This window comes from Drosophila subpulchrella, chromosome 2R (genome assembly GCF_014743375.2).
Source record: "Drosophila subpulchrella strain 33 F10 #4 breed RU33 chromosome 2R, RU_Dsub_v1.1 Primary Assembly, whole genome shotgun sequence".
Classification (NCBI taxonomy): Eukaryota; Metazoa; Arthropoda; class Insecta; order Diptera; family Drosophilidae; genus Drosophila; species Drosophila subpulchrella.
The window spans coordinates 3,616,604-3,724,997 of record NC_050611.1 but is presented as its reverse complement, the minus strand read 5'-3'; the positions used below and the strand labels follow the sequence as shown (position 1 = coordinate 3,724,997).

General features: G+C 40.9%; 13 protein-coding genes across 15 annotated transcripts; 3 read left to right on the top strand and 10 right to left on the bottom strand.

Annotated features, from left to right (window-relative positions):
• Positions 1-962: 962 nt before the first annotated feature.
• LOC119551174 (pneumococcal serine-rich repeat protein) lies at positions 963-90,691 on the top strand. Of its 3 annotated transcripts, none has more exons than XM_037860373.1 (12): positions 963-1,093; positions 2,217-2,776; positions 78,566-78,881; positions 80,722-81,013; positions 81,499-84,013; positions 84,488-84,605; positions 84,737-85,892; positions 85,978-86,980; positions 87,042-87,255; positions 87,315-87,586; positions 87,714-88,978; positions 89,047-90,691. In XM_037860373.1, the coding sequence occupies exons 3-12, from the start codon at positions 78,831-78,833 to the stop codon at positions 89,118-89,120; spliced, it is 6,960 nt and encodes a 2,319-aa protein (XP_037716301.1). In that variant the 5' UTR covers positions 963-1,093; positions 2,217-2,776; positions 78,566-78,830; the 3' UTR covers positions 89,121-90,691. The 3 variants fall into 3 exon arrangements, with proteins under 3 accessions (XP_037716301.1, XP_037716300.1, XP_037716302.1); XM_037860372.1 differs by having other exon boundaries at positions 84,716-85,892; XM_037860374.1 differs by lacking the exons at positions 963-1,093; positions 2,217-2,776; positions 78,566-78,881 and adding an exon at positions 80,388-80,559 and having other exon boundaries at positions 84,716-85,892.
• LOC119551181 lies at positions 50,629-50,887 on the bottom strand. Its single transcript, XM_037860382.1, has one exon. It carries the CDS (start codon positions 50,885-50,887, stop codon positions 50,717-50,719), a length of 171 nt encoding a protein of 56 aa, XP_037716310.1. The 3' UTR covers positions 50,629-50,716.
• Positions 59,605-60,155, top strand: LOC119551179 (protein GSKIP homolog). The gene has a single exon (XM_037860380.1). The coding sequence runs from the start codon at positions 59,664-59,666 to the stop codon at positions 60,012-60,014; it is 351 nt and encodes a 116-aa protein (XP_037716308.1). The 5' UTR covers positions 59,605-59,663; the 3' UTR covers positions 60,015-60,155.
• On the bottom strand, positions 63,883-64,800 carry LOC119551182. Its single transcript, XM_037860383.1, has 3 exons — positions 64,726-64,800; positions 64,456-64,608; positions 63,883-64,397 (listed from the first exon to the last, which is right to left on the bottom strand). Exons 1-3 carry the CDS (start codon positions 64,798-64,800, stop codon positions 64,053-64,055), a joined length of 573 nt encoding a protein of 190 aa, XP_037716311.1. The 3' UTR covers positions 63,883-64,052.
• Positions 65,210-65,976, bottom strand: LOC119551178. Its single transcript, XM_037860379.1, has 3 exons — positions 65,901-65,976; positions 65,683-65,835; positions 65,210-65,623 (listed from the first exon to the last, which is right to left on the bottom strand). Exons 1-3 carry the CDS (start codon positions 65,961-65,963, stop codon positions 65,285-65,287), a joined length of 555 nt encoding a protein of 184 aa, XP_037716307.1. The 5' UTR covers positions 65,964-65,976; the 3' UTR covers positions 65,210-65,284.
• Positions 66,417-67,138, bottom strand: LOC119549542. Its single transcript, XM_037857692.1, has 3 exons — positions 67,070-67,138; positions 66,860-67,012; positions 66,417-66,801 (listed from the first exon to the last, which is right to left on the bottom strand). Exons 1-3 carry the CDS (start codon positions 67,136-67,138, stop codon positions 66,457-66,459), a joined length of 567 nt encoding a protein of 188 aa, XP_037713620.1. The 3' UTR covers positions 66,417-66,456.
• On the bottom strand, positions 68,410-69,096 carry LOC119549541. The gene is made up of 3 exons (XM_037857691.1): positions 69,025-69,096; positions 68,811-68,963; positions 68,410-68,754 (listed from the first exon to the last, which is right to left on the bottom strand). The coding sequence occupies exons 1-3, from the start codon at positions 69,094-69,096 to the stop codon at positions 68,410-68,412; spliced, it is 570 nt and encodes a 189-aa protein (XP_037713619.1).
• Positions 69,224-69,786, bottom strand: LOC119549540. Its single transcript, XM_037857690.1, has 4 exons — positions 69,715-69,786; positions 69,506-69,658; positions 69,346-69,448; positions 69,224-69,255 (listed from the first exon to the last, which is right to left on the bottom strand). The coding sequence occupies exons 1-4, from the start codon at positions 69,784-69,786 to the stop codon at positions 69,224-69,226; spliced, it is 360 nt and encodes a 119-aa protein (XP_037713618.1).
• LOC119549537 lies at positions 70,314-72,261 on the bottom strand. Its single transcript, XM_037857680.1, has 3 exons — positions 72,190-72,261; positions 70,764-70,916; positions 70,314-70,707 (listed from the first exon to the last, which is right to left on the bottom strand). The coding sequence occupies exons 1-3, from the start codon at positions 72,259-72,261 to the stop codon at positions 70,363-70,365; spliced, it is 570 nt and encodes a 189-aa protein (XP_037713608.1). The 3' UTR covers positions 70,314-70,362.
• LOC119551177 lies at positions 72,570-73,372 on the bottom strand. Its single transcript, XM_037860376.1, has 3 exons — positions 73,296-73,372; positions 73,090-73,242; positions 72,570-73,032 (listed from the first exon to the last, which is right to left on the bottom strand). Exons 1-3 carry the CDS (start codon positions 73,365-73,367, stop codon positions 72,688-72,690), a joined length of 570 nt encoding a protein of 189 aa, XP_037716304.1. The 5' UTR covers positions 73,368-73,372; the 3' UTR covers positions 72,570-72,687.
• LOC119551176 lies at positions 73,629-74,563 on the bottom strand. The gene is made up of 3 exons (XM_037860375.1): positions 74,462-74,563; positions 74,253-74,405; positions 73,629-74,101 (listed from the first exon to the last, which is right to left on the bottom strand). Exons 1-3 carry the CDS (start codon positions 74,537-74,539, stop codon positions 73,763-73,765), a joined length of 570 nt encoding a protein of 189 aa, XP_037716303.1. The 5' UTR covers positions 74,540-74,563; the 3' UTR covers positions 73,629-73,762.
• A 355-nt stretch (positions 90,692-91,046) lies between the features above and the next one.
• On the bottom strand, positions 91,047-91,768 carry LOC119551180 (gamma-secretase subunit pen-2). The gene is made up of 3 exons (XM_037860381.1): positions 91,485-91,768; positions 91,312-91,416; positions 91,047-91,245 (listed from the first exon to the last, which is right to left on the bottom strand). The coding sequence occupies exons 1-3, from the start codon at positions 91,543-91,545 to the stop codon at positions 91,106-91,108; spliced, it is 306 nt and encodes a 101-aa protein (XP_037716309.1). The 5' UTR covers positions 91,546-91,768; the 3' UTR covers positions 91,047-91,105.
• Positions 91,769-92,129: 361 nt separating this feature from the next.
• Positions 92,130-93,721, top strand: LOC119551837 (otefin). Its single transcript, XM_037861407.1, has one exon. It carries the CDS (start codon positions 92,217-92,219, stop codon positions 93,516-93,518), a length of 1,302 nt encoding a protein of 433 aa, XP_037717335.1. The 5' UTR covers positions 92,130-92,216; the 3' UTR covers positions 93,519-93,721.
• Positions 93,722-108,394: the final 14,673 nt, after the last annotated feature.

Below are 108,394 nucleotides of genomic sequence, written 5' to 3'. Positions count from 1 at the left end.
TATGTACAGACATATTTACATATGCATTGTACATACAGAGGATACTTCTCGCCCATTATCGAAATAATAAGCCGGTGGCGCAGGAAGGCGAGAATTACCACTGTCAAAGTTACACAAAGGTCAAATGGAACATTATGGCTTTATTTTGCGCCTAATAAATCTCATTATGTCATTATATGCTACCCCCACCCAACCACCCCACCCAAAAACAACAACCAAAAAAAGGCCGCAGGATGAGGTGGAGATGGTGAGGATGAGTTGAGGTGAGGTGTGTGCGTGTGTTTGCCTGCGTGCGTGTGGTGTGGTGAGAAGGTGAAAGACAATAAGAAGGAGAGGCAGCAGCTACAACAAAAGGCAAAGGCAACTGACTATAGGCGAACGACATGCCAATCAGTAATCAATCCTCAGGACCCCACCAAAAACAATTTGCAGAGGCATAGCAATAACAAGAGCAACAAAAACAACAACAACAGCAACAATGGACAAGTGAGAGACCACACGACGGCACTGTAAACAAATTGGAAAGAGATGAACATACATAACTGCGCAATATGGCGTCAGCAGAGCAAGAGAGCGGGAGAGGCAGCGCCAAAGAGCGCAAGAGCAAGAGCGAAAAGCCGCCATTAAAGAAATGTCGCTCAGAGAGCCTTTGTGTATGTGCATGGGAATGCCTGTGTGTGCGCTTTATAGAGTCTATGTGTGGGTAGAAAATGCCGCAGGGTTGTCAGGCTCAGTAAAAAATAAAAATAAGAGTGCTGTTTATTAATAGGAATTTGTAACTTTATTACATTTTGTTGTGTAGTAGATGGATACAAAATGTTAGAGTACTAGACGAGTAAAGAAATACCACTTCTAGAACTTAATTTTTACACAAGCAAAATTGTTATTGTCACTTCGCCTACCTGGCAACCCTGCGCGTTGCTAGCCAACTCTCGCCTCTCAATTTATGCGCGTTTGTACGCGTTGCTCCTTCGCTTCGTTCGGACAGCGCGGATAAAACGCCAAACAGAAACAAAAACATAAAAAAACACTGAGCGGATCTACCTTTAATTAAACACAAACAACAAATAAGGATTTAAATCAGTGGAGAAAAGTAAGCAGAATCACAGTCGCTCCCTAGTGCCATTTTCCCGTGTGCATTTTATTCAATTCAACAACAATAAGAAGTGTTGTTGCCCTCTCGCTCTCTGGCCGTATCGCGTATCTGTGTGTGCGTGCTTTAGTGTGTTTCGTCGCGTTTCAAGCAATTAACCCAAAGCAGCGTAGAAATGCCAAAAACGCATTAAAAATTATTACTCGTCGTCGCTGTCTGTCATTCACAGCAGAGAAGAAAAAAAAGAAAAGAAAAGAGTAGAGTAACAACAAGCAGAAGGAGAAGAGCGACAATCATACACAAGTGCTATTTGCCGCTACTCATAAAACAAATTACCCACTTGGGCCTGACTTGTGCGTGCGTTTGTATGTGTCTGTGTGTGAAAAGAGCAGCGTAATCATCATCACCAAAAAGAAAAAAATACTACTAAAAAGTAGTAGTAAAAAAAAGAAAGGAAAAGGAGAGGAACCAAAATGAGAGTGTGGCACTGGCACTGGCAATATGTTGCTGGCAATAAAAACAACAACAACAACAGCAACAGAAGCTCCATCAGTTGAATAGTACCGGAATAAAATTACTATACAGCCACTGCATGAGTGTGTGTGTGTGTGTGTACTGCCTTCCCTCTTGCACTCGCTCTTGATCTCGCTCTCGCTCGCTCCCGCTGTGTATGTGCAAAGCTTTTTTTATGTTTCGCACAAACATTGCGGTAAAAGAACGCCGACAAACGACGAACTCGTCGACGCTTCGTCGCTCTCGCCAATTTCCGCGCGTGTGCAAGGTGAAGTCGCGTCGCGTCAGTCAGTCGGTCGTTTAGTCTCTCTCTTCGTCCCCTCCCCCTCCTCTCCCGACCCGTTCTCTGTCGCTTTGTCGTGCAACAACTCCCCCGTGTATTTTTTTCTGCCTTTATGCCCCAAGCTCTGTTCACCGCCTCTCTATATACGTATGTATGTAGATGGTTGTGTGTGCGGTGGAGCAGCTTCTGTTCTGCCAAATCATACATACATATGTACATGCTGAGAGAAGGCAAAGGCAACAAAGCTTGGACACGCGCTCTCCCTCTCTCTCTCGCTCTCTCCCTCCCTCGCCTTACTCAAAGTGCCGTTTTTTCGTGTATTTGTAGAGAAATAAAGAAGAAAAAAAACAACAACTAACCTCATAAAAAAGTTCATACATTTGTCGCAAAAAAAAGAAATAGAAAAGAAAAGCAAATGCAAAAAGTGTCAAAGAAGTGAAAAACAAGCAGAAGAAAAGAAGAAGCAGCAGCAGCAATAGAATCCAGCAGAAGCAGTGAAAAGCAGAAGGAAAAGCCAAGTTTGACTCTCTCTCTTTCTCGCTCTTACATAAATGGAAAATAATTCCTGAGATTGCGCTGCTAGGAAAATTTTGCGGATTTACATTTCACCTACCGTTAGCTCCGGGAGCTGGGAGTTTGGGAGTTTCTTTTGTGGATTATTACGCCCTCTCGCGTGCTCTCTCCCTCTCTCCACCCCCACCACCACCCCCGCAATCGCTCACTGTGGGTGCGAGCAGGCCGGCGTGCTAAGGAATCATCACCTGCCCATCGCCCACCGCCCATTGCCACCCAACCCCCGCGCCCAATCCTCATCTTGGATGCTGTCTATAAATCGGGAACGCGCATATCCAGAGCAGAAATTGCGACTTTTTTGGATTTATAAAAAGGTAAATACGTTTTATTTATTCAAAATATAACTATTTTTTGTTATGAATATGATTTGGTTCGGTTTTTTAATTATTATTTTTTAATCTGTTTTTAAAGAATCTTACTTCTATTTAGTTTTTAAAGTTACTACATTATTGTTTGAAGAACTATTTTAACAAGTTTACAAATTAACAATTTTATATAAATTACAAAATGGCTGAAGATCTTGTTAAATAATTTCGCAGTTAATAAAAAACCGTAACTTAAGTTGACCAAAAAAATAGGTATAAAATACCCATTGTTAAAGCTTACATATCTTTAAGATACTGCCCAGTTGCTGTCCCCCTCGCACGGCAGAGATAGCTATAGCGTGAGAGACAGAGAGGGAACGAGAGAGCGCGAGCCTAAATTGATTTCCAGTTTGATTAATTACCGCTTGCCACTTACCGCTGCCGCATTTTACACAAGTATTTCGTGTACACACACAGCCAAACATTGTTTTTTTCGAGTTAATGCCAATTAAGGCGTTTCAATCTAAGCCGATTTGTAATTAAATGGAGTTTTTTGTTGTTACTTCGGGCGATTAGAAAATTGACAGGCCCGGTGTGTGTCGGTTTTTTATGTTACCTTTTTGAGATTTATTGAAGTGGATTTAATTTGGGTTTTTGTTCGTCGCCAATGGAATGGAATTTCGTTTTGCAAGCGTAATGTGGGAAGACAAGCGGAATTCGCGGGTCATCAGGGGGAGGGTGAGGGGGAGGGGGTGATGGGGCATGGGAATCGGAGTCGGAATCGGAATGGAAATGCGAATCGGAATCACGCTCGCCTAATGAAGCCTGCGGCGACGCGTCAAGTGAAACGAATGGCAAACAGCGAAAACGGCGAACGAGCAGCCGAACGATGAGCGATAAACAAAAAAAAGTGGGGGGGGGGGGAAGGTGGCGATGGGTGGGGGAGGCCCTGGGCGTGTTTTGCATTTACTCGAATTATGAAAATGAACATCGCGTGTGTGGGTTTTTGGCCACAAAGTCTGATAAAATCAAGTAAGGAACAGGGAATACCAAGTAATATTATAATAATATCATTTTCCTAATTTCTTAAAACAAAAATCTATAAAATATAAATGTCATCAGTATATTTTGATAACATAATTTATTTAGTCACAGTTGCGTGACAAAAAAACACAAAGTATTTTAGGATTAGAGATTAAAGTATATATAAAATGCAAACTACCAAATGACAATTATTAGGTTTTTCCATTAGAATTTGTGTAAAATCTTTGGTAAAGGAAAATAATATGAAAGTTTTATAAACTTTACCTGAAATCACAAGCAAAAACCTACTGTTCTTAAAGTTTTCTTAAGTAAATGTCGCTATTAACTAGTATATATTGCTCTGTATGTATATAATAATATTATTTTCCAAGTTTCATCCCTAAATATAAATGTATAAAAAAAAAATGCCGTCAGTATATTTTAATATCATTTTTATTTAGTCACAGTCGTATGACAAACAATTAGGTTTCATTAAAAAAACACAAAGTATATTAGGATTAGAGATTAAAGTGAATATAAAAGGAAACTAATAAATGGCAAATATTAGGATTTTAATTAGAACTTCTGTAAAATCTTTGGTATAGGAAAATAATATGAAAGTTTTATAAAATGAAACTGACTTAACGAGCAAGAACGTATCGTTAGTTAAGTTTTACTTAAGGAAATGTCACTATCAACCAGTAAATACTGATCTGTATATGTGGTTTTCTCCCACCAACTATGCAAAATGACTATAAATAAAGTGCCATAAAAATAACATTCGCTTAATGAGCATCTACTTGATTATTTTGCTTATCTGAGCAAATTTAAATTCTCAACTAATTCCGGAAGCGAAATCTCCGTCCACTTTATCTCAAGTTTATTCAAATTTGAGTTTATATCTCGTGCAGAGAGGGTTGTCGATTCCGTTTTGTTTGTTCGTTTGCTCGTTTTTCGATTTAATTAAGTAAACATTGCAGACGCATTTCGAGTAAACATGCCAAAAGTGTTTATTTAAACAACTGTTTAGTCATAAATGCATAGATACACTTGCCGATACACACAGAGCAACAGATACAGATACGCACACGCAGATACCATTAACCGACTATTAGGCAGCGCTCTCTTGGCCGGGCCATAACATTAAAATATTTTACACAAATGGCCGGGACAAAGTAAACCGCAGCAGTGGGTGGGGCAGGGGGGGAAAGCATGGGGGGGGAGGCGACGACTTGGCTTCCAGTGGCGCACACAATCGTGACGCCAACTTAGTTACGGTCATTAGCACCAGCAGCAGCGAGCGAGCTAAACTGAACCGAGCTGAACTGAACTGAACCGCGCTTGTGTGTGTAGAACTGCAAGCACATAGATATGGAAACGAACCCGGGACATGCCAGCATACTCATATTCGTACATACATAATAATTTGTCACACTGTGCGCCGGTAAAAGTTGCCAGCAATCGGCAAGATAGCCAGCCAACCCGTCAGATACAGTTGGGATTCGGATAAGAGAAATTTAAGGTAACGAAAGCCCACTAAGCTGGATACTTAAGATAAAGTTTACATTGTTTTAAATATGTGTAGAACTAATATTTAAAAACCCAAAACTACAAGGTTTTAAGATGGAAAATCTATGGTATGTTTAAATATTTTATAAAAGCCCACTAGCTGGGAGTTTGAGATAAAGTTCTTGGTAAAAACATAACATTATATATGATCTGAAACTAATATTTTAAAATCCAAAACAACAAGGGCTTAAGAAAGAAAACTTTGGAACCTATGTTTTGATATTCAAATATTTTACAATGGAACCTAAGATTTATGAAACAAAAACCCCTCTTAACGTGGAAAAAAACTAGTGACGATCACACCACGATCAATATACAAATGTTCTAATATCACCATTTGTGACTAAAATGTATTATACAATCCATTTGACAATGGATTTATTAAAGAAATCTTTTCTATTTTATGCAGCACTTCTGTAAAAAGTCAATATCAGAGTATTTAATACTCTATTGCATTTGAAGTTTGGTCAACAAAATAGTTATGTTATGAAGAAATCCTAATAAAAGGTACTATCCTAATAGGTTTAAATGGTTTTTCATTCCATTTTTATCGTCCCCTCTAGCGTTGTCCCACTGTAACCGCAACTGCCGCAGATGGCGGCCAACAATTGCAGCCAAGAGCCACGTTAACCGACTTTGGTTTGCGCATTTTCTGAGAGCCCCAGCGTAATTGCCCGTTTGCTATTGCTTTTTCTTTGCCTCGCCCTCTCCTCCCACAGCAAATGTGTCAATTGGCTGACAAAATATTATACGAATATAATTACAGTGTTCATAATTTGTAGCATGCGCCGAGTGTTGTTACTGCTTTGGCCGTGTTCTCTGGCTTTTTAGCCAGCAGCAGTTAGGCAAACAGCAAGCAGCAAAAGCAAAAGCAGAAACAAGGCAATCTGGCATTGGCCCCCGTGTGCAGACATTTATTTGTCCATTTGTCAGGGGCCAAACAAATGCCGGAGCACCCCGACTCGACTACTCGACTGCTCGACTACTGTGGCCCCACCCGAAAGGCACGATTAGACTTAATTGATTTGTTCAATTTTCATAAAACGCCCCGACAGTGACAAACGTTTGTTAGTCGGTTCGGCTGGTTCTGTTGGTTCTGCTGGTTGGTTCGTTCGTTTTCCGCCTGTCCAACTGCCTATCTGTCCGCCCATGCGAATTAGCATCGAGCTCCAAGTTTGCAATTTCAATTTCAATTCCCGCAATGTGAAAATGGATTATATTACGTTTTCTCTGCATTGACAAGCGAGTGCCAAGGGAATACTCTGCACAAATTAAATTGAAATCATTTAATTTCAGGGAATTCAATTCCAATTGATTCTATTTGCTCCATTAAAATATAACAACACGTCCTCAAAAGCCGTAACAGCTTTTATTAAATTAAATATGTACAGAATTCCCAAATGCTTTGGCTTATTGATAGTAGCACTTACTAAAATAGCTGCATTCAACTAATTTTAAGCCTTTTTTAAACGTTTAATTTCTGCATAAATCACAGGTTAATTCAGTGATTTATTTGCGCTTAGCTCAATAAAAATTAGATAAGGAAAGTGATAATGTTACTAAAAAAGCACTTTAAAACTGGAAAATCATAAAATTAACTGAAACAAAAAATATTTGCAAAACTAAAACAGGCTATTATAAATTACTAAAGACAGCTAAAAGTTAAAATTGTTTAAAACTTTTATAGATAAATCAACAATTGATGATTTATGATTATTTTTAGTCGTAATAAATCACATACTTTTCAAGAAAATAGAAAATACTTACGATAAGATAGCTGAACAAATGCATGATTCCATAAGTAGTGGAATATAAGTGAAAGCCTTGATATAATGAGATAACAAATATTATAAAGTGGCCAATGAAATGAAGACAAACTGAAGATACTATGGATATGCTTTCAACTAAACCCATTAGCTGTCACCACGACAATAGCGCAAAATGTTTGCACTACTAAATCAAGTGAAACGAACCATAAATAAGCAATTCGAACTATTAATAAATTGCATTTAATTTGCAAATACAAGAATTTCAAATGAGCCAAAAACAAGGGCAGCCGATGGACAAAGGGGGGATGGGGGGTATTCGGGGGATTGGGGGCTAATAACAAATAGCCGGCAATCAACAAGAGCGTCATTAAAAAAGCAAATTTCTGAACACGCTAAACACATGTAGGAAGGCAAGAACAACAATAAAATGGAAGGGGGCGGGGTTGATGGGCAGGGGCAGGGGGGTTTAAGCAACAACAACTACAACCACAGGGGCACGAAAGCGTTCAACGTTCACTAGATAATGTGGGCCAACTACAGCAACAAAAGCAACAACGATGCAGAGGCAAAAACCGAGAGATACACAAATATACAAAAACTTAATTCCCATCACGAGAAACGAAGCAAATTGATTGTGATGATGTTTTTCAAATGGACTTTGTAGTCAGGGGAGAGGGGGGTGTGTGTGTAGAGGGGTTTTTCAAATATGCATACACATGTACGCAGTGTGTATCCGTGAGATACTGTATCTATGAGCCTGGGTGCCGCCTGCCAGCGGGTGTCGGATCGCGCAGTCAGCCATGTAAATGAATGCTTTTGATAATTAATTTATGCTGCCAGCCACAGGGCGGCCCGAACATGCAGATAAATTATATTATATTCACACACACACTAGCACAATATCAATTTGCATATATTTTTCCCCTCTTTTTTTTTGGTGAATGAGTAGAGGCCAAAAATGAAACAAAATGAAAGCTCAATAAAAAACCACATTTAATGTCATTTAAACAAGTTTAATTTTATGCACATATATGAGTATTTATTTCTCGCCGTGCGAATAACTCAATTTAAACTGGGAACAGAGGCAATATCATCAGGGGGGGCCTGTACAAATTCAATAAATAAGAACAATTAATTATAACGTGTAAATATAGCAATATCACATTGCGATAATCTCAATTAATATTTATTTTTTATGACACAGTATAAATAAAACGAAATGCAAACCATTCCTGATAAGCATTCGCCGCAGGCAGCGTAAACAAAAAAAGGGGAAAAATAAACTGAAATAATAGGGAGCTTCAAATGGGCAATCAAATATTTTATAATTACTAAATGAATGCATTTTTTGTGCTGACATAGGTTTATTAAATGTATAGTTTAATTGCTATGTCATTAAAATAGCTCTATATTTAAACATGAATACATGAGTATATGTTTTATAAATACTCTATGAAGTATCTAATCAATCATTTCATTTCCCACAAAGGCAACTATATAAAACAAAAAATATTGATTGGGAATGTATCTATATTGTTACACAATTACAAAATGTATTTTTTTATGCCTTTTAAGCTTTGTTAACGCGTGCTAATTGAGCGCACATACAAAAATTGTCTCGCAATTTGATAAACGAGCTAAAGTTTCCATAACAACAGCGTGGAAAAAACTCGTGTAGATTTCGACTTGTTTATGTCTTATCTGAGTTGATATGTTGCTTAAATGTTTTATTTTGTCTTTCTTGAGACACACGCGCCGACAATTTTGTGGCCAAAAATAGCGAAAATCGAATGGCGTCAACTAAATTTAGTTGGAAAACCGTAGCGAAATTCCGGCGCCTGCGAAACTATATCATCTTATTCAGATTCGTTTGGGTCTTCCAGTCATAATGTGTGCCGAAAGGCATTAAATAAAATGTATCTATTGGTCATGCAAAGGTTTTTCAGATGTTTTTCGTGTGTCCCATATAACTCACTCTGTTTATTTGCCTGGCGGCGGATTTTCGGTTGTGGTATTGCTCGTTTTAACGAGGGGAAAATAGAGGGGGTCTCTGAGGTTCGTAGTCCATCAAGCTGGCTCGTTTTTGGCGAGTTTATTTGTTTGACTGGCGCGTCGGCTTCAACTCGACTCGACTCTGTTTTTTCTGATATTTTTTTTTGTTATTTTCTAAATACCAGCTAAGCATTTGCAACCACCAACAACAATGAGAGCGCCTGCTGGGCCCAATGCTACTGAAGCTTCAGCCGCTTCCTCGACCGACCGCCGCCGAATCCCCCAGCTCCCTCATATTTATTTTGATATCTTTTATGATTCTTTATTTGGCGGCTTTGGCTTCCCCGCAACGCAAATGAAACTCGCAGCGAGGTATCTTTTTTTGTTGATTTATTTTCTGTGTGCACCTCCACCACCGCCACTCATCTTTTGCCCCCTCTTGGGGAAAATGTAAATAACCGAGCCGAAGGAGAAGGCAACTTTATGGTCGAGATGGATGGTTTTCGGCTGAGAAGAGGGCTCTCGACTTTTATAATGCTCCTCCATTTGGACCGCACAAAGGAGGGAAATTGTATAGAAATGTGAGGCATTGAGAGGTTCGTTTTGTGGATAGTTAGCCGGGATCTCTAAAAATGAGAGCTGTGAAAATGTATTTCTATTATCCTCAGATTGCCAAGAAAACTTGAGGATAAACAGTCATTTACTTTGCAGTAAACAAAGTATTTTGGCATAAAAATAAAATTTATAAAATTAAACATTTAAGAACTATAAAAAGTGTATTCAAGTTCTGCCTAGTTTATACACCTCACATTTACCCCTGAAAAAATTAAACAAACATACACCTCCAGCTTAAAAACCCGCCGTCTGCTTGGTTAAGCTTTATGGTCATAAAAATATTATGCCATATATAATTCTCCGTGTGTTTTTTTTAAGTTTATTTCTTCTTTATTAATTTTTTATGTACCCACGTTTATTTTTTTTGCTTACATATATTTTAATTTATTTCTTTTTATATTTTTGTTTTATTGGTTGGGTTCATTACAAAAGTTTCGCCGCAACAATATTTCATGTTTATTAATGGGGGCTTGTCTTTTGTAAATTGTTTAATTTTCTGCGATTTTTTTTGTGTAATTTACGTAAATTGCCTTTTGTATGCGGCATGAATATCGTGAATACACAGATGGATTGATGTATATAATGGTGATTATCCACATGATTATAATGGGCATTTGCGTGATAATTGTGGGTATCGAGAAAAATAAGATAAACTCCCGTCTCTTTTCGTCAATAAATTGCTTAATATGGCAGCCTGCAGACGATTTCTGTTTTAAACTTTATATATTTTTTCGATTTATTTCTGCTGTCGTTTTGTGGTTGCATTAAATAATTATCATAATTTATAGGCATGCTACGACAATTACAAACTCGACTGAAGGGGAAAAGGAAGGGGGGATAACAAATTAGTTGCATTTCAATTGGCATAAACTCAAGTCGGCAGCTGGGGCTCGCTTCTAAATGATTAAGTCCAGGAGGGAGGGGTACGAAAACAGGCTGAATTCCATAGACTTGCTCTATTGACAGGCGGTATCCGTTGGATACACACACTTGGCACTCTTGGGCTTATTAATGAACGGCAATTTGATTTCATTTTTCCAACTTCCAGTTTTGTGCTTCGCACTAAAAGCGCTAAAAGAAACGATGGCAAGATAAACAGCATTCAACCCCGTGCTTCTTTTCCCAGATTAATGAAGCTGGCATAAATCATGGAAAACGCTGGAAAAAAAGAGGGAGAACGAGAAAAATAAATACAGTCGCAGGCAGGCCACTTTGCATATTATAACAAATATTTATTTGGGGGCATGTCAATTTCACACTTGATTGCAGGCAGTGAATCAAACAGAACAAAGAAAATTAAAAACTTTGACTTGGCTTGAACAAAGGGTCTAATAAAGCTCATCTAAAAAAGGCACTAAAAGTTTATGCACTGCAAAGAATTTTGTAATAAAAAAAATAAGAAAAAAATGAGGAATTTAATAATGTGGTATAGTTCAAAATACTTCATAGATACTTTTCTAGATAATAATTATAAGAGTTAAATAAACATCTTGGCAATTATATTTTACTTCAAACCCACCGTTTTCTTGTTGTGTGCGTTTGTGTAATAAATCGCGTGCCGTTTTTAACACTTTGACGTGCACAATTGAAAATTGCGAAATGGCTTTTTGCTTTTTGCTTGTTGCGCTCTGCACGGCCTGCCATTTTCCCCCCGTTCTTCGGCCAACTGAAAAAGCAAATTAGCTGCAACATTTTTCTTTTCCTTTGCATTTGGCCAAGTGAGAAGAAACACTTGAGGCAAAGCCAAGCAAAACGAAACGAGAAAACAAAACCCACCGAACAATGCCAAAAAGGCTGCGAAAACAGACACCTTAACTCTTGTGTTATTTTGTTAGCCCGTTTTTGTACTCTTTTTGTGTGTGTAGCTTGTGTTTGCCAATTGCAATCGGCTTTTAGTTATTTTTGTGTATTTTATTTGCTATTTACAGAGCTCAGTGCAGCAAGGAAAATGCGAAGAATGAATACAAAGCATTTGCAAATAAGTTGAACAAATATAAATATTTTCTCATTTAACTCGTTTATGGCCATCAGCATTTTTCGAACTTCTTGGCGATACACAGATATTGAGTACACTTTGTATTTGTTATGCTGTGAAAGCAAATAAAATACATTTTCTATCTGTCTATCTCATTTCGCACTAATAAATTTACCGACTGCCACACGAGAAACGGCAAATTGCTGCCACAAATGGGAGCAGCAGCTGCCATCGAAAATTACACTTGAAAACAGTGAAACAATTATTAATAATAAAACAAATATAGTTTTTCGTTTAAAGAAAATAAATAAAATCGCTTTAGAAATTTGAAAACAACAAATGTACGGCTTAGATGAAAATGTAAGCTTCAAATCAAAATCAATACTTTTTTTTAGCACTGAGTTGAAAAAATATATGACTACCGCTTTTTGACGCTATAATTCCCAACCAGTTATGGTGCTGACATCTTCGATCGCTGAAAAAATGACCTCGAGTTGGCTAAAACTCTAACAAAAAATGGTAGAACGTAAAGCCAATCTATGAATATGAAAAATATTTTTCATTTATAATTCCAACGTATTATGAAAGTTTTTTAAGGTTTGGCAGTTTGTTTCCGAGTGTATCTTTGTGCAAAACGAGATTAGTTTTAATGAAAACGACCGTTTGTGCAGCTGACTCCGGCGGTGTTAATTTTTCCGTCTTTTTTCGTGGCTGTTGCAACTGTTTGCTCACCACCACCCGGCAGCTCCATAAAAACGCTGAGAAATTTGTTGCATGCTGCGTGCGTGCAGCCCAACTAGCTAAACTTGCAACTTGTTTCACAGCATGCCACGAATTTATGCACACTGCCCCCTTTTTCTCCCCTGCTCAACACTTAACCGAATTAGTTTCAATTGCACATTTTTCAAATGCCTCGTGGAAGTTTTGGTTTTTTTTTTGGTTTCCTTTATCTTTTCTATCTTTTCGACTCGAACAAAGCCAAAAAGCAAACCAGTTAACAACGAAAGCAACTTGTCTTGGACTTGCCTCGATCCGAAACGATTTCTTTCTCTGTCGCGGATCGGATTACAATTTGTTGGTCAAGTGGAGAGGGAGAATGTGGCGTGGTGAAGTCTGCCGGCAATTAATCACCATGCAATCGCCAATTATTCGATTCCAGTTTGTTCACAGTTTTTGTTTAGCTTTTAATGCACTTTTAATGGCATTAAAAATGTTTCCGGTTTTTACGATGCCTAATTAATCCAGAATGCTCAAAGTGTGGAGCACAAAAGGAACATTTGCATACTAAAGAAGAAATTAACGGGGTTTTTATGAAGCGATCTTAAAATTAACATGTTATATTGATGATGTCTTGTGTGTTAAATGTACAAAGATAATAAAATGTTACAAGAGATCAAAAAATTAAATTTCAATTATTTTCTATATCATCTATACCTATGTATATCATTAATCATCCATCATGCGTTAGGAATATGAGAAATAACGAATAAGACTAAAAACAGCACAACCTAAATTTCTTATAATTCGTAAGTGCTTTTTGAAATGTCATGCCTTAAAGATTAATTGATCTGAAAATACAAAGAACTTACATCTTAAGCCGGCGATATATACAAATAAATACGTATTTAAAATGTTATAAACTTTGTGGTTGAGACTTACAAATGTTTCCCTTCACACTCTTTCTGCATTTTGCCCGGCTTTGCTTTGTTGGCCAAAGTTTTCATCCCAGTCCGCCACTGGAGTTGGGTTTCTGGTTCTGAGGAGTCGGGTTTTGTGGGGATTCGTGGAGACATAACATGGCAAGGGCTCCATACTCCGCACAGATATCCCCATAAAACTTGCAACTCTGCAAGGAGCAACTTCTTCGCGATGGGGAGAAAAATCGGGGCGGAGTGGAAAAAACTTTGTCGTTTATATTTCGCTTCCCATTTGCCAGTCCTCTTGCTGTTGCATCCACTTTTTGTTTAATATTAATGTTTACCCCCACTCCTCAGATGGTTTCTTCTCTTTTTTTATTATTTTTATTTTTTGCTTTTGTTTGTTTTGTATTTCATGCCACGTTCTTGGGTTCTGTGCAAAAAATAATTCTCTTGTTCTTGCTTTTTTTTTTTCTTGTCGAGTTTCTTTTTCAATCCAACTCCCCTGGCGTTCTATCTCAAGACCCAGTACCCCCTACTTCTTGGTCCAAATTGTTTGTGCTTGCTCATGCGAAATGTTTTGCTGGTTTGTGCGAGTGTGTTTTCAGTTGCCCGCTTCTTTTATTAATTCTTGCCTCATTTTCGTGAGCATAAAATGTGGATTGTATTTGTTAATTCATTATTTTTCCCGCTGCTGCTTTCGTTCTTGGCTTTTCCGCGAAGTGACCGCATTTCCCCAGTCGGCCTTTCCTGCGCTCAACTATTTATGTTTCTTATACAGTCGAACTTGTGCGAGAAATTATGTTTAAATGGTTCTGTTTTTCCTTAGAAAACTTTTATGGAATTTTAAAAAGTTGTTGGAAAAAAAGTTATTTCATTTAATTGCGGGGCTTTGAGAGTATTTCTTATACAAATACGTTTTAATGGAAATGTTTTGAATAATTTTATTAGTAAGGAACTTAAATTTGTATAGAGTCGTGTAGAGATAGTAAGGCGCAAACAAAGATTTGCTTTAAAATTCAATTTATCTTTCTTAAAATAGCGTAGAAATTGGAGCTTATACTTGGAACTCCCAAGATCATAGAGTTATATAAAGTCGACGTTTAAATACGCTTAATAAAGCGCTCAAATCTGTGGTAAAAGGGGTGGGGAATCCAGAAATAAGTGGGGGTAGGTTGAAGGAGCGCCGGATGCCGCACAAAAAGGCAGAAAAAAGGGAGAAAAGCCGAGAAGAGGGAAAAAATAAAGGTGAAGTGGTATTAAATTTCATATGCGTCGTTGCTCTTTGGCTCAATGTCTTGTAGCCCATTATCTGATGGGTAGAGCTGGGGAATCTGGGGAACTGGGGGCCAGAAAAGAACACTTAAGCCTGAAATTGGCAGCTATTCGCCTTGGCTCTTCTCTGTCCGCTTCTTTTTCTTATTTTTTTTCTTCTTTATCGCTCTGCTCCTCGCTCCTCTGGCCCGACATCTACTTATGTCGACTTGTTATTGTTCGACATAATGGCAAAATATTGTATTGCCAACATTTTTTTCTCCCTGCTCCGTCTTCTGGCTTCTTCTCCTTCGTTAGCTCCTCCGACTGCTTCTCTTTTTCTCGTTTCGTTTTGGTTTTTTCATACCCTTTTAGAGGGCATTATAATTCGGATCGGATATCATGATACATGCTTATAAGGTTGATACAATATTGGTCGATCAGATTATTTTCAGATTACTATATTGTTATTTATACCTTACCCGAAATGGGATAGATCTCGAATATCATGATACATTCTTAAAAGGTAGATAAAATATTGATCTATCAGATTATTTTTAGATTAAAAGGATATTAATTTTTATAAGAAATATACCAGTTTATGTGTATTTCATATATTGTATAACATATTATAAACGAGATAGATTTTAGAGCATATCTTCTGAAAAACCTTTTCTTTTTGGGAAGAACCTCAAGACTATCTATAGTAACAGGTATCTCACCAAATCATGCAAAGATAAATATAACTTTTTATGACCGAAAGGGCATGTAAACTTCGTCTAACCCAGGATGGCTTACTTCATCATTGTTTTTTTTTATATGCCTTGCTCTGTTTGGCCGCAAACTTGGCTAAAAAAGGGAAGGAGAGAGGGGGTGCCAGCTTTACAGAACGAGAGTTCACTTGACAAATGACTGGAGTAGAACTCGAGTGGGGCACGGAATAAGACCATCACCACCAGCCCCCGAGCTCCCCCTTCTGCCCCCTGCCCCCTGCCCCACCGCCACTGAACAATAGCAATAAAGTGCGTTAACTTTTTGGCAGACAATAGATTTCATTTCTGGCACAGACCAAAATGGTTATCCCAGCCAACAGTTACCAATTCCATACACAATGGTTACCCGAAGGGGGCGAGTGTGTGCGGAATTGTTTTATTATTGCCCTCAGGCATTTCGAATTGAATGCATGAGTGGGTGCCTGCCCCCTCCACCTCTCACTCCCTCGATACTTGAATTTGGCCCTCGCCTCCCTGTCTGATGTGTCAGCTGTGAATGGACGTGATATGACCACTACTTAGTGCGTTTCGTCGGGGGGACTAACCCTAGGTTAGGGATCGGTTTCCATTTATAATGAAATTTCATGGAAAGTGGCATATGGTACGTGAACTTTTCACCATATGAAATTGGAAATTGGGTTTTGGAAAAGAAAATTTTAATAAAGTCTTGATAAGTATTATGAAAATTGCATATATCTGAAGGCAAGTTAAAGTTATAGAAAAAAGATTTCAGGAACATTTAAAAATTTAATAACTTAATGTAATGCAATCTTTAGGTGGATTATAACCCTTTTTACAAAGGGAAATATATGGCAATGGGCTTGTGAATAGAGCAGCCAAGGCCGCGCCTTGGTCCTTCCACATGCTTACTTATATGTGTATATATCCTCTACCCCTTCAGCACCTTCCTCTAGAATTGAGGCTCCCCTGTTTGCCATTGTTCGCAGTTTGAATGTTTAATACTTGTATGCCGCCTGGCACGTTGCCCTACTCCCTCTCTTTCGCTCCTCTGAAGCCCCCTCTCTCTCTAATGTGCCGGCGCTTTGTCCTAACCACACAACAAACTGACTACCACGCCCCCGAGCTCCCCACAACCCCGCCTCCTCTGGGGTCTCGTGTTGCATTTTGCAACTTGCTGATCATTTTACACACTTACGAGTGCTGTAGACTCTTAATATGCTTTCAGATATGCATCAGCATTGCACAGAAAAGAGTTTAGAACTTTGGACATGGTAATAAATATTTTAAAGATTATAAAGGGTTTCTACATATATAGAAAATATATATTATGATGAAATAATAGATTATAGAAACTATAAAAATTATATTTGATTTATAAAAATTAAATACTAGACTTTTTTTTGGAAACAATATTTTTATTATAATATATAATATCAATATAGTTTTCTCAGTGTTCCCAAGTAAAACTACACTAGTGAGTATCTGTGTGAGGAACTGAAGACGTTGCCAATATCGTCGTCATCGTTGTTCATGTCACTTCTCCTCCCTTCGCCTCTGTTGCCTTTTGCCAGCTCTCGTGTATTTGAGCATTGAACTGGAAATGCACTACAAGACCCCTCTGAATCCCCAATACCCCGCTGAAATCCCCTCGGTAGCCCCCTCTTGGCCCAGTAATCGCCTGGCCAGCCAGAACGGCGCAGCGCAATTTGCATGCCAAACAGCAACTGAGGACAGCATACAGCACAACAAACAGCGCAGGATAGGAAAATAGTTACGTGTAATAAAAGTGAATAAAATATTTTGTTACCGAGGAAAATATAAATGTTTAAAATTTTGATTAAAGTCTTATTTATTTAGTAAAATATACTAAATAAAGTAGTAGTAGTGTTAGTAAACAAGTAAAGTACAACAAACAGCGCAGGAAAAGAAATTAATAACCTGTAATAATTGTGAATAAAAGATTTTTGGTTTACCAATGGAAATATAAATGTTTAAAAAATATTGACATGCTGATAAAAGTTGTATTTATCTTTAGTAAATTTGTTTATATCAAGAAAAGAAAGAGAGTGTAATGTTACTCAATATTATTAAAATCTTTGAATTGGTATATAGAAACATATGCGCATTTATGGAGATAATCTCAATGAGATTAGGGGAACGATACTAAACCACATAATCTTGCTCGTAGCTGTACACCGAAGCTCAAAGTCATCGAAATTCCCGCAGCTCAAAGCTGCCTTTTCCCGTGTCACCCCCTCTTCAACGACCAATCCTCAATCCCATTGCTGGTTTCTGATTTTCATTCGCTTCGAGCATATTTGCCTGACTTATCAGCATTCTATAATGGTGGCAGCGTGAGTCGTGATTGGAATATCGCGAAATTGGAGTAAACTCTGATAAAGTTTTCATAGTAAAAGGTCAGAATTTTATTTTGACCCAATGGGAATAGGATAATTTATGGGATTTCATCGAAGTCATTGTTTTATGTGTTTATTTAAGTGCCTTCATGCATAAATGTAAATTAAATATGTGATTTATAGCTTCAATGATTACGATAGTAATCACTCAAGTAAATAATATGATAATATAATATGATACTTGGAAATTTAAAAGCTATTTCTATATATTTCTTAAAATATATAAAATACCTCCCCAGAATCACGTTGCCATCGTCATTTCTTGTTTTATTTCCCCCTTCCGTTTCACATTCCTTTTGGGGCAACTGTTGGCATTTTACTTATTCATGTTCCTCGCTGGCGTTTCTTATTCAATATCAAATGATATGCATGTGCGTTTGGCTCTGGAGGATTTGCGGGCACTTGAGCGGGAACGCAGAGAACCCAAAACAAGAACGATGAAGACCCGGGACCCGAGCACAAGGGCCAAAAAGTCAAGTGAGTCGAGTTGTTGAGAGTCGAGTAGATTCGATATTTTCCATTCGGATGGCCTGGCTTGACTGCGACTGGGATTAAGACTGGGCAGCAGCTGGCCCTGGCTTGGCTACTGTTTCCCTTTTCACACATCGCCCGAGGAACTAATCCGCAAATCAATTAATTTTCATGGTACTTAGCATGATTTCTTTCCACTCGCTGCGCATCGATGGGCGGCGGCAGCAGGATTGGTCCAGGAAACTGGTTTCGGCAACAAAACATGCACTCAATCAAATGAAAATTAGCATTTAATATGCCCAAAGCCGGGGGTAGGGGCTGTTTTCATGTGTTTCCGACATGGTAGTCGGTCCCCTTGGAAATCGAGTGAGCAACCCTCTTGCGGGCAATCCTCCTTGTGTATCCCAATCCTCCGTGCTTCCTTCCTTCCCTTCATGGCAAATAATTTTGTATTAAATTTCCCTTGAACTCAAACAAAGGACAAGGGACTCTGGGACAGAGTTCCTGGGGGGAACAGAACAGAGAAAAAGAAATTGATTGCAGTTTCAGGATTTCGGCAAACCCTCCCCGTCCATCCCATCTTGCTGCAAAAAGGTGTCGGCTATGTAATTATACGTGCCGCATTGTCCTGTTCTGGATCACCCTCCTCGGATTCCTCCCAGAATTCCCTCCCCTTGTTTACTTATTAAGCATATTTGTTGCTTCTCCCCTCCTCTGTGGCTTTTCCTTTTCCACCGCCAGCTGCGCACATTTTCCTGCTTGTTTTCCTCCTTTGGTTTTCCTCAGGTAAATTAGTTGGACAAGGAGTGAAATGTCCTTGGCTTAGCGTGGCTCGCCTGAGATATTTATAACAATTATCTGTAATTAATCCCAGCGACACATTAATCAACATTCTTTTTTTTCTGCGGATCTTAATTACCAAAGTGGCTAAAGGTGCCTCAGGGGATGGTAATCTTGATAATTAGGTCCCCACATTTTTATTCTCAGTTTGTTGGCTTTCGTTTTCTGTTGTACTTCCTTAATATAAAATTCAGCAAGCTCTCGTTTTCCATTCATTTTCTTGAATATACTATTAAGTAGATGCTATATACTTTTTGTTTCAAATTAAATTTTTGAAAAAAGAATACAGAGTACTATAACAGTACCAAAAAAAGATATACATATTTAATTAATTTAATTTCCTCTCTTGGTTTTGGATGAGATAATCATGTAAAACCAGTACTCTTTATTTGTTGTGTTGTTCACCAGTGGAGTGAAGTAACCAGAACTGAATACAAAATATACAGAGACCTCTGAGACAAAAAAGCTACACAAAATTAACAGAATATTCCAACACCTCCTCCACCCCGTCCAACGTAACTTCAATTTGGAGCTGTGTTGCCAAAATGTTTTGCATGGCAAGGACATCACGTCGTCAGTTTGTCGGAGTCTAGGTGTCTCCACGGCTCTGCTGTTGATTCTCCTAAACGATCCCTATTTGCCTGGCAAGACAAAAAGACGGAAAAAAGGAACCAGAACGAAACTCTGTGCTAAACAATGGCACAAAAAATATAAAAAAAAAACACATGAAAAGCATACATTACACGCTCGAAGTAACCCGAGGGGAACTCACTGAGGGAAACAAAAACAAAGAAGTGGATGGGATAGGAATAGGAGTAGGGATATGGAATGGGGTACCCCAGTACGAACCCAGTTCCGAGGGGAGGACTGGATAATATTGTTGTTCACATGTCGGGGTTCCTTTTTTTTTTATAACCATTCCGAGTGAATGTGGAACGTGTGCTAAGGACACATAGACGCACTCAATGGAGGAGGAAAAGGAAGGTAATGAGACGAAGAGAGTCCTTGGCAGGCAAAGTATAGGGTTCTCCCAAAGTAACAGGATTCGCAGGACTGGAAACATGCTCGGATTTATTTACTTATGGCCAACATAATTGTATATGACGGTTAAACGCTGCTAACGGAGTGTGAATAACAAGTTTATCAACGCAATGTGATGAAATTGGGCTGACAAAATTAAAGGAATTGAAAATAAAACACAGTTTAAGTTATTTAAAAGCTGTGAAATGCATATACATCTGTCAAGTGACTTGGACTATTTTAGTTTTATAAAAATCTAGCTTACACATGGTTGAGTAAGCATTTCCGTAGCTGCATTTTATTTGCCTTCGAGCTTGGAAATGTCCAAAACAAAAAGGATTTCTTGAACAAATATTTCCTGTAGCCCCAGGAGCACAGACTGTTTTTTTAATGGATAAGCTTGTTGGCACCGCCCCGTCCAATGGGATCATTTAATTTGCAAATTTCTTGAGAGGGGGATGTATTTACACAAAACTGCAAACAATGATGGGAAACACGCGTCGCATTTAGATTCTCTAGCTAGTCTCTTCTACCTCCTTGTCTACAATCTTTTTTTCATAATACCATGGAATGTTACAAATCTGTTGTTGGTTTTGTTGTCACTGTTGATTACGGTAACCGCATCGCCAGCTTCCTGCTTTCCGATCCCTAAACTTGCCTCTAATGTGCAGCTGCCTTTTGTGCCGATTGTACCACTGCCATAGCCCCCAACCCCAGATGCATTTATCCCAAAAATCCAGTCAATCAAAAGCGTGCGCAAACATCCCAAGGGGGAAAGTCAAATTTGCCTGGCATTTCGCATTCATTACTTATGCACAGACAGACAGACGGACGGACAAACAGACGGACGGAGCAACAGCAACCCTCATAAATTCGGGCTGAGAAAAATGGGAATAGCTCCGGGGATCAGGAATACACAGATATATATATAAAAGTTAGGGAGATGAGGGGTGTGCTGAGCAACCCTTAAGCTCTGGCCCTCTTGCTTCCGCTCCCCATGTTAATCGTTATTTTGGCACTTTTCCGTCGCTTCTGCTGTGCTGCTGCGTAATCGCTTTTCACCATAAAAATCTAAAGAAGATATTTTCCTGTGCCGGAAAGGAAAGCAGGGTTGGGATGCCCGGGGACCGACCGTCCCGTTCGTGGCGTAGCACATTTTCAAATTATCCTCAATGAAATTATGAAAGCAAAAAAGGGTCGCTCGTCGTCCGTCCATCCGACCATCCATCCGACCCCTCGTCCAAGGGAGAGGGAAACAAACCGCTTGAGTCAAATATTTTTGATGAGGGTCATAATTATAATGAAACAGGTCTTGCATACAGACAAGCTCAGAAGGGGAGAGTGGAGAGTCTTGCCTTTCCTGGCCCAGTCTGCACAGAGGGAAAAAACAAGGAGTATATTATATAACAAAAAAAATAATATGATTTTGTTATTTAAAATTCCCATTTTAAAAAGTACATATAACTGATTGTTCAAAATATTAGATCTAAATGACCTAAGAAGAAAGAAAAATAAATATAATGATTCAAGAAAAAAAACTTCTAAAAATTATGTTTTTAAATGAAATTTTTCTTAGTAATATCATATAACTTATATGTAAAAGCTATAATATATGACTTATTTAGTTCAAAACAAGATATACCCAATTTTATTTATGATGATATGATATTTTAGTTTAATAGGTTTAAAAATGGTTGTTTTTAGGTTTAGATAGGAATTACTAGAGTTGGTAATGCATCATATTATTATAGGTATACATTTTTCCCGAGTGTTTTTCCCCCATTTATTTTTGAAACACACTTTTTCCCTACTCCCTTTTGCTTTTCGCTCCGTTCCGTTCGATCCCTCGTTGTTGCTGTTGTCTCAACACTTTTGCGAGGTTACGAAGGGGGAACTTTCGTATATATAATGCATGATTCATGCTCCCTGCACCACCACCCTCCAACTACCTCGAATTTTACCCTTGTTGTTACTTTTTAAATGCAAAATGTGTTTGGGAAAACGAATGCTCGCCCTTTTTGCACGCTACATCGTTTTTTTTTCCAGCTCCCTCTTTTGTTTTTTGCCGCCAGGGGTGATGTACGGGATTTTGGTCATAATTAAAATAAATTTTAAACGATTGCCATGCTTTGATTATGTTGTTGTAGCCAGCGAGCGAGTGCGCGAGTGTTTGCTGGAAATTGAAAAGTAATGCCACTTTTGTCACTATTGGGTTTGCCCTTCAGGGCAATTATCGCTGCTCCCTTGAAGCTCTCGTTTGGAAGTGAAGTGCGAACGCCGAAGAGGATTGTCAGAGGGGAAGGGGCAAGGGGAAGGGGCAGGGGCAAGGGTCGGTCAGGCGTGGCACTGCAATCAAGTTGTTTATGGCCGTGTGGCAGCTACCATCTTCACAGGCCGTCCATCCGTCCGTCTACTTGAGTTCATGCCGCAAATCACGACATCAAGAGTCGTGTGAGGGCGACGAGAGCGGAGTGCTGGGCGCTTCGAGGGGTAGACCTTTTCGCCCGGCACCTCTCACAGTCATTAACACGCAAAAGCCGAGGCTACACTTCAGAAATTAAGCGATCTTAAAAATAAATAGGTGTTACAAAAGATTTGGCCATATAGAAGATGAAATGAAAATGTTTAAACCAAAAAATTGGATAAAAAAAAATTACTTTAGAACTGGTATGGAACATAAGAAACTTGCCTATCTCCCCAATAATCAACTGGATTTATTTAAAACAGTTTTGGAAGACTAGGTGAATTTACCTATTATATCAAAATGTACATATTTGTAGATATGATGCGATATAGGTTGCCATAATTTTTTGAAAACCTTCAGTTAGTCGAAACTTTAGCAAATGTCATATGGCCATAGATATGATATGAAGACAATATCTAGATAAGCAGATAATATAATTGAACTTTCATTTGTAATACTATTTTTCAACAGGCAATATAAAATATGTAAGATAGGATAGATCAATCAAGAACATTATTTTTCAGTAAGGAACAATCCTAGAAGAATCTTTAAACTGAAACGACCTTAAGCTCGAACTTGTAAAATTTACCTTCAGATGATAATGCGAGTGAAAAGAGAAGTATTACGGAAATACTCAACCTTACAGGCCTGAACTGGAGACCTCGATTTTTCCCCGAGTGTATACATACACCTTTTTTCCCCTCCCCAAAAACCTGTGGGTATCTCTCTTCTTGGCCATCCGTTGGCTCGACTACTTTAATAACAAAGTAAATATTGTTCATTAGTAAATATTTACACGCTCGTCGCATGTTTGCTCATATTAAATACAAGATATAGAGGTTGGGTGGCGGGTAGGTGGGGTATTTGAGGAGGCATCTACTTCGACTTGGAATCGTCGTGTGACTGTGTGAGTGTGAGTGTGTGTTTGGTTTACGTTCTTTCCACAACGCTTTATTTATTTATGTTTCCATTTATTTATTTATGCGCATTCGTTGGCTCTCGCTCGGCAATGTGCGTGTTGAGCTATTAAACATTTATCGATACATTTTTACAGCTGTCTTTGAGAGAGCAAACTAGGTTCGTTGAGCAGGCAGCAGGGGGGGAGGTGTTTGTGGGGAGGTGGGAAATGTGGGAAATTCAGGGGGTGGAGTGGGTGCCAGGCGAGAAACGTGTGAGTGAGTGTTTGGTTTATAATTTATGTGCATACCAAATGAAGCATTTACGACACGCAGCCCTGAAGTGCCACGCCCCAATTTGCCCCAAGAAATTCGGTTGCATATGTGCCACAAAAAGGGGGAGATGGGGAATATTTATAACCCCCCCCCACTCGCACCCAACCGGAAAGGAAGTTCAGCGTATTAGTGGGCATTACTCGAACTGAATGCTTCCTTTTCTTTGATGGACAATATCGGATGGGACGTGTTTATTTAATTGAGTGATTTTTAGGGTATGGCAAACATTTATTTTCCAAATAATAGTGCTCAATGTGTTCTGTTTACCGACTTTTATAACGGTCCAAGAAGGTGTTACAGATAAACCGTTAGGTAGAAAATATATCTTCGAGTTTTCAGTTATCTCTAGTATCTTCCCTTAAAAAGTTATTCTTGTAAATAATGTTTACCATAAATTACCATACAACATTCTGACGTTCTCATCTGAGTTGAAAATGTTCTTAAAAATAGAACTACATTTTCAAGTTGAAAATGTTTTTATTTTGCTCGAATCAAGTCGAAATGGCGGTATTTGTGTAGATTCTACATCTCAACAAATAAACTATTAGTTCAGTCCGTAGTGTATACTTAAAAGTTGTTAAATAAACTCAATTTACCTTTTCTCTTCTCACCATTTCGTTCTAATATTGAGAATATTGAGAATATTGAGAATATTGATACCAAAATGAATGTTCTCAATTCAAGAACAATGTTCTGGCTATTTCTCTCTGTATGTGTTTTTATTACTGCTCAGTGATTTTAAATATTCAAATCGTGAGTAATTGCATATAAATACCGTTTACGTAAAGTGTACTCCCTAACAAATATAATAACTTACAAACTCTATAATTTACCCAAACGTTGTAAGTTAGAAAAAACTGAAATTCACACATATAATAAGCTCAAAATATAATGAGGTACTCCAAAAATGATTACGTACTTACAAAAATTATAAATTACGAAAAACCGCAGTAAAAAGCAGTTAAAAAGTTTCACTTGCAATAGTTGTATTATCTTACATTAAAGTGTAAAACACTTTAAAAACTAATCTGTGCCTTTCGTCACCCACGTGGACCACCGCACCTTAGTGCCTTTAAGCATTTATATTATCTGTAAATTTTTTCCAAACACTCGACTGTTCGGGAGACCCGCATTATTTATGAGCCATAACTCTTGCACAGACGATGCGATGATTTCCATTACTTTTCCATCGTTCATCACCCCCCTCTAACCTTACGGAAATTTCATTGATTTGCCGCGTGTCACTTGCAACTAATTGCCATTAGGCGCCGCTAAATAATTTATACTGCACAACACGACAACACACAAACTGAAAGGGGAAATTCGATCTTGTCTCGTTCGTTTGTGGCATTAGTGTCATAATTTATTTCCATATAGAGTTTACGGTTTGCATTCGGCCAGTTGCAGTTTGTGCACTTTATGGCGCTGCAACATGCACGGCACGAAAACGGAAAACCGAACAACCAAAAACACCAAAAAAAAAAACCGAATATATCGAAAAACTGAAAAACGAAACGAAATTGCAGGCAGAATGAAACGCGTTTTGCGGCGCCGCGGCTTGAAAAACCAAATTGTAACCAAATGCGGTGGCTCGAACTGGAATGGGAGTGGATGGAGTGGAGGGGGCTGGAATGGTTGGATGGACGGGGGACGGACAGACGGACGGACGGACGGTCACTTGAATTGAAACCGCAGCGGCGGCAAAAACCACACGCCATCAGTTCACCTTCTGTTGAGCCCCCCGCCTTCCCCTTCGATCCGCAGGCATGTTAAATGCAACCGAAGCAACGAAGCGTGCAAATCATGTTAGCCCCTGCCACGGCTGCTAAGGCCCCGCAACCCTCCCCTGCACTCGAAAAAATTTGTGGTAGGATATTGGTTAGACAAAAAATAATTGTAAATATTTCTTACAAAGTGAAAGAAAAAACCTAAGACAAACCCTTCAAATATATATCGCCCCTTCTCTTAAATATATTCATTTTAGTAATATTTATTTAGTATTTTTTACTGTTTTTGTTTAGTATTTTTATTAGGTATTATTTAATGAGTTAAATAAATAAATATCTTGAAAAATATTTACTTCTTGAAAGAAAAACAGGCCCAGAATATTATTAAAACGACACAATTTTAATTTAGATATAATGTGAATCGTATTTTTGACTTTTGAAATGGGAATTTCTGAAACCAATTAAGAAAAATAGAGTTTAGTCAAGTAGAAACCAGCATTTCCCTGAAATAAAAATAAAATGCGGAATACAAAAAGTATCTAAATTAATGGAAATCAAATAACGTATAAAGCTCTATAAAATCGAAAAGCGTAAAATGTGAGATACTTTCTTATGTTCGATACCTAGCACAAATGAAAAGATCTTTTTAAATGATATAATATCTTAATAGTTAATTTTTCAATATATCACAAATAATTAGATCTATTTAAATGATATAATATCTTTATAGATCATTTTTCCATGTAGCACAAATGAATAGATCTACTTAAATGATATAGTTTATAGTTGATTATAGTTTCTTTTACCATAAATGAATTTAAGGAATCGAAAATATGAGAATGTTTTATAGTTTTCAAGTAGAGATATATTTTCCTTTTATACAAAAATTCAACTATTTTTTCGCGTGTACTTGGCTGCCTGTTCAGCCCCTGCAGCGCTCACTCCGCTCCCCCCTCCGCACTCGCCACATTTCCCCCTCTCGCGTTGCACGCTTTGCAATGCAAACGACCGCAGGGGTCCATATCCCAATGCCATAAAAGGTCGCCCTCTGTCTGCTGCTGGCTACCGCTGGATGAGGAGGATGAGGCGCAGGAGCAGGGACTGGGATTGGGATTGGGTTTGGGAATGGTAGTGGGAAGGGGGCATCACTGGAGTAGAGTTCGCTGGGATCACAGTCCGCTTCGGTGGTGGCAATTGCGTGGACAACATGACGCACAATGTCCACACGGACACACAGACTGCCAACTCAAGTGGTTTTATTTTTCATATCGGGGCGTTGTAGATTATCGGAATAGTTTTCCTTCTGACGCTCTAATCAAAAACGAATGCCTGAAAATTGATGTTGAGCGAAGCGGAAAATAAGTGTAAACGAGTTATTTGATATCCATATAGTAATTTGAATTTATTTGCCCTGATTGAGTGCCCATGGATTACAGATAATCTCTTTATAGGGGTCTCCCACAAACCATCTGTCGTATTATTGTATTTTTGTTAGACTTTATTATGTAATAAGTTGTTATATAAATTCATCAAAATAAAAGCCGCGCTGTGGCTTTTCCCCAGAAATTTCTACAAAACATCTGCCCAATTTGTGATGTACCTACAAGTACATAATCCTATTGTTAGAAATTTATATGTTAATGTTTGCATGGCATATTTGCTGAGGTGTGAATTTATTATTTGTGCGACACTCTTTGGGTGTGCTAGATAAGATGAGGTAATCGAGGCGTCAATAAAGAGTCCATAGAGTTGGGAAATATTATTCACTGGAAAATGATAGCTCTACAAGCCCATTTTTGCGGCAATTGATTTGGAAAAAAGTTCCCCACACGAGCTAACCCAAATTTGTCAATTAGCTCACACAGTTTTCCAAAAACCCCTTCTGTTCCCCGCTCAAAATCTTTCAATTAAGTCACACTCTACAAAATATCTGTCTGTTTTCGGTCGGCCGAGCGTGTGACGCTATGGCGCCGAATTCACAAAGCCCCAAAGCAAAGCTTTTCGCCATGATGTGACATATTATTAAGCATTTAAGGCACTCGAGTGTGAAATTACAAAAAAGCAGGGAATCAAGCAGGGAAAAATGTAGTAAATGTGTGGCTAATAAACAAGAGCGGGGAGAATGAAATTAAACTGTCCGAAAGAGCGGCACGAAAGGTAAATGGAAAATTTGTCATTTATAATGAATGCGTGGCTAATATCAATAATAAATGAATAATCAGATACAGATACACACATACACAGCAAAGCCCACTCCATTATACCATATACCATACCATCGTGTGTGAGTTTTGCGGGGGTGGGGTCTGAAAATTGGGATGGGAGTGTATCGAGACAAAAAGCCAATTTAATGGCCATAATTCCGTTGTTGCTGCTCTGCGGCTGCCGTGTTGTCTGCGACACAAAATCAAATTTAGTGACATGAAAGCACGTCATGAAACGAAACCAAACGAATCGAATGAAACGACAAGCGAACAAGTTAACAAGAGCAAACACACAGGTCTGTGTGTACATACCACATTCCCTGCCCCCAAAAGATGGGGCGGGTGGGGCTGTAGAAGGGCGGAACGGAATATAAATTCGTTCGTACGACAAAGACCACCCGCAAAGGTACACGGAGAACGATACACAGATATTTTTAGATCATTTCTATATAGGTATAGGAATTTTTAATATATCTTTGATGTTCACTTCAGCAGCATTTCAAGACGGCTTAAAAGAAATTCTGTTTAATAGTCAATTGAAAATTGTTTTAAAGTATATAATACATTTACTTAATATTACAAAATCTCTTATTTTTCTCTGTGCATTGTGAACCAGAACAGAGGCGTCGGTGCGGCAAGAGGAGGGGGGTTTTTTCAGGGGGAACAGCAACAGACGTGTGGCACATTAAAAACCGCAAACGAAAAAATTTACTTTTTGTGCTCGCATTTTGTTTTGGTCTCTGTTTGGGGAAACGAGTTCACTGCGCTTCAAATGGCATACATGTCGCTTATTTGTTGTTTTTCCCAAAAGCCCCTCTTCAAACCCCCTTAACGCCCTTTGCGGGGGCCAATAAGTCACAGGTCTGTGAACAGAGAAATTATAAGGGCCTTGCCAAGCATTGTTCTTGCCCATATTAATTATGAAAGTACTAGTTAAGCGCATTAGGGCTTGTTCATTTTGTTCACTTCATGATTATTTAAATTGCCTTTTAATCAATTTATATGCATCACAATAAAATAATATGATTTTAAGCCCCATTTAAGAGAGTTGTGTTATGATAACTCCTTGCTTCTGTTAAAAATTTTATAATGGTACATATACTTTACCAATTTTTCATACTTTTATATTTGAATCCCATTAAATGGAATTAATTTTTTTAGAAAAGTTCAGTGACTGTCAATGATATTACAAAAATATGCAAATGTTTGGTTTATAACCAGAGAAACTCATATTTTTTCAGCGTTTCTTTCTTTAATCTGTTCAGCGTTCCATAAACTGTGCATAAATCATATTTCTGTTAAATGCAATTTTAAAATTCGCCAAAAAAAACAAAAGGGAAATATCAATCCCATTGAATAGCCATCGATGCCACGCAGACAAATTCAATTTGCCTGGTCATGCATGCATAACCAACTAAATGTCTAGCCAATATTGTGCATAAATAAAAGGGGAAAAACGTATTATTTGCATAATTAATTTCAAGCGGCGGCAAACAACGCGCAACATGGCGTATGAGTGATGGTGAGTGCATAAATCAGGCAGGAAAAACGCAATGGCACACCCGCAGTTTCCTCCTGGTTATTTTTCTTTTTTGACAGAGAGCAAACAAATCGATTGTGTCATAAAGCGTGTTTTTTTGGGGGCTTTTCGTTTGCCGTTCACTGTATCTTTTAGTTACTTTTTCATGTATACCTACCTATATATAAATTTATTAACACTTCAGCGGCAAAATACAACTGGCCATTGTTATGGCAAACAATTTGCATATGCAAATTGATTTTTCCACACTCAACTTGTCGAGCAGTCTTGACTACTGAGCCGACCAGAACCGAGCAAAGTTAGAGCTCAACGCTGATCTAAGACGTTATTAAGTGGCGCCGGAACGCCTTCCCACGCAAGCATGCACCTATTTAATTAATTATTTTAATTGCAGCGAATAATGGCGGCACTTAATCAATAATATGAGTTGCGGCGCTCTCGCTGCTTAGACTACTTAATGACGGGCACTTTGCTCACTCCCCAGACATTTGGTCACCGTGCAATTTGCATAAATTAACAAAGCCAACCGACCGCACTATTCCGCTTTTTACCTCGCCCTCGAGAGACCCCTTTCGACGCTATTTTCCCCGCGTTCTATTGATAGAGATTCTGCCACCTGGCCAAGGCATTTGCGACCGTGCCAAGAGAATTCACATTGTAGTCAGTGCGAAAAGGGGGTAAAATACCTCATAAAAAGGCTGGTTATTTTATATCTTGACTTTTAGAAACCAGTTCTTAAAAGTGTTTATTTTAAAGTAGGTAAACATGGGTTTTTATAGATTTATTAAAATATTTTTTATATGGGGATGTTGTTAATTGAGAACAAGTAATCTTTTGAGAAATAGTTAACTTAAATTGTTTTTTATTTGGGTTCTGTTTTTTGAGGTTTTGCCCTTCTGTACTCTATAATTCCCAACTTGTTATAGATGCGAAATGTAGTCAAGGCTTTCTTCTTAAACATAGGTAGACATAGGGTTTAAAGATTTATTAAAATAATCCTATTTATTGACAAGTACAAGTAATCTTTTGAGAAAATGTAAACTTTGATATTTAATTTAATATTTGGGTTACCTATTTTTGAGACTGTGCCTTTCTGTACTCTATAATTCCCAACTTGTTATAGATGCTAAATGCATTCATTTCATTCCCATTTATTCTAAATTCATTTCCGCAAGCAGAGTTCATTGTGAGCCGGCCTCTACTGTATCACTTTGCATACCGACTAGTGCCAAAATATTAAGCCCCAGGCCAAAAGTGCCTCCCTACCCGCAGACTTGAGTCTCGAGTGGCTTCCAATTGCCAAATCGGTTTTAGGGAGCAACTATATTTCTGTGAACAAAGCGAGTGGTTGGCATATATATGCCTTTTTTTATTTTCTCTGGGGGACCCCGTTTCAAGTGGCTGCTGCCCGTCGTCTGAGCTCTATAATTAAATTGCCAAAGTGCTGGCAGCAATTTTAGGTTTTTTTTATTTTTTATTTGGCACTTGGTGTTGCTCAATTTAGCAACAACGACGGCGGCGGGCAAGCAACAACAATTGAACTTTGCCGCCCACACCCGCGCCCACCCACAATTATTGTCAGCTACAATTTGCATTCGTTGGCATAATTTAGTCGACCAAAAACCAAAAGCAAAAATAAACAACAAAAAAAAGAAGGAAATACGTAGTTCTTTGGGCTGCCACTTTTGAGGCAGGGCGAGATCGGAGGCGTGGCCGTTGTCAAATGCAAACAATTAGATAAATTGCTTTATTTGAAGCTATTCAAATGAACCAAAGCGAACCGAAGCCAAGGCACGTTTATTAACCTTTTGAACTCATTTGAGGCGAAGCTCATCAATTCATTGAGCGGCGAATACAGCGAAGAAGATGAATCTCTCTGGGCCCCCGGGGCAAAATGGTGATGATGGTGATGGGGAGGAGCTGGTTGTGGAGGAAAGTGGGGGTACTAAAACTGTAGAACGGCGAAATGTGGAAATCTGTGGGTATATTTATGTAACTCTTTGAAATGCGGGTATATCAAGAACATGAAACTCTTAAAATGGGTTACTTAGAATTTAATTTATTTAACGGTTTATCATTAGTACAATATATTCTCTTATATTATAAGTCTAGAAAATATTAAAGATATTGGACATAAGTTTTTTATGTTGTGAGGGGTAAATAACTAATGAGTAATAATTATACCAATTGAGAATCATTAGTAGATTTTATTTATTCTGATTTGCTGTTCCTGAAAATCTTTTCGCCACATTGTAGCTGCTAATTATATAAATTAAGCATCATTAGTAGATGGTGTAAAGTGTTTCGATATTTTGTTTATATTTTCTAAGAGGGTATTCAGAAGTTCGTTGCTTATTTTAACTGCCTTGCCAACGTTCTGGCTGATATATTTCTTCTCTGTTGTTTTGTTATATCAACTCTGTGAAGCCCAACCCAACTCGACTCGACTGACTTCAACTCCAACTCAGACTCCGGGTTTTACTTTAGCTTTAACTTGGACTCGGGGCTCTGAACGACAGGCGGCTCTTTTGCTTTGCCTTTCGCTGCCATCGTCATCAGCCTCATCACGAAATGGGGATTGGGGATTGGAGGTCGGGGGGAGTGGACTTGGAGATGGAGATGGCTTTGGAGGCGGAGGGCTGCAACTGGGGACAGGCAAATGGGCGGCAGTTTGAAACATTTTTCATTTGGCTGGCTGCCTCTGCGCCGGAGCCTCCGTTTTCGCCCCGCCATCGCCGCACTTTTCCCTCCACTCAACTGACAATGGAAAAACCACAAGTTTTATTATTATTTTTTTTTTTTGTTTCTCGTCTCTCTTTGGGTTGTTGGTTGGTTGTTTGGCTGGCTGGTCCAACTCAACTCTTAAATATTATCTGGGCTTCTCTTCGTTCTTATTTTATTTCCGGTCATTAAAAGTCAATCTCGAGAGGTCTCGTAAATGACATTGTCGCCGCTTTCAGTCGGCTAATTGAAGCTACTTGAGGGGAAGTCCCTTCGGAATGGAAAGGAGTCGAGTGGACTGGAGTGGAGTGCCGAACGGGGTTCCATTTAATTAAGTTATTCGAGGCTGTTTGCCTCCACTAATCTCTTCTTCTGGTGCTTCTCATCATCATCGTGGTAGTTGCTTAGTTGGGACCCAAAACATGACTGGCCATTCCGCGCTGATTGATGGCCCATGAGTCACAAACAGTTAGTGGTTCTGGCCGGAGAAATGGTGAAAAGTGTGGGCTTTATGTGGCGTGGAAGTGTGATTAGAAAGTTGCCACTCTGTTTAACCTCTGACCGAACATAAAAGGCATAAAGGGCTTTGAAAACGTGAAACAGAACCTATTAAAGTGCAAGTATTAAGAATGGGAATGTTATGTGATGGCATCTAATACTTAAAACATTTTTTTTGCTTAAGCTCTTAATCTTGATTTGTAGTTCTTGAAAATTGAAAAGGAATCACTGCTTTAATTTGGAGATTAGCATTTCTTCGCTTCGCACAAAATCGTCGAGTTCACAGAATCAAGTAGCTAAAAAAAACCAGAAGCTCTGTCGAAAGCCAAGAAAAACCGGTTCTATAAAACATTTTTACTAGCTACTAAATCAGTTTTATGGAGTTTTGTAAAGAAGAAATTTTAGTATTTCTTTGCTTCTTGTTTTGTGGCAGATTAAGTTGCATTGCAGAGCCATTCGCTATCCGTTTTTGTTTTTTTTGGCCTTTGACAGATTCGCAATTGTGTTGCCAATCACAGATGGTTGTTATTTCTGTTTGCACATTTGTCGCACGATACCAACCTCCCCATTCTCCCATGTGCCCCTGAAACAACTTACCCATTCAATTGTCATTGCGAATGTCAATAAATTATTTATGCGTCACATTAATTGCCTCTGCGTGTCTGTATATGTGGTTATTGTGGACAAACCCCTGCCCCTTTCTCGCTGTGCATATTTTGCGCCATTAAATTGAATTTTATTGTTTTAAATTGCGTCTTTAATATATAATATATACATATGGCATTTACCGAATGTATCTTAATGCTCCTCTTTGTGTTTTCTCTCTTTGCAGGTGAGTGCCAATTAGCCCCGAAAAGAGTTACCAAAACAACAGATGAAGTTCGAGTGAGTTCAGTTTTTCACACTGCTTCAGAGGGGCGGGCCATTTTTAATTAAAAAACTTTTGCAATTAAAATTATTTTCGCTCGCAAAACTTGGCAGAGCAACTAAAATGGCAAAATTGCACACTAACTAATATGCATAATTATTCTGTTGGTGTGGGTCCGCCTCTGTGTGTGTGTGTGTTTGATAATTTAGTAAAACTATTTTATGTGGGTTGCTTTCGACCTTTTTGACACCGCAACTTTGTTTTGCACCGAGTGTGTGAAACAAATGAAGAGCATGTCGGGCAAAATTACAGTTTATATCGCCTGTTTAATATCAAATTAGCTGCTTTCATTAGCGGGGTATCGTTGAGTGCAATCCCTCGGTTATTCTGCTACCACTTGTCTATGGTTTTGTTTGGCATTAATGAAAGCAAACCAACGCAGCCGCACTGCCACATGCCATATACACATATGTAGTATTTCCCTCCATCAGTCAAAAACATAAAACTTTCAAAACCACAACTCTGGCACACACACGCCTGGCTTGGTTGGATACACAAACAGAACCGCAAAAACTCTGCAAATACCCAAACCGTAAATAAAAATAAAAATAAAATAAACGGAAAATATTCCCCATTTCGGGGGTTTTGTTTTTACTATTTGCGGTCATTTTCCATTCCAAAGAATATGTAACGAACATTTTTGCATTTCATTCTGTTGTTTTCCATTTGGAGCAGAAGTTCTTTTTTGGGCTGTCATAAAACTGCTAAAGAGTTTGAGATACCTTAGATTGAATTGGATTTTTATTCCATTTTTGGTTTATATCATTATTTCTTTTTTAACCTTTAAGTACTCACAAAGATACTTTTAAAAATAGATACATTTGTATCTTTTAATATAAACTCTTAAATTTCGAGGGCAGCTATAATAAAACCGTAATGAGCCAATTTGTGGTTGCTTAGTTGGGCTTCTCTGGCCAATAAAATCAACCTCTAACTGCTCTTTTGACCAAGTCAATTTCGCCGCATAAAGTTTTGACACCGTTGGCATACAGAAATTTGTCGTTGATCTCTCAAAGCAGAAGTAATAAATATTCAAATAAAAGAAAAATATACTGAATACGAAATTTCATGGCCCATCCTTAATCTGAATCTCGCCCCCAAGCACATGCTTTTTGCTTTCTTTCTTTTTATTTCTGTTTGGGCCATAAAATTTATGACAGTTCGCACATTTGGCATACGAAAATGAAATACACTCCAAAATAAGAAACAAACCGACACACATGCACGTCGGATAAAACTGTCGGAATTACGTGTGAAAAATGTGTGTCCAACAAAATTAAAACCAAAGTCGAAATAAAAATCGTACAAAAACCGAAAACCAAAAAAAAACCAACAGCGCGTAATTTCAATGGAAAAATGTTCGAGTGCCTGATTGCGAGTTTGTGTTTCGGTTAAAGTCAAAGCACAGCCCCACCCACTTAACCATTGGGTAAATGCAAACACACTTTTAATTAATAAACAAACAAGTTAATTTGTTTTATTATTTCCCCATGGAAAGGGGCGAATGTTCAAGAGATTTTCGAGCACTTGAAAATCGATTTAGCTTTGTGGCTGGCCGAGAACAAGATCCTCACTCTGCGTTCGCCGCTCATAATTAATGGCCACCAATGCTGAGCTATGTCGACAGCAGCGAGATGAACAATTTCTAAAAATATCTGCAATTTTAAATACATTTTGAGCACAGAATGGGGGAGAAAAGATAGAAATTAAAATACCCTGCCCTAATTTGAATTTTGTTAATATCAAATAGTTATAATTAATATTTATAAATAAGTGTAAAATTAAATCAAAATTCCATATCCGATACCGAATTTAATTATACATTCAGCAATGAACAAACGTTGACACCTGTCCATCACACTTTAGCAAAGTACTTGGATTTTATGTGCAGGGTATTTCTCATTTGCTGACATGTTCAATGCGGCGTATGCGTAATATTTTGTTTGCTTTTCTCCTCGTTGCTGCCGCTGAAAAATTGCTAAGGCAAATAAATATTCAGCAAGGCGCTTCGAGGCAATAAATGTTTTCTGTTTTGTTGAATTTATCATAGCCATATATACTACATACAACGGAGATGGATCTATTGTGTGTGCCCATGTGTATATATATTTCGATACACGACCATATATATATTTTTTGAGTTATTGCATTTCGAGGCCAAATCTTTTTAAATAAAATTATAATTTTATTACTATGAAATGCGGCGAGAAATTGTTTTGTCTTTGCTGTTGGTACAAATTGCCAAAATCCGCATTTTATTGTCTTGTTCGTTGGCCTTTTAATTTATTTAAATTTAAATCTATTTCGCCTTCTGGTGCTCGATAAAAAATGTATTTATAAATGTTGTATTTTGTATTTGTTTGTTTTGCTTGCCTTTTGTTTTGAAGACAAAAAGTGCGACGAGACCAAGTCGAACAATAAATTAAAATCACATGAAAATCTGTGTTCCGTCGGACGGTCTTTTCCTCTGAAATTCCGAACATTTTCGCCTGTGGCACATTTGCATACCACACTTGACACTTGTCTGCGTTGGCGGTGGTCGGTTTTCGGTTTTTGGGGTTTGGTTTTCGGTTTTCGGTGGGCGTGGCACCGCAGGAACAGCTGTAGTTTTATTTTATCCATCCGTATTGCCAAAGCAAAGTGACGTGATGTTCTCGGAAGCATCATCGAAATGAGGCAAGTTTTGGGAGGAAACAACAAACTTTGACAAGCCAAACATTTATCAATGCCAGCAGAAATTTGTTTGACTCTTTTTCGGTTAGCCGGAGGATTTTGGGAGGGTTAAGGAGGGATTTATAGAATACTCGAAAGCCCTGGAAGCAATACTGACCTTCTGTTGACATTTTAAAAGGAAAGTTTTCATAATTTATTATTTTGATTAGATATCTTCTTTTCGGCAGTATTTCCTGGACTTGGTTAAAGTTTGGTAAAAGTTTTCAATGGACCTTCCAACGAAATTTAACCAGTTCTGAACGGAGAGTAAGTTCTAACACTTTGTTGTTAAAAATTGCTCAACTATACCATCTGCTATCTTAAAACACAGTTAATAACAAATGGGAATATAATATAAATACAAATATTAACGATTAACAAATGGGAATTAATATTACTTTAGCTTAGTCTGATTTTCTCAACAGAACAATGATATAAGTCAAGAATCTGGGAACCCTATCCAATCTCTGTTTATTTTGTAATTGCAGAAAACTATTGGCAATAAACGGAAACTTTCGGAAACAGCTGAATCTGAAAGAGAAGGCAAAGTGGGTGGGTAGTTAAATTGCAAGCAGTAAACTTTTACGTAAGACACATGCCAAGGAAATCTAGGAAATGTCCCTCTTTTTACACAGCCATACCCTGTACGCTTCTTCCGTGGGCATACTAAGACTTTGAAACTTGTTGGGAGTTTCAAAGATGCTTTTAGCATGTTTTAATTCCCAGTTTGGAGTTGAAGCTTTTTAATTGCAGCTCAGAGAAGAAGAATGGAATATACTTTTAAGTGTTTATTCTACCTGGGGCATCCAACTGGTCGATTCGCCAAGTTTATTTCCAGAGCCACATCCTTTGCCCCCGCTTTCTCGTTATTATTTTCCTCTTTCTCTCGGCACGAAAAACTTTTCCCTTGAGTTCACTTAACTACTTCCTTCTGCCTGGCAACACAAACTGAAGCGCACTTCAATTCAATTTCGTATGCCAACTTGGACTATCCTCAGCTCTTCGTTTTCCCTCCTCCCAGTTTCCCTCCCGTTTTCCCTGACATTTTCCCCACGTTTTCTTGTTCCCCCAACCCCTGCCCTTAAGCCTTTCCACCGAAATCAGTGCAAAGAGTGGGCGGCCGGGCGGTAAATGCAGTCTAGTGGAATGGTTTTCCATGGATGCAGGAAAATTTCTGCCATTTTCCCTCTAGTGTTTTACAGTTGCCCTTTTTCGCCGCTTTTCCCCACCCGAGATGAACAGAGGAGGGTGGTGGGGAATTCCTTCCTCGCTTTGCAATTTCCCTTCGAGTTATCCAAACGTTGGCACACAGCCCAAAACGACTGGAGTGACATTGTTGACTCTGTCCGCATTTGTCGCAGTGTGTGCTGTTGTCGCCCACACTTTTCCCAGTTTTCCCACTTTTCCCACTTGGCTCCTTGGCAGCCGAAGAAGAACTTCGTTTTCCACCCCGAGATCTTGCTGCTTAATTTGATTTTCACAAGTCGTTGTTGCTTTTCCTGCTGCTTGATTTACATATATTTAATCGTGGCTGCAGCGGCAAAAGTTTCGCTTGTGGGCGTCAACTGATTCGAAAGTGGCAGTCGCATTGGCACTGGCTAAAGTAAAAGGCAACGCTGTTTCCCAAGCTGCTGATGAGCGTTGCCGGGGAAACAACTCCACTGCCAGACCTTCATTATGGCCAAGAAGGAGGAGGGCTGCGGAGGACGTGAAAACTTGCAAAACTTTGCAACTGACTAGAATACTTTGTCACAGCATGTGAGTGTGTTCCCTTCAGCTGAACATGAAAAAGGGAAAGGAGTGGAAAATGTATTCATATGCACGACAGTTTCGTATTTGCAGGAGCCCGGGCAACCAGACAAACAGCAACAAGCTGAAGTTGTTTAGCTTTGCATAGCCATTCTATCTACATTTTAAGTAGAAACTATAAAAAATTGATAAAACTTTTTATTTTTATGCATACCCGACTATCAGATACCCATTACTCGGCTTAAAAGTGTGGCAGCCTGCTGAAATAAACTTGCGCTGCGCAAGAATCTCTAGAATCTGCTAGGGCTTGCAGATTTAACCCAACCTTGCTCTACAAGTAACGTGTATAATAAAAGTAATGTTTGTAGGTATTCTTAACAATTTATTTCCAATAAACAATTTTAAAAATATAGTAAAAAAAAAAAGGAAGAAATACTAAAAAACCTAAACAAAAGGCTTTACAAATTCAGGCAAATGTAAGAGTTATGAAAAATGGGGAAGCTAAACTTACAAGCGCTTTTTGTCGAGTGCTTGTGTGCCTGCATTATCACACACCCCGCCCATGTAGAGACAAAGGATTTGTACGCATTATCCTGAGGACTTTTGCATAAAACCCCCATTTATCTCCGTTCCTCTCCCGCTGAAAATCCCTGTTGAGACAGCCAGACAGGCGTATGTGTATCTGTATCTGTCTCTCTGCCTTTATCTCCAGCCGCCTCTCTGCTGAATTATTCAGCTTAGTTCAGTTTGCTTTTAATTAACAAAATGCTAATACCGAATTACGTAGACCTGACGAAAAAAAAGTCGCAAACTTTTGCGCACAGTTGGCAATTTAATCTATTAGAAGTCAAAGGGGCGTGTGGGGGGTGAGAAAAATAAATAAACTAAACTCAAGTATCAAATATTGGGTTTGGGAAATGTCCCATTCCGTTTTTCCTTATGCCGAGTTCCATTTACCCTCGTTCTTAACCCCCTGGAAATTGCTTTCAGCTAATTTGAGTTCAACATGCAATGGATACATGTATGCCATACCATATGTATGTTTGAATTTCCTTGCCATCGGGGGGTTGTTTGGTTTTCGGATCTATATGGGTGATGGAAAACCACAGAAAAGGGTTAAAAGGGGGTGATGGAAAGTAAGTTATAACTGAAATAACAATAAAAATAACATTTGTTTCGGGCTCGAGGAAGTTGGGCACGTGCTTTGGTTTTTATCGTGGAGTGCGAGGGGTTTCCCTTATAGAGGGTGGCTCAAGTGGACCGGGGGTGGGTGGGCTAAGGGGTGAGGGGTTAAACACAATTGTCGGCACTCGTCACGTTTCATTTTGTGCGTTCACGCGTGCAGTCAAACCACGTGCTTCAAAAATATTACATTTCATATTTTCTCTTTGCTAAAGTTAAATCATGACTTCAAGTTGTGGTTTAATGGAGATATATTTTTAATGGCTCGGCAAATACAGATGTTGGTCATAAGAAATCATTATTTATCCAAAGTGTTTGATTTTGAAAACCTAAATATTATTTATTTCCAAATTAAAAACTGTTTTCTATTTTTGTTTTAATTTTTCAATGTATGTTGTAAAGATATTTCATATTTTTCCCCCATTAAATCTTAAAGTTTCCGCCTAAATACCTTTCTTTTAAGGCTGCTAACGGGCAAAAAAATTTGTCATATGTCAGGGCAGCGGCCATGTCCACAAATCGAAAAGTGAAGGGAAAAGCGGGGAAAGCAACGCCCCACGCCCACCTAAACAAAAGCCACCCCCCCTCCACGTTACGCCCCTTTTTTGGCCCCCGTTTTCCCCTTTGGCCTGTGGACAAAACAGGAGCAACAAAAACAATAATAAAGCCAACAGCAAATGCCCCTTTGTTGTTGTCACTGCGACAAAATAAACGTCAGGGTGGGATTTTCCCGGCCAAGAGGGTTGGGTTTCAGTTTGGTTTTAGTTTGGGCCTGGGCTAGGGTTTGGGGTTCGTGTCCTCACACAGGAAGCGACACACAAGCTGGCAGGATATTTTATATTTGTGCGCCATGTGTGTGTGCGCCAGGGACAGCCATTGTAAATTCCAGCTGCCTTTTCCTCCTTTCCAAACGGATATGCCATGTACGAGCAGAGCGGAGAGGCAAAGAAAAAAAAGCGGGGAAAAACAAGGATTCTCTGTGTATATGTCCTGGAGCAGAGCGCACAGGATATGCCCTGCCTGTGGTTTGCACCCCCCTTGTTGCCGGCACACGGTTCGTATACGTAATGCCTGATAAAATGCGAAATGCGCGAATAAAACGAGTTTCCCTGTGAGCCAACTCGAGCGGCAAATCAGCTTTAATGGGTGTTCACTCTTAGCCGGCTTTAATTAGGCGCACGAATGAATGTGTGTCTCTGTGTGTGCATATTGCAAATTAACAATAAACAATTTTTAATTCAATTTCAATGTGGGCGAACCATTCGGTTTGGGGTCAGGTCATCATTAATTTAAGCGCCACGCCCAATGTTTCATTTTGTGTATGTGCGAGGGGGTGGTTTTGGGCCGGATTGTCCCTGCTTTCCAACTCAATTAATTTGCTCCCTTTTTTGCTTTTAGTACTTTTGCATATACACACATAATACACCCGCTGTTGTAGCTTTAATTAGTGAGCCTCTTTGCTCATTTCTTTTCCTTTTTTTTTTGGGCCTAATGACACAACCGAACTCATTTCCTCCACCGCTTTCCCATTTCTCCCCCATTTTCTTGCCAAACAAATTGACATATGGTAATGATGACGTTGATAATGATCACGATGGTGGGGATGACAACGATAATGACGATGAGGGTGTGAATGTAGCAACCTGTATTTACCAGCTAATGGCAGACCCGCACAACCTATGTGAAATTATCTTGAACTTGAACCCAGTAAATTGGAATACGTTTAGGGGTTAAGGGAACTGATTAAACTGCCGAGAAAGCTGAGAAAATTGACTCCGCAAATAACAGTGTTGAATTGTAGGAGGGGAAGAAAACGATATGCGACTATTAGAATGATTATAGTAAGGAAAATGAGTACTAAACAGAGAGAAAAATCCAAAAACATTGTTCTTGAATTGAGAACATTCGTTCTTAAAAACCGTCTAAGTACTGACTGGACTAATAGTTAATTTGTTGAGATATACAATGTAAGGACCGCCAATTCAACTTTATTCGAGCAAATAAAAATATTTTCAACTACAAAATTGTTGTTCTATTTTTAAGAACATTTTCAACTCAGATGAGAACGTCAGAATTTTTTCTGTGTGGTACTGTTTTTAAAGTAAGAGGTCTACTTTCCAAGTGTTAACTAACAATTTTGGTTTCTAGGATACCTCTAGTTAGTCAAAATTTCTTATTTTTAGTACAGAATACACGAATATTTAATGAGCTTTAATTACCAGAAAGAATCGCATAAACGATGGTCATTAATTTTCTCAGCATTTAGTCAAATCTACTTCTGGTCTTGCGCCGCATTAAATTCAGCTGTTGTTTCCCCTTTCCCCAATTGGCAGCTTGTTTCTGTTGTTTTGGCCATGCTTTTTTTGCCATCGTTCTTTTCTTCTTTTTTTTTTTACAAATCGCCTGCCAAACACGCCTCCCCAGAAACACCCAAACCCCAACGATTCGGCCCGTTTTTCAAAAGTGAACAGCTCGAGCAAACCTCGCACGCGATTTTAATGACACGGCACTTAAAATTTAATCGAGCAAACTGCATTGCTTCGATATGAGAGGACCGTATAAACACATACGTGTAAACCCTTCCCCATTTCCTCCCATTCGGCATTGATTATTGTTTTCGTGCAAATTTGATTTGTTGGTTGATTTTTCGTTTTGTTTTTGCAGCTCTTGTTTCTGCAACGTTAATTGCACACAATGCAAACATGCTGACCATTATGAAAAGTTTTTTACCCTGCCAATTTCATGGGTATTTCTTTTGCCGTTGGAATTCATTAAAATTGTTTTACAAAATGTGTACCGAAAAAAATCTGATATTTAGCCTTGTAAAAAGTTAATTTTACTTGTAAGCCTGCCCATATTGAAATCGAATTGTCTGTTTGCTGTGCATATTTTTTCATCCAATAAATGCTTAAAATAAATAAGCTTTTATTGAATTAAACTACAGTTGAAATATTATAGGAATAAATATTTTTTCATACAGTATGTATGCAGTATTTTAACAGGTTTACAATAATGAAAAAATAAATCATACTCGTGTGTTAGTCCTTCAGGCTTAATTTATTTAATATGAAAATAAAGAGTTTTGTACGCAGTACGGATGCACTATTTTAATAAGTTTGCAATAATGAAATAAATTTAAAAATAAATTGTTTTGTTTATGTATCCCTGTTGGATATTTTACTGCTCCTGTGGTTTTTCGATGTAGTTGTGCGGTTTGTACATTGACCAACGCATAAGGTGGAAACTTTGGCACGCAATGGCCAGAAACCGCAGGCAGGACCACGGGGGCGTGGCCTTACGCCCACAAATTGAGGTGATACACACACGGCTCTGTGTGTTTACCAACCATTCCAGCTATAGGTTCATTTGAATAAAGCTAACTAAAATAAAAAAGGAAAACAGAAAACATCAAATGGGAAAACAGTAAACTCGGGAAATTTCCTACATTGGCGCCTATTGTTCAAACAGCATTTGCATTGATGATTTACAACAACTGGCATTTCATTTAACAAATTTATTGTAGTTGTTGTTGCATCGGTTGCTGTTGCATTTCATGCACCGTGAAGCATGAAACAGCTCGCGAACAGCCACATGAAAATTAACAGCGTACAAAAAAGAAATAACAAAAAAAAAATACAGAAACAGAGGGAAAAACGACGCCCAGGGGCATTCATAAATTTCAATTGTGCACTTTTCCTTTGTGGACTGTGGTTATTGAAATGCTTGACATTAATTAACAGCAGATAAATAAAATTACGCCCCTGCCGTGAATGAACTCTTGCAATACTTGTACAAGAATGTAGCGAAATAATTTTTACTCTATCAGGCGACAAACGGTAATTACACATCATCATGACGTTTGAGAAGACTTGCCAAAAATTCGTATCCCCCTCCTCGGCACATAAATCTCTCGTTCCCCGGTGGGAAATTGGCAGAGATCCCAAAGAGATGTGCTCAAATCTTGAACGCCCCTTGCCAGGTTTACCCCGAATTATATATGCAGATATATTTATCCATTTAGAATTTTCCCCTTTGAATGTTCGACTCTTGATGGCACATTAATGCCAGTAAATCTTTGGAGCGTTTACATTATTATGCCGAAGGATTATACTATTAAGGTCGAGTGTGGATTTTCCGCCCCAAAAAACCGCGTTTGATCTCTGCGGGAAGTGACGATTGAAAAGCGCTTCGCCCACCAGCTGCTATTTGTTTTCATTCTCGTTTTGCAGCACAGCAAATGAAAATTGCGAGAATTTCCATTCGATTATTTATTTATTATAAACAAAACAACGACAAGAACGGAATAAATTGTAAGGCAAAACAAAATCAGAATCAGAAACGGAAGCAGGCGCAGTTTATTTTTGCTCACCGGATTTCAATAATAAATGAATTATAGCATTGAAATTTCGAATGAAAAGTAGTGGAATATTCCCAGAGAAATTCATATATGCTTTGCCTTATTTTTGATTTCTCAATAACGAACACTGTGCAATTTCTAATTAGCCTGATCGAACAGAACCATTTGTCAATCTAATGCCGGGGGCTGTAGAGGGTTAATTGAGAAAAAGGGGGTTGTCTATCACTGGAGCGAGGTGTGTAGTCTCCAACCTGATAATAATAGGGTCTGGCTTATTGAGTTTCAATTACAGCCGGTTGCTGGCATGGGGATTTCGGACCTGCCCTAACAAGCACCCCACCAAGATGGGAAAAACCACCTGGCGGTGGTCGCGTGACTCACGAACATTTTGAAAATTACAACTAAAAAATATTCAATTAAAACATTGTATTTCTCTTTCTTACATTTGAAAGAAAATTTTGGGTTTTTATTTACTTTTTTATTCTACATGGACGTGTTTAGACGAACCAATTTTTTTTTTACATTTTCTCTATCATACAAATGTTTTAAAACAAAATAGTAAAATTTGTTGTTCTTAAAAAAAGAAATTACAGTAAATAAATAATGAAAATATAAAATATTACTATAAGGTATTGAAATACCTTTTACAACACTGATCTCTTTCACGCTAATGTTAGAAAACAAAATGGTACAATTTTTGAAAATACATATCTTGAAGAAAGAAATAACCATACATAACTTAGACAGATGTATAATGTTGTTATATGATATTGAAATACGTTATACAACACTGGTCTCTTTATCTCTTATATTATAAAAACCAAATGGTAGGTAATATTTTCAAACAAATGTATCTGATAAAGACAAGGTTTCCGTAAACAAATAATGGAACTGTTTTACGTTAGATGATATTGAAAAACCTTACGCAACACTGGTCACATTTTTCACAAGATATACCACCGACTCTAATCATCTATCTCAACCTAATTACCCAACCCAATAGCCAGCGATCAATTGGGCAACGTTTTAAGATAGTTTGGCAGTGTCAAAAGCAAAAACCAAAAGTGCCAGGAAAACCAGTCACGTATGGTGTGCAATCACGCACACACCTCTGGCCCCGGGATTTGTAGATGCCTTTTACATACCTGATATCCCGCCAAACGGAGAGCTTGGGCCCGTGTGTCTGCCCATTCATTGCCATGTTTGCCCACGTCGTCGCCAGTCGTAAAATGCAAATTGCATGCAATCAACGCGTTTTTCGTTTAATTATTATGAGAATTTTTTTTTTTCGCTGGCACGGAACGTGCCAAGTGCCATTCGCAAACAGCAGCAAAAACAACTTGATCCGCCCGGCGGATTTCAGATACAGATACAGTACTACGGGTATTATCGGCCTTTGTCTGGGCCGCCCGGGGGCTGCCATTTTCAATTAAATTACCGGGCGCTGGGCGCAAATTGTGGTGGCTGACCGGCTAGTTCGCTGGTCCTACAGCATTGTTGATCTATGTGTGTGCAAAATAAAATTCCACTCTAATTAATTTACATTATTTATTGGTTTCGCAATACTACACCTCCAATTGGGGGGGCCCACTAATTAATTTAAAACTCCCTGCCGCCTTGCGCCACGTGATCTACATACAAGTCAGGGGGAAAAAATTGTAAATTGTGCGAACATTAACTTAAATTTAGACTTCATTCAAAAATGACAGAATCGTTTTATTTTTCGCCTTTTTTCCACCCAACAGCCTCTGCTCGCTGACTTTGCTTTAATTTATCGCGCTTTTTGGGCAAGAGACATTGAACTCGAAAGTGTGTGAAGGCATTTTATTTGTTTGTTTCTGTTTCGGTTTCTGTTTTTGTTTAAGGCGTGGGCGGCCGACAATGAAATGCAAATGCTGGCTAAATAAACGAGCGGGGAAATATGTTAATTGGAACATTGACAGCTAAGTGATTTTTTCGTTAATTCCGATGAACAAATTTCTGGGGCTTAAATTGAGTAGAGGCAGCAAAAAAAAAATTGTTAGCCAACAAATATTTTTGTGAATGTAGTAAAGGTAGTTAATAAATGAAAAACGACTGCAGTTTTTGTGCCTATACAACCAAATTTCTTAATCCATTAAATATAAACATTAATAAAATAATGTATTTTATTTTTATCATGATGTTTTTCAACATAGATATGTGGTTTCAAGCTATTTCAAAGGCTTAAAATGAATTTAAGTGCAATAAATTGTTGATTTCATAACATGAGAACCATTGAATCAACATTCTTGCTTTTTTTTTTGACAAACCTCTATCAATGGAGATGAGTGAAAACCAGTTAAATAAAACTATTCCAACCGAATCAGGGCATCTCACAAACAACTGACTTCTGTAGATCTGGAAAAAGCGCCAAGAATTTTCCATAAAAAGGCATTCTCAATTTGGTTTCGGAATTCTCATACTTCACGATACGTGACTGGGAGTTGTAATCTGCAGGAAGGAGCGAAAACCACATAGCACGCACACCACTCGAATGGAGAATAATATTTGAATTGCAAAATGGAGTGGACAAAACACAAATATAATTTGTGCAGTATATGCAAAATTGATTAGATTGGGTGCGGTTTGGCCTGGAACAATGTTCGCTTTATGGAAAATTGAAATTAGTTGACTTCATCCCCCTGAAAACCCCTCGCAACCCCCCCGCACAGGAATACACAGGCTGACACGTTAAATGGCATGCATAATTGAATTATCGAGTGGGTGAATTGTGGACGAAATGGGGTCGAGGCAGTTGTGGTAGTAGTAGTATCGTACAAATCCAGATAACAGATATAACAATGAAGGTGTTTTGCTGTCTCCAATTTTGGCCAGTTGAAACAATTCCATGTCAATTGCAGGGCGTAATTAAATGGAGAAGGGGTCAGAGCGAACCGTAGTGTGTTTGAAATTTAATAGAATTGCCGCAGGCAAAATGCATGCGTGAGTATCTCGGTTTTCTGTTTGGATTTACGACCCATTCACAACAGCAACCGACAATGGAAATTGCAATCCTGCCGCTTGTCCTGTGGAAAACTGCTTGTGTATGCACATATGCAAGTCAAATAAACGTAATAATAAAATTGTTGCATACCAACCACTCGGTCTGAATATGGTCTGAAATTCAGACTCTGGATATATGGTATGCAAATGATAAAGGGGAAGGGATTGCTACTTTTAGGGTGAGTGCTGCATATATCCGATATACGCATTTTCTGTATACATGTGTACAATGGAAGTCCGTATTTTAAGTAGCACTGCAAAATCAGGTCCAAATCATTACGTATACCTACTAAACGTGAGTGATTTATGGAACATTTATTAAACCATATCAAATTTTATATTACAATCTAAATTATAGCAGTAGATACATATTTTTTCAATTATTAGGTTGCATGTTCAGTGCTATTAGTTTGGCGGTAACTGTTTGAATTTGAATTTGCAATTTGCATACTCCCTTTTGTTCAACGCTTACCGCTCGCCATGATTGAAGGGTGGAAAACACTTCAATTAGGGTTCTTTATTTGTGGGCGTTCTCTGTACGTACCTGAGTTCTGTTAATCACTCGCCGGCCAGAAAGTGAGGAAGGGAACACAAAGCGCTAAAATAACAATTTAACAACTTGTTCAAGACGAGCAACTTTTCCCCCTTCACGTGTCATCCCGCCGTCGCTACCCTGCCACCTCTCTAACCATACCTCTCATACCACTCGTACCCCTCAGACCCGGTAAAAGCGCTCAACCTCGTTATTGTCATTACCATTATATGAATGTATGCATGAACAATGCTCGGGTAATTATTGTTTTGGGGACAGACAGAGGCGATTGCGTGACTCGAGCACATTTGTTTTGTTTACGGAAAGTAATTGCAAAAGTTGTTTCAATTTTGCCCAACAGCGATAGCAGGCCAACCGAAGAGGGTTAACAACAATCGCTCCTGAAAGCTGTAAAGGCAAAACTGGGGGAATGGAGCCGGCAAACAATGCATAATTGGCATCAGCTTAATGCTTTAACTTGCCAAGTGCCAGTGGCAAAAAATAAAATGCCAAATGCTACCAACTACCAACCGCCCACCCGAAAAAACAGCATCAAAAACGCATTTACAACGCCCACTCAAACGATGGCGCTGGGCGAAAAGTTTTTAGTTCAACGGGGGGAAGCAAAAAAATAAGAAAATAAAAAAGAAAACTATATGTGTATATAAAAAATTTGTAAAATAGTGAGGTGGGCGTGTGGGAGTGGCCAACGTTCTTTTTGTGCCATTTTCTTCGGTGCTTTGTTGAAATTACAATTTTCTTCTGCTATGTGCTCTCTTTTTCGGCATTTTTTCCCCCGCGCTGCACATCCGGCGCAAAAAGTGCATGAAAAGCGCAAAAATGGCACAACTACTATATATCTCCTTCCTCTTCTGTATTTTTCACTTTTTTTTGTTGCGCTGCATGGGGAAAAGAAGAGGAGCAGCAGAACAAGTCGGACAGTCGGACTGGCTTTTAGTCATTTTAGCATTTCAGCCATTCAGTCAGCGAGTCATTCGCATGTTATCCCCTTGGTTAGGGTGATCCAGGGGATTAAAACTGCCACAAATGTAAAATAATACACATACCCTAGTTTTTACCCTATTTTTGATATTAAGGTCACACTGTCTTTAAACACAGCGTGACCAGCCTGCAATTAGAAGCATAATCACAAATAAGACGATTGTATGCCAATTTAATAGGCTAACTTCAACGTTAATAAGCAGAACTTAATACAACAAGTCATAACAAAATGGAACAAAATATTCTAATACAAGACCAGAAATCACAAAGCAATGTTTATTGCTGACACACCCTAGTAGACTCTTTTTCAGTTTATTCGCATTCGCTCTTGCCTTCTGTATTTTCCTGGTATAAACTGAAAACCAACAGGAAAAAAATAAAAATATGGTTTTTGCGAGCATTTTGGCCGAAAATGTTTGTGAATTATTTAAGGGAAAACCAAAGCATCCCAAACTAAACAAAAAATAAATGTGCATGGAGTGCTGTGGGGCACTTAAAATTCAACTTGCTAAATGAATTTGAGGCAGAATTTTGCCAGCCGTCAGATATTTTTCATCTTTCCATTTATTCGCTTCCAACCAGTAGCCCACTCTATACATTTTTGATTTTCCCATTTGGATTTTTGGTTGATTGTGTGTGCGTCATTTTGATAGCTTTTAATTGAAAATTAAATGGAAACTATTGATTTGTTTTCTGCTAAAATAAATATATAATGTGTACCTACTCGTTAATTGACAATTGTAACTAATTTGATATTATTATTGTTCTCATTGCAGGTTGGTATTTGATTACTCTGATTGTGACCAATATTTGTGTGTAAGTTTATAGAAATTGTATTACGTTTAATTATTGTATTTATGGTAACTGGAATTTAAATAAGTAAATCAGTGGATATAAAGATGTTTTGTACATAGCAAGGAATATAATTTCATTAAATATGTGAATTGGATTTTCCTCAGCCTTGTACTGGCTTTTAAATTCCCATTGAAAGCGACTTTCACCTTGGCTGAACAAATCGGAAAAAGAAGGGACAACGAGTGAGTCATTGAGATAAATAGCCAGGGCATTTGGCAAATTGAAATCAAATCGATGGCGGCGAATCAAATTGAAGTCTTGCTGCGGCAAAATCCGAAAACACGAATCAAACTTTGACTTCGCTGGCGATGGGAGAAAGAGGGAAATATCCGAAAGTGCGCCAAATGCAACTAAGCGATACATAATACCGAAAAGAAAACAGAAATCCCCACCGAACACCGACGATGCCAGCCAGATAAAAGATGATTGAATGCAACTGGCTGGCGCTGACTCCCCGAATCCCCGGCAGAAATCCCCTGCCTTCTTGTCTGATTAACATAAATCGTGCTGGCTGCTGCTGCCTGCCGCTGCCCGACTATATCTTATTTCGATTTTTTCCTCGCCTCTGGTTTGTTTGGTTTTATTTGGCTTTGTTTTGTTTTCTTTCTCTCAAATGAACTACGGGCTTATGCAAAGCTCAGATGGCGGCAAGGCAACGGCAGAAATTGAATGGAAGCGAGCTGAAAAATAAAAAATAAATAAAAACGAAAGGCCCCACTGAAATGAAATTCAAATGGGTAAGGAGCAGGCAGGAGCTCTCGAGCAGGAGCTGGATGTGGATGTGGATGTGGACGGGGATGTGGATGTGGAGAGGTGGGCAGCAGCACCACATCAGTGCCTGCCTGCTGACTTTTATTGCAATCGCAGGTCTCGAATTTAGCGCAGTCTCCAACTTCGAATTCAGAGGCCAGAACTTAACCCATATTCAGCCCAGTTTAAATTTAAATTACCAAGACTGTTCCTTTTCTTGTTTTGAGAGCAAATTCAACTTGAAGTTGCTGAACGTATGATCTTAACTTACCTTTTGAAATGTAAAATGAGAGTATCTAATATCACCTATAATTTGTATTATTTAAGTTAACTCCTTTGCCTTTAGTCAAGCTCGTAATAAACATAATGTTGGCTAAGGTTTGAGTATTTTTTTTAAAAGGAAATTTGAGTATCAAGCGTCAGAAGATGTCTGCGAACAAGAGCTAAGGCTTCTTTTAATGACTTTCCAAAAAAGTTATCAGCATTATGCAAACATGACATGTTCCGCCCCGAAAACTATGAGTAAACCCAATACAATCTAGACTACCTTTGTTCCGAAAATCGAATCTTTTTAAAGGCAATCAAAAATCGAAAACAGAGACGGGTTAAACTTTTTGCTGCTGCTGCTTTTGCTGCTGATGAGCATGAGAATGATGTTGCTGTCGGGCTCCTCTGGCTTTCTTCCTTTGGGTTCTCTGGGTTTTTATCTTTTAGTTCGCTTTTTTATTTCGTTTCCCTCGCTTCGGTTTGAACTTCATTGTTGGCTCGCTTAAAATTCCAAACAGCAAATTGCAACTGCCAACAATTTCGAGGCTATCAGTGGCATAGCATCAGGCAACCACGTCGCTGGTGGCTGCTGCTGTTGCTCCTGCTGCTGTTGCTGCCGCTGCTGCTGCTGCTGGTGGTGGAGATGCTGATGTTGCTCCTACCACTGGCAGTAATTTTATGCAAGATGCTATCTCAACACACCTCAACACGCCTGCTGGAAGAGAGGCAGAGAAATGCATGTAAGCCATTTCACTGGGTTCTGCTTCTTGGCAATGTTGCTGCCGTGTTGCTTTTGCTGTTGCTGTTGCAAGTATGACAAACAGCCTGCTGCCGTCTTTTGAATGGAATTCAATTCCCATGCAGCAGGGGCAGCGGCGCAACAGCAACCCTAGACGTCTCTCACATCTCGTGCCTTTTGTCTGCCTTTTATCTGCTGATGTTGCTGCCGTCGTTGCTGTTGCTGCTGCCGTTGCTGCTGCTTCTCGGCACAGCAGCAATACTTGTTTAGCTCGTTTGCCGCTGTCTCCCCTGCTGATGTTGCTGCTGCAGTTATTGCCATTGTATCTTGATGCCTTTCAAGTGCCAATTGTGCGACCGCCCCGAACCTTTTTTCTTTTTTTTTTTTGCGAGACAAACTCATTGCTTATTTAATTTAAGGTGGGAATTTCAGCGTTTTCCCCTTCTTTACTTTTGTGTCACGAGCGAATTTATTCAAATTGAGTTGATAATAGTTGCGCTACTGCCGCCGCTGCCATTCAAGTGTTAATTGTTGTCGGCACCCTCTGAGGAGATTTGCGGTGTATTTAATAAATATTTGCTCAGATACAATAACGACTGTCAGGTTTAATCAACAATGAGAACAGCATTTGCTCTTTTATGGCCAACTCTAGCTCTGGTCCGGCGTAATTCACGATTTCCTGCTGTAATTGAAAAGATACCAAGACAAGTTGCTGCTGTTGCTGCTGCTGCTGCTGCTGCTGCTGCTGCTACGGCAGCAACATTTCAGCCAGTCGCCGGGAGTCGCGGCAGTGCATTAATTATTCATGAGTTGTCGCGCAGGCGACATTGCAGCAGCAGCAACAGCAACATTAGCAGCAGCAACAACTCGGAGACAGCGGCAACATAATTATTCATGCGCGCTTATCGCCAGTAAGGTAGGCAACACCATTTTAACCACAAGCGGATTATAATTATCAACAGTTGCCATCAGAACTGACAGTCGGACAGACGGACAGTTGCTACTTGGAGGCGCAGCAGCAACAGCAGCAGCAGCAGCAACATGTTGCTGGCGGTGCACAATGCCTGGGTAACAGTAATGACCACAATGATGATGATACTGATGATGAAGCCAAAAACGCGCAGCAGCAAATATAATTACACGGCCAACAACAAGACAGACAGCTGCTTTAATTGATGTTGATTGCTATCAACAACACTGCCTCCGAGTTCTTCGCATTTTGCCGGGGTCTCTCGAGCTCCCCACTCAATTGGAATTCTTTTCATTGCCCTCTTTTGTCAGAGGTGGAAACCTTTCCAAAATAATCAACCGTAAGAAACGAGAAAAAAGCAGAAACAATGGAATACAAAATTTTTTATTGCATGTCAGCGCGGCATTAGGAGCAATCTTGGCCAAAACAACTAAATTAGCATTACTAAATTGTGCTCGGATAATGACTAAATCGAAACGGAACCATATAAAGAGCTACGCCCATGCTATTAAAATTCTATGTATGTAGGTACAATAAATCAAGCTGAAAATATTAAATCCACTACCTACCGATAACTCGTGGCTAAAACAGCTGTGCATCGAGTTATCTTCTTAACGTATCCCTTTAAACACGTCGTAAAACAAAGCTCATTAAATAAATATCACTAAATAGAAATTATTAGAACTATAAGCTGCTTACAATGCAGTGATTAACCTATTGTTTACATTTTTCCATTGTTTTGAAAGAGGCCAACTGATGTGGCTCATAAATAGGATTTATTGCAAAGCCAATAAAAATACGAATTAACCTTTCCCAAAGATCAAATTGAAAAACTCAACAGAACACAAATGCTTTACAAATGGAATACAAACCTAAATGCAATAAGGGGGAGCCATTAAATTGAAATTAGTAGACAAGCTGCTTACGTTTTAATCATTTTTCTTTGGGGCCTAAACTTTTTTGCTTACATATTATTATTTTTTTGGCACCCCCTTAAATATAATGGCCCATAAATCCGATTTATATTTTAGCTGCTGCAGCTAATGTTCGCACATATATTTATTTCGTGCTTTAATATACACATTTATTTTCCGGACCATTTGGGTTTATTACCCCAGGCGGTAGTTAAGATATTTCGTTGGTAATTGAAACTGGGTGGCGATTGTCAAGGCAACTTTATATATTCCTTATTTAAATTTTTCCGGCTCAGCACAGGTCCTGTGTGATGAATCAATCAAAACTTAATTTGCCACCGCTTCCCCCAGAAGGCATTTAAATTTTAATTAACATTTTCGAATTGTACAAAAAGAGCATTTCCCCTCTCTCTTTCACTGGGTGTATTTATCCCGTAAAAATCTCCATTCAGGCCATCTCTCTTGCTCGTGGAATGGAATGGAGTTTTCGGGAGAGCGAGCGGGAGAGATGGAGTGAGTGAAAGAGAGCGAGCAGCGGCAGCCATGTTTGTTGTATGGCGCTCGTTCATTAAAGCCTGGCTGTGCGAGCGAGACAGCAACAGGCTGCTACAACTTTTGGCGCATGTTGAGCTGCGCATGCAAAAAAAGGCCAAAAGGAAGAGCAAAAGGAAGGGGATGGGCTGGGAATGGGAATGGGAATGGGAAAAGGAAGGAGGTGGAGAAGGTGATGGAGAAGGAGGTTGCTAGGAAGGGGATCGGTGGAGCTGAAGGAGGAGCTGTGGGGAACGGGAAACTTTGCGACGCCTGCTGGCTTTTAGTTTGCCTTTTAAATGTTTAAACGATTAAGTCGAATTTTAATTTGGCCGCAAAGCATAACACGACTCTACACACACACACACACACTTCTTGTTTGCCGAGTCTGTTTTTTGCCCCTGGGTGCGGACCAAAAACTAACAGAAATGTAAAGCAGGCAATAAAGTGGCAACACGCTGACTTTGCCCATAAACCAACTAACCGAATCTGTTTGGGGGCGTCTCTTTCGGCCCGCGTTTTGTTGTTGCCTGTCCACTTAGAGATGGAAGTGCAGACGATAAACGATAGACATGCAAATCAGTGGGGCCAGGCCAGTGATTTATGCTTGTTTGATTCAATCAACAGAAAAAGTGAGAGCAAATAAGAAAACATGCTTGATAAATAGCCGTGTATTAATTCTGTAAACAGTTTTAAATCAATATTTTGATTGTCTTGTCTCCCGGCATTGTTAACTATTTTAGGAGCTAGCCAACTTGTTTGAACATTTGTTTTCTACTTCATTTATCTTCTTGAAAAATTACCATCAAAAGCAAATAACAATGTTTTTAGAAATGTATGGAAACAAAAGAACTTGTAGATTAAATATAAATTTGGGCAAACAGAGACTTGAGGTAAATAGTAGATCTATCGCGTTCATATAGAAACAATTGGTTAGGCCATAAGGTTTACTGAGGGACAGAAACCTTATTTTATTATTCTGTTAACGATTAATAATAACACTTCCATTAAAACCTTCGAGATGGTAATTCCATTTTGTCTTATTACTTTATACACCTCTAAATATTTTGCCTCCTTAAACCCAAGATGTTCATCGGCCCCTTGGGAAGCTGAGCTGGCCAAGTAGAGGATGAATGAAATTTAAACGAGTCTCTGGCCTTAAGAGTCCAAGTACTATAGCAACCAGAAGATGACTCGCCTTTTTCCCTTTCTCTTTCGAACCATCTGCATCTCTGCCTCTGCCGACACTCATTAATGTTTAAAGTGTTTTATGATATGCATAATTGCTTGTACAGATAATAAAGTTTTCTGCCAGACCAATGACCACCCCCGCTTAGCTTTCGGCCCCTTGGGTCATTTGTCCATTCACTTAATTAAAATGCAAATGGAAATTCTTCAAATGGCTTGCAGCACGGAGGAAAAGCCTGGGGTGTAGTTAAATGCTGGAGAAAGAGAAACGTGCATATCTCATGTCCCTGTTGATGACAGGTTTCCCGTTCCCCGATTCTGTATGCCTTATACATGAGGAAAGAATGCCATTATGCTAAGTTCAAAATATTGTTTGAGAATTTCTAAGTTCAAATCAAGATAATAACTAAATTTTATTGGGACTAATAGTAGCTCTAATCTTTGTTTAAGTTCTATTGTTTTATTTTTTTGCTTTAAGAAAATGTAAAATTCAAAACAATATCTCTAAAACAGTTTAAAGATCTTCAGCTATAATATTCTTGAGTATCATAAGTGCTATTCCCACCATTGTGCCCCTATTTTTTCAGTGCACTCCTGATATTTGCGGAAGTTTTCCCCCTGTGCATTGTCTTTGTGGCGTTGTATCTGTTGGTGTTGCTACTGCTACCGAGTTTACGACGCGTGAACGGCAACAGCAACTCATCCACAAAAGAAGAGGCGACAAAATCCTCTGCTTTTTGTTCCCCCTAACAAGAGGGGGAAACCGATCTTCGATGCTTCTGCATCGTCAGCTTCTTGCTGCCCCTTTTTTTTTATCTTTTTTGTTTTTATTGTACAAGCGTTTCCAGTGAATATTTGATGATATCTTTGAATGTTAACATTCACAAAAGCGTAAAAATTGTTGCCCCTCTTGCTTTTCAGCCCTCTTGATTCCCTCGCTACCCCGCGTTCCGGCATTAGTTTATATATCGGCTTTATGAGGCACTTTTTACTGCTCAACCTCTGCTCCGGACCCTTATTCCTCCATGTGTGTGCGTTCGTTTGGGTATTAAGTGAAATTCTTTTGTGTCGACAAGCGAAAATAAAATTCACACACTGCCGAACGTGCCGCAGCGAAAGAGGGGAGAATAAGCTATATACTGAGGGAAAACAAGGGGTCTGTTTCGATGTTGAAATTTTAAAGATATAAACTACTTTGATGTTGAAACTCAATTGACTTTTGACAGAACTTCGAAAAGGAATACAATTCGGTAGTGATTTTACCTTTTGAGGACCTATCCCTTCAATGTTTTCACAATCTAAAGGTTATATCAGACTTGGAAACTGATGATATGGAATGGCTTCCTTTAGAACACATTATTATTGACTTGGAAAAGGGTCTTGTCTATGTTAAAATATGAAAATATTCTAAGTATTCGTAAACTAAGTATGTGATTTAAACACTTCTTATAAGTTATAATAATATATTTTCCAGTGCAGATGAAAAGAGGTGGGGTGAAACCGAGTCACACAATGGGTTTTAGAGGGAAGGACGAAGGGTTGGCGGTTGTTTAACTGGCAACTGGGACTTGATGATGATGCCGCTCTGCTCCGCACCTTTCCTCACCTCTTGTCTCCTTTGCCTTATATTTTTTTTCCCAATTTTTTTTTCTTTTACCTGGCGGGCACAATCTCTCACAATAACAACAACAAAATCGGGAGGGAAAAAAAGGTGCAAAAGCAACAACAAAGGAACCGAAAACGAGCGACTGACGGAGTGAGAACAGCAACAACAACAACGAAATACACCCAATGACAAGCTGCTCGGCAATTTGACATAATTTATACGTCAAATTACTGCAAATTGATGCTAAATGGCTTCAAATTGAATTGGCTGGCGCAGAAGAGGCAACAACAACAACCACTACAACAACAACAAATTGTATGTGAACAAAAAAGAAATACGAAAAAAGAAGCAACAACTACAACAACAAAATGTAGCGCCCTGGCGGCGAAAATGGCAGCAACAACAACTATAGAAACAACGTGGCCAACTCACCGTGTCGGCAGTTGTTGTTGCTGCTGTTGTTGTTGTTGTGCTCACTCAAACGAAAACATTTTGAATTTTTTAACGTGGGGGCATCTTGTGTTGCTGTTGTTGTTGCTCTTGGTGTTGCTTGTGTTGCTGCTGCAGCTGATGTTGCTCTGGTTGCTTACGGTGTTGCTTGTGTGCCTGTTGTTGCTGCTGTCTTTTTTCCCCGCTGTTGTTGCTCTGTTTCCTTATGGTGTTGCCAGTGTTGCAGTTGTTTATGTTGCATCTGTTGTTGCTGCTGCTGCTGTTGTTGCTATTGTAAATGCTGTTTCTCATGTTGCTGCTATTGGCATCGAAGTTGTTAGTGTTGCCGTTGGTAATGTGACTATTTTTAGTGTTGCTGTGTGGCTGATGTTGCTTTCTGTTAACCTTGTTGTGAGGTAGCTGTGGCATAAACATAGTTTAAATCATTGCATAAATAATTTTTAAAGTATCTCTATCTGCTAAGTAAGTTTGTTGTCCTTGAAATACCCCTTTGAGGTTGCTTTTTATTTTGCTCTATATATATTTTTGCTACTTCTACACGGTTAAAAGTTCAAAGCGAATAAAAACTTTGGTCAAAAAGCTACCTCACGTAGAAGTAAGCGATGTAAAGTTCCTGTTGAAGGTGCAAAAAGAGCAAATTTATCTTGTCAGCCAACTTTACCGACACCCTTTGGATTTAACTCAAGAGATTTTTTGCCTTACCTGCCTGGTAACCCAACCTTCTTTCGTAATAACAGGGCAGGGAGTAGCGAAAATTACCCAGTTGTTCGCAAATTGGATCAATCAAGAAAAGGGCCTTGTAGAAACTAGGGATTCAGAGGAACTATATTTTAGTTTTAATGATTTCCCATACAAATCAGATTATTTTTCACTGAATTTCTAAGACTATGTCCCTTAAAAATGATAACCAAAATGTAACTTAAGCAACCCTAAACCATATCCTTAATTTTCCACTAATTCCGAATTTACCTTTTCCTTCTCTTTGCAGGTAAGCACTTTGTCTTTTGACTTAAGTCGGGTAACCGAGAAAACTCAAAAAACAGCTGAAAACAGCTCAATTGGCGGCACACCCACTCAACGCCTTTCACACCTCACCTGAAAACGAAGCGAGCGAAAATAGTGTAGGTAAAAGGAGAAAAAATTCCATTTCAGCGCGAAAAAAGAAAGCCAAGAAATGTGCAATCGCCATAAAAAAAAAGTGCAACTGTCAACGGAACACAAAAAACTTTGTTGTTTACAATTTGCCGTTGTGGCCGTTGCAGTGCGCTTGCAAAATATTGAATTCAATTTAAAGCGCAAGAGGCGTTCATAAATCTCCGACAATTGTTGTGAGCCAAGGAGCGGTAGAAAGGCCCCGCAGGGCAGGGAATCGGTGAAAGAGTTAAGTCGGATTATGGCCATACCCATACCCTCCCTTCCAAACCATCCACTTATATTGTCCTCAGCCGCCTTCTCATCCGCTCACTCATTTATTCCTTTGATTGCAGTCGTGCGAGGGAGATGGAAGCGGGGGGAGATCGTAAACTGTCAGCGCAATTAAAATAAATTGAAACTGAACTTTCGCACACACAGGGAAAAAAGGTCTTAACTTCAAGATTTACCAATATTCGATTTTTTTGTGATGTCTAGTTAATGATATTCTGAATAAGTTTGTCATAGTTGAGTGATTCCTTGTGAAACGTATTCAGTTTCTTATTTTTATCACGAATTTACACAATTTATGTAGTATAAATATATATACATATATACATTTAAATCTGTTTAAGGAGAACTTATTATCGGAAAACAAAATGGTTTCATATGATAGTTATGTTTAAAAACCGTCTAATAATCGTCATTCCATGACCATTTTATCTTATGTAGGCCACACCATTTATGTAGTATAAAAATAAAATATACAGATATATTTGTTTTAGGGGAACTACCACTTTCTTATGTGGTTTCATATGATAGTTCTGTTTAAAGCCTTATAATACTCGACATTCCTTGACCACTTTATCTCAAGTTCCTTTCCCTCTTTAATTTATATAACTATCTATCTATCTATTTTCCTTATCCCAGAAATCTGAAAACGAAACATTTTATTTTCCTCTGTGTGAAAATGAAATTTAACACAACTTTTCCCGCCCAGCTGTCGCATAATTCATCAACTATTTAGGCGGTAACAGAAGGAAAATTGAAGAAAAATTTGCGTGTGTGTCGCAAAAAGTTTTTCATTTTTAGCATCTTGATTGTTCGGGAGGGGTGAAGGGAAGTGAAGTGAAGAGGAAGCAGTCGATGGAGCGAAGCACAGGAACTTTGCCTGGTAGCCGGGCCAGAAAACGGTTTGCCTGCCATGGCCATGGGCAACCAAATGAACGTTCCACAGTCTTTGGTCTTTCGGTCTTTCAGTCCCCAATCCGCTGTCCACAGTCCGTCCCTTGAAGTCCATTCCGTCCGCCGGCTAACCCATCTCTTTCCTTTTTTTCCCCTGGCCCCATCGACCGTCTCTTTCGGTTCGCTTACCTTCCTTCTCAGCTCGTATCTCAAATTGTTCAACTTCATCAGCAAAAAGTAAGGGAAAGATGCTGCTGCCTTGGATTGTGGATGTGTACTGGGAAAAATTTAAATGGTTTTAAAGTTCCAATTCGAATGATCCATATCTTAATTACTTTGGAGATTTTAATATATGTTATTATTCTGTTCTACCAAAACAAAAATGTATTACCTATTTAAAAACTTACCCGAATTGAAAGAGTACTACTACGAATACCAATATATCATAGATTTCTTTATGTATCTTTATCTGAAAAAAACTATAACAAACTAAAACTTTTTCTCTGTGGACCAAATCACACCGAGTCAAGCTGCCCCTTATCCCCTATATGTCTTCCATGCCCTCACCTCACTCCTTATTCGATTGTCATGAGTCTGAGCCAGAGACTCTTTTCTTTTGTCCTTTTTGTTTTCCAGCGGCAGCAGGCATCGTCAGGAGACTAAGACCCCGAGGTCCCGGAGCACTTGAGCTTGGTTTCTGAGTAGAGGAAGTCAAGGGAGATATATGCTGAGGGATCGGGAAAGGGGTGAAGCGTTTCAGAGGAGCCGCACGAGAACTTAAGCGGATGCATAGTACGGAAAAATGTCTTGAAAGCGAGAAGGGTGAATCGGGGATCCGATACTTTTAATACCCTTCAGCTTAATAGTTTGTACAAAATATGCGTTTCTATGTAAATGGCATGGTTTTGTTTTAAGAAGGGATTTTGTTGGCATAGATAGTAAGCTTTAATTGGAAGCTAGAAATAATATAACAAACGAGGACTTGACTAATATAGTTCTATTATTTCAAAATCTACTCAGGTTTATAAATTTCTTTTTTATATACAGAAACAATCTTAGTCAATCTATCAAAATCCTTTGATTTTTCCTTCTAAATTCCAATATATGTAGAAAGCTCCCCAAATGGCTCTCGTCCAGAGTGACGAAAACGACTTCCACGCCCTCCGCGAGGCCCAAAGGATGGTGGACTCGTGCCAGGACTTTGCGGACCACTTGATCGTGGCCGAATTCCTGCCCCACTGCCGTTGGGTGGCCTACATCAATATTCGCACCCTGGAGCAGGTCATCTATTGTGTTGAGCTCAGCCAGGCTGGCTATCGGATCGTGGCCTATGACTTCGATAATGTGGCCGATGAGGTGGCCAATTGTGACACCATCTATGAGTCTGCCCACCAACTGCTGGCCGGGATTAGTCCTTTGTATGGCGAGAAATATGGCTTTGGACGAGAGCCTCTGAAGAAGCGAAAGGAGTAGAGTAGTAGTCCCCTGAAAGGGGGCGTGGCATGTGAAGAATTTGTCTGCTAATTGCTAATTGCCGCCCCAAAAAGTGATAATTAAGCGTTTTGCAGGTAAATGACTTGATTGCAATAATAAAGCCAGAGGCTGTGAGTTGGATTCGGGGTCTACCATTTGATTAATTGCTGCCAAGTGAGCAGAGATAGAGTGGTGGGGCAAGGGGCGGGGGAAGCAGGAGCAGGAGCAGGTTGCCAGTTGATTGACTCAACTTGGCACTCTCCGGACCTTTTGTAGCGAAAAAAGTTAACAAGTTTTTGTGCCGTTCCACTTGACTGCCGCCGTCGAAGGAGGCGAATGAAGATGCAGACGGTTGGAGCTCCGAGCTTCGAACACCGAACAGCCGAACAACCAAACCCAGCCCAACCCATCCGAAAGCCCCCCACTCTCCAGCCCCACTTGTATTCCTCATTTTGGCCGGGCACCAAGCCAACTAAGGTTTTTATCTAGTTGAGTCCATCTAGTCGCTTTTCCGTCCGTCCCACGGGTGTCTGCCGTGGACAACTCATAGATACACACGCTCGCAGTTGTGGCTGCAAACATACAGATGAACAGACGCAGATACAGTGGGCCTTCAGTATGAACACTGAATTTGTAGAGTCGCATTTTAACAAAATCGTGTGGGAAATCAATAAAAAAAATTAATGCAAATTGTTTCGACTGCATATAAAACCCATGTACAATTATAACACAATTTTTCCTATAATTTTTTTTGAATATCTATGTGGGTTCAATGCTCTGTTCTACTAAATTCTTATATATGAAGACTTTAGCAGAGACCGAGAAAACATTTATTTAATACTTTTATTTTGGAAGGCTTTTTGGGATTATATTGTATTTTTCACGATTAAAAATAATAATCTCCAATGTTTCTTTATTCGATTCCTTCTTTTTTGTCAAATAAATCCCAAGGCTTGGGAGTTTCCTGTAGGCACGCTCCACTGTAGTTGAGCGAACGCATTTGCTTTGGCGTCCGTATCGGCCATGTCTATCTGAGCTGGCTCTCCACTTGTCTATGCTCGTATATTTGTCCATTGAAGCATGCAATTGATTGCTGCAACGGCAACAGCAGCAGCAGCATTATCCCCTTCCTCTGTTGGGCCCCCCTGGGAACCTCTCCCCCTCAGCCTCTGCGCTTTAATTGCCTTTTCATTGCAGCCCGTCGGCCTTTTGACTCAGTAGATCCAGCCCCCCTTTTGGCCCCCTTTGGCCCCCTTAACCCCCTGTGTGTGTGTGTAATTTGTGGTTGTTGTTCTCTGTTAATGCATTACATGAATTTTAACAAGCTTTGCATTCTGACTGACTATCCCCCCTTTTGCCCCTTTTCTGTTTGTTTATTGTAGCCGCATCTTTGTGAATGCAGACATAATTTAACCTTTGCCTGCCTCAGTCTAATGCATTTCATTTCGCAAATTTTCAATCAATGAGCATTGCAAATTGAAGAAGAATTTAAGATGGGCAACTTAGCGAAGATCTCGCTATTTAATTAGTTGGGACACGGAAATGTTGGTAATAAACTTGGCCAGCTTAAAATGTTTGCATAGTCTAACTGAATTGGATCAAAGCATTTATAAAAGTCATTAGATCTTAATCAACAGATTGTTTGAAACAAGTTCCATTCGGATTTTATTATTTAAGTGAACTCGTTGATAAGCTATAATAATAAAAGAGATCGTTAAAAAAACCGTTAAAATAATTATTCCGGTTATTTGGGAATATTTGCGAGCCATATCATGGTTTTGGATATAAGTATGTTTGTATATGCCACCAGCTTGTTAAAAACATTACAAATAATCAACAGCGATTTAAATTATCAACAATCTCACTGGCAATCGAAATAATTAGCTCACAATGTTGATTCACTGAACTACTAGTGTCCCTAGTACTATACTATCTGGTGAAATCGCGCAATCAAAACCGAAAAACAAGTACGGCAATTGAGTTTTTGACACTTGAAAAAATGTTAATTGTTGAGTATATCAATTGGAAATGTTTCATATCTCCGTTTTAAAAAAAAAACATACTACATACGTAATTCCGTTGAGATAAGGAACTTCTTATCATTTCGGGGTAAATTTTTAAATGTTTAAATAACATTTTGTGACGAATAATAACAACATGATTTCCCTAAACTAATTTCTGTTATATACCGGAAATATTTATATAATATAATAAAAAATTCCTTAGCGTGGAGCTTTCCAAGCAATAAAAATGTATGATAGCAATAAGAGAAAGTGATATTGACCCATTTTTTCGCTGTGCACCAGGCACTCCCCTGGGTTTTCCATGGAACTGAAACTTTTCCGTGTTAGTCCAACTAATTGGCTGCGTTTTTGGTTAATTAGCGCACCAGCAGCTAAAACTAACCATGGCAACGTTGTCCGCTGAAAATGAAATCTCTTTGCTATCGCACACGCGCTTTTATTGGCACTCAAATTGGCAGCTAAACTTTGGCAGCCAAAGCAGCAGGCAACCAGCAACAACACCGATGATATCAACAGCAACATCAACATCAACAGCAAGCCACAGCAACTTGCAACCGTCGAATCGTCGACGACAACTATTTTGTCTGCATTAAAACGTTGTAATTATTTTATGCCAGATAACAATTTGATATTGTCAATGCCGCAAAATGTTCAAGTCCCCAACTGATGGGACATATGGGGGGTTTTGTGGGGCGATGGGGGCTGTGTGAGTTAGATGGATGGTGGCTAAATGCAAATTGGTTGCCGTTGCCGTTGTTGTATGCTAATCAGGGTGAGCCGCGTTTCGTTGCAGCATATTAATTGGCTTTTAAAACGTTGTTAGATCGCCATCTCGTTTGTAATGCAAAATAAACATTTTTACACAAAAGTCAAGCATTGAAAACCATATTAGATGTGCAGATAGGTGCTTGATTTGATATGTTTTATGGCATTAATTAATGAAATGGTAAATTAAGTAATGGTTGAACGTTGAACTAGTACTAGAAATATTTAACTTTTAAGTAACTAATTCTAATTCCAAATTAAATGCAAAGAACTTTAAACCTCAATTCACTACAACCGCTTTTAAAATAAAACCGGCCACTCATTAAATTGGATTCACTAAGCGCGTTTTATGCTTTTAAAACCCGAAGAGTTTCAGCTCTTCAATCTGCACATACACTTCAAATAAAGCTCTTCAAAGATCTGTGACTTTATTGCTTCTCTGTGAAATTGCCAACGATTTCCATGCGAATGTGGCTCACTCTAAACTGAATTTTTTTCCCCAAGCCATCAAGGGGAGCAGCCTGGAAATGGGGAAAACACAGCAGCGGCCACAAGTTTGGGTTAGGAAGAAGGGGGTTTCAGTGGGGAGGAGCCGCATGCTGCTGTCATCAGTTGACAGCCAGCAGCAGCGTCGTTGTAGCTTTTAACAATTTGCAATAAATTAGCCGAGGCAACTGTGCAGAGTTTTCACTTGAAATGCAACTCGAATTGCATTTTCAAGGGGGAAAACGAGGGGAAAGTGCACAGAAAAAATGCAAGAGACTTTCTTAGCTTTGAAGTTTATTTTAGAGATTAGATATGTAATATCCATTGCTCTAGTATTTGTTCATCATCACTTAGTTATCATATAACTGGTAAATGCATCCAAGTTGCTCTGACTTTTTTCCCAATCAAGTTAGTAATCTGATTTTGTTTTATATGTGATATTTCTCTCTCTGCAGGCGACACTTTGTGCAATTTTTCCTTGGCGTTCCCCTCTGACAACCCCACCACAAACACTTTTTTCCAACCACAACAGTTTCCAAACATGTCTTGCCAATTTCACACTCGAACTGCCTGCCTGCCTGGCCAACGTCAGCTGGCTTTAAGCGATTTCTACCTGGCCCGGTTCATTTATTGGCCCGTGAGTCCGGCGGACTTTATGACGATCTCGTCGCAGCTGGAATTCGGCTCACACCTTGGGAATGCCCGAAAGCAAAAACAGTTGGCAATAGACGGGGAGGAATTGTGCGATTTAATTGTTCGGAATTTAGAACATTTTCGTTTTGATCCGCAGAGTGGCCGAGATGTTTACTGCAACAGTTGGCAGGGCGGTGATGATGGCCTCGCCCCTATAGAAGCCCTCGGCCAAAATATCCGGCAGTCCCTTGCCGTTGAGGGTGCAGCGGGTGAAATTGAAGGTCGCCTTGGGCCAGGGCGGTACATACCCGTCATCGAACCTTGGCATATCGGTGCAGTTTCCTAGATTGGGAATCAGCATGTCCTTGTAGAAGGTGTTGATGTAGTCAATGAATTTCTGCGGTTGGATGGAATAGGGGGTCAGCTTGTAGTCGTCCTCGTTACCGGAGTAGCTGTTCAAAATGCGCATCTCGACCTGGAACATAAATTTCACTTGTTTGAAGGACTTCTTATTTGTTTAATCGACTATTCACCATCACGTTGTCATCCATATCAATGTTCCAGAAGAATGTGCCCGAAAAGCCGAACTCTGATCTCGAAATGCGCTCAAGTCGCAGATCTATGTCCATAGCACTTGGATTTGTGGTCGATCCCCCTATCGATAGGGGCGTGGCCTCCCAATTGGTCTGTAAAAATATAACTTATACTTAAATCCACCAAATTTGTTTAAATACTATAGGATATTTTAGGGATGAATTTAGAAATAAAACTAAAAATAAACTAAATTAAGACTTCTAACTTACCCTGGCTGCACATTCATCGTATAGGATTCCAAAAAGGTACACAAATGAAAGCAAAGGAACGTTAATCAAAAACATTTCTGGGAAACTGGCTTACATTTTGAAAATCTTCTTGCTTATATAGTCGTTTAAATCGAATTAAAAATTAAAAATGAATGGCACGGAAACTTTGTGTTTACTTGCTTACATTTTTACATTGTGAAAATTAATACAATTTAGTATAGGGTAAATCATGTCAAATTTATCTGAATTTTTTTATCGACACGGGATCGACAACCAATTAAAAAAAGAGTTCAGTAACATGCTTTTCCTTGTTTGTATTAAGTAAACTACGATAATTTTTCTTGTCTAGTTCATATTACAACCCAAAGATAAATCTTAATTTTACATGTTTATTTTGACATTAATGTTCATCAAAATATAAACCACAAAAGTTTAATAAACGTAAACAAAAAACAGTTTATTAAAACCAACATAATTTTATTTTAGATAAATTATTGTAAAATTTATATCAATAAAAAAAAATTGTGATGGATTTCTTTGGACACCAAAAAAGATATCTTTAAATAACCTTATGTTCGACCTTAACGATCAGAGTAAAACCCCATTCCACCTGCCCTGTCATTTTATAAACTAATTTGTAATAACCCTCTGGTGCGATATCTGGAAGTCCTTCGCCATTGGCTATGCACTTGTCCAGTATATAAACGTTTTTGGGCCACGGCGGGACAAAATCCCCTTCGAATTGGACCATATTAGAGCAGTGGCCCACATTCTTGATGAATGCGTCCTTGTAGAAGCCGTTTAGATAATCGAAAAAGGGCTGTTGGGGTATAGACCAGGGCATTATTTTATAGTCATCCTCGTCGCCTGATGAGCAGTGGAAAACATCTGCTTCAACCTGTCGAGAAACAATTTATTATTTAGTAAGGATTGAGAATTGCCGCCTGAGGTACTTACCATGGTGTCCTTATCTACATCATAGTTCCAGTTGAGCGTCATGGAAAACGCGTACTCACTGCGTCCCAGTCGATCAACCTTGGTCGTAATCTTTAAAAGATTCTCATCTGAGCTATAGGATGTCAAGGATAAGGGTTCGTAGTCCCAGTTGCGCTGTAATTTTGAGACAGGAATTAATAATCCTTGTGATGCAAATGTAGTAGGAAGTCCTGACATACTCCTGCAATACAGCCGTGAATCAGGATCGCACCGCAAAAAAAGAGCAATGAGCAACCCGACATTATTTAGCCAAAGTTAAACCTAATCCGATCCTCAACCGGAGCGGAATATATATAGCAAACACCGACTGGTTGCATGGCACGGTCACGTCTACGAATTGTATTAATTACATAAGCCAATGTTACATTTTTGGTAAACATGTTTAACAAGACCACATGCCAAAAACGTGTAAAAATTTATAGATCAAGAGTATTGTAAATTATAATGAGCCTATGCTTGCTAATTAAACGATCTGGATCTCAAATTGCTGAGTTTTTCAAACGTAAAAACTATTAAGACATTTCTTAGTAAATTAATGTTATCCTTTATTATTAGAAAGATGGCAATTAAGGCCGTTCCTTAAACATGTTTAATTATTAATAAAAAAAGAACTGAAAACGAAGTCGGAATTTTAGTTCTCAAAATCGCTGTTAATTATTTTTTTACCAAATTATAAATTACATGTTTAACTTAAAAGAAGTATACATCTTCTTTTTTTTCTAAAGGTTATGAATTTTAGAACATCTTGGTTGTTACTTTAGCAATAATAGTAGCGTTCCATGTGGGCTGGCCTGGTCCCGAGCATTCCATTATGATCTTGTAGAATCCGGGAGGAACGATATCAGGCAACCCCTCACCATTTATTACGCATTTGTCGCCGCTATAAATCTGCTTCGGCATTGGTGGTTGGAATTTTCCCTCGAATTGCGGAACATTGGAACAGTGCTTAAAGTTTTTCATCGACACATCCTTGTAATAGGTGTTCATGTGGTCGTAAAGAGATTGGGCGGGAATTGCCCAAGGCAGTGACTTGTAGTCGCTCTCATCCCCCGAAATGCTTTTGAAGACACTGGCCTGCACCTAAGGAGGAAGAATAGTCCTCTCATCTAAGGTTAACCTTAATATGGGTTAGACCTACCATAGTCTCATCACTCGTATCGTAGTTCCAGTTTATCCTTCCGGTTGCTCCGTAAACCCCGCGATCAACTCGCTCAACTTTGACAACGATTTTCATTAGACTCTCATCAGAGCTGTAGGCTTCGACTGACATGAGCTCGTACTCCCATCTGCGCTGCATAATTATTATAATTTTACAACGATATTTATGGGATATGAATTCTGGACCTACCGCGGCTCCACAGCCATCGAAGAGCAGGACACCCAATAAAATACCAGCAAGTGAGCACCGGGAAAACATTTGACCAATATGAAATTTAGAACTGACATGACTCGCTTTATGTTTTTATAGCCTCGCCGATTGATTAATAATGAGCAATTTGGCACGACATTTTAATCAAACGAAATCAAAACTATTTTATTTACATAATGAAACTAACGTCAAATAATTAAAAATTTCCCATTGGTTTTTTCTGTTTTGTCTTTTAAAAATGGTATTTATCTTACTAGTCTTGTCTAACTTAAAATCATATTTTGAACAAACCTGTTTATGTATTTTGACATAATTTTTACATAAACCAAAGTACTTATTAAAATATATATCTGATATTTGATAAATATATTATTATACCCGTTACTCGTAGAGTAAAAGGGTATACTAGATTCGTCGGAAAGTATGTAACAGGCAGAAGGAAGTGTTTCCGACCCCATAAAGTATATATATTCTTGATCAGGATCACTAGCCGAGTCGATCTTGCCTTGTCCGTCTGTCCGTATGAACGCTGAGATCTCGGAAACAATAAGTGCTACAATACTGGGATTCGGCATGCAGATTCCTGAGATTCCTGCGCAGCGCAAGTTTGTTTCAGAAGAGTGCCACGCCCACTCTAACGCCCACAAACCGCCCAAAACTGTGGCTCCTACAGTTTTGATGCTAGAATAAAAATTGTAACTGAAATGTATTGGTATCGTCAATACCTATCGATTGATAAAAAAAGGTTTGCCACGCCCATTTTAACGCCCACAAACTTCAGAAAATCGTAGGTATGAACGCGGATATCTCGGAAACTATCAAAGATAGAGAATCGGGATCTCAGATTTAGATTCCGTAGCTTTGTACGCAGCGCAATTTTGTTACGCGAATATGCCACGCCCACTATAACGCCCACAAACCGCCCAAACCTGTGGCGCCCCACAATTTTCATGCTAGATAAAAAATTTTAACTGAAATTTATTGGTCTCGTCGATACCTATCGATTGATGCGCCGGTAGGTGGCGCATTTAAATCTCGCTTTGCTGCTTGTATATCTCCATTTCCCTTTGGTCCCTTAAGCTGAGTAACGGGTATCTGATAGTCGGGGTACTCGACTATAGCGTTCTCCCTTGCTTTTTTTAAGATGTAGTTTTACCAAAAGTGTTTTTTTCGTAGTGCAACTACAGCTTAAAATATTAAAAGAAGATATATTTGTATGTGCCTTAAGTTGGCGATACAATATTAGATATTACAACTCTTTTCTTATTGACAATTTTTCCATGTTTATTTATATCCCATAACACATTATATTTTTGATTTCAGAATATTTTGTTTCTCATTTTAAGAATAGCAACAAAGGCCCATGACGGCTGGTTCGGTCCACTGCAATTGAAAATAATCTTGTAGAATCCGGGCAATATTATTTCAGGCAATCCCTCGCCACTAAAAACGCATTTTTCTGCATTATAAGTCTGCTTTGGCCATGGAGGTTGGAATTTGTCCTCGAACTGCGGAACGTTGGAGCAGGGGCCAAAGTTCTTCATTATCACATTCTTATAGTAGGTATTGAGGTAATCGTAAAAGGATTGCTTGGGAATGGAAAAAGGGAGCAACATGTAGTCCCTCTCATCTCCCGAAGAACTTCGGTAGACAACGGCCTCAACCTGAAGAAAATGGTTGTATTTATACAGGAAATGTTTAATGAATGCTTAGTACCCACCATGGTTTCCTCAGTCGTATCGTAGTTCCAAACGACTGTGGCTGATATTCCATATTCGCCGCGAGATATGCGAACGATTTTCATATCGAAACTTATTAAACTGTCATCCGAAGAGATGCCAGCGACCGATAAAGGTTCGTACTCCCATTTCCGCTGCAAAATAAAGTATTAAAAATATAATTTTTTTTTTTATATCTATAAATACGTAACTTACCGCTGCTTTGATTTCATTGATCAGCAGTACACCGAACAAAATTGAAACAAATGAGTAGCGGAGGAAATCCATTTGTAACATATTAAACTGCGCACAGTCATGTCTCGCCTTATATAACCCCCATATACTAATTAATAACGTGGAATGCAATGTTGCACGGCATTATTAACAGGCTATGTAAACCTGATTTACAATTGATTTATATCGTGGATAAGATCTTCTGAATGAGTACTAGCAAGTGAAGTGGTTAATAATGTGCACTTTGGCACGACATTTTATCAAGCCATATACAGTAATTAGGGTAAAACATACTAGTCTTACCAAAAGGAACAAAAAATAAAATCAATTTTGGATTAGCTTTTGAATTATTGACCTTGTAGTCACTCTCATCTCCCGAAGAGCTTCGGTAGACCACGGCCTCCATCTAAAGAAGATTGTTGGATTTAATATACGGTAATTGCGGTTATTGCTTAGTACCCACCGTAGTTTCGTCAGTAGCATCGTAGTTCCACTCAACTATGCCTGACACTCCAAATTCTCCACGAGTTATGCGAACGATTTTGATATCGAAACTAATTAAACTGTCATTCGAAGAGATTCCAGCAACCGATATGGGTTCGTACTCCCATTTCCGCTGCAAAATAAAATAATTAAAATATGTTTCGGTATATGTATAAATACGGAACTTACCGTTGCTCTGATTCCATTGATCAGGAGAAACCCCAACGAAATTGAAACGAACGAATAGCGGAGGGAAACCATTTGAGCCGTATTAAACTGAGCACGGTCATCTCTCGCCTTATAAAGCCCACATTTACTAATTTATAACGTGTAATGTTGCACGACATTATTATCAGACTAGATATACTTCATTTACATGTATATTATCTCCTAGTATATAAAACAAGAAAGGAAGCTTCCTACGGCAAGCCGAAGTTGATATACCCTTGCAGCTAAAACCATATCAAGCAATTAAAATCATACGCATATTACTAAAACCAAATATTCGTAAATTTTTTATATAAATATACCGATAATAATTATTTTTTGTAATAAACCCCAGAGTATATGAGAATATCATAAAAAACAACGAAGCTAGAATTTGGAGCTTATTATTTTCTCATTAATTTTCCAATCGTTTCTATAAAAGCTATATAATATAGTAGTTCGAGAAAAAAAAATTTTTGATTCAAATATGAAAACATAAAATAGACTAAAAGATATGTGAAAAAAATAAAAAATTTTTAATATAGAGTTTAATAGAAAAGACAATTTTTAATAGGCCCATATGTATTCTTTGTCGTAGTTAAGCTACAGGTTATAAAAGTGGATATATGTTTAAAACATTTTGTTAGTTAGTTTAGCAATAGCAGTAAAGGACCATGACGGCTGACTCGCTCCGGTACAATTAAATATTATCTTGTAAAATCCGGGCGGTAAGATTTCCGGCAACCCATCCCCTTCAATAACGCATTTTTCAGCAACATAAGTCTTTTTTGGCCATGGCGGTTGAAATTTGTCCTCGAATTGCGGAGCATTGGAACAGGGGCCAAAGTTCTTCATTATCACATCCTTATAGTAGGTATTGAGGTAATCGTAAAAGGTTTGCTTGGGAAGGTTAAACGGGAGCATCTTGTAGTCACTCTCATCGCCCGAAGAGCTTCGGTAGACAACGGCCTCCACCTAAAGATAATTGTTGTTTCCATACAGAATACACTTAATTAATACTTACTACTCACCATGGTTTCCTCAGTCGTATCGTAGTTCCACTCGACTGTGGCTGATACTCCGAATTCTCCGCGAGATATGCGAATCATTTTAATATCAAAATTTATCAAACTTTCATCCGAAGTGGCGGCATCGATCGATATGGGTTCGTAATCCCATTTCCGCTGCAAAAAAAATATAAAATAGATGATTTTGGTTTTATAAATATGGATCTTACCGCTCCTCTGATTCCATTGATCAGCAGGACACCCAACACAGTTGAAACGAACGAGAAGCGGAGGGTCACCATTGGGACCATATTAAACTGGGCACGACCATGTCTCGCCTTATAAAGCCCACATTTACTAATTAATAACGTGTAATGTTGCACGACATTATTATCAGCTTGGTATAATTGATTTACATTTATATTATCTCCTAAAATAAAAAAAAGAAATGAAGCTTTCGTCGGCAAGCCGAAGTTTATATACCCTTGCAGCTTAAACCATATTGAAGCAATAAAATCATACTTATAATACAAAAACCAAATGTTCAAAAAAAAATTATATAAAAATATACCGATAATAAACCCCAGAGTATATGAGAATATCATGGAAAACAACGAAGATAGAATTTGTTGCATATTATTTTCTCATTATTATCCGATCGTTTCTAATCATCTATATGATATGATATATGATTCGAACTACTGAATAAAAAACAATTTTATTCCAAATTTGAAAACATAAATCAAAATTTTTTAACATAGAGTTTTAAAGAAAAAACATTTTTTTATAAGCCCAGATGTATTCTTGTTCGTACTGCAATTATTGGTTATAAAATTGTATATATGTTTAAAACATTTTGTTAGTTAGTTTAAAAATAGCAGTAAAGGACCATGACGGCTGGCTCGCTCCGGTACAATTAAATATAATCTTGTAGAATCCGGCCGGTAAGATATCCGGAAACCCTTCGCCATCAATAAGGCATTTGTCAGCAATAAAAGTCTGCTTTGGCCATGGTGGTTGGAATTTGTCCTCGAACTGCGGAATATTGGAACAGTGGCCAAAGTTCTTAATTATCACATCCTTATAGTAGGTATTGAGGTAATCGTAAAAGGTTTGCTTGGGAAGTGAAAATGGGAGCATCTTGTAGTCATTTTCATCTCCCGAAGAGCTTCGATAGACAACGGCCTCCACCTAAAGATAATTGTTTTTTCTATACAGAACAACTTAATTAATGCTCACTACCCACCATGGTTTCCTCAGTCGTATCGTAGTTCCACTCGACTGTGGCTGATAGTCCGAATTCTCCGCGAGATATGCGAATGATTTTAATATCAAAATGTATCAAACTGTCATCCGAAGAGGTGGTATCGATCGATATGGGTTCGTAATCCCATTTTCGCTGCAAAAAAAAATCAAATAGATGATTTTGGTTTTTAAATACGGAACTTACCGCTGCTCTGATTCCATTGATCAGCAGGACACCCAACACAATTGAAACGAACGAGAAGCGGAGGGACACCATTGGGACCATATTAAACTGGGCACGGTCATGTCTCGCCTTATAAAGTCAACCCCAGATACTAATTAATAACGTGCAATGCATTGTTGCACGACATTGTTATCAGACTATGTAAACTTGATTTACATTTATTATATCTCATAGTAATGGTCATTTGAAGGTCATGGGAATATCAACTAATATAAAAATCATACCCACAACTGAAACCATAAAAAAATAAAATATGTTGATATCAAGCAAGCGCATATCTAGTTTTTTATTTTCGTTTATGTTAAAACTTCTTAAAAGTGTAAAGTGTTACTTGCCAAGCATTAATTTTCTCAAATTTTTGGGTGAATTAGTTTATTTATTAATGAAATAAAAAAATATTGGATCTTATTAATGAAATAAAAAATATTGAATTTTCTCGATCCTTGAACATGTACCAATCTAAAATACTTTGGCTGTCAGCTTAAAAATCGCCGTAAAACCCCATGTAGGCTGTCCAGAACCAAATTGGGTAAATAAAATCTTGTAATATCCGGGTGGTGCGACATCCGGTAGTCCATCACCATCGACCTTACACTTGTCGAACTTATAGGTGTTCTGTGGCCAGGGAGGCTGAAATTTTCCCTCAAATTTCGGAAGGTTGGAACAGTGGCCCAGGTTTTTTATGATCACATCCTTGTAGTAGGTATTGAGGTAATCATAGAATTTTTGTTTGGGAATTGACCAAGGTAACAGCTTGTAGTCATTCTCATCGCCCGAACTACTGCGATAAGCAGTGGCCTCCACCTGTTGGGAAGTAAAGATCAAGGGTATAGTCTATAATACATTTTTTATGTTACCTACCATAGATTCTAAATTCATATCATATTTCCACTCTATGGTGCCGGACATCCCCCATTCTGCACGCCCCAGACGATCGATTTTCAGGTTAATCTTGGCCTTACTTTCATCCGAAGAGGTTGCGGCCAGTGATATAGGCTCATAGTCCCATTTTCGCTAAGGACAGAACTTTTATTAATTGTCAACTTTATTTATATTACCAATCTTACTGCTGCCCCTGCCAAATGTATACCCAAAAGTAGTATACCGATTCTAGTTAAAAGCAAATTAGAGGTTATCATTTCGCTTGAATTGGATTTGATACATTTTATAAAAACAAGGCGCCTTATATAGCAGGGTCGTATATTTGGAAAAGCCTTATCTCACGGATTTATCATGTTTGAATGTTATTTGCTTGGCAATTAAAATGATTTCGAATAAATTTTTAAAATACCACTTGCGAACCAAATGTTGATTAATGTTTAACAACAATTTTTTTTAAAACCAACAAGCTCGTGCTTATAATTGACCAATAATATAGATTTTATGTCTTTGAAGCTGATTTTATTGAAAACGAAATCTAACTATCTACACTCTACAGATAGATAATATATATTTGATATTACAATATTTGATTGTTCATATAGATAATATATTTTTTGAATAGATATATGATTAATCAAATGCATCGTAGAAATTACATAAATTTAGTCGAGATCTTCACGATGAGAACGAACCCCCAGTTCACGGGATTCGACAAGGTAAAGTTGACCTTGTAATAACCCTCGGGAACCATGTCCGGAAAGCCATCGCTGTCGGCCACGCACTTGTCCAGTTTATAAGTGTTTTTGGGCCAAGGGGGCTCGAATTTGTCCTCAAACTTGACCAGATTAGAGCATCCGCCCAGGTTGGGGATCACCACGTCCTTATAGTTGTTGTTCATAAATTCGAAAAAGTTTTGTTTTGGGATGCTTAAAGGAATAATCTTATAGTCGCTTTCCTCTCCGGAGCTGCTGCGATAGGCCACTGCCTCAACCTGAAAGTCATTAACAAGTATAAATTATGTTATTTGGACTTATAGTTATGTATAGTATATGAATTTAGAATGTTAGATCAATTCTGAAGTCTTAAATATATATATTTCAGGACACCGTTTTTTTTTTATTTAAAAAAGAAATCATTCTTACCATGGTATTCTCATCCGGTTCGTACTTAAATTCGATTTCGGCCGAAATGGCGTATTCTCCCCGACCGACTCGATCCACTTTTGCTGATATCTTTAGCAGGTTTTCATCCGTACTGTAGGTTTCAATAGACAATGGCTCGTAATCCCACTTTCGCTGTTAACTCGAGCATTATTGTTATACTTCTCCACAGGTAGAAATAGATTTCTTACCTTGCCAATGCAGTGAGTTGCTAATAAAACTATTAGCCATAGTCTTCCAATAATCGGCAGCAACGTACGTGGAAGCATCTTGCCCAAAAGTAACTAAGTTCACTAAGCTCTTCATGATTTATATAGCTAAAGGTTCGTTACATTGCAGTAGTTTGAATGTTTTCAGCTTGTTTTATATTTATCAAAACATAAAATAGCTTATCGGGGATCGGTAAATGCACGCAATACTTGTGTCATCGCTTGTAATTAGTTATACATTTTACAACCTTGAATTTAAACTCAGTTCATGTAATCAATGACCTAAAGTTCGTCCAAATTCTTAAGGAACTTATTTGTTATATGTTTATTACTTATTTGCTATAAGTTTATCACTTATTTGTTAGGTTTTTTTATATAACGTTTGTAGAATAATGGCATACCCCATTTTTTAAGTTCCGAATTTCACATTCTTGCGATACGCATTACCCAAGGGATTAAAATTAAAACTAAACCCTCTTTGGCTCGATAATGCTTGATTCCCTTGACGACAATCGGGGAAATGTAAAGACCAGAATCTGAGTCTGCACCCTATCCCTATCCCTATTTCTGCTGTGCAACTCATTAGACTCGGGGTCCACAAAGGAAAACACTCGTAATTGAGGACAGCAAATTGCTGGTGACACGAACAAAAGATCTGTTGGGGGAATGAAGTCATAAATTCCTATGCCCTATCAATGGACGGAAAAGGGGCGCAAACAAACACTCACACACTCACGTTTCTTTCGAGTGATCAATATATTGGAAAAGCAATTGAATGTGTCTACTTCCCCCGGGGATCGAGATCTGGGCCCCTTCCCCTTCGTCTTTGAGTAGTTCCCATCCAAGGCTCGTTTTCAGACCGTTGCCTAAGTGGCATGATCGCCACTTGAGTTGGCCAGCACTCGAGAACATCTCGTTCTGCGGTGGTGTGGCATGCCACAGGGAAAATAAAAAACGAAAAGGGAACCCGCTGCACTTAATTTAATTGAACGCCGGGCCGCCGCCGCCGCCTTGAGCGTGTTGAGACTAAACAGCCGCCACCAACGCAATCGCATGAGTTGCGCTTGGGGAAAATCAAATTATCGCGATTCGAGTCGAATCAAAACAGAAACAAGACCCAAGAATTATTAGCGAAACGCAATTTCTGTCTGTATTTTTTGTATATTGTGAAGGCACAATAGAGCTCAAAATAATAGTGCATTAAAACAAATCAAAACTACATACAACTGCAGTTTAATATTTAAGACAATTATTATTTTTTAAATGATAAAGCGGGAGCTTAAATTTTTTTTAAACATAAATTAAAGTATTTAACAGTCTTGAAAGCCATACGAATAAACCAAAAGAATTGTGGCTTTTCTGAAATATAGGTGTAGGGTTCCGCAAGATCCCATAAAAAATACGAACGTGCATTATCAACCGTTCTGGTTGTTTTAAAGTTAGATTAGTTAGTTATTATTACCCATAAAAAGCCCTTTTGTTGTATGAATATAGTTAACATTATTTAGTGTAACAACACTATTTATTTGACCACAATAGTAGCTGCGTGTGTGTCTGATGGGGACCTATACCCGTTCTCCACGACTTTCCTTGTTGGCTGCTGTGGTTACGATCCATTCTGGATCAAAAACGCTAATAAAAGCGCACTGGCAACTCCCCGGAGGCGTTCATTTAGCAACCGCCGAGGATCAATCTTGTACAACAACAACCGTCTTGTGAAACCTAAAAAAAAACCGAGATGATGACGACGGCGATGAAGCCAAGCGATTTCGAACGATCTGAACGGCGGCCGATGTTTCCGACGATGTTGCCGTAAATCTTTGGCTCTACAGCCCTTGTTCTTCATCGTTTTCTTCGGCTTCTTCATCATCTTGGCGATTTCATGTTCTCCCGCTGATTTGAAGTCCGCCAGCGTTGAATGGTCTAGCTATTTTTGCAATTTAGCTTTTCTTGCAAAAAGTAGAACCATTTAAAGTTAAATTTTGGAAAAGTTTCATAGAGATCCAATATACCTCATAGTTATTCTTTTAAAAAAATCATCTCCTGTGATAATATTTTGAACGAAGTTTTTCTAAGGGAATACTACTAGAACCGTAAGAAGTAGAGCATCCAAAATTTTACACAACATCCAAAGTTCTATAAAGATAGCTTTTGTTTGCAGTCAACAATTTAGAATCAGCACTATCTGTTTTCTGGTTGCTATTGGGTTGGGTTGGGTACTGCCTGATGTTTAGTACGTGCGGACAGGGACTTTGGCCATAACAAGAAGACGATGTCCGTCCCCCCTGCCATTCTCCCATCTTTTCCCTTCCTGTGCCCCGAAGAGGGGAGTATTATGGTATCGGAGCTTGGCCACAATCCCAATTTAAAACACGACTTGAACGATGACCGGCGCTGTCTTTGTGCCTTCAGCCGTGCAGTTTCTACCTGGCCAACTGCTGCCTACCTTTTTCCATGCCCCTGTGCCTTCCGTACCACTTGGGGGAACTTGGGACCCCGGTCGAATTCGGTGGAATGTCGATCGCACAAAGGAGCGAAGTAGCGGGGGCTATTAGTAATTTATTGATTTGTCTAAATTATGGTGTGTTTCAATCTTCGTGTTTGTTGGCGGCGTCTGTGAAAAGCATCGCAATGGATGGGTGTTTTTTTTATTTTTTTTAGTTTTTTCTCTTACCAATTTTTTTTTCTTTCGGGTTTTAACCCCTTGTTGGCACGTTAATGCCACATGCCACACTCGCATTGCCACCCACATGGTCGAGAGAGTGTGGAGTGCGTAATAGCGGATTAAATGGTGTCCGAGTGAAGGGGCTCAGCGGAGAATAAAAGATGATTGCCATGGGAACTGAAATGCTCTTGTCCGGGCTTAAAACTCGCATTTGGATGAGATTAAATGCGGCAGTAAAAATACGCAATGTGCCCACATCGAGCCGAGCACAGTCAACAACTCAATTAATTAAGTTTCAGTATTCAGTATGAAAATGCGAACATAACTCGGGTGACACAAACAAACAAACACAAGTTGGCAACAAAAAAAATCCATCCTCGGCCCACACACAAAAAAGCGTGTTTTGCTGTCTGTGCCACTTAATTATCATAAAATGTTAAGCACATGCAAATTTAATTGTTGTTGTTGCTTTAAATTCGAGCGAAGCTGAAAAAAAATGAATGAATCAACAGAGATTCATGCAAACCAATCAATCAAATTAATTGACAAAGGAGGGCACAAAAACTGTCGACTAAAGGGGGAAATAGTATCATAATATTGGAGATATTCCATTTGAGGCATTTTAAATGAGAACTACAGGTAAAATATATTTTAAGCTTTGTTATATTTTTAAATAAACAATTACTATCAAGCTAGAACCATTATCTAGATTTCTCAAAAGCGATATAGTCTGTTTGTGTTACTTTCAGTTATAATCACCATTAGCTTATTTGGCTCTGAAAACCATAAAGCCTGACATTTGTTCTGGCATTAATGTTCATTTGCATTGAAATAAAAAATTTGCCAAGTAGTGAGTTGAGAACGATGACGTCAACGATTTCGGGGTGGCAAAGACGTGTAGAAACTCTCGTAGAATTCCCAGAGACGTCGACGCTGACGTTATCTAATCGCAAATCGGAACGGCAACAGCTACTGTGCTCGCGCACATGTTTAAATCATATACTCCATATTCGGTGGCACTTGAGATCGGTGGGAGTAGAAGTAGTATTACTCGTATACAGTCGCGTTATCAGTATCAGTAAATTGTGCAAAAGTGCTTTAATTACCAGGTCGTTAAGGGGCCCGCCCCACCGTCGTCCCCTCCCCATGCCATCTATATATATACACATTATGATCCCCAGTCCCATTTCAGACCAGTGCATGTAAATCACAGTCGCCCAGGCTTTATAGTTAACCTCAAACACGTTGATTGGCGATCGTCGCCGATAAGGGGGCAATTGAATTGAGCACTTGAAAGAGCGACAAGGCAAGACTGTAATCTCGTCGAGCACTCGATCAAGTGGGGCAGTACTTTTCATTTCAGCGTTAGCCGTATATCTGTACTAATCGGGTAATATTTCTTGTCCTGTCTCCACTTGCAGTTTTGAAAATGAACCATTTGGCCCGAGGGCCGAGGCCCTGTGTCTCCCTGCATTGTTGCCTGGATAACAAGTCGACAGTTCGTCACACGAGGCAGCGCCCCATCTCATCGCCACCCACGAGCCGTGTCATCCGCATCCGCGCCAGCAATCGCAGCACCTGTCCAAGCCATCTGAGCAACTCATCCGCCGGCTGCACGTTCCTTGGCACTACTGGTAGTACTTTGGGCCGCCCGCGCAGTGCGGCCGCCCGATCGTTTGCGTCTGCATGGAGTCAATGAGACGTAACGAGGCGAACACTAGCCACCACCCGAATAAGGTAAGCAAATTGTCGCACCTCGGGCTCGGAGCCCCTTATGCGAAAACTATCCACACCACATTCCACCCAGTGTTGCCAGCTTACCTAATAGATATGCCTACTTAAAAGTGCTTTGGTCACAAGTCTCTGACCAAGTATGAATAGTACATAAATAATTACTTGATCTTGTTAGACTATTAACTAGTTCTATTAAAAACTCATAAGATTTAATCAGGATTAAACTTGTAGATTATCAGATACTTTATTAAATTTCATTTTTGGTTGGATTTAACTTAGATTTGTAATTTTATGTTTTAAATTATATCAGTATTTCTAAAACTTATAACAAGTGTAAATTCGATTGGTAACCCCATTTAAAATGTTAACATTTTTCAAATATTCAATTCATTTGATTCGATCCTGAGACTAAGCTTCTAAAATTTGTGTTTTCAACTTATTTTTGATGACATCTTTGTTAACATTTTAACGGTTTAAGTAGAAAAATAAATTCTTAGACGTCATTTGAAATTTAAAGATGCTTTATTTTTGACTACACAATAATTTAAAGAGAGATTATATTTTTATCGACAGTATCTGACCAAGTATGAATAGTAAGTATATAATTACTTGATCCTGTTAAGCTATTAACCAGTTGTATTAAAAATTGATAAGATTTAATCAGGATTAAACACCTTGTAGATTATCAGATATTTTATAAAATTTCATTTTTTCTTGGATTTATCGTTTTAAATTTAATGTTTTGAATTATATCAGTTTTTCTAAAACTTGTAACAAATATTCGATTCATTTTTTTAGTTCCTGAAACTAATCTTCTAAAATTTGTGTTTTCAACTTAGTTTTAATGACATCTTTATTAACATTTTAACGGTTTAAGTAGAAAAATAAATTCTTAGACGTCATTAGAAATTTAAAGATTCTTTATTTTTGGCTACACAATAATTTAAAGAGAGATTATATTTTTATTGACAGTAATAAAAGTGTTGTTTGGCTACTTATTCTTGGCAAGTGTTTATAGCTTATATGGGGTGTCTAATAGTTGACAACACTGTTTATCCACCTGCCCCCTCCATTTCCACTCTATACATTTAGTGGGCGATAAGAGCGTAATTATTTTATTGTCATCATTTTGGCCCACTCAAGTGCCGTTTTTTTTCGGGCTGCTTTCTCAAGTGGCCACTACACTTTTGCAGTGTGCGATAAGCGAAGGAGGCGATAACAAACTGACCAGCAAACTACACTCTCTACTCTTTGTTATTGGTTTATTGAGGCAGTAGTCTAGTGATTTATTAGTCGAAATGGGAGAAAAACATAATCGAGATCAATGAACAAATATAAATGTCAGTTACTTACAGGCCTTTCGTGTTTTCCAACACTAAAAGCGTTTTGTTTTTGCCTGCTTCTCTCCGCCGCTCTTCTCTCTCTTCCTCTCTTCTCCCATGCCGTTTTCGGTGGTTGCTCTCCGGCTCAGCTCCCTTTTTTTTTGTGTTGGTTTTCCGTTTCAGTCGAAAAGGACGCCGCGGAGAAGGCTCGCGCAAAATAATCGAGAGGAATACGACGTTGCTTATTTATTTATTGTTTTCGTTTTTTGTTTTTCTGTAAATTAAAACATTAGTAATACCACATAGGCCAAAAACTATGCGCTAATTATGGTTATGGAATGGAAAAGAAGTTGGCAAAGGTAAAGCGAAAGCGGCGGACGAAATTACAATTTCTATTTGAGAGATTTTTGGAGTTTTCCTCTTGCCCTACTCCTCACACATGCACACGCACTCACACCCATACACATGCATTCGGCTGTTACTTATTTTGTTGGATTTCTTCTTTCTTTCTGCATTCGCAGGTGGCCCTGAATAGCAGCAACGTAGCAACAGAAAGCAATATTAAGAATAATAAATTGTTAGCTAATTTAAGTGCGGCAGGAGCAGCTACAGCTACAGCAACGGCAACAACAGGAACAGCGGCAGCAGCAACAACAACATCGACGGCGACAACGGCGAACCAAGCGCTGAATTTCAATAACAAAACGAAGGCAACAACAACAACTGCGGCAGCAGCATCGGCGAATAATCAGAGGAGCAACCACAATAACAACAACAACAACTCCAGTGCGATCAAGAAGCACACAAACACGAGTAAGTAACTGCAAATCTCTCGCTGGCTCTCTTTCTCTGTTTAATCAACAGTGGCGTATGCAGGCTGGGTTACATATTTTGAAAGGGGGTGAGATATGTAGTTCAGTAAACGAAATAATCCCTTAGCACATGTTGGTTATTGTTGTAATTATCATAAAATCATTTGGACTTTCATTTTTTTTATTTACTTTAATACATCATGGTTCTTTAAAAGTCAAAAATACTTTACAAACCCCTACGATGATTATTTAAAACCAACATGGAAAGAACAAACCATGTAAAAAAAAAAAAATCAAATATATCCTTGTATGTATGCACTTAAATACCATTTTTTATACTCAAAATTTGCATAAAAAGAAAAATTAAAACTTAAGTAGATTTGATATTTTATCCCTCTGATATAACCCCCCTTATACGCCACTGCCCCCCATGCACTGACGCGGCAACTCTCACCTAATCCCTCTCTTCCCCTTCTCCCTCCGCAGAACTACCTGGCAAGAGCCCCGCTTGCAACTCCTCCTCCTCGTCGCTCTCCTCGTCGAGCAGCTCCAACTCGAGCGAGTCAAAGGACACGAACTTTGAGTACGAGGACGAGTGGAACATTGGCGGCATACCAGAGCTGCTGGACGACTTGGACGCGGACATCGAAAAGTCGGCGCATTCTTCGGGTGGTGGCAACCAGGCTACCGCGCTAAATGCCAAGCAGGCAACCAGCTCCTCCACATCCTCCTCATCTTCCTCCAAGAGCGGATCTTCATCCACGTCATCCTCAGCAGCAGCGGCGGCGGGATCATCATCATCGTCGCATAAATCGCACAAGACCACATTGCACAGCAATTTGTCGGCCACCTCGCCAACCACAATTAAGTTCACACGCCAGCCGGTGGCCAGTGGCGGAGCTAACTCCTCCTCCTCATCATCCTCGTCAGCAGCTGCAGCGCCCAGTGGTGGCAGTGCGAACGTGGTGGCCAAGGGATCAACCTCTTCCTCGTCCTCCACATCCTCCTCTTCTTCGGGGAAGCATCATCACCATCACCACCATCACTCGAGCAGCAGCGGCAGCAGTTCCAAGGGCTACAAGTCTGCTTTGGTGGCTCAACTGAACAGTCCGAGTCCACTGAACAGTAGCTCCAAGTCCCTGAGTGGATCGGGGAGTGGAAGCGGGAACGCAAACGGTGCAGCGGGAGCTGGAGCCGGCAGCACATTGTCATCCTCGACATTTGCCGGGTTCTCCAAGGGCGGCAGCCTAGTGTCCTCGTCGGCAGGAGCAGCAGCAGCTACAGTGGCTGGCAGTGGACAACAGAACTCCAAATTCTCCGCTGGCGGCATGTCCTCGCAAACGGGCAGCGGCAGCGGCGGCAACAACACAAGCAACAGCAACAACAACAGCAGCGGAACCGGAGGCAGCGGCTCGGGCAGCAGCGCAGGAAACAGCGGAAGCGGTAGCGGGAGCAACAACAACACAAACGCCGGTGGGCCGCCGAGTTCGCAAGGCGGCAACAGCGGAAGCGGTAGCGGTAACAGCTCCAGCTCCTCCAGTGGCAAATCGAGCGCAAAGATGTCCATAGACCACCAGGCGACGCTCGACAAAGGACTCAAAATGAAGATCAAGCGCACCAAGCCGGGCACCAAGAGCTCGGAGGCCAAGCACGAGATTGTGAAGGCCACCGACCAGCAGCAGAACGGAGCCCTGGGCGCCGGATCAAATAACTCGGCCAACGAGGATGGGAGTTCCGGCTCCGGTTCCAGTTCCACCAATGCGTCTTCCCTGGGAGGCAATAATTCGTCGAGCAGTGCAAGTAGCGGCAGCTCCTCCAGTAGCGGCAGTTCGTCGGGCAGCAGCAAGAAGCACCTGAACAATGCGAGTGCCGGGAGTGGCTCCTCCTCGTCCGGAGGAGGGAGCCAGAACAATACCGGTGGCCATGCCAGCGGAGGAGGCTCCTCTGGCGGCAGTCAGTCCACGCCGCAGGGCACTAAGCGCGGCAGTTCGGGTCATCGGCGAGAGAAGACCAAGGACAAGAACGCACATTCCAATCGCATGTCGGTGGACAAGTCGGCGGCGGCTGCCTCAGCGGCCGGAGAGAAGGATACGCCAGAAAAGGGTTCCGGTTCGGGAGCTGGAGGATCAACCTGCTCCTGCAACGGAGAGGTTGGAGCTCCGTGCTCTCACCACGCCTGCATACGGCGCGCCGCACACATGTCCAACTCCGGTGGCAACTCGAATTCGAGTGGCCCAGCTGGCCAAACCAGTGGTTCATCTTCCTTGTCGGCAGTGCCACCGGGTGTGTTCACACCTTCAGCGGGCTCACCCTCGGGCGGATCACCTTCGACAGGGGTGCCAGCGGCAGCCTCTCTACTGGCGGCCACCGGAGCCACATCCAACAATGCCTCCCAACTGGCTAGCAGTAATGCCGGCGGCGTGGGGGGATCGGGAGGTGGTGCCAATGCACCGGGACCGCCGGGAAAGGAATCCGCCGGCAGCATTAAAATCTCCTCACACATAGCCGCCCAACTGGCAGCGGCTGCCGCTTCCAATAGTTACAGCGGGAGTGTCGCCAACTCGAATCAGGGCCAAAACAGCTCTTCCGGCGGCAGCGGCGGATCGGAGGGCAAGGCAGGTGCTGCGGCGCAGGCCAAGTTGATGGCACCCGGCATGATCTCAGCCACCATGCACCACACGATCTCGGTGCCGGCTGGCAGCGCAGGAGCAGGCGACGAGGATACCAAATCGCCCCCCGCCAAAAGGGCCAAGCACGAAGCCGGAGCTAGCGGAACAGGCGGCGGCAAGGAGATGGTAGACATCTGCATCGGTACCTCGGTGGGCACCATCACCGAACCAGACTGCCTGGGGCCTTGCGAACCGGGCACCTCCGTAACCCTCGAGGGGATCGTGTGGCACGAGACCGAGGGCGGCGTTCTCGTGGTCAACGTCACGTGGCGGGGAAAGACCTACGTGGGCACTTTGCTCGACTGCACCCGACACGATTGGGCTCCTCCAAGGTGAGTTGGTGTGGCTGGGAATTGAGTTGAGTCTTATGGTGATATGCTTTTCAAACTGTTTCCAAAATTATTGTAGAGATTAGATAAATTAATAAAGATGCCTTTCAATATTATGTTGCAAGTTTTTATTTTGATTTATCTTTTCTACCCATTTTTTGGGGATCAGTTTGAAAAGTATCCATGTAATGGATAAATAAATAAATAGGTACGGAATCTAAGTGCACTATATCTCTAAGCTCCTCAAGCATTTGTGATTGTTAATCTAAACAGTTTTTTAAGTCCAAATAAGCCGTAGCATTCATTTTCTGTTTGATTAGAAAAATGATTATTTATGAGTTAAATGCTTAATGTGCCAATCAAGATTCCCACGTATGTGGTTTGTTTAGACTAAAGAAATTCGATATCTGTGGGGACTGCACACAACAGTGCTAGCCTTGGAAGTGCTGATTACTCATTTCTTTTCCTGTATTTCAGATTCTGTGATTCACCAACTGAAGAATTAGATTCTCGAACTCCAAAGGGACGCGGCAAGCGCGGACGTAGTGCAGGTCTCACGCCCGACCTGAGCAACTTCACCGAGACCAGAAGCTCGGTATGTACAATTCTGTATATTTCGTAAACAAATTGGAAAGGAAACTTATAAAATGAGTTTTAAAAACGAAATATAATCGATTGTTAATTTATATGTCCACTCACTTACAGATTTACTTCTCACACGCCCAGGTGCACTCAAAGCTACGCAATGGTGCCACCAAGGGACGCGGAGCGACGCGCAGTGCCTCTGGCAATGCGGCAGCGAATAGCAACAGCAGCTCGTCGGGCAATGGAGGCGGGGCCACGCCTAGTACATCTCCTACAGCGTTCTTGCCGCCGCGTCCTGAGAAGCGCAAGTCCAAGGACGAGGCGCCTTCACCGCTCAATGGCGATGCGGCGGACGGAGCGTCTGGCGGTATCGGCGGAGCTGGTGGAGTGAACATGGTGAACGCCAGCGGCATCCCCATCTCGGCCAGCGGCGGTGGCCTGGCCACGCAGCCGCAAAGCCTGCTCAACCCGGTCACCGGCCTCAATGTGCAGATCAGCACCAAGAAATGTAAGACTGCCTCGCCCTGCGCGATCTCCCCGGTTCTGCTCGAGTGTCCCGAGCAGGACTGCAGCAAGAAGTACAAGCACGCCAACGGGCTGCGCTATCACCAGTCCCATGCCCACGGAGCGGGCGGTGGTGCAAGCTCCATGGACGAGGACTCGATGCAAGCGCCCGAGGAGCCGGCCACGCCGCCCTCTCCAGGAGTTGCAAGTGGAGCGGGAGCAGGAGCATCTGTCACATTAACAGCACCCCCAGCGACGGCGCCATCAGCGGGTCAGGGAACCGTGGCAATACCCCCGAACACGCCCACCGCCAATTCCAGCAATCCCGTCACCAATGGCAGTGCTGCACCCACGACACCAGCTACTGGATCGGTATCCATTGCCGCCCCTAGTACCACCCCCTCTGTGGTAGAGACGCAATCTACAGCGCCAATTTCTGCACCCCCACCAGCCACTCCACCAGCTCCAGTACCCATTTGCGCAGTGACTACACCTGGAGCAGAGCAATCTGCATCGTCAGTATTGCCGCTGGGCAATCTTCCACTGACAGCGGGGCCGAATGCCGCGACACAGCAGCAGCAGCCTCCTACACAGCAGCAACAACAATTGCTCGCCCCAGGAGGCAGTGGGCCGCCAAGCAACCTGCAGCAGCAGCAGCAACCAGTGGCCGGAGGCAGCATCACCGCTGGAATCTCTGGACAGGCTCTGTCACAGCACCAGCAACAGCTAATGGGTGGTCTGCCGGCAATGTTGTCCGATCAGCAGCAGCAGGCATTGTTGCAGCAGGGAGCACGTAAGTACTTGACAGCCTGTTGATTTTCTGGATGGGTTTTCATTTCATTAGCTGTGTGTTAACTTTTCTTTTATCTCCTCTTTAGTTAAAGCGGGAGTTCTGCGCTTTGGCCCTCCGGATGGAAATCCCATGCAGCAGCCAGGTCAGCCACCGGTTAATCCACAGACGCAACAGTCGCCCCCAAGGCCGCCGAGTCATGTCCAGGATCAGCAGACGGCATCGGCGTACGCCCAGCAGGCCGGATTGAAGACTTCGCCTGGATTTGGATCCGTAAGCGTGAACGCCGCTGGCAGTAAACAGAAGAAGAACCGCAAGTCACCCGGACCTAGTGACTTTGAGGGTCGTGTTTCCCGCGAAGATGTGCAGAGTCCGGCCTACAGTGATATCTCCGATGACTCCACGCCAGTGGCCGAGCAGGAGCTCCTGGACAAGTCAGTGGGCCAGGTGGTGGCGGCCAAGCACATCGAGTTGATGGGCAAGAAGCCACCGGAGGTGGGCGTTGTTGGTGTCCCACCAGCTCCGGCTCCCAACATGTATGTGCCGGGCATGTACCAGTTTTACCCGTCTCAGCAGCAGGCACCACCACCACCGCAGCAGCAGCAACAACAGCCTCAATACATGGTACAGACGGAGCCAGGCAAGCCACCTGGATTGCCACCTGCATTGACACAAGCTCAACAACAGCAGCAGATGCAGCAGGGTCCTCCTCCGCCTACCTCACAGCCCCCGAGTCACCTGCTGGGTCCACCTGGTCAGCAATCGGTGGCCGCTCACCTGGCGGACTACAGTGGCAAGAACAAGGATCCACCGTTGGATCTGATGACCAAACCACAGCCACAGCCGGGTCAGCAGCCTCCGCAACAGCAGCAGCAGGGCCAACAGCCAGGATCGGAGAACAATGGCAAGGAGGTCGTTGGACCTCCCACCTCGCAGCCGGGATCTCAGCCGCCACCGGTGAACCTCAGTGCAGTATCTGGACCGCCGCCAGGAGCTCTGCCACCTGGTCTAGGTGGTCTCTCGGCGCTGGGGGCAGCCGGTCTAGGCGGTCCTGGACCCGGCAAAGGCATGCCTCACTTTTATCCCTTCAAGTAAGATTCCGGACGATCATTGTAATTGCCGATGCATTACTAACCAATCAATTACTTGCAGCTTTATTCCGCCTGCGTATCCGTACAATGTTGACCCCAACTTTGGGTCAGTTTCTATTGTGGCTTCCGAAGAGGCCGCCAAACTAGGCGGGCACCCAGGTCTGCCGCCCAGCTCACAGGCGCAACAGCTGTCGGGGATCAGTATCAAGGAGGAGCGTCTAAAGGAGAGTCCCAGTCCGCACGACCAGCCCAAGCACATGCCACCACAGCAGCAGGTGAGTTTTTATATCTGGTCTCTTCTTTTGCCGAAACTAATGAAATATGTTCCTCTTAGATGATTGCCAACAAGCTGATCAAGCAGGAGCCCATGACCAAGCAGGAGATCAAGCAGGAGCCCAATTCAAATCCGGGCCAGCAACATCAGCCACCACAACAGCAGCCGGCGCCGCAACCCCAACAACAACAGCTGCCACCCCCGCAGCCACAGCAGCCGCATGCCCTGCATCCCAAGGATCTGCAGGCACTGGGCGCCTATCCCACCATCTATCAGCGCCACTCTATGAGCCTGGCGGCAGTGCAGCAGGCGCGCGACGAGGACCTGAGACGGTAATTTATTATATTATACCTTTTGCCAAACACCTTGATAGAAAAGTGTAAAGCTTTCATACATGTTCTGTGAAATCTAGATAATTATAAGAGAATAGATGACTAATATAATCCCCTCTCCCATCAGGTACTACATGTTCACAGGGCGACAAAATCAGGCGGCTGCAGCTGCTGCCGCGGCAGCTCAGAACGCCGCCAGTGGAGGCCTGCAACCTCATCCCGGTATGATGCACAAGGATGAGCCCGGCATGTCATCGGCGCAGCAACAGCAGCAGCAGCAACAACAACAGCAGATGCAAATGGCCCAGCAGCAACAGCAGGCGATTCAGCAGCATCATCAGCACCTTCAACAGCAACACCAACAGCAGCAGCAGCAACAACATCAGCAGCAGCAGCAACAACAGCAGCAGCAACAACAACAGCAGCAGCAACAACAGCAGCAGCAGCAGCAGCAAAAACTTAAGCAGTCGCAGGCGGCAAGTGCGGCGGCCAACAACAAGGCCACCAACCTGACAAAGGATTCGCCCAAACAAAAGGGCGGCGATGACGATCAGCCGCTAAAGGTGAAACAAGAGGGCCAGAAGCCGACCATGGAGACGCAGGGTCCGCCACCACCACCGACGTCGCAGTACTTCCTCCACCCCTCATACATTTCCCCGACACCCTTTGGGTTCGATCCCAATCATCCGATGTACCGCAACGTGTTGATGTCAGCCGCCGGTCCGTACAATACGGCACCATATCACCTGCCCATCCCGCGCTATCATGCCCCCGAAGATCTCTCGCGCAACACCGGCACCAAGGCCCTGGATGCACTGCACCATGCGGCCAGTCAGTACTACACCACCCACAAGATCCACGAGCTCAGCGAACGGGCCCTCAAGTCGCCCACCAGCGGCAGCGGCCCCGTCAAGGTGAGCGTCAGCAGTCCCAGCATCGGGCCGCCCCAACAGGGCGGACCCACGAGCAGCGGCCCAGGATCCGGACCTGTTTCCGGTGTCCTCGGCCCCGGCAGCGGTCCCAACCAGCAGCCCGGCTCGGCACCTGGGTCTGCGGGCGGTGTGCCGCTGAACCTACAGCCACCACCCGGAGGAATGGGCCCGGCGCCCGGCAGCAAGCCGGATCTCTCCGGCCCGAAAGGACACGGCGGAATAACGCCCGGTTCGTCCTTGGACGGCCACAAGCAGTCGATGCCCGGCGGTCCGCCGCCAAATGGACCACCAGGCAATGGAGCCGTGGGCAGTGTGGGAGGCGCTGCGGGCAATGGCGCGGCGGGAGGAGGCGGTGCAGGTGCCGCCGACTCGCGCAGTCCACCGCCACAGCGCCATGTGCACACCCACCACCACACGCACGTCGGCCTCGGCTATCCCATGTACCCGGCGCCCTATGGAGGTGAGTAGCAAGTAGCCTCCAGTGCCAGGAGTTAAATACTGATCCAACTTTGTCTTTTCCACCCATAGCGGCTGTTTTGGCTAGCCAGCAGGCGGCTGCTGTAGCTGTGATAAACCCGTTTCCGCCGGGTCCGTCGAAATGAGATCCACTGAACGGCAGCAACGAGAAGAAGGCGTATAACGTGAAGAACAACTAGTGTGGAGCGCAATGCGACGGTGCCTGCCCAGAGTGCATTTGCTAATTTCCGAGATCCCCAGGGACAGCGATGCAGCCGTGGGAGCAGGATAAGGCTTTGTTCCCCGTTGGATTCCAACCTCTTCCCGTCGAAATCTGTCGCTGTCTTGGCTGCCTCTAGAGGATTCCCCTCGATGCTGATGCGTCGGCGGTCGAGGAACCGAGAGGAACACAGAATCGACTATTTATATGCATAAGTATTTTTTGATGTTTCGTTCAACGTGGTTAACTATAACTAGCCTAAGGTATCACTACTATTACCACATACAACCTATACATATATAAATATATATAGCATAACTACCTATAGCGACTTTTTCCTAAGTGTATTTGCATCTGCATATAGATATCTATATTTATATTTATATCATACGAGAGAGGCGTAAACCGAACATGAACAAACAAACAAACAGATAACATGAAACATACAAAACAACCCGATACTGTAGTGTGTTGATTTCTTTGTAAAAATATATATTAAACGAAAGCGGAACGAAATTAAGAAACTAAATGTATGGATATTGTTTAACTAAAAGATTCTAAATGATTAAATTATGCAAGTAGGACGTACAAGATTAGCATTTAGCGTGTGTATTAATTATCCTTATCTGTGTTGCGGATGGAGCTGCGCGGGATTTGCATCTAAAAGACAAATTGGGCGCGCCGCCCATTCAAATCTTATAAATATATATATATATATATATTATGTGTATCTAAATCTATATCTATGTGTGTACTACTCGTATCCGTAGTTTCTATGTTATAAGTTATCCGTGAATGACTACGATGAATTTTTCGGCCAGCAGCCGCACACTAATTTAAATTGTTTCTAAGCATCAATTTGTACTTTAAATATTTATACGCATATGCATATATGATATGGTAACAAAGGCGAGATATATGTGTAATTAAACGATTATCTATGTGAATGTGGGTGTGTAGTAGTTCACTAGCCGCTTCATAGACTCTACACGCGTGATTTATGGCACTTAATGTTCTCTAGCCTAAGCTCCCCCAAAAACAAACACGAATCCCCATACCCAAACTCCCACATCCTGCCCCAAACACACACACATTAATTATTCTTTAGAACTTACAAATAAAAAACAAGTATTGATTGTAAATATACCTTAAAGCGAGTCTTTTGTATTGTAAATTAGTTCCACTGATTGATTTGGTGGCCTTGCCCAGTGCAATGCCACCAAGTTCGTGTTATAAACATTAAATGCATCATATTGTAATGTACTACACGTGCTTGCAGCATTTGCTGCAGCCCGTAAACGAAACGAAAGCGAATTACCGCATAATAGCAATTTGAATTATGTCTTCATGTGTAGATGAGCGAGTGTTTTCCTTACACCCATTTAGAGTCGCTAGGTTTTTTGACATTCTCAATGCAATTTGTAATCAAATCATAGAAGCATTCGATTCACGGATACAAACACACAACATAACAATTAAATGGGGTTTAACAAATTACCATCATGGCTTATGTAATGGTACAAGCAGAGTTTTATACAAAATATGTATTTTAGAGAAGGATAGAGCGCATTGAATTGAATTCGAAACAATGAAATTGTATCTAAGCAAAGAATGTAATCCACAAAACGGCTAACTAAGCTAAATCAAGCATACAAATATGGACGAATATGAACAAAACACATAACTAGCGGCTAAGAAATTTCAACAAAATATAGTACACATATTTAAAGTATACAGAAAATTATAAAAAACAAAAACAGCTTTAGATGTGAATAAAAAATATGTAATTAAATCAAGCAGTTGTTTTGTATTTTATGGGTTTTATGGAATGGGGCGTTAATAATAAACGTTGTTATATTTGGGATTAAGTCTTTTTTAATATCATAAGTTAGTTATTTCTAGGGTTCTTTGTTAAGCACTGCCCAGGGGTATGATAAAGCTCATATAATCGGCTGTGGCGCCCCAAGCTGTGCGATTCGTCTGGAATATCACTATCCAAGCAGTCAGTACTATGAGCCAGAATAAAGTCCCCACCGCAGAGTATATTACAACTGTTGGAGGTTGGAAAAGTATAATGTTAGATGGCTTTATATGAATTCAACTAGGGGTACTCTTACATCTCTTTATCTGACTCTGTTCCGGATACGGGGGCTTATGGAAGGCCTCCTGGAAAAACCAGCAAACGTTGATGGCCCACACGAAAGGCAGGAAGGCAAAACCAGCTAAAGTCGGATAATTTAAAAAACAGATTAGGATAACCCCTTTTATTATTATTATTAAGTGTGCTTACCAAAGAAATATTTGCGACAAAGGTCCAGTTTTCGTGGATTAGGTGCCTTTGAGATGTCCATGATTAATCTTTTCTAAGGTGTGTGGGTATTCCTTTGTTTTTCAATTTCCCTTGCTCCCAATGTATGCTTATTTAATAAACTTAACTATACTCTATCTCAATTAATTAACAAAGAACACTCATTTGTAGGTAAATAATGGTTACAAGTTTAATAGTTTATGTTTTATGCCCCGATGTTGTGTTTTGTTGATTTTCTTAATTGCAGAAACCGATAGACTCACTCTCGCCTGTTATCGAAATAGGGATGAGCTGAGCTGTGACTTTCAGATCACTGTTTTTCTTTTAAAGATATTACAGTTAATATTAAAATAGTTGGAACATAAGGAAAAAATTAAGCAAATATTAATTAAAACGTATACAATTCGATTTTTTCTATTCGCGTGAAACTTTGGCTAACATCAAGGTAAGGAAGGTGTGACAAATACAACATTGAAAAATTAATATTATTTTATCAAGACACTCAATAAAGTTTATATAATTATATATATAGTTAGTTATAGTTTTTTTAAAGTCAACTGTTATCCTGTGCCTTTTCAGTGTTGCAAAACGACCGCATCGGTGATATCGATTGCTAGCACCGCACCCATCACTATTTAGCACACACCGCGTAAAAGTGACGCCGATTTCAATTTCAACGATTTACGAAAAGTGTGTGTGAAAACCCAGGAAACAATGGCCGATGTAGACGATTTTGATTCGCTGTCCAATGCAGAGTTGCGCGCCAAGATGCTGGCCCAGGGGCTGCCCAACATCCCGGTGACGGACAGCAGCCGCAAGGTGCTGGTGAAGCGTTTGCGCGCCTCCATTGGCGGCCAGGGCTCGCCGGCCGGAAGTCCCAAGAAGAGCAGCCGACGCGAGACACTGGCTCCAGTCGCCTCTGCTCCGGCGGCCGCATCCACGCCGGTAGACAAGCTGGACGGGAATAAAGTGGCTCCTGCGACCAAGGCTCGTCGCACCATTGCCGCCACTGAGGCCAAGGAAGCCGAGCGCCGACGCCCTGAGGAGCCGGTGGCTGCCGATCGCCGTCGAAACGAGGAGCCGGTAGTCGCCGACCGCCGTCGAAACGAGGAGCCGGTGGTCGCCAGGAAGCCCTTGCCGGCTGCTGCCCCACCCATACAAACGCGACGCACCTCCACCACGTCCACTGGATCCCAAAGCAAGCCGGTGGAGACGGTGAAGCCGGTGAAGAAGCCACAAACCATTGCCGAGGAGCCGGCTCCATCTAAGCGCACTGATCGTGAGGACAACTACCTCAAGGTTAACTCACTGATTGTGCTCGAGTCCGATGACGAGGAGGACGAGCAGCTGGCCCAGGCTGCAAATCTCGTGGAGCAGCAGCACGCGGCCAGGGAGAAGGCTTCGTCCAAGCTGGCCAGCAGCGGCACTACTACTTACGAGTACAGAAGCAAGCTGGTGGAACCTCCTCGCCAGCAGGTCTACGAGGCCTCAGCAGCTCCTGTGCTGCCCCCATCTGTGCCATCTGCCAGATCACTGGCAACCAGTTCGACCAGGTCCTACGACTACCAACCAAGCAACCCATTACCCGGTCGCTATAGCAGCTTTGTGCGCACTGCAGCCCAGGGCTATGTAACTGCCGAGGCTCCGCCGCTGCCCTTGTACTCCTCCCCCAGCTATCAGCGCACCTATGCCAACGAGCTGAGCGACGAAAACGAGGCTGAGGAGTCCAGATATGAGAGCACATTTGCCCAGAATCTGGCCCGTTTGCGGTCCGAGCGCCTTGGAGATCGCAGCAGGCCGTACAGCCGACGCACTTTGGCCAGTGGCAGTGCGTCCAGCGGATCTCTGGGCTATGAGCCGCGTCCCAGACGCTCGCTTCGTTCGGATGAGAACAGCGTGTCCGTGGCCTTTGGCCGCTGGTGGAACAGCCTGGAGCAGAAGTACCACATCAAGTCGAAGCTGTTCATTCTTTTGGTGGTCGTATTGTTAATCGGCGTTTATTGCATATTCTACTGACCTGTTTAAATGTTCTATTTTCGAATCTGTAAACTAGTTTGTATTCTACGTTATTGGATTTGTTTTGTAAACAGGCCCGCCGCTGCGGTCTTTGTATGAATCTCGTTTCGATGTAATTTGAGTCTGAGATATACTAGCATTTAAGCTGCGTGTTATCCGTGTTCCAATAAAGCACACTTGCAGGGAATCTCCTCAGATGACCAGTTGTTCAGATGTTTTACTCCAAACGGCATTCGATGCACTCCACTTGCGGCAGGTGTTTGCCCAGATCGGATCAACAGACAACAGCAACAGAAACAGCGACGACGATCGGCTAATGATGGAAAAGTATCTGGAATGCGTGTACAACACTTGTCGGCATGACTGTGACCAAATGGAGGCGCAATGACAACAAGGTCCCCCTGCCTTCAACTAGACTGTATTCCAGCCCTGCTGCGATCTGAAATCCTGGCCTTGCAATCAGAATTAATAAGAATTTTACAAGTCCGCGGTGAATGTGCGTTATTTTTAAATCCCTACGCCGAGTTGGGCTGTTTAATTATATTAACTGGAAATCGCACTTGCGCGTATTTCTTCATTTTCTTAAGGAAATTTCGCACCATATTTAGCGGCAACTAGCGCGACCGGATCCGGGTCTGCCTTGCATGCCAGCAATAAGTTATGAAAATTGCAACAGCAACAGTTGCTCAGGGGAAATGCCTGTTGCGATGGGATGGGATGGTATGGGATGTTGCTGCCACGGCCGCCTGTCGCCGCCGATGATGAATTCCACAAATGCATGGAACAGCCAGGCGGCAGATTCCTTGAAAAACAAAGCCATGGCCCATACAATATATCGTGTGGCTAATAAATACGCCGCGCATTGCTAGTTGCTCTTAATGAAATTAACTTCCAGGAATTACCTACATGGCAGCAACGATGCAGACGACAACTCCGGAGAGCAACAAAGCAACCAAGCAGCCATGCAACAGGGCAACAAAGCAACTGCAACAGCAACAGCAACAGCAATGCCCAGCCAAAGGCAACAATGGCTGCTTAGGCAAATGCAACAAGCCATCTTCCATCGTCCATGGAAATTAAATGGAAGCCTGCAAAAAGTTTCACGCACTCGGCACGTTAATAGAGTCGTAGCACCCAGAGGCAACATCACCGTCCAGCTGCAACAGCAACACCAGCACCGAAAACCCCGCAGCAACATCAGCGCCCAAGAGCAACACCCGCGACCAACAGCTTCCCATCTTCAGTGTGCCGCTCAAGTGTGACATTCATGGAAATCGCCAAGTGGAATATGATTTTATGGCCAAAGCCGAAACTTTTGTCTACATCACGTCCCCGGCCAGAAGGAGAACAAGGAGTGGGCCAGAAAAGCGGGAGGAGGCGGCCAATGGCCATGTGCTGGGCCAATGACTTCCTCGTTGTGAGCCAATTAAAGACTCTGGTCGTTGTGGTCGCCGCTGAAATCATTTGTAATGCAACGTTTGGAATAATTCACGCGCAAATTGCTTGCGACTCGCGAAAAATATTGCAACATTCCACTGCAAATTTTACGATAATGCGTTTGCACCACAACAGAAACTGCTGCTGCTGTTTGATGGTTGCTGGTTGCTAGTTGGTCGCTGTTGCTGTTGCTGCTGGCCTGCACCGCAGCAACACATTCGCTCGTAGGCGCTCACATCACATCAAATCAAATCAAATGTAAGCGGAGCCGGGCATTCGATGTCAGTTGCCAGTGCTCCACATAGATAAATCAGTCGGCTAATTGTTGCAACCTGACCGGTCTCCAAACTCAGCGCCTGGGAGCGTGAACTCTGCTGGGAAGGATACACACACTCTTCACTTTTTTCCCATCGGAATCCGAAGTTCTAGCATTTGAATTCCTAATCGAATTATGTTTTCCCTCACATAATTAATCGTAAGGGATGACATTTTTATGCAAAGACCCAAAGATCAAAGTTGAACATCGTAACATCGCCTCTGTGGAGTTTGGACATTTTAATTCTGTAAATAATGACAGTTTGTCTCTAAACAGACAGTCAGTGTCTGCCCACTCTATAAGGCCTAAAAGAAATCATTTATTTATTTATTTTTGTAACGCGGTATGTGGGATGTTACTGGGGATATTCGAATTGTGGTTATTAAAAAAATCAGTTTAAATACACTATATTATTAATTATCACATTTTTTTTGATATTAAACATATATTTATATTAATATTGGTACATATGCAGATATGATCAACGAATCTTTTTAGAATTTCAATGCGTATTTGTAAGAATATATAATAAAGACTTGATTAAAAGTCTTTACTCTAACTTTATACAAATCTTCGTAAAATTTAAAAAAAATTAAATTTTTTCTTTAAAATCGTATCTTTTTAATGCGTTTGGATCATAGGGCGATAGGGAGAAGCTTAAAACATGGGTATATTAATTAAGATCCATTGGATTTTGGTTCAGAACAAAGATAATATATTGGTTCTCATACGAAAAATAGACTAATATAGGATTAACAAACATTAAAGAATTCCAAATTCGATTATAAGGTATCAAATCTGTTGGAATTATGGACCAGCTCCATGTCTGACCATCTCTTTCGCGCCGACAGTGTCTTTTGGGCTGACTACTCGTTGTCAAGTTGTGGACCACAGCGACCAATCAGTGTCAGCTGGAAGTGTCTTTTTAGTGGCCCAAAGTGATGAGCTAATCAACCTGACCCGACCAGTCCCACAGTTTCGACCAGATCGGTGCGGTGAGCCTATGTTAATAACATTATTTATGTATCTTGTATTTCGGTTTATTTTCGTGTGTTTTGTGTATTGTTTTGTTTGATTTAACAGGAATTGGAATTAGAAATGAAGCGAAACAAAGCGGGCAACGAGTTGGTTTTCCTCCATTCTGTTTGGTGTTTTAGGTGTCAATCGCATTAGACGGAAATCAGTTTTGTTTTTTATTGTACAAATTTATCGCATTTGGAGACTCATTTGGTTTTTGTTTCTATTTTCTGTGCCGAAGACTCTCTTCTGCTGGCTGGTTTTTATGATAAATTAAACATTTTAAATTGGCCACGAGATAATTTGAGGTATATGCGATATGTGGTGGGTTGGCGGAGGTGTGTGCGTGTGTGTGGTCTGCGGCTACAAATAAATTATAAGCCCATTTAAATTAAACTGATTCGCTGACTGGGCCGCGTTCGTTGCCCGAGTCTTTTGTTTGGGCTGTTGGCTGGTTATTTTCGATCAGAGCCGCAGGAACTACTGCCCCAGCTGCAGAACCAGAACTGGTTGACCATAACAATAAAATCAGCAACACTCGCGACATTCCCCTCAGCCAAATATGGAATTTATAATTAATTTTTATGTCCATGGGATGCAATTAGGAAGGCAGCCGGAGGAGAGCAGGAGGAGCAGAAGGAGCCGGTGTCTACGGGGGACTCACGGCAAGATGCAAATGAAATCAAGTCATGCCTATAATCGGATTTGTTGCTCCTCGTATATTAACTTGTCACAGTTTCTATGTGCTGGACATAAACACAATTTGTGCTTAATCCAGCCAAGACCGGGACTCCGGGACTCTCTGTCGCTATCAATTATGACATTTTGTTGCTGTTTTGTCAGTTGTGCCACTGCTGATGACGGTGGCTCACATTTCGCTGACCACAAACCGATGATTGGGGCAGCATTCCCCCCTTATCCACCTTTTCGACTGCAATCAATCATCTTTCCGCTCAAACCCTCTGCGGTTGTGCGGTCCAAGTACGATTGCCCACTGAGCACCATTTAGTTTGGCCACCCCATACTATCTAGATGTTGCGACAGGCACCCACAATTCTCGGCCAGCTGCGTTTTGGGCCGGCTTTTCTGGCCTTTCGGGTGGGGCTGTGCTGCACTGTGCCGCCTCACGATCCCGATTCGGCGCAAATTAGGCGCGAAAATATGCAGCAAAGTGAGACAAACAAGCAGAGAGCTGCTAAAAGCCTCGCCAAACTGCCAAGCTAAAGGAAAAAAATAAAAAAATAAGAAACATTTTGCCGCTGGTCAGTTAATGGTGTTAAAATTTGGTACAGCGATTGCATCTATGGCTATACAAATTGCCACAGCGACAGCACTCGAGCAACATGGCAGTAGCAGCAGCAGCAACATGAGCAACAGCAACAGCAACAGCAACACCAAGAGCAAAAGCAACTGAAACTGTGGCTAAAACTGCAGAGTCGTTTTGTCAACACGGAGCATGCTTAGCCGCGTTTTCCCAGGGGACACTTAACGCGGCTGCTTAACGTCTAAATCTGTCGTCAAGGCGCGCTCAAAAGGCTAAAATGTGTTTGCCGAAGACGCGAGATGCCAGCAGTCTGGGGGCACCATCAGCGGCTTCGAGCTCCAAGATTCAGCTCCATCTCCATCTCCGACTCCATCGCCATCGCCATAGCCATCGCCAGCAAGTGGCCAGCGACGAGGCAGCAATTTGTATGCAACTTTATGTTTGCCCACTCGCACCCTGGCCGTGCCTATACCTTCAGCTATACCTAACCTAACCCACGGAGGAGAGTCCGAGTCCGACTCCAAGTCAGAGTAAGAGTCAGAGTTCTCCTCGCCCCGCGGACCTGACGACCTGCTCCTGCTGCCCTCGCCGGCCATCAGCGCCCCAAGGGTATTCACACTGAGAGAAAATAGAATAAATCAATTTGGCTTTTTCAATAACAAAAAAATAATCCTATTAACAACTCTATTTTGTCCACTGTGTTAAGTTCATAACTTTTTCAACACACTTCACTAAAAAAATAAATAAAATATTAAAAACAAATATTTAAAAAAAAATGTTTTTGGAACAAACTGTAAAAGAAAATATTACAAAAGGAAATTTTTTAAGGGAAAGTTCAATTAAGTTTTTTGCATTTTGTAAAAACATCTCGAGGGTAATTTCTTAAGGATTTATTAAAATCCTAGCTCTAAAATATTTGGACAACGTTTTAAAAGATAGGTTATTATAATTGCAATTGAAATAGATTATAAATATATTTCATTTTTTTTAATAGTATCGGGAAACATTTCATTAAGAAATGTTCCCAACAAATTTGTATGTCTATGTAGGCTTATAAAACATTATATAAAAACAAATTGTCCTTTTAGAAGAAAATAAATATAATATCTCATCTTTTTTTCGAATTTTTTAATAGGTTTATTTAAATTTTTTGGGCATATAATATTAACAGATAAAGAATCAAATTAAATATTATTTTATGTTGTTCTTTTCTAAACAAATGTTTATTTAGCATGATATGTCCATATTTTTTGTGTGTTATTTTATAATTAGCTTTCTTTTAGCGTGGAATTCCACTTGACGCTACTTATTTTTCCGAGTGCATACTTTGGCGAAGGCTATTCTGACTTTGGTCTGTGCGACGAGCGTCCAGCGTTTTCCTCCTGCCTTTGTTTGGCTCATGTTGTTGGCTGTCCCCTGGCAGCAGTGCGTTGAACGAGTTAAAGTCGGAGCAGCGGCTAAATTTATGAACCGCGGCCAACTGGAGAGGGGGAGATGGGTCTTGGGAAGGGGCAGCCCAGTACTCAGATACCCCGATACCCCGATACCCCGATCCACCGATGTGGACAACGATGCGTTCGCATGTAAACATTCTGAGATGGCTGGCGCGGAAGGGGCTGGAATTTATATGCAACATAATCAGCATAAATGCCGCATGCGCCATCAAAATGTTGCGACCAATGGCATGACCATCACCTCCTGGGTGGGTGTCCTCGTTGCCCTGTGCCGGCTAATTTGGGCAATTTGCAAATTGAGAAATTGCAAATAATTTACAATTTAGCCAAAGTGAGTGCCAAGTGCTCCACCGAACAATGGAACCCCTGGGTTCCGCTTGGAAATTCAAGAAGACCGCAATGCGAAAGTAGCGAACAGGCGGACAAGAAAGCTCAGTGGGTTGGTTTTGCGCTTCGGCGGTTTCCCTTTGGCGGTGCGCAAAACTTTCATTTATTTCCCACTGCAATCCACCCACTCAGCCACCCATTTGGCCATGCCACCCACCCATTTCACATGTCAAAACCTCCTGTAATTCGAGCAGCTGAAACTTCAGATGACAAAACGCATTTCAAATGATCATCCATCGCATTGCGGCTTCGGTAAGAGAAAGGCAGTTCGAAATGTGACGACCCAAATGAGACAGCGACGAGTTAATTAAGTTTTCGCAGTGAAAACGAGGGGAAACCCGAGAGAGTGAAGGGCCAAAAGCTGACAGGGCTGAGCTGCAATTGTGCCAACTCGTGTGACAGTTGCCCAAAACAAATTGTTGGCCATTTAATGGACCCCAGCGTAAGGAACGGATCCAGGCAGACCCCAAACCACAAACCCAAGCACAAACCCAAGCGAAACGAAACGAATCCCAAACGAAACGGGAGGAAGACAATGCAAGGCCTCGCATGCGACTGCCCAGCATCTCCATCTTCTGGCTTGACAAATTCCTCGAAGTTGTTACCATATAAATTTCTGCATTTTTGGCTTTGCTCTGCTTTTATTTTCCAGCCCCTTGACGGCCAGTAGGCGAACCAGCGGGACGGCAGGCGGCGAGCGGCGAGGATGACTCAGGCTGGCAGCTTTTATTGATCGTTGGGCAGGGACAGCAGAAGCTGGGACAGGAGCGGTTTAAGATACTTGAGGATTCTGGAATATCGAAAAAATATACAAATATTAATGTCGGAAAAATTATAAGTAAAAAGAATATTAAACCTATTAAAAGGTATTTCTATGAGCAAAATGACTTCCTAAATATTAATAAAAAAAAGCTAAAAGCTATTAAAAAGCGGAAAGAAACCATTTTATTTAATTTTTAAAAAGAAGAAACGAATGTTTTTAGATAGGACAATTGATTTAAATTGATAAAACATATATTTTACTTAGATTTTTTAAATTGTATGAAAATTGTTTTTATGTGGAAATCAAAAACATCTTTTGAATGCTAAAAATATATAATAAATAGTGTTCAAGAAACAACCGCCATCTGCATGGTTTATAAATAAAATTGTATTTTTTGTATAAGAAGTTAAAATAACGTATTTTATCTTATTCAAATAAAATACCGTTTTATTGATTTTTAAATATATTATTTTAGGTGAAACCTGTATTTAATTTTTTTATTGTTATAAATAATTATAATAATTCGGTACCTACAAATTAGGAATATAGACTATTTTCTTCTTTCTTATTATAGAAATTAAGGTCAATAGATTCACTTTTGAACTTCTTAAAATATATTAATTGGTATAAGTGACTTTGGGACCCCCAAAAGGGTTTGCACTCCCATCCTGGCAGCGTCCAACCAACTGGTTGGCTGTTTTGGCCCCGATCCGAGCCACTTTCGGCAGCTCGAGTGCAGGCCGACTCGTAATTAGGCGCATTACATGTGTTTCTGACATTTTTGGCGGCTGGTGGACGGCAGGTCCCCAGCGCGGTGGCTCCACTCTCTTATGCAAATGAGTGCTCCCTTTGCTCGCCTTTTGTTATGAAGACAAATGGAAGTCACGCCCCGGTCTAAGCGCAAAGTAAACACTTGCCAAATGACCATAATTACGAGTTGAACTTAATTTATAACGAATGCATAACTTCGGACGCGAATCGGTGTTGCAGTCCGAGCTTAGAATAAATTATGAATAATCCACGATAATAACCGACAATTAATTTTTAACGCTGATTTGTGCGAGTTTTATGCTCCGGCAATGAAAAGAGCGGAAAGCCAGAAAGGAAAAGACGAGCCCAAAACCAGAATATCAATTTAGCGGAGCGATGGGACCAGTTGCAGTCCGACTTCTTAATGTATTCCCCATCTGGGGGAATTGCAGCGCCAACACATCGTATGTCATGGCAGGAGGAGAAGGGGTCGACGGCGAGGATGAGGATGGGGATGAGGATGAGGACGAGGAGGTGGCCGCCAGGAGGCGAAGCGACGAAATGAGGGACAACGACAAATCGACACATATACAAAAGAGGGGCGCGCCACAAAGGGGGGCCTTATCGCATTTATTTATGCATATGCAGTGATTTGGCCCCAAAATCACAGTCCGAAAAAAAAGATCAGCGCATAAAACAAAAGACTCAGAGCACAAACTCGTTTCGCTGGCCAACGCGGATCGCAGGATGTAGGGCCCCGAAAAGTGGCACAAAACAGGAGGGACTGCGGGACTGGTCGAGGGGATTGGGGATCGGGAATCGCGAATCGGGTGGACGATGACCATGGCGATGCATCACCCATGCCGAGGCACGCTTATCAGTAACCTACACTTAAAGTTAATGCATGCCCGCCAGGACCAACCAGCGGAGATGCCGAAGCAGTGGTTGCCCCAGCTTCACTGGGAGAATATTTTGAAGAACGAACCCATCCGGAAAGTTAAAAAAAGAAAAGACTTTAAAAAACTTAAAACCAAAATAGTTTTTTGTCTTTGTAAGAAAAAACAAATCACAATGGTTAAAATACAAATTGCTACCATTTAAAAAAATGTAAGATGGTCTTTTTTAAGCCGAGGTGGCATAAATAGGTTTGAATTACATAGGGTTAATATACATAAGTCCACGATATCTAAAATGAGAATTGATTATTTTTATTAGCCAATTTTTTAATGAGTTGCCATACGCTACGAAATAATTATCCTTGTTATGGTTATTCATAAAATCTTAAAAATCTTTCATTTAAAAAATATTTCATTTTAATAAACTATATTTAAAATCATCTTCTCTAAATGTATTAGGCGCATGGCTTTTGAAAGGAAATTGAAGGTACCCTTATTTTCGAATTAAGCCCCATCAAACCCATTTTTCGCAGTGTACTTCTTGTTGTTATCAGCGCTGGGCCTGGGCTTTTAGCAAACGCCGACGCAGGCCGCTGGGCCAGATCAGGCAGCCGATGTCAAGAGGCAGGCAGAAATAAAATCGAAAATGAATGCGACTGGGCAGATAAGCCCGCGAATGACACAGAGCGACAAGTTGACAATCGAAGGGGCAGGAAGGGGTTAGGGCCAAGAATGCGTCCTCATTCGGGTCAAAAGAGACCAAAACAAGGGACCCATGCGGAGGTGAATCTAAGGCCGCCAGGCATTCGACTTCTGACCAAACTCGAATGCAAATCGATGCGGCAATAAAACTATTAAGCCATTAGTAAGCCAAACACGAGTACAATGCCAGAAAACAAACACGTGCAGCAGCAACAGTCACCGCAGCAGCAGCAGCAACAGCAACAGCAAGCGCAGGAGTTGCAACAGCAACAAGCAATTAATGCAAATGCGGAGAGCAGCCGGCAGCCAAATCGAGAAGGAGGCAGGCCAGGCACATCGAGATCAAGACGGCAGAATGTCGGGTCTCCTGCAGCAGCAACATCCATTGCAGCAGCAACAGCAGCAGCAGCAGCAGCAACATTGTCTGCACCCAAGCAGGCTGACAATACATGGCGAGGTGCAAACTAATTGAAATCATTACACTAGTAAAAATGTTAATTCAATTAAAATGCGCGCAACAGCAACAGCAGTGGAAGCAGCAGCTGCAACAGCAACATCCCGCTCTGTTAGTGACCCACAAGTTGTTGCTGCTGCTGCTGCTGCTGCTGCAGCATCTCCCCACTAAAAGAGATATCATCGCAACATACTGCCTGGCCAGAGCTGCTCCTCCCACTCCCCATCCACCGCCCCCTTCGGGAACATCAGCAACATGTTGTTAGGTCAGCAACGGCAGCAGCAGCAGCAGCAGCAACAGCAACAGCCACGGCAGCAACACGAACAACTCTAGGCCATTGGCAGTGTGGCATGCAAATGGGAGCTGAGCAGCTTGGTTCAATCGGTTTTTAGCGGGGAGCCGGAACCAGTCTATGCCTGAATGCTTCTATTTTTTTGGAGGAACTGTAGACTAGCCTACACTGAGAAATAATGTGTTAAATAACTCAAATAAGCTAGAAATTAAAAAAAAAAAACAAAAAAGGGGAATAGTATTAAAATCTCAAAGGAAATAAGGATTATATTTATTATTTTTTCGTCGTTTTTAAATGATTTATCAACAAATTCTCCTTAAATATTACATATAGCAGTCTTAAAAATGTATAATATAGTTTATTTTAAATTAATCTAAGATTAGCTTGCAAGAATATCTTACACAAACTTAGCTTTATTTTTGAAATATATCAATTTTTTTTGGTGTTTTCATTTTAATCCCAGAAATTATAGTTATTTCCTCAGATAAAAACTTTGATGGCCAAAAAACTAGTCTTTTATGCTATATTTGTCTTTCAATGGGGCTTCTTTCTGAGTACAAGAATTTTATGATCTCTGCATATGGAAATACTCTCAAAGCAAGACTATAATTTATAATATAGACTCTAATGAGAACCACCTTTAATTACTTTTTATAGCTAAAGGAATTATTAATAAACTGTATGTGATTGCTTATTTTGACAGATGGTAATTTGAGTAAGAAATTGTATGGCTTAAGGAAGTACAAGTAGTGTGCACGAAGGAAGCTCCCCTCAACCCGCGACTTAATGCCTGATTTAAGATGGCGATTTTCCCCAGAGAACGCTTAGATCCCCATTACATATGCAAATTTCGGCCAGGAGTTCTCTGGCGCTTCCACCTCGGAGCCCCGATTTGTGTGCCTCCAGTGGGTCCACTGCACTTCCATGATGAGCAGAAGGGCGAGGGCTTCGCGGAGAGATGCCGAGCACAGCGAGTCGCATTTCCGGTTGGACAAGTAGCTCCATAACAAATGGCCCGGCTGAAAAATGTTTGCCAAGTTGTTTATACTGCCAATAAAAGGCAATAAGTTAATTTCACACACACACTCTGGGTTACAAAGTGGAGTGGAGCTTTCTAACCGTTTTATGGTGGAAGTTTGTTGTATTGGCCATAAATGAAATCGAGTCCATAAGCAGTAGCAGCATCATCGCATCGCATCGGATCGCATTGGATCGACCGGGCCAGCAGACTGCCTCTCGCCGAGGTGTGAAAATGCTAGCCCCTATTTGGAGCAGCTTAACACATTCGATATTATAACTATTATTAATGCATTTGCATTTTTATGGACCGATCGATCGCGATGAGCGGCATCCCGCCAACGGAAGCCCCACAAGATAAGGCAGGAAACTGCGGCTGAGTGAATGCTCAGGCATATTCATCACAGAATCACCTCGTAAATGGGGGCCGGGTCCCATTAACGATAAACAAATTCTGCCGGTGTAACTGAGGTCCAGTCCGGGCCCAATCCAAAAATAAAACCCATTCCCAACCCCCTTCCCCATATGCAGCCATAAAATGACATATAAAAAAACACTTAAAATATTTTCAATGAGCGATTTTAATGGGCCTTTTGGTGGTGGTCCCTCAGCAGATCAACCGATCACCAGATCACCCGATCACCCGATCACCGGATCACCTGGTAGGGAAATGGCGGCTGCCTTAATGCAAATGACGGGAACTGGGCAACCAAACTACTGGTGTCGATATAACAATAAAACGCCCCATGGCACGCCCTTTTTGAGTGTCTGTGGATCCCAGGACCAGGCCCAGGTTGCCAGTTCCAAGTTCCCCCGGATCTCCCGGATCGCCCGGATCGGATGGGTCGGATTAAATAAATGCCAGGGGAGAGCCGCCGAATCGGCGAAACAAAACAAAACTGCCAAAAAGGCAACCGAAACAGGCAATCCTCCGCCGCGAGAAGAGGAAACTGATCTGACAGATCTGATTGTAAGCATGCAACAAAAATGCGAGACGCCCCTCCGGATCCCGAGTCCCGAGTCCCGAATGTCGAATCCCCATACCCATTCCAGAACCCCAATTCCCAACTTGCAGCTCCCAACTCCCTGCTTCTGGCCCCACTCCAGCTGGCTCCATCTCCATCATGTTCTGTGGGCTCGCGTCGGGCTTAAGCTTGTGCAATTTAGTGATCAATCATAGCGGGATGCGAGCAACGGAGCAGAATTCAATTTTAGTGCGAATGGCAGTTTGTTCTTCGGAGTCTTCTTCTTGTGCTGCTGCTGATGTTGCTGCCGCTGATGTTGCTGCTGCTCCTTTTGCTCCGTACAGCAGCAACATTCTGAGGCGTTTGTGAGGCGGCGGCGGCTTCCACATGCGACTCCAGAAGGTGGAAGCCATAAATCTTGGCAACATGAGAAATGACTTTACCATTTGCCATGATGAGCAGCCAGCAGCAGTCGGAGTCGCCATCGCCATCGCCATCGCAGGAAGAAATGTAGGAAAGCTTAACCCATACCCATGCACCAGCCGCGGATCGCGAATGTTTGCATATGGCAACTCTAATTTTGAGGGATTTGCGTAAATTGTGAAAACGTCCGCAGGGATTTGAGTCAATCAGCATTTTCGATGGCAATTAGTTGGGCGAAGAATTCAATTCTCGGGGCGGACAATCGCAAGGCCCCCCGCGAAAGATGTAACACAAAGTGAACGAAAATCCCAGATCATAAAATACACATAGTGATGGGCAGTTTAAGAGCCAATGGCGATATTTGCATAGCAAGGGAAAACTAAAAGTGAAATTATAATGGTGAGAGGCTACGAAATTGTATATAAGTTGTGTTTCTTGTAGGAAGTTTGCTCTGTCTTTTGCTCTTTGATATGGTCAATATCAAAGATAATTATAAAGTTTCCAATTTAAATTGGTAAACAAGTTATTTGTATGATCTAAACCTTAAGTCGAGTGTCTGGAAATGGAACGTTATTACAAGACATACGAATTTACATGAGATACACATTTTTAAGGTCTAAACTTCCTAAGAAACGGTATATCCAATTTATTAAATTTTCAATTAACAATAGAGGTTTCAGGTTTAAACTTGTTAAACTAAAAATGCTAATGAGAATTAATAACATATTAATACAATGTTGGAAACATATTAAAATTATTAAATTATAAACAAATATGATTAAAATATTAAATTAATTTAAATTAAAAATACTGGCTACCAAAAGTGATTACACATACGACTTAATCGGAGGTCACACAGAAATTCGATCAGTTCGAATTCGGTTAGAATGGGTATTGATGATTTTAAGAATTCTGTTAAAGACCAACAAAAAAGATGTCTGAGTTACCTTAAAAAATGGAAATAAATATAATATACGATGATTATTTTTATGAAATCAAATCTATCTAAATAAATAAATAGAAATAGATCCTTCATTTTAGGTAATGCAAGATTTTGTTGATTTTCGGGTATAACTAAACTGCGATGTGATCACTGCTCTCCTTTTGGCCATCACTGATCTGGCAGCAACTACAGCCCATCAGCCAATCGCCGTCCCTCCTCCTCCATCCACCTCCCAATCTCCTCCTCCATCTTCATCTCCATCTCGATTCCATCTCCATCTGGTCCGTGCGCAGGTCATTGGCGAGGTGTCTCCTGCTGCGAATTAATCGTTTTCGATGCTGACTGCGGCCACTCACTTGCTGTCCGGCTCTCCAGCTCGCCGGCTCTGGGGTTCGCCAGTTCGAAGCTCCCGATCGCAGCTCGGGGTTTCCAGCTCCCATGGCTGATTAATATTTTGCCAGTTCATGAGTTTGGAGCCACGTCGAATGCGAATCCGCTGGCCGTTTGGCATCTTGTTAGCAGACTTGCCGTTCCCGCCTCGGATGCCTGGATGCAGTTTTGCATATTTCGTTTGTTTGTTATCCAAGTGCCTCCGTCGTGTGACCGACCTCCGTCCTCCTACCTCGATTCCCAACCCACTGCCCTCCGGAATCCTACCCCCTGCGTGGAGTGTATTACGAGCATTGGCGCAAAAGTCCAAGTTCAAAGCCATATTTGAGTTGGGAAAAATCAATAAAAAGATCGCAAGCTGCGATGGCACATGCGTGTTATTTCCATCCAGACGATCCGGCCTTTCTCATAATGAAATTATTGCCAGGTGATTGAAATCTATTTATGCTAATTTACGTGTGCACAGGCCACTGCAGAGGATCGGGAGGGAGGATCAGGAGCAGGAGGAGGGGGCTCCAGAATGGTTCCAAGGTTGTGCCGCTTGCAACACACGTTTCCGCATTTCTGCAGCTGCAATGTTGCTGGTTTTCTATTGGGTTTTTTCTGTTAGTTTCCTATTTTTTTTTGGGCGTTCCGCCCACCAAAAGTGCAGATATACCATACATATAGTACAACAACAGCTCCGCTCGGACCCGATCTTGATTAGAAGTGTTTGTGGCTTGTTGCTGCGGCTTTGGAGCTGGGAACTCGCAGTCCGGAGCCGAAGCCGTTGACAATTTTCAATTAAAATGAGTTGGGGTTATGTCCGTCCGTCCGTCCGTCCGTCTGTCTGGCCGACTGTGTGGGCGGATTAACACACACTCGGGCACACTCGGCAACGCCTAAGCTCATGACTGACACTGTCCGTTCCCCCTTGGGCCTCTATGCCCCAATGTGAATAGTTATTTAAGCCCCAAATTGTCATGCGGCTTATGTGTAAAGTTTGTTTCGCTCTTGACATTTATTTGGCCGTGCTTTCCGGACCCATTGATGCAGATCTCAGACATCGAGGGCGGTATCATGGGTTCTGTGTCGGCTGGAGTTTCTATATCCACGTGATTCATTCTAATGCAAATTTCTTTTGGATCAAAAGTCTTGTCAGAACTGTATCTTAGCAATCTGGCTTAAGATTTTTACATCAAGGAACCTCCATATTTCAGTTTATGAAGTACTATAGACTGCAGTACACTTATTAAATTCTTAGGAAGTGAACTAAAAATTAATAGAAATAAAATCACTTAAGTATCTGCTTAAGACTTGTGAAGGTATTATAAAAATAAAATACTTGTCTGTCAGAACGATGGTATCTTTTATTATTTTTCTAGTAATAATAAAATAAGTAATAAGTAATAATAATAAGTAATAAT

Coding starts and splice junctions, on each gene's coding strand:
- LOC119551181 (XM_037860382.1), bottom strand. CDS start 50,887: ATGGCAATAACTGCAGCAGCAACATCAGCAGGGGAGACAGCGGCAAAC.
- LOC119551179 (XM_037860380.1), top strand. CDS start 59,664: ATGGCTCTCGTCCAGAGTGACGAAAACGACTTCCACGCCCTCCGCGAG.
- LOC119551182 (XM_037860383.1), bottom strand. CDS start 64,800: ATGTTTTTGATTAACGTTCCTTTGCTTTCATTTGTGTACCTTTTTGGA. Junction 64,609..64,725: donor ACGATGAATGTGCAGCCAGG/GTAAGTTAGAAG, acceptor ATATTTTTACAG/ACCAATTGGGAGGCCACGCC. Junction 64,398..64,455: donor ATATGGATGACAACGTGATG/GTGAATAGTCGA, acceptor TTTATGTTCCAG/GTCGAGATGCGCATTTTGAA.
- LOC119551178 (XM_037860379.1), bottom strand. CDS start 65,963: ATGTCGGGTTGCTCATTGCTCTTTTTTTGCGGTGCGATCCTGATTCAC. Junction 65,836..65,900: donor TTCACGGCTGTATTGCAGGA/GTATGTCAGGAC, acceptor TCAAAATTACAG/CGCAACTGGGACTACGAACC. Junction 65,624..65,682: donor ATGTAGATAAGGACACCATG/GTAAGTACCTCA, acceptor GTTTCTCGACAG/GTTGAAGCAGATGTTTTCCA.
- LOC119549542 (XM_037857692.1), bottom strand. CDS start 67,138: ATGTTTTCCCGGTGCTCACTTGCTGGTATTTTATTGGGTGTCCTGCTC. Junction 67,013..67,069: donor TCGATGGCTGTGGAGCCGCG/GTAGGTCCAGAA, acceptor ATAATTATGCAG/CGCAGATGGGAGTACGAGCT. Junction 66,802..66,859: donor ATACGAGTGATGAGACTATG/GTAGGTCTAACC, acceptor CTTCCTCCTTAG/GTGCAGGCCAGTGTCTTCAA.
- LOC119549541 (XM_037857691.1), bottom strand. CDS start 69,096: ATGGATTTCCTCCGCTACTCATTTGTTTCAATTTTGTTCGGTGTACTG. Junction 68,964..69,024: donor TCAATGAAATCAAAGCAGCG/GTAAGTTACGTA, acceptor TTTATTTTGCAG/CGGAAATGGGAGTACGAACC. Junction 68,755..68,810: donor ATACGACTGAGGAAACCATG/GTGGGTACTAAG, acceptor CATTTTCTTCAG/GTTGAGGCCGTTGTCTACCG.
- LOC119549540 (XM_037857690.1), bottom strand. CDS start 69,786: ATGGTTTCCCTCCGCTATTCGTTCGTTTCAATTTCGTTGGGGTTTCTC. Junction 69,659..69,714: donor TCAATGGAATCAGAGCAACG/GTAAGTTCCGTA, acceptor TTTATTTTGCAG/CGGAAATGGGAGTACGAACC. Junction 69,449..69,505: donor ATGCTACTGACGAAACTACG/GTGGGTACTAAG, acceptor AATCTTCTTTAG/ATGGAGGCCGTGGTCTACCG.
- LOC119549537 (XM_037857680.1), bottom strand. CDS start 72,261: ATGGTGTCCCTCCGCTTCTCGTTCGTTTCAATTGTGTTGGGTGTCCTG. Junction 70,917..72,189: donor TCAATGGAATCAGAGCAGCG/GTAAGTTCCGTA, acceptor TTTTTTTTGCAG/CGGAAATGGGATTACGAACC. Junction 70,708..70,763: donor ATACGACTGAGGAAACCATG/GTGAGTAGTAAG, acceptor AATTATCTTTAG/GTGGAGGCCGTTGTCTACCG.
- LOC119551177 (XM_037860376.1), bottom strand. CDS start 73,367: ATGATAACCTCTAATTTGCTTTTAACTAGAATCGGTATACTACTTTTG. Junction 73,243..73,295: donor TACATTTGGCAGGGGCAGCA/GTAAGATTGGTA, acceptor TTCTGTCCTTAG/CGAAAATGGGACTATGAGCC. Junction 73,033..73,089: donor ATATGAATTTAGAATCTATG/GTAGGTAACATA, acceptor ACTTCCCAACAG/GTGGAGGCCACTGCTTATCG.
- LOC119551176 (XM_037860375.1), bottom strand. CDS start 74,539: ATGCTTCCACGTACGTTGCTGCCGATTATTGGAAGACTATGGCTAATA. Junction 74,406..74,461: donor CAACTCACTGCATTGGCAAG/GTAAGAAATCTA, acceptor TCGAGTTAACAG/CGAAAGTGGGATTACGAGCC. Junction 74,102..74,252: donor AACCGGATGAGAATACCATG/GTAAGAATGATT, acceptor AATGACTTTCAG/GTTGAGGCAGTGGCCTATCG.
- LOC119551174 (XM_037860372.1), top strand. CDS start 78,831: ATGGAGTCAATGAGACGTAACGAGGCGAACACTAGCCACCACCCGAAT. Junction 84,606..84,715: donor TCACCGAGACCAGAAGCTCG/GTATGTACAATT, acceptor ACTCACTTACAG/ATTTACTTCTCACACGCCCA. Junction 88,979..89,046: donor GTACCCGGCGCCCTATGGAG/GTGAGTAGCAAG, acceptor TTCCACCCATAG/CGGCTGTTTTGGCTAGCCAG.
- LOC119551180 (XM_037860381.1), bottom strand. CDS start 91,545: ATGGACATCTCAAAGGCACCTAATCCACGAAAACTGGACCTTTGTCGC. Junction 91,417..91,484: donor TTGTCGCAAATATTTCTTTG/GTAAGCACACTT, acceptor ATCCGACTTTAG/CTGGTTTTGCCTTCCTGCCT. Junction 91,246..91,311: donor ACAGAGTCAGATAAAGAGAT/GTAAGAGTACCC, acceptor AACCTCCAACAG/TTGTAATATACTCTGCGGTG.
- LOC119551837 (XM_037861407.1), top strand. CDS start 92,217: ATGGCCGATGTAGACGATTTTGATTCGCTGTCCAATGCAGAGTTGCGC.